General features: G+C 44.6%; 1 protein-coding gene across 16 annotated transcripts; it reads left to right on the top strand.

Moving 5' to 3' along the window:
- The first annotated feature begins 46,056 nt into the window (after nucleotides 1-46,056).
- TNC (tenascin C) lies at nucleotides 46,057-142,417 on the top strand. 16 transcript variants are annotated; one of them, XM_024107478.3, is made up of 30 exons: nucleotides 46,155-46,351; nucleotides 46,980-47,126; nucleotides 81,784-82,376; nucleotides 84,699-86,198; nucleotides 87,896-88,159; nucleotides 89,651-89,766; nucleotides 90,157-90,313; nucleotides 90,868-91,137; nucleotides 92,339-92,524; nucleotides 93,955-94,044; nucleotides 95,110-95,373; nucleotides 98,039-98,398; nucleotides 103,046-103,465; nucleotides 106,165-106,437; nucleotides 109,771-110,043; nucleotides 111,398-111,670; nucleotides 113,850-114,125; nucleotides 118,694-118,966; nucleotides 120,468-120,740; nucleotides 126,263-126,385; nucleotides 129,994-130,137; nucleotides 131,347-131,466; nucleotides 132,034-132,177; nucleotides 132,288-132,418; nucleotides 133,203-133,335; nucleotides 136,858-137,009; nucleotides 137,735-137,831; nucleotides 138,034-138,195; nucleotides 139,932-140,095; nucleotides 141,169-142,417. In XM_024107478.3, the coding sequence occupies exons 3-30, from the start codon at nucleotides 81,914-81,916 to the stop codon at nucleotides 141,277-141,279; spliced, it is 7,212 nt and encodes a 2,403-aa protein (XP_023963246.2). In that variant the 5' UTR covers nucleotides 46,155-46,351; nucleotides 46,980-47,126; nucleotides 81,784-81,913; the 3' UTR covers nucleotides 141,280-142,417. The 16 variants fall into 16 exon arrangements, with proteins under 16 accessions (XP_023963252.2, XP_023963246.2, XP_023963247.2 ...); XM_024107479.3 differs by lacking the exon at nucleotides 46,980-47,126 and having other exon boundaries at nucleotides 109,774-110,043; XM_024107477.3 differs by lacking the exon at nucleotides 46,980-47,126.
- Nucleotides 142,418-144,179: the final 1,762 nt, after the last annotated feature.

Genomic DNA, 144,179 nt, shown 5'->3' with positions numbered 1-144,179 from the left:
ACAAAGCTCCCATTGGCTTCAATAGGGCCGAGCTTTCACCCCTCTTTATTTTAGTTCTGGTTTATTGATCAGTGGCACCAGAAGGGGAACTATAGCCCCATAGTGGTGCATGTTGTTATTTAGCATTCTGGTAGCACCTGTAATGTGCTAGGTATTACCACCCCACACAAGAAGTTGCTGCCCCTCTCCTGACGAGCTTCCAGTTTAGAAAGTCAAGCCACATTCACAGGGCAGGAGGAGAGGGGTAAAATAAAGATACTTGCACATTTTATTATACATTGGCCCAGATCCTGGACCCCGGTGAAGCCACTTTGTGCCAGTCCATATACATAATGCAGCTGTAAACTCAGCTGATCCAGATAGTTGGAGGATTCTCCCACTGTGGGGAAATCCTTTGAGAGCATTGGTCTGCTGTGGCAGATGCTAGCCCAACCCCCTCCATCCCGCAGTGTAGGGATGTGGCCAGGGAAAGGAGGAGGTGGGCAGAATGTTACCAGATTCTGTGGCTCTTTCAATTCTAGACTTTGGGGCCATGGGTAGCATGATGAGGTCTACAGGGCCCACACTGAACCAGGGCTAGAGGGGACTGGAGCAATACTAAGCTAGGGAAGCCCCACCCCTCCACCATGTTCCCCATGGAGGAATGGTTTACAGGAAACCCAGGAGAGGGGGGAATCGGGAATGAGCTTTGTATGGCACCAGGAAACCAGGCTGATGCTGAGAGCAGGGCAGGGAGTGGCAAGAGCTTTGTGAAGGCTGCTCTAGCAACAGGGCCTTGGCTTCCCCCCCAAATCTTTGGGAGTTGAAAGCCCTCAGAGAGACTGACTGACTGAACAGGATGCTACAAGATTAAGGAGAGTCTGCTAGGCCAGTGACCGTGTCCCAAACTGAGGAGTTCCAGACTGGTAGGAAGTGACCCAGGGAGAAACATAATTTGGGGTAGCTCAGAAACTGGGATGAACACTTTGAAAGATCCCTAGCGCCCTGTGTCAGGACCTGGTAGAGTTGGTGGGCCTGAGTCCCCTTACCTTGCCCCCCTCCCCCACTGCTCCTTTGCATGTTGCTCTCTGGGGGAGCAATTGGAGAATGAGGGGGTGATTGAGGCTGCAGCTGGGCCCCCCTCTGGGATGACTGGACTAGCAGAAACCGGAAGGCCCTGAGCTGACCACTAGACCAGCTGGCCATCAGACCTTCCTGCTACAGGTAGCCAGGCAGCATTAAAGCAGCTCTGAGGATTCTTTCATTTACACTGAGGCGGACTGAACATTGCTACTCTATCCAGAACCAGGATCTTATCTAGCTAGTCGCTTGGCTGTGGCTTAAGTCACCTTTGTCCCTACCCTGCACGTCTTGAGCTCGTCTCAGCCAGACCAGAGAATTAGGCTGGTGATATAAATCTTTATATACATCCTTCTTAGATGCCATCCTCCCACAAAATGGACATGGTGGGTTTTCAGCAGTCCTGCAAGTGAAACACTATGGACCACAGGGCCAGTGAGACTTGGACTATGGATGTAGATGGGCATGGGTCTTGTACAGAAAAGCATGATTCTCAAGAGCTATTGTAGTAAATGCTAATGTACATTTTGGAAGAGATAATAAACATCATGCTTCAGAGTTTAAACCAACCTCTAGTAAAGGGGAATAGCAGCAAACCTACCATAGGGGGCAGATTATGCTACATCTGCCTAGTATGAGGTTTCTTGCACCTTCCTATGAAGCATCTGGTGCTGTCACTCTCAGAGAAGAGATAATGGACTAGATGGACCACCCCAACATTGCCTATGTCCACAGCCCTGGCACACTGATAGCGTATACAGACCCCACACTGACCAAGGAGGGGTTAATAAGGGCTTGCGGGTGCAACCCCACCCTGTTACCGCTGTGTGAGGTGTCAAGCCTGGAAGGAAGAGTTAAAAGAGGAAAAACCCAGCTCAGCAGTGGCTGCCCGTGAGAGGAGCTCTGAGCTAGCCCTGTAAAGGAACACCTAGTTGGGGCCAGAGTCTACTAAGTTTCAGAGCCTCCTTGGTACAGAACTGGCCTTGCGCCAGACATTTCTTTTGGGCGGGGGGTTGTTCCCCATAACTTGTTTGGTTTCCTTTTTTAGGGCTCTGCAGAAGAGTCAGCTTGGGAAGAGACTATGAGAAAGGTCTAGCCACGGGCCATGGTAGGAAGCAGCCCAGACGTACAGCAGATGGTCTGAACTGACCTTATCTACTTCATACAGAGCCCCTGGGCTGGAACCCAGAGTAAGGGAGCAGCGGCGGCTCCAGGCACCAGCGCTCCAAGCACATGCCCGGGGCGGCAAGCTGCAGGGGCGCCCTGCCGGTCCCTGCGAGGGCAGCAGTCAGGCTGCCTTCGGCGGCATGCCTGCGGGAGGTCCGCTGGTCCCGCGGATTCGGCGGCAATTTGGCAGCAGGTACGCCGAAGCCGCGGGACCGGGGACCTCCCACAGGCGCACCACCAAAGGCAACCTGCCTGCCGTGCTTGGGGCGGCAGAAAAGCTAGAGCCGCCCCTGAGAGGGAGAGCCTGGGTTCCCCCATAAAGTCTGAAATTGGGCCGAAGATCCGGTATGACGCTGCCAGACTATTGGTTGGTTGGGCGTGGTTTGCTCTGGAAGGGAAAAGAATGGAAGTGATCTTGTTGGACGGCTAAGTCACAGGAAGAGGTAGATCACCACAGATGTGGTTGGCAGGGTTGCCTACTATGGCAACTGACAGAGGTGTTTGGTCCCTGTCAGGGGCTATAATTTGTTCTCTGTCATATCAGTGTAACTCTAGAGCAGCCCCACCGGAGTGAATGTAAGAGAGCAAAACTTGGTCCTAGACCTTCTCTTAACTTGTTGCAGGGGCTCACTGTCCACCCACCCACCATGATAAATGCAAACTTCTCCATAAAAAGTCTTTTTAAAAAATGCACCTAAATGAAAGAAATCTCAAGCAAAAGTGGAAATACATTTAACCACTTTGCATCCTAGCTGACAAGAGTCCATTGGTAAAAACACTAACTGAGCCCCCAGATGCAATTAAGAATTTGCTGCTAGCAATAAAGACTCATCGGCAGACAAAAAGATGGAACAAGGAAGCAGGAGAAAAGAAATACGCCTTTGTCTTGTGCTTGGACTTGTTTCCCTTACTGGGACAAACAGTTCATCTGGGAGAGAAACCCACTGGCCAACTTGGCATCGTGCTGCTCCTGGCATGTGTTAAACAGGTCAGTTGGTGGTCTGCTTTCCCTGGCACAAACCTTGGTTGGATGTGTTTTCTCACAAGATTTCTTGCCTTACAAAAAATGTCCCATAGAGTTTAATAGCAAAATGGGATCCTTTTGATAGGTTTTAAAAATTATTTTATAGAATTTAACAGGCTAGAGATTTATATCCCTGTTATTGAATCCTGTAGGATGGTTTAATAAAAAACTTGAGAAAGGAGACAAATTCTGTAAGGCTATAGACTTGTTTCTGTAGTCCCTTATTTCATTTCCATAGAAGCCTATTGATTTCATCCCTATTAAATTCTATAGAACACCTTTTTAACACATCTGCAATAGCTCAAACAGATGTTATGGGCTTGATATGGAAATTATGGGGTGACATTTTCCTCTTCTTCAGAAGATCAGACTAGATGAGCATAATGGTTTCTGCTGACCTTAAAATCTATTAATCTATTTTCATAAGGGTTGGCTCTGCATGCTACACTCTCACATCTCAGTTGCTAGTGCCCGATCTGGTAGGGAGCTGATTATGCTCTGGCTTAGTGGTTTTACACTGGTGTAATTCCATAGACTTAACTCCCGATTTACACAAGCACTTTTAAAGACTTCCTGGGTATTGATAGGGAAAGTAGAAAGGACACCATGAGTTGACCTGACTCTCAGCCCATTTCTAAGAAAACCCTCCTTCTTCCTTGGTCATTATTACTTTACTTATGGACAGGGCCAGCTCCAGGGTTTTTGCCGCCCCAAGCGGCAAAAAAAAAAGCTGCGATCGGCGGCAGCTCCACCACGCCGCTTTCTTCTTCAGCAGCAATTCAGTGGCAGGTCCTTCCCTCGGAGAGGGACCGAGAGACCCACCGCCGAATTGCCGCCAAAGAGCCCGACGTGCCGTCCCTTCCCCTTGGCCGCCCCAAGCACCTGCTTGCTGGGCTGGTGCCTGGACCCGGCCCTGCTTCTGGACTCTCTTCACTTTCATTGTTATAAACCCTGAGTGGTACCAGAAGGGATTTTTAAATTTCTGTTTCTCTTTCACTGTGCTGGTGTTACTTTTCCCCACAAACACATGGAAACCCTCTGACCTTCTCTTTCCTCTAAAGAGGCAAAATGGTATACTGGTTAGGGTACTAGTTTGTGACTTATGAGCCCTGGGTGGTCAATTCCGTGCTCCATCAGACTTCCTGTATGACCTTAGGCAAATCACTTAGTCTTTCTGTGCCTCAGTGTTCCATCTGTAAAATGGGGATAATAGCACTTCCCTACCTCACAGAACTTTGTAGGGATAACTACAGTGATGACTGTAAGATAGATAATACAGTGATGGAGGCTACGACAGATCTGGATATTGCAGAAAATTGCCTGGGGTGATCTTATTGAATTAAGTTAAGTATCTTTTGGGTTCATTGTATGAAATGAATGGTTTATGTATTATTGTAGGCTGGGATTGTAGGTAAGGTCTCCAGGAGGAGATGTGACAGATGTGAGACCTGGGAGTTTGTTTTTCAATATAGTTATGCCAGACGACAATTGACTTTTAGAACAAAAAGTGTTATGTGGTTTTCCTGGAGAATATCGAGGGGGAGATGAATGAAAATTTCCCATCTCCGGTTATGAAGAAACCCAGCCTTTTGTCTACTGATCACTTCTTACCTCAGGCCAAGATCCAAGGCCCAGGCTGTATAAAGGAAAGACTGAGCCATTCATGGCTATTGTGGTTCTGAATCTCAGACAGTTATGAATTCGTAATCAAACCCAATTGTTGGTTTTGGTTAGGACTAACAGTCAGAGGGCTTTCCCTTCACCCCCTCCCCTGGCCACATCCATAGCTCTACATGCCAGCAGAGTCGGTTTCCAAGTGTTCCCCTTCCCAGCTCTGATGCTGCAGAGCCTAGCCTGTGTCCCCATTCCACTTTTCCCTGTTTCCCTATTCCCCATTCCCACCTCCTCCTTTTTAGCAGGCCCAAATATACCTGCAATGCACGCCCACAGGGAGCGCACCTTTGCACCCCATGGGAGGGGTAAGGAGTGAGGTTGTACTACGGTCAGGGACAGGCATTTCTTTGGTTTTTTAGCGTTTTATATTTCCCCCCCAACCCCTCCTTTGCCCCTCCCGACTGGTTGCTTGACCTTGCCTTGAGATAAGGGTTGACGCAATCTTAAAGTGTGCTCATATTAAAATCATATAATACATAGGTTGAGAAAAAAAAGTGTTTGTATGTCTGGATATAGTGTTTAGATTATCCACAAATACAAAGTTTGTTTTTAAAGTCATAAGATACATATAGTACATAATCAGCAATAACACAAATTTAGGTGAAAGAATTTAAGAATACAGTTTAGATATCTAGCATCCATGCATTTGGGTACATCACCCATGAAAAAAGTTATGCAGAGAGTTGGTGGCGGAAAGCAAAATATATCAATAAGTGAAGATTGTTCCTCAGTAATTGAGAATTTCGGATGGGTTGTCCATTTAGAGAAAAAAAACAGTCCATCAGGAAAGTATTTGAGTTACTTTCCCGACTGCACTTCTCATTGGCAATCCAGCACATCCCTCCTGGTATTGCCAATGTCCAGTGATGCGTTCTAGGTAGATGTCCCTCGACCACCTGATGGCATCCGACACCATGAGTTGCCGCATCATCCGAGCGTAGCGTTGACCGACTCCACAGTCTCTCAGCACTTGCTTGTTACCAGGGTCCCAAGTGCCCAGGGCTCTGACAATCAGCACGTGAGTTTGGACCTCGTAGCTCCTAGCTCTCAGGGTATTGGCAACATACTGTGCTGGTTTCTTACAACCATATCATACCTAAGGAGTTTGCAGCCACTTCCTGCCATCATTCTCTGCCCCCAGGAGAATTTTCTGTAGTCAGGGGCTTCTGCTAAAATCTACACTGGCCAAGGTTGCATTAGGACCTGTACTTTTGTAGCAAGACTAGTTTCCCTACAAGCTTCCTTAAATATCTGCTACTGGAAAATTTACCCCTCATTTCCAAAGGGATGTCAAGAGCCTCTAAGCCCTCTGGAAGATCACACAAAAGCAACTTAATCCTGCTCTGAATATTTAATGCTGCCTTGATCCCCTTTTACAGGAATTCGTTACGTTGTTCCTACATTTGCAACAACTGTGCCCTGTGTCATGGCGGCATGCCGCAGATCATGTGCGTGGAGCTGTCGGGAACAGCAGTAATGTCTAAAGGATTAAATGACTTATGGGTGAGACATGGTGCCATAATTCCAGATTGTTCGCCCGTCACCTCTCTTTGTGTTCTGCCGCTGCACTGCTAAAGACTTGAATTAGGTCACAGATCTGTGTGCGGGGGGTGGGGAGGGGGAAAGCGCTGCACAGAGCAAAAACCAAGAAAGTTGAACGTACTTAGGCCTGATTCTGTCCGACCTACAGCAAAGAGTCCTTCCCCAGGGGGGCACCTAGGCTTCAACCTTTCTATCTGCACTGAATGAGGGGCAGTCCGTAGCTGCACAGCCCAAAGCCAGACCACAGAGTGAACCGACTCGAGGTGTGCCTGGCCTGCAAACATAAGGTGGGATTGCAGCTTGTGCAGACGCCCCCAAGCTAGCTGTAGTCTAGCTCAGCGGTTCTCAAACTGTGGGTCGGGACCCCATTTTAATGGGGTCACCAGGGCAGCCGTTAGACTGGCTGGGCCCAGAGCCAAAGCCGAAGCCCGGGCCCCACCGCCTGGGGCCAAAGCCAAAGCCCAAGGGCTTCAGCCCGGGCAGCGAGGGTCAGGTTACAGGCCCTCCACTTGCGGCTGAAGCCCTTGGGCTTCGGCTTTGCCCCCCCCCAAAACGGGGCAGTGGGACTTTGACCCCTCCGCCTGTGGCGGTGGGGCTCGGGCAAGCTCAGGCTTCGATTCCTCCTCCCGGGGTCGTGTAGTGATTTTTGTTGTCAGAAGGGGGTCATGGTGCAATGAAGTTTGAGATCTGCTGGTCTTGCTAGTTTGGGTCCTGGTAGCTGGTGAGCCCTGGTAGCACAGGCTTCAGCATGCGTTAGCTGTCTGAATAATTGCCCAGGGTTCTTGGCGTGCTTGTCCGGCCCATGCTGCCATGGTTTCACTGCTGCTGGAACCCCAGCTGACAAGATCAAAGCCAGCTTGGGTGTGACTGCAGTGTAGACATCCCCTCAGAGTCACATTTCCTCCTGGTCCCCCCCTTTGCTCTGAGTAGGGGAATAACTTATGTCACAGTTTTTCATGGAGCAGCTCGCACCCCCATTGTGTTAGTGGGGCACCAGAACCACTGTCCCATTTGCTCACACTGGGCAGTGAGTAACCCCTGCTCTGCCACCTGTAGCTAGAGTCATAACCTGAGCAAGGATGAGCATGGGCCCTATACCTCGTTTACTCCTCTGTCTTGCCAAAGAGCTGTGGTGGTCTAGCCCTGGGTGAGTAACCCCCTTGCAGTCAATGGGACTATGGGAAGAATTAAGTACTACTTAGATGATTCGAGGTGGCAGGATCTTTCTCTTATTAATTTAGCCTTAGAGTTGAAGGCCAGGAGGGACCAACAGGTAATCTAGTCTGACCTCCTATATGTCACAAACCACCAACACCACACAGCACCCACACACTAAACCCAACAATGGAAATAAGACCAAAGTATCACAGTCCACAGGAGACTAGACTATTTTGTGCCACAGGCAGAGAACAGGAGGAACCGAGGTGCACCAGTACTCAAGGCCCCCACAGTGAAAGGGAAATGACCAAGTGAGATAGACCCAGATAATCCTGGCAAGTGATCCGCACCCCCACGCTGCAGAGGAAAGCAAGGAAAACCCCAATGTCACTGCCAATCTGGCCTAGGGGGAAATTCCTTTCTGCCCCCACGTATGGTGATCAATTATAGTGGTTCTGCCAATTAATTAGCTACTCCATCCGTGGCAGTTCCAAGGAGCTCTTTGTTCCTGTGAAAACACAAAAGCACTTTATTAGGGAAAGACTAGAAATGTGCATCCAGTTTGCATCTGAAACAGATCAGCGCCGCAGAAAATGAGCAAAGACAGAGCAGTCCAATCATTTGCTTTCAGATTTATTTATTGCGGTTTATTTTATTTTTGTAAACGATGCAACGGTGAATGATGTTTTTACCATTGGATTTGTAACACAGCATCTGGCAAAGACATACGTCCTGAGTCTCATTTACCCTAAAGTCCCTTTACACCATTCTGGCAGCATAAAGAAGCCTTGCAATGGACATCAATTACATTTACACTCATTTTCTAGCTGGAGGTATAAATTAGAATCAGACCCATAGTTTATAGTGATGATGGTTTATTCTCTCTGCTGCACAGGAGAGGGGATTTGTTGGTTGTAGAGCCATCTTAGTTCTCCCCACGTACTCTAAAATATAGCAGAATGACCTGAAAGTTCAGTTCTTTACTGTTAGGGAATTCACAGACTGACAGCAAGAGAGACACATACGCAGTCTGATATTAGAAGCCAGCTTCTATCTGTTGTACCCATTATAACAATTCTTAGCACTTCTATAGCACCTGTTGCCTAATAATCTCAAAGCGCTTTACAAACATACAATAACTATTCTTCACAATACCCCCGTGACTGTGTCAGACAGTGTTATATCCATCTTAGGCCCTGGTTCAGCAAAGCACTTAAGCATATTTTTAATTTTAAGCATGTTTTTTAACTCCCAGTGAGTTCAATGGGATTTAAGCATGCGCTTACACTGAATGGGGATGGATTTAAGCACATACCTAAAGTTAAGTGTGCGTTTGAGTGTTTTGCTGAATCAGGAAAACTGAAGTGCAGGGAAATAAAATGGTTTGTTCAAGCCCACAGAGTGAAGCGTTGGCAGTGGTGGGAATTAGAGCTGGGTGAAGAATGGATTTTTTTGGCTCATCGGCAATTTTTGAAAAATCAAAACAAAGCAAAAAAATCATTTCCAGTCAGAACAAAAATGAAAATGTTTGAACTCTTCTATGAACTGGAAAGTTAAAAAATAAATTAAAAAAAAAAGGTAAACAAAACTCCCCCCCCCCATTTTTGACCATTTTTACCCATTTTAAAATTTAATGGAAAATTAAATACATTGTAATGATTAAATACTTAAATTAAATAATTTGTTTTTTCAAGCCCCCCCCTCAAAAAACAAACAAAAACAAAAAACAAAAACCCACCACATTTCATTTAGAAAATGTTGAAACAGATATTTTTTGTGATTTAATTTTTTTTTTCTGAAATGAACAATTTGGTGAAACTGACACAAGTTTGCAGAACACTTCGATGTCGCCAAATTTGCATTTTTCATCCAAAAAAAAAAGTTTCAGATGAAAAATTATGCCCAGTTCTAGTGGGAATAGAACTAAGCTGTCTTGATTGTTAGTGCCCTGTTTCATTCCTAGGCCTTTATGTTTCATATTAATTAATTGTGTTCAGCATATTTTGTCTCAAATAGACTTTGCTATACAGTAATAAGCACCACCTCCTTGGTCTGTCATTTTCCCCAGTACTGGGTGCTGTCTCTCTCCTCAGTCACCATCCGCATGCCTCACTACGTAGCCTGAGCAGTGTTGGTTTGTCTTTTCAGTTAATGTGCACACACTTCCTGCAGCATTAAACCCTGACTGATACATTCTCTTAAGGCACTTACTACAGGCAAGTTTGCATCCTAGATCAATGTCCTCTCCTCCAAGGATTCCTTACAGAGGTTTGTTTCATTGTTTCCATGCATACATTATACAGGGGCATAACAAGTGTTTGCAATATTTATCTGCTATACAACATTTTCCCCCCACCTCTTTGATGTGAACAATACCTTTGAAGTTCCTACCCATTTCCACCCCATAAAATGTGGCTTTCCTTGTGGTTGCATTCAGAAATATATTTCCCTAGGGATTCAAGCCCACTGGAATTAATTTTCCAGACTGATTCCGATCCCGCCATCATTTCCAATGGGATGTGATTTTGCACAGTCAGGTGCTATTTTAACGATCACCCTCCTGAAGCTGGGAACTCGTTGTGTCATCACAGATGAGCTGCACAATGAGTCACTGTGCGGTGGGGAGAGGAGAATCGCCTTGAAGAGGTGGGTCAATTCATCAGCCTGTCGGAGGTCCAGTGCTTTCGTTTCCCTTTGCTGCTGAAGAGCCGAGGTCGAGGGGAGGGCGGGATGGAAAGAAAGATGATGAAGACCGGTGAGGTGACTATAAGGAATGTGTACAAGCCAAAACCAAATATCATGAGTTCCGTGCTATGAATGTGCTGGTGGTGACATCTAGGGATTTAGCCTTGAGAAAACACTTCCTGGGAAGATATGCTCTTGGCTCCTTTTGCCGGCTGCACTGATAAGCGCAATAGTCTTGGCGAAGGGTGGTGAAATGTGAGGCGTGGCAGATCTTCCCTGAAATCTACTGCATCTTTCTGTAGATATGGTCCCACCTACAGAGGGCTTGCTGAATATTTGTGGGTCTTGCTATGTCAAGAAAGGAGTAAGAGGATGTGGATCCCAGTTCTTTGCTGACAGTGACTGGGTGGAGCCAGTGGCAATGAGAAGACACACACTGGTGGAAACATAGCTTGTATGGGTTCTGTCAGTGGTCAGACCAGATTGTAGTGAACTAGCTCTGCTAAAGAGAACTCCAGCCAGGGGAAGGTGGATCTCGGGATTTCGACATGCAGGAAACTGTCTACATCATCAGTTACATAGTGTTGATTTTTCTGTCATTTTAAATTCTCCAATAAATGGTATGCGGAAGGAGTGAGAGAAGCCTTCACCCCCTCTTGCCCTGATGTGAGCATTTGTCACCACTGGAAGAGTAAGAACTAACGGCAATGCAGCTCAGTTTTATTGCTGGTGCTGGGATAAGGCAGGAACAGATCTGGCTTTTGTAACAATTCTGTTAAAGTTTCCAGGTGATAACTCTGTACATCACGTCCATGCAATACCTCTGGGATTTGCTTTGAAGCTGGACCAATGCAGAGAGTGTGGATTATTATAGGATTTCAGAGTCGTACAAGCCAGATGCAAAACCTGAAGGATTCACTGTGAGGGGAGTATACAGCTGGATGTCTAGAAAGGTATGAAGAGAATCTTTTCTGTTTGCCTTAGAAAACATCTAAACCAGGGATAGTTAATAGGCACACCGGGGGCCAAATCCAGACCACCAGATGCTTTTAACGGACCCCCAAATCTTTTTATTTACTTATTATCTAACCCAATAATCCAGCCATTAAGCAGTGTTTTAAACGAAAAGGACTCCCCACTTAGAGGGAGGATGTAGAGCAGTGGCTCGCTTGCGGCCCAATCAGCACACAGCTGTGGCCCATGTGACATCCACAGGGCCATGCAGGTAGTATATATATGTTGTGTGGATGAGGCCCACATAATACAGAGAGCTGCATATGCAGCCCATAATGGGAACTAGGTTGAGAACCGCTGATGTAGAGTCTAAATCAAAGATTTCCAGGGCTATAAAAACTATGTATTCCAATGACTGATCTTGTGATTGAACCATTGAGTTCTTCAAATGATCAGAAGAACAAGTCTGTCTGATACCCTGTTTTGGTCTCCTAGATCCTTCTTGAGGGCTTACAATTAAATAGACGTGAGTAAGATTATCCTGGTATCACAGGAAAGGAAGAGTTTTGAGATCATATTCGTTGTGCAGGGATGAAAACTTATCCATGAGAAAGGAAAGAATCTTGGGGAGGGATTTTCAGCAGCACACAGGGTTGGTTTAATGCTGCTCCCATTGAATTCACTGGGAGTTTTCACATTGAGTTCAGTGGCAGCAGAGTTAGGCCAATTCTGAGCATGTTAGACAATCCCACTCTAGGCCTCTAGGCAATGAAGTCTGGAGAGACCATCAAATACCTGTACTTTAGTGGCAAGCCGTGCAGTCAATACATTCAAGAATATATCATGACCCAGAAGCAATGTAGACTGAGAGATCCTGGCAACAAGTCAGTCTGTATCCTGTAGAAAACTCCACAGCAATTAATTAAGAGAGAGGGCCAGACTCTCAGCTGGTGCTAATCAGCACAACTCCACGGAAGTCACTAGAGATGCATCAGTTTATACCTCGCTGTGGATATGGCCCAGAACAGAAGTAGGTACCTCGTGTATTCGGATCACTTCGCAGCATTATGTAGTGTGCATGGGTGTGTGCATGTACACAAGCAGAAAGCCCAATGTTCAGCCCTCGCTTGTGCAAGTAGTGCTTGTTGATGTGAGCTGTCAATGGGATTACTCATGTGAGTAAGAGCGTTAGGACTTGGTCCATAATCAGGCAGCTTTCTGTATAATAATATTAATAAAAGCTAGTTCTGATATCGCGCTTTTTATCCATAGATCTCGAAGCACTTCACAGGGTCAAAAGGAGGTAACGCTTTGGAGGCTGAAATATTCCTGGCTCCAACATCAGCAGCTGTGAATATGCAGATACCCACCCAGTGGTGAAATGATTAACTATATCCCCTCGATTTACACAATTCTGAGTGCTGTGAATACAAGCCCGGGCCCACTGCATTAAAGAAATGAGCATATTTCCTCCAACACAAGCAGTAATTCAGAGTCTCTGGACTAGTAGCATCTGGCATGAAGCACGTATGTTGTTTCCAGAAAGCCAGGGCAGAAGGGCATTTTAAAGCAAACAAAAGGTTGAAATGCTCTCATTCCAGCCAGCACTTGGAAGAAGGATTTGGGTGCAGGCTGTGGAAATGCAGCCAGCACTTGTGCTAACCCCAGGCTGTGTGACGTATCACAGCAGCTATGTAAAACAAGGGCTCTTTTACACTTCAGCCCTCTCCCTCCAATGGGGTGTCGCGCCGAGCTGAGTGTTACCTGACTTTGATGTTCTCCATACAGATCCCGTATTTGTTCATGTTTATATGTTCTGACAGTGAAGGAATGGCTCTGCTTAACATCCCCTGGGTTTCCTTGCGCGCAGTTTTAAACATCACACAGCATGTCCAACAGCCAGTCGGACCCAGCCAGCCAGCACTTGTGTCTGACGGAGCAATGGATGAGATCACTGATTGCTTGCGTAGATTTCAGACCTACAGCCTCCGCTGTGTGAAGATATTTGGAAAGCTCCTATCCCATCCAAATAGGGATAGGAAAGTACTGAGGTGGATGTAAGAGGTCAGCAAACTAGAATTTTCCTCCTTAAAAAAAAAAAGAAAAAAACACCCAGCGTGTTTCAAATATATTTTTTTACAGTAGCTATTCTGAGGAGCTATTCAAGAATAAAAATCTCTGAGAAATTACACCGGCCATGCAAGTTTAGTGAGCCAGATCCTACCTCCTGATTACATTTATTCAATCTCAGTGAACCAGCTGCCCCTCATTGTCCATTCACATCAGCTGAAACTCCATTGACCTCGCTGGAATTCTTCCTGATGCACATCAGGGTGAGTCAGAACAGAATCAGGCACACTTTATGGAACATCCTCCGCCAAATTCTGCCCTTGTTTATGTTGGCATTATTTGTATTACTAGGGGCCCTGCCTGAAATCACTGTTAGATGCTTTGCATGCATATAGGAACAGTCCCTGCCACAACAGCTTAGAATTGAATAGAGAGGGGTTAAAGAAAGCATTAATATCCCTGTTTTACAGGTAAGGAACAAAGGCATAGAAAAATGAAGTGAGTTAGCTAAGGTACAAAAACTGTGCAGGAGGAATTGAAGCCAAAGGTCAGGAGGCACTCAAAGTCTAGTGCTTTAACTGCAGGACCACCTTTCTCTCCCCCTCCTGAGCCTTGTGTGTTTCCATATTTTCAGTTTTCATGACTTTTATTTCAGATGAACAGGCCAAAAAGCAACAACAAATGTAAAATCTTCAGAAGACAGAAGGCGGCGTGTGTGTCACTGAAGGATCTTTCACCTGGCTCCCAGCCGGCTGTGTTTATCTGTATAGGAAGCATTTCTGTATAAAAAGGACTGACCATGAAATCAACAGGATGATGATCTTCATGGCGACTTAAAGGGCTTGACACGGGAGAACTTTCAGAGGGGGAAACCACCAACTAACCATACAAAAAGAGAAGGAACGGAAGAAGAGGAGACTACACATATTTAAGAAAAGAACCTGAACTGTATGTCCCAAATTGTTCAAAAATTATCAACATTGGGTGAAATTCACCCCTGTGCAGAGGACCAGAACAAGGCCCATGTATCTCTTACGTCCCACTTAAACCCTCCCACTGGGATCTTTTTTTCAGAACTGAGCCCCCTTCCCCATTTCTCTCCTAATTTTTCTCTGCATGGACTGAAATAGAGAATTTAAAATAATGTCACATCCAAAAAGAGAGCCCAACCCGCTGGAACTGTATTTGTGTTCCGTGTCAATGGGGTTGAATGTAACAAGCCAAAATCTTCATTAAAAGGCAATTTAGCTCAAGTGTCCAGTAGGCTGAACTGCCAGGAAGTGACATCTAGGGATAATGAATTCACTACAGAGCTCTCTAAATGACATAAGTCCATTTATATCAAATATCTCCTCTATGAGAGACTATCCAACCTCTTCCAGTCATTAGAAACGCTGGACAAAGCCAAGAAGGGGACCCCACAGTGTTATTTCTAAACAAATGCAGTAAGAGGAGATGGGGAGCCAGGGAAATTCTGATCTACATGCGTGCTTCCCTCAAGCCGATTGTGCTCCTGATTGCAGGAGAAGATTATTCAGCTCTTGGCTATGAACAGAAGCTCTGCTGTGAAGATGAAACCAGAGTGGAATTAGCTGACCCCGAAGCCACCTTCACTTAGTAAACAAGAGGGAAAAAATGGGACCAAAACCAAAGCCAATGTTGGTGGGTTGTACAGTTGAAGTGTACACTGGGGTAAACATGACTCTATTCTGTTTGCTTCAGACAGCTCAGTCTTGCTACATCTCATTGGTAGCATGCACGACAGCCAAGAAAGGCAGCACCATTTCAAACAGAAGAGATCCATTCCACGGCATGTGACAGAGCAACCAATATCAGCCTTAACCTTTCACAAAGAATCGGGAGGCGGAAGCCACCTGGGAAGTGATTCGAAGTGGTGTAAAATTAAACGTCTTTTGATTCTTGTAGTTCAGAATGGGTTTTTTCCAACTCAGACAGGCAAGGACTGAGGGACGGCAGAAGCTGTGACAACCAGGGTGGAGGTATTAGGGTGATTCTCCATGTCACATCCGAATAACGCAGTGATGTATCAGGCCCTAGGAGGAAACAATAAATAGCACCAGATCGTCAGAGGATGTAAACTGGCCCAACTCCACTGAAGTCGATGGAGCTAGGGACCTCAGGAGGTCATCTAGTCCAACCCCTGGCTCAAAGCAGGACTAATCCCCAGCTAAATCAGTTGAGCATCTGGCTCATAACTGGCAATACATACAAAGAGTCAGTTTCACTGGTTTGCTTCTGCTGCTTTGTACCACTCTGATATAAACATTTTTAAACCTAGCTTAGGTGGCCATTAAAATAAGACATATGAGTACTTTGTATCACCACACCGTCCTCGTGAATCAGGAACACTAAGGCCTGGTCCCCACTAAGCCCCCACTTCGGACTAAGGTACGCAAATTCAGCCACGTTAATAACGTAGCTGAATTCGAAGTACCTTAGTCCGAACTTACCGCGGGTCCAGACGCGGCAGGCAGGCTCCCCTGTCGATGCCGCGTACTCCTCTCGCCGAGCTGGAGTACCGGCGTCGACGGCGAGCACTTCCGGGATCGATCCAGGATCGATTTATCGCGTCTTAACCAGACGCGATAAATCGATCCCAGAACATCGATTGCCTGCCGCTGGACCCTCCGGTAAGTGAAGACGTACCCTAATTTTAAAAAGAACAGGAGTACTTGTGGCTCCTTAGAGACAAACACATTTATTTGAGCGTAAGCTTTCATCCGAAGAAGTGGGCTGTAGCCCATGAAAGCTTATGCTCAAATAAATGTGTTCGTCTCTAAGGTGCCACAAGGACTCCTGTTCTTTTTGCGGATACAGACTAACACGGCTGCTACTCTGAAACCTATTTTTAAAAAGTGAATTGAGCACTCTAGCATCAAATAAGGTTGCCTGTGCAGCCTCAATGCAGCCTCTTTGTGCGTATAAATTACAATACTTTAATTATGTGATCACATCCAGTTGTTCTCCCCCACCACAAGACCCTGCCTCATTCAGGCATCTATTGAGTGTTTCTCTTCATCCCCATCAGTCAATATGCGGCCCCATGCATTTATTAATGCCCTGCATCTAAACCCTGGAACAGTTGAAAGAATGTTATTAGCACGTGCAAAACAGTGTTTGTTTGTTTTTCTCAGATCTCATTCCCAGAAACAGCTGAACTGTTTTAGTTCAGACTTTCCCCCAAAATTCCACCAGAGACAGACACCCGACATGGAAAATTTCAGCCCATACAGTTACAATTTGGCAAAGTTACATGCAACCGAAAATGGAGTCTTTTAATGGAAAGCACTGGGCAACCTTAACTGTAGGTTTTGCTATCTGCACTGTTTATACTTGTCTTCCAGATGGACCAAGGAAGGCCCCGTTTGCCAACTGGCCAGATTCCTGGTACCTTTGGCACATTTTTCACTCATTGTAAATATTTACGGAGATGGTTCTTCTTGGAATGACAACATCTTTTTCCAAAGAAATTAGTCCAGCATTAACGACAACAACAAAAAGAAGTGATAAATATATCTGAGACTCGAGAAGAGCCCGAACGCCACGGTTGCCTGATACTGTCTCTTTAGAATGAGTTGTGGGGGAGAGCGTGGGAGGGTTAGTTTAAAAAGCACCAGGGACACCAGACCAAGAGTCTGTCAGATCCATAATGTTTTATTCTTCCATGGCACTCAGATACCATGATGATGAATGTGGTAAACCAGATTACAAAGATTACAGAGGTACAGAGTCGTATTTTCAACCACAGGTTGTTGTCCCCTATGCAACAATTACTGGGTGAAACTCCATGGCCCGTGTTATGCAGGAGGTCAGACTTGATGATCATAATGGTCCCTTTGAAATCTATGAGCTCAATTCTCCCTTGTTTCTGAGCCCCCCTTGATTCATGTGGCACCAGGGGGCCAGTTGGATTTCCTGATGGAACTGCTCATATGCTTAAAGTTAACCTTTATCTGAGTGTTTGCAAGTTTGGGACCTAAACTTGATTGTTGGTCATTAGTAAGAATAATCTCTTGCATTAGAGCAGATTGGAAAATGGGAAGGGGGTGGAATCTACAAATATTTTTGTAATGAACTGTTTCTGTTTTTCAATGACAATTTTGTTTCGACAGAAATTTTCCTACCAGCAGCTCTACTTTGTGCTTAAACCAGCACATTTTAATCTAAGGATCTCAAGGCAAGGAAGGATGGTCTTGTAGCGGAGACACAACCTTGGGTGCTGATAGAACTCAATTCTATTCTTGGCTGTGAAGGGGCTTGTTCCTTCACCCCTTATGTAAGGAGTTACCGTGAAACAGTGACCCTTTAAAATCCCTTCTCCTCCCTTCTTTGTCAGGTAGAAGGGAAAGAAACCTCCCTTGTGCCATTACCCCTGTGGCGGGCCTCTGTGTCTGATCCTTAAGTGGCTGCTTGCCAGGCTAGTCTTGAGGAACCTCCTTAAGATAGTCCCTTGTGCCTCTCTGGCAGCCACCTCTGAGCTGCAGCCTTTTAGCCCAGCTGTTGCTAGTCAGCCACATGGTCACAGCTGGGGAAGTAAATATTCCGTCCATTAACCCTTCATGGCTGCTTTGGTGTGGGGTTTAGAAACCCAATCACCACGCTTTAGTCCCAGACTTCAAGTTTGACCTTGGGCAAGTCACTTAGCCTCTGTCTGCCTCAGTTTCCATTGGTAACATGGTGGTAATCGCATTCAGCGCTGTGAGAGCCTCAGGCCACAGATACTATTAAAGCACTTGTATTAAAGCACTTTCCACCTATTAATTCTCTCTTAGCAATTCAAATAGCTGGCCCCAACACATCCGTCCTCTTCCACGCCCCTCTGTCTCTTAGACCAGTTCTAACATTATCACTATTTTGCTTAGGGGTGTAAGGTTTTTTGTGTTTTTTTTTTTACTGACATTTATACTGGAAAAAGCCTTAGTGTGAGCACAGTTATACCAGTTAAAAAGTGCCTTATACCCCTATAATTATTCCCCTTCCGATGTGAGAATAGCTGTAGCAATATACCAATATTATTAATAGCATTACCATAGTGCTTAGGAGCTGCAGTCATGGAAAAGCACCCCACGGTGTTAGGTGCTGTACACAGACCAAAAGGACAATCCCTGTGCCAAAGAGCTTACAATCTAAATTGAACTGTGCCCATATTAGGGGATTGTGCCACTTTAACTATCCCACTATAGTTAACGTGGCACAACTTTGTAACATAGGCAAAGCCTAATATCTCTTCTCAAATAGATCCATCCTCTACCCACTAGGTTTTCCAGACCTCTTAGAGGATCAGTCTGGGGGATAGAATGCTGCTTCGAAGCTGCAGATCTGGCTGTCGGATCTTGCTAACACGTCCTTGCAGCCAGCTGTATTAAGCTCTTCAGCTGTCCTCTGGCCCTCCAGTCTGACCCCTGGAGTGATGCTCAAGAAGGAGTGAGTCCCTCTTCCGGCCCCCCAATATGTGCTGCCAGCATCTTCCTTAGCAACATGTGATTCCCGGAAGTTGTCAGTTATGCCTGAAGGGAGCTGAACTAATCCGGCCTGTGGAATTCAGGGGTAAACATTCTCAGAGATGACTTACTGTCTGTCACAACATTGTGAAAATCTATTTGTAACTGGGATTCTTGCAGGGTGAGATCAGTCCCCCCCACATGGCAGTTAGATCCAAGAGGAAGTGAGAGTGTGCATTGAGTTACATGATGATATCACCTTGCTCACTGCGGCCATATGCCTGCGGGTCTGTTCCCATCTGAGAACCTCTGGGAGATTTATGAGACTGATTCAGAAGGCTCAAAGGTCCCCCTTTCTCCCATCCCCAAGGAACCATGTTTAAAGATGATTCAGATGTGTCTGCAGCCCGCCATCCAGCACATGCTGTTCAGACTGTGTGGATGGGGGCCAAACCAATGATCATTAAATACAGTTGAGATTAGTGGGTTTGTGAGAGGCTCCTTAAATAGACAGCCTTGGCCGCTCCAGCATGATTGCAGTGTCCCTGTTATCTCTTGTTCTAAGTTTGAAGGACTAGTGCACTGAAAATAGCAGGGTAGCTTCGGCACCCTAGGGGGTGAGTTGGCCAAACCACCCCAAGTATAAGCCTGGCCAGCTCCACTGGGCACATATTCAGGTGCCTATCCCAAGCTGGGCCCATGCCGTCGCATCCACGCTGCTATTTTTAGCATGTCAAACAGAGCTAGTACGTGTCTATCTACCTGGCATAGGCACCGACTCTGGGGGTGCTCCGGGGCTGGAGCACCCAGGGTGGGAAATGGTGGGTGCTCTGCATCCACTAGCAGCCTTTTGGATCAGCTCCTCCCCCTCCCTCCCAGCGCCTCCTGCCCATCACGATTAGCTATTCAGCGGCATGCAGGAGGTGCTGGGGGAGAGGGGGAGGAGCCAGGGCAGGAAGAGGTGGGGGGATGGGGCAGAACGGGGTGGGGTTAGGGGGGAAGAGGCAGGGAGGGGCGGGAAGAGGCGGGGCAGGGGTGAGGGCTTGGGGCAAGAGGTGGAGGGGGGACATGGGGCATAGCAGGGCTCGAGCACCCCCCGGGAACTGGGGAAGTCGGTGCCTCTGCTCCCTGGGCTGGGAAACTTGTTCCTAGCTGCTGCGTAGCCATATGTCAAAGAACTTCATTAAGCTGGAGATAAGTTTGAAATGTATATCAGTGTCTGACGTGCCAGAGACCTTGAAAGAACTTTGTAGCTCTCCAAGCACACAATTCCCAAATTCCAACTCTATGGCAGCATGCAACAGAGCTGCACTGGGACTCTCCTCCTCGCCCACTTGCAAAGGACCAAGAACTGTACCCGTATACCCAGCTTTTAAAACATTGGCAGGCAGCCCCCCGATCCTTGCAATGCTCCTTTCCTTTGCTTTTGGAATGTACTTGAATGTACATTCAGCAGCTCAGGGGAAATCACTACAGCCAGTTAGGAATGATAACGTGGAACGGAAAAATCCCACTCTGCCCTATAGAAGCAACAGACAAGGCTGTGTAATCAGGGAAGTGCCGTGCTGTTCTGTATATGTAGGGAGAAATGCAACACTGTAATATCTGGCTCTGGTGCAGTCCAAAAACTCAGCAACCTGGGAAATCGCAGGTCAAAAGCCCCTCCATAAGACATTTTTTTAAAATTAGTTTCTGGTACTTTCCAATATTCTTTTCCTTTTGTTTTCTCTTTCCTGGGAAGGCTAGCTCTCCACTTTGAGAGAGCCTTCCTGGACATCCTGTCCAAGCAAATCTCAGCCACCCTACCCCAACCAACAGCTATGGAAAGCAACGAAATATTTTGTAAGCTCAATTTAGACTTTTTAGCAACTTTCAAAGTATTGTTTCCTGCCCACGCATCAGCATGATCATTGTTATCGAATATCCTGCTTTTTCATTTCATTACTCAAAACTTTTTTTTTTCAATTAATACAAAAATTTGCTCAGACGGTAGGAAGAAGAGCTTAGTAGCTATAGCAGTGGGACATTGGAGTTCAATTCCTGGATCAGCCCCTGCCTTCCTTTGTTCTGCTGACCGAGTTGTGGGTGTAGAGCCCTGAGCAGAGACAACATTTATATCCGCAGATATAAAGCAGATATTCGCGGAGTTGCAGGGCTCTACCAGGAACCACAGCGGCAAAATCAGCAGCATGTCGGCAGGGGCGGCTCTATGGTTTTTGCTGCCCCAAGCACGGCAGTGAGGCAGCCTTCGGCGGCATGCCTGCGGGAGGTCCGCTGGGAACGTGGATTCAGCGGCATGCCGGCGGGAGGTCTGCCAGTCCCATGCCTTCGGCGTACCCGCCGCCGAATTGCTGCCGTATCCGCATTACCAGCGGACCTCCTTCAGGCATGCCGCCGAAGGCAGCCTGACTGCCGCCCTCACGGCGTCCGGCAGGCCGCCCCCGGCACGTGCTTGCTGCGCTGGTGCCTGGAGCCGCCCCTGTACGTCGGGCCACTGCTCGCAGGAGCCAGCGTCCAGCCTAGGTAGCTCCTCCGGTGCGGCTGTACCGCCCTGAGCCCAGCCCCTGGGGGCAGGCACCGGGCTCAACAGCAGCTGTCCATGGTTGTGCTACAGTGTACAGCTCCCGGACAGGAGACGCAGACAGCTGTGTGGAAGGAACTCCCGTCCGGGAACACGCGAGCTGCTTGCACACACTAGCACAGGGGTCGGCAACCTTTCAGAAGTGGTTCATTTATTCACTCTAATTTAAGGTTTCGCGTGCCAGTCATACATTTTAACGTTTTTAGAAGGTCTCTTTCTATAGGTCTATAATATAGAACTAAACTATTGTCATATGTGAAGTAACTCAGGTTTTTAAAATGTTTAAGAAGCTTCCTTTAAAATTAAATGAAAATGCAGAGCCCCCCAGACCGGTGGCCAGGAGCCGGGCAGTGTGAGTACCACTGAACATTAGCATGCATGCCATAAGTTGCCTACCCCTGCACTGTCACGATCAATTAAAAGTGCCCTACAGTCCTTAAATTCCACGCAGAGCTGCCAGGACCTCATTTTTGAAAGTCTCAGCTGAAAAGCCAGAACAAACAGCAAACCACAGTTTCTCTCTCTCTTAAGGATGAAGGGTCACATCAGGTGAGATATTGCATGTTGTTTCAGAGGAGACAATCTGAAGTGGCTGCAGCTGGGTGCAGGAGTCAGCTGTGGTCAATGGATAGTTTATGGAGCAAGAGGAAGCCTGTTCTCAAGCTATGTTTCTGAGCCTTCAATCAGAGCTTGAATCCATTCTGAATGTGGGATAGCTGTCCATGCATGGGTGGAAGCCCAGAAGGTACAGGGAGCGTCTTTCCTGCCTTGCATGTCTGTGCAGAAGGCCACCATCACATGGGTATCTGCACTCCATGAGCATGAGGGTGGAAGGATGCTAGTGTTGCCAACAATACTTTGTGACCCAGATGTGTCTGGCAAGGATAGGACTTGGCCAGATTCTACTCCTCTGCAACTTTCCCATGCAATGGGCAGCATCTGTTGCCCAGATTGGGATGGGCGTGTGACTTGCAAAAGGGACTGTTGATGAATGCGCTCCCCCAGGACAAGTGGAAGCATCATTCCTCTTGGCCTCCAGAGGCATACTACCTTGCAATGTTGAGAGGTACCGGTGATTGCATCAATCAGAAACCTCTAAGATTGGGCGGGGAAGCATCCTTTAATTAACATAACTATCATGAGACGTTAATCAGAAGCCCCCCACCTAAGACTAAAGGGGATTGTGAAGCTGCCCAGAGGTTTGGACTGAGTGGGAGGAGGGCTTTTGCTAAATAGTGAGAGAGAGGGAGAGAGAAGTGGGGTGGGGTGAGGGGCAGAACACACAGAACAGAGGCAAAAAGCAAGAAACCGAAGCAGTAGCTGATGAACACAGTATAATCCTGGAAGAAGCTAGAGAGAGCATTTGGGTCGATTGGCTAAAGAGACGTGGGGCTGTAAGCTAGGAAACTTCTCCTTTTGTTCTTGGTTCCTGCTGCATTTGGAGAAGCAGGACTTTTTACTTTCTTTATAAATAAACAAAACTGCATCCGAGAAATATCTATCGCCACTTTCTTCTTCCAACTGGAACTTCCTAAGGGGCCCAGACTTTCGCTAGCCACTCAGGTCAAAAAGGGCAGCACCTCTTGACGCCCCCATTCGAGGGTGTGTGCCTCCACACCCAGCCTGGGCAGACTAGTGCAGATGTTTGTGATGGAGACGCAGCTTTGCCTCTCAAGTAAATGGCTTGTCATGGGCTGTGTTTATTTTTGACCTCCTCAAAGAGACCATCGATCATTTCAAGATATGGAAACTTGTGATTGGCCAGGACTTGAAACATGTGCTAAGCACCATATCTTTCTAATTGGATGGTGCATGAGGTAAAAAAGATCTCAGACTCATTATTCAGATGATACTATTGCATGGCCGCTGAGTCCTGTGTTTGAAGAACAGCATCCTGCCTGTATGACCCTGAGATCAGTGTGGCCATACCTGCGGGAATCTTAATTAGGCCCCTTTATCCGAGTATTTAATACGTTCTTGGTACAGGTTTTCAGTCGTCAACACTACTGTGCCTCTTGGATTTAGCCAGGAAAGGAAGCAACTCAAACTTGATGTAGGAAGCCCTGGAAAGCTCTGAGCAAGCCAGATCTCATGCAATTTTCAGCTTGATTTCCATGATGATGAGGACTGGGGTAAATTTAATAACACTTAGGAAAAGCACCCAGATTGTTCAGGTTTTCTCCTAGGAGACCTAGCCTCGTGCTGTCTTTTGCTCATTCGTAATTAGAGATACTCCCTAAACCCCGGCCTCCGAGCCAGTGTTTCAACGATCAGGTTATTTGTGGTCTTAAGGCAAAAATAATGTTCCATTGACGTGTTACGTCTCGCCTCATGTTTCCTGGTAATACGTCAGGAGACTGTACCTATACATTGCTGATGTCAAACTCAGGCACATGTAGAACCCCTCTTCCTCCAGGTGGAATATAGTCTGTTGACACAGTTGGCTTTAATCTTAACCACTTCCTTTCATAGGGTCTGGAATACCACCCTTTTGACCTGACAGCGGGCCAGGTCCTGATCTCATTTGCGGCAGTCTAAATCTGCATAACTCCATTGATGTCAATAAAACTGTTCTGGATTTGCATCGGCATAACCAAGATCAGACTCTGGCCCTCAATGTCCCTCTCAGCCCCTCCAAGTCTAAAAAATACCTCTGACCTTTTATGTAGACTTCCAGGTTCTGCATAAATCCACAGTCTGTACTATAGGTTAGAGGCTCCCATGACATTGTGGTCAATATACCGAATGAATCAGATTCCTCTTGAATGAGACAAGGGGTACAGCTGCAGGGTAGGGCATGAAAAGGTTAAAATAAAGAGACCCAGTATATTCCCCCACTGTGATAACTCCCACCCATATCAATAGGAAAATGCAAATTGCCAGACTGGATCAAACCAATGATCCATCTCATTCAATATCCTGTCTGTAAAAGTGTCTGGTATCAGCTGCTCCAGAGGCAGGTATAAAGAACACAAAAATGGTAATTATAGCCTAACGAACACACTGGGAAAGTTCCGGGTATAATGCCATCAGGGTAGTTTAGGTGCCAAGTTTATGTTTGACACGACGTAATGTTCATGGCGACATTGTTTGTATGAGTTTTGTTTAAACCTTATTTTCAATAAAGCCGTCTCTTGTTGGGACAGAAAATTTCCCCTGTACCAACTGCAACTCAGACAACCCAGCCTTGTGCTGGTGCTTTGTGCATGGGAAGCAGAAAGCGACTCGAAACGGACTATAAATAAAAAGGAAAGTGGAGTTTCTCTTTTCATCAAGCAACTTGGAAAAAATAAGCAGAGACAAAATATATGTCTGCGTGAGACAGGAAGGGCCCTATCCAGGACCCTGCATACAGCATAAGCCAATAAGCAATGCACAAGGGAGCTCTGCGGGGCTCTTTCAGGGAGAAGGCGATAGCATTCCTGCAGACTGTGAAATGGCATCACAGCCCTTCTGCGGCTGCTACTGCAACTTGCTGCATTGTCCCCATTGCTCCGTGGCAGGGGGATTGGTCAGTAGGTCCACACAGTCTGAAATCATCCCCAAGCCTGCCTGTGGCCAGGAGTGAGGGGGGCTGTGGCATGCAGAGTTTGTAAACCCTTTGCTTGGCTCCCTGAATCCTTCCCTCCACCCCAACATGATGGAACTCTTGCTGGTTCACAGGTAGTATATGTCCACAGTCAGGGCCTTTGTGAGCAACAATAACACAGGAAAGGAGGGTTTAATACACCGGGCTACATTCAGAAGTGGGTAAGTCTACACCTTCTGCTGCTGCTCTCAGCATGGATGTTATACCAGCTAGACTCCCTCTAGTCACTTTTAGACTCACACCTGCTTACCACTGTGTAACTTATCCCTTTGCCCTCTGGCTTACCTCTGAATTTGACCCACCAAGGGTCAGGGAGTCAATCCCAAACCACCTTACCCTACTCATTGCCCCATAGCTTTGTAACCTGACCCTGTCCCTTTAAACAAGCAATTCTGAACAGGAGAGACACCTTGCCTTAGTCCTCCTTGCTTCTTAGGTCAAGTGCCATCAGCCTTAACATGCTTCCCTAGTAGTCAGGAGCTTGTTACTCAGAAATCGACTTGCTGCTACAGGACTATGTCTCCCCTCTTCAGCAAGACAGGGGTTCATTTAAACCAGCTCCTACTCCCAGAAACGCCCATTGCGTCACATAAAAGCTAGTAGTGAAATGAATTGTGCTGCAATCACATGATCAGTATAAGCTCCTTGTCCCAATGAGAACACAAGGTCAATATGGTAAGGGTTAAAATCCATCCCACCGTACCCAGCCTGAGTAGCTGGGATCTGGGGGAATGTGGCGGGAGTTGGAGCAGAGAGGGAAGCCTGCTAGCTGAGGTGTAGTGCTGAATGAAACCCGTGTGTCCACATCATCTAACGGAACACCGGTCATTTTGTTTTTACAGGCACTCAATATCATTCAATGGAATTCACCCTGCAGGGCAGGAGGGGACCTATTGTTAGCCTCTCACACTGTAGGGGGAGTGTAGGCTGCACAGTTCCACTCACATAGAATTGGGGTCCCCCCACCCTTCGTCACTACCCCGTTTATGACTGAGAGGAGTCTCACTTCTCCAACTACTGAGCCGAGTCCTTTGAGCAAAGGAGGGATTATCTAGCAGAGCGTATCGCTGCTATCGCCAAACGCTTTCCCTCTGGGCTGCTAATTCCCAGCCCGGGCGGGGAATCACACACAGCTAATTAGAAACAGGTACCGTCTGCAGGTGACGTTGCCAGACAGAAGCCCATTCGCATCTGACACAATCTGCACAGTCTCCAGTGTCTGAACAAGCCCCCGGGGGAAGTGATGAATTTGTCACACCTGTTTCTCCAATTTTAATAATAATAAAATAATTCCATTCAAGCCCAGGGAAGGCGGCATTCCAGTAACATTTTGCTTTTACTGACTGAAATTTCCCGTAAGACGGGCCTCTGGCTATAGAGTGGAAAATCTGTCCTCACTCACTTCCCCCTGCAGCCCCGGAGCAGACGTACCGAGTCTGCCTGACTTTTTAGTCCTGCCAGGGCTGCAGCAGTAGCTGTGGAACGTGGTGTGCTTGCTGATCCCGGGTGTCAAGTCAGAGCCACGTCTAAGGAGGCGGAGGAGCTGGCAGCTGTGTTCCAGGGGCCGCTCCTAAGTCCCGGCTCACTTTGTTACGCAGCAAACTAGGAACAGACACTTGTAAAACAGGCCCTAAAAGGGGGGGGACGGTGACGTGATTTCAATGATAACATCAAAGGAATGTGTGTAAAGGCCATAAATGTCCCGTGCCATATGGACGATCACCAACGATTGCTTGACGCATTGGACCATATGTTTTCCCCTAAGCAGCGATTTCCATTGTACTTTAACGCTAGGACAATGAGAGGCGGAGCATTCCTGAGTGGTTATTGCTGCATGCAGGTGGTGTAATAATTGTGGCATGAGGCCAACAGCTGCATGCGTTCAACTCGCCAAGCAATACAATAGCTGTTCTCAAGGCAAAGCATGGGGTATCTTGAGGGCATTACAAAATGGGATTGCTGTAGACTTGATCAGTTATGGAGCATTGAGGATATACCTGTTACATCACTGAGAGCCAGTGAGAATGCTCCCAGGGCTAGACGCACAAGGGGGACTTGGGTGTTATAATACTTAGACGAGGAACACAGGAACATAAGAACGGTCATACTGGGTCATACCAAAGGTCCATCTAGCCCAGTATCCTGTCTTCCGACAGTGGCCAATACCAGGTGCCCCAAAGGGAAAGAACAGAGCAGGTAATCATCAAGTGATCCATCCCCTGTCGCCCATTCCCAGCTTCTGGCAAACAGAGGCTAGGGACACCATCCCTGCCCATCCTGGCTAATAGCCATTGATGGACCTATCCTCCATGAATTTACCTAGTTCTTTTTTTAATCCTGTTATAGTCTTGGTCTTCACAACATCCTCTGGCAAAGAGTTCCACAGGTTGACAGGGCCGGCTCTACCATTTTTGCCGCTCCAAGCAAAAAAAAAAAAAAGCCGCCTGAACTGCTGAAGCAAAAAAAAACAAAAAAAGAAAAAGCCGCTCAGATTGTGTCCGCCCCAAGACTGGACGGAATGCCACCCCTTAACATGTGTCGCCCCAGGCAGGTGCTTCCTCCGCTGATGCCTGGAGCCAGCCCTGCAGGTGGACTGTGCATTGTGTGAAGAAATATTTCCTTTTTGTTTGTTTTAAACCTGCTGCCTATTAATTTCATTTGGTGACCCCTAGTTCTTGTGAAAGAGGTAGTGACCCTCTCTCCTTTGTATCCAACAGCCCAGTAGTTAGGGAGCTCCTATACAATGTAGGAGACCCTTGTTCAAATCCCACCCTGCCTGATGGGGAGCAGGGATGTGAACTTGGATGTCCACTATCCTGTTATGGGACTACTCATGTGCTTTAAGTTAGGCCCCTGCTTAAGTATCTCGCAAAGCCTTAGATACGCCCATGCATGTCTCTCTTGAGACAATGAAATCCGACCAGGTGTAACCAAGAGTAGGAACTGGCCTTGGCATTGGTGGTAAGCCTACTCTAATGTATTCTATCCATTTTGGAGACGTTAACACTTGTATTTCATATTGATGCTGCAGGCCAAGGAAAACAGGCTCATTTCACTTACTATTGTTTGATATCAAGTGTTTTCCTGTGCAATGAAAGAGGTCCCCAGCTGAAGTTCTGTCAAGGAAGTTCGGGGCAAATGTTTGTACATAAATTGGGGGAGGAGGGATGATTTTATGTATAAAAAGTAGAAATAGGTGAGCGTGACTGATTTCCATTGTGCTATGATATACTTATTTTACCCTGACCCCATCCTCCATCACAACCTCATTTATGTGTCCGTTTCTTCTCCTAGTCTAGTTCTGTTGATAGCTTTTGTGGGCAGGGACTGTTTTTTAACAGTGCCCAGAATAATGGGGCCATGATCCCTGCATGGGGCCCTTCAGTGCTTCTGTAATGCAAATAGCATATACAATAGTAGCAATGCTTGTAGATTGATATCCGTGAAAGCATCTTGGCCTTTGTGGAGACCTCCCGTCTCGCCAGGACCAGGAATGTGCCTAGTAGAGCAGAAAGTTCTCCACACTATCCCATTTTATTAACCTGGTGTTAGTAAACCTAAATAAATAAATATTTAAAGGAGCCACCTTCTCCTGCACGAAAAGTGAGTTTCTATGTTCATTTGATGAGTGTCTGCTTCTGCAGTGGTGTCCCATTTGTTGACACGCCACCCCAGCCCACCCCACGGGCCTTCTTGCCTTTAGAGGACCACCATCCACTCAGCAATGGGGAAAACTCAGAGTCCATGTTCCCTGAAACCCAGGCTTCCCCTGCTCCACCACACAAACAGATGTCAAGCAACTTAACCTCAAGCTGGAGGGACACACGTTACCATGGCCTGGTCTACACCTAAAATTTAGGTCAACCTAGCTATGTGACTTAAAGGTTTGCATTCACACCCCTGAGCGATGTAGTAAAGCTGACCTAAGCCCTGGTATAGACACTGCTAGGCTGAAAGAAGAATCCTTTTGTCAACCTAGTCACCGCTTCTTGAAGGAGTGGATTACCTACAGTGATGGAAAAATCCCTTCTGCTGCTGTAGCAACTGTCTACACTATGGTGCTACTGCAGCACAGTTGCAGCACTGTAGTTCTGCCACTGTAGCATCTGTAGTGTAGACATAGCCCCTGGGGTAACAGGGATTCGATTCCCATCTGTAACAAGCTATCTGTGATTGCCATCCCTATTATTAGGTGGTGATCCTTCTGGGAAAGAGTTAAGAGGGTTATGCTGGACATAAGGGAGGTGAGAGTGGCTCTTGAGAGGGAGAAGATCTAGGATGTGGGCTGAGTAATCCTGAGGGAGGAACCATATGAGCAGATAAGACAAGGAAGAAGGCTTAAACTGAATATGTTCTATTGTTATTAATCTCTATGTTAACAGAACCAAAACTTAGTAAGGAGTGCAGTGGTGAGTTTGGAGTTTATATAACATGAGAAAGGCACCTGTTTGCACCATGTTTACTCAGTTCTGGGCTTCTGTACTCCTCTATCTACCTACCCACCTGCCTTGGTATTTATACCTGCTTTTTACTGTGCTTTATTATGGTCTCTAGTTTAAGCCTAGAGTGGGCCATACTTTTCTGAGCAAAATGGAGAGAAGAGGTAGGTGGGAGCTGGCGGTCAGGATTTAATTACAGGCTGTTGCATTACTATATATTGAATTTATGACTATGTTAGCCACTAGTGACAGATGCCAAACTCCTTCTCTCTGTGGTTTAAGATTATTGCTGATATTAGGTCTCTAAGAATACAAAGGCAGAACAAGAACAGAGCTAACCCATTCAAAGGAGTCTGGGATTACAGCTGTCTTTAATGAAATCCAAGTTAGCCACAGAGAACGTAAGTAAGTTAAATCTCATCTGCTTTGAGGTTTCCCTTTGGTCCCAGAAGAAGCCAAAGGCAGGATATGAGGAGAGGTGTATAGGCTTTTTCCGGAAACACTGAGAGAAAGGCAAGGAAAAATGCCTCCCCATGCTCCTTTTGTCTGCTTTTATGATGTGACCTCATCACTAACAACCTCATCTAGTGATGCAGGCCACAGTACAACACATTGCATAGCAAAGGAATGAACGAAGAGAGAGCAGAGTAGTGATTTCTCCACCCCCAGCAAATTGGATTAAAACTTCTGGAAAGAGCCAGACTGGAGAAAGGCAGCAGGAAGAGAATCCCCTCCCTCCACATCCCCACTTCCATCCTCCCCATAACCTTACTACACAGTCCATAGGCCTAGCAGGGAAAAACAGTGGGGCCGAGGAGCATGGGGTGGTGCCTTGGAAGAAGCACTGTACTCAACACATTCCCTCTGCTACGTGGCAGGATACAAATTGGGGATTAATTGGTCACAGCAATAAATATTCCCAATGGCTGTCACTAGAGCAGTCACACAGCACCAGGGGTTTCTTGCCAGCCCTCAGAAACATGATTGTACTGACATGGCTGGCAGGAGAGGCAGCTCTGAAAGGAGAGCGCCCATAAAGGACTTAGTGCTTCTGGCTGGAGATCCACACAGTTGGCGCCTGGGTGTCTGGTGGATTCTCCACCACAGCAACTTTTTCTTGACCCCGCTCCCTGTTTCATTAGCAATAAGTAATGCAGCCAAGAGGCAAGCAAGTGGAGCCATGAGAAACAGCGTTATCAATCATGCTGAGAGGCCAGGGTTACATGCTGAGGGTTTGTCTCCCTGTCCACAGGTTTACGTTTGTGAATTTCAGGTCCCTCACCTAACTAGATCCCTCTTTGAAAACGGAGACTTTTTCCCCCAGTTCTACTCAGACTACGCCACCAGTGTGCCCTGGAAGAGGCCAGAACAAGCCGCAATGGTCATGCAGGTGAGCCACTTCCGTTGCCCAACGTGTCTGTATGTTTATAGCGACAGTGTATATTTCACAGGTTGGGCTGATACGAGGAGGGAGAATTAGGAACTAAAATGATCTGTTCTCCATCCGCCAATAACGCTGCCCTTCAGTAATGGCCTTTCCTGCCACATATCCCCCAAAAACCCCACTCTGCAGAGTTGCTAAAAAATCTGCAGCTCAGTGATTTATGATTAAACTGTGATTTATGACCAAAGCATGGCAACAGCTTAACTTTCAAATGCAGCAGCCACATGGGTGTCACGAACCAGCTAAGGCAGTGAATTGTGTGTCCTGGCAGGACAGCAACAGGAAGCTCTGAACTAGAGAAGGCAAGATTCTGCCAAACAACGGAGGTCTTCACAGCCCTTCCATACCTGGGTCCCTTCCTAGAAGTCAGCCCAAACCAATATTTTGGAATAGTTTAAAATGCTCCATTGACTTTATTTTTCTCCTTATTTGTTCATTTTCATGTACTCTACTTTCTCCAGTACTCAGATGCTGATCACTGTGAGATAGATAGATAGATAGATAGATAGATAGATAGATAGATAGATAGATAGATAGATAGATAGATAGGACAGACTTGATTCTTCTCTGACCCCCAGGTAAATCAGGAATAGTTACATTCTGGTATACATCAGAATAACTCTATCAGCATCAAGGGAGTTACACCAGTTTATGCCAGCTGAAGATCTGGCCCCATACTCTCCTACTATACACAGCAGTATTCGCCCCAAACACCTCTGTTTTATTACTGTGAGCAATAGAGTTTTGAACTATTATTGCAAAACTTGTTTGAAAGGGAAAGTATTTATTCTCAGCTTCACCTGAGAGTGTGTGTCATTCCGTGGTTTGTGAAAGCAGAGGGTTATTTTAAAATGTGAGAGTCAAATGATCAGATGGTGCAAATCCATTCACTTTGCTGGAACTATACTACTTTATACCAGCTGGCTTTAAAAGTACATCAGAGATGTCAACAAACTTTGGTAAGGCCATAGCTCCTTACTGCGTCAATGGTTTGTTCTAGCCCCGTGTGCTACCCTTCTCATGGTAATATTAGTCCCCAGGTAATATTGCATCTCCAAGTAAGTAGCTGTCTGTGGCAAGTGTCTTAACTGCCACGAAGCCCTTCCATCTGCAACTTGTGAAGAGAGCTGACTTTTTTTTTAAGGTTTGCTTTGTGTTTCACTACTGGGCTTATGATGTCCCCTGCTAATGAATCCATGAATGAGATCACAGAATAAAATGGAAACCAAGAGCTTGTTAATTGTTAACAGAGGCACAAAGGGGACAGGTAGTCTGGTATGTGTCTGCTTCCTGTAGACATTTACATTTTAGTTACAGTTTATAGTTTCTTTTCCACTGAGGTACGTACAGAAGTCTGAGAGCTATAAGATCTAGGCAGTGAAATATTCCCATATTCCATAGGTATGAACCCAGGGAGATCCCAGGTCTTCTGAGCTCTCATAAACTCAGGAGTGAGACTTTCTCCTTCACTGCCTGAGATTTCTGACAGACATTGTCCTACCCCTTGAAAACCGTTCATGACTTTAAGGACACAACCTCTTGTTGGGGTGATTCCTATGAAGGGGAATGGCGTAGGGCCTGACTTTTCTCTCATACCAATGTAAATCAAGACTAACTCCACGCCAGTCAATGCAGTTACGCCAGTATGAGAGAAGAATCAAGACTATGGAGTGTAAGGGCTGGTCTACACTAGAAAGTTGGGTCAACTCAGCTACGTTGCTCAAAGGTGTGAAAAATTCACACTCCTGAGTGACCTAGTTAAGGAGACCTAAGTCCTTGTGTAGTCAGCTGTAGGTCAATGGAGGAATTCTTCTGTCGCTGTAGTAAATGCCTACACTGAAGCGCTACAGTGTTGCAGCTGTACTGCTGTAGCATTTCCAGTGTACACATAGCCTAAGTCAACAGCCTTCCACAAATGACTGCTGTGGTCTTTCCTGCATCCTGGGGCAAGATTCCCCTGATAGGAAGGATGCTCTTGGGGGTTAAGGTACTGGACTAGGATTCAGAAGATCTGCATTCAATACCCAGCCCCGCCACTGACTCTCTGTGTTGCCTTGGGGAAGTGACTTAATTGCTCAGTGCCTCAGTTTTCCCACCTGTAAAATGGAGATAAAAGCACTTCCTTTCTTGTAACCTTTGTCTGTCTTGTATATTTAGATTGTATGTTCTTTGGAGCAAAGACTGTGGTGTCTTCACATTGCCAAGCACAATCGGAGCTTGATCTGAGTCAGTGCATCTTGGAGCTACTGTAATACATATGATTAATAACCATATATTTAATAACCTCGGCACCTGGTCTCTTCCATCACAATGGATGCTACAAGATTCCCCTATCCCATTTCTCCTGTCCATTCTCCCCTTTGGCATTCGGACGGCCATCCTGACCATCCTTCCAGGTTGGATGTGGTTCTCTCTCCAGCCAGTCAATGTTGAGCCTTACATTAGCAAAAAGAAATTACTGGAGAGTAATGCTGTCCTATCCACTTCCCGCCACCCTAATTACCCACGGGGCCAGAATGCTCCCATACAACTGCTGTTTTATTTGAATCTTCCTATGCCTGTAGGGTTGGTGAATGCTACCTGTTAAACCAGCGACCTTTCTAACCAAGTCACTTGCAGCTTGAAGGTGAGTAGACACAGTTCCCTGGAGTACGAGTAATCCAACTGAGTTGTAATTTCTGCTCGTTAGGCTGGAATTCCACACTCACATTTTCTTCAGGAAGTAGCCTTGTGTGACACGGAGGCCCATTGGTGGTTCACTAGTCTGTGTCAGCAACTCCTATCAGGCCTGACAAACTCACTACGCCTAATACATTGCAATCATAGTATTGCTTTGTAAAGAATGTTGTGTAAGGTGTCAAATGAAATCTTATGTCATACTGATTATCATAAGCATTAGGAGACATATGTACAGGAGCTATTCAAGAAGTTGTCTGTATGTACTAAAAAGAAGTTTAAACCATGTAACCAGGGAGGGTTGATAAACAAATCTGTCCCAAACAAAGGCAGATTGATTTACCTGTTCACCTAGTCTCTGATGTGAAGGAAGCATTAAAAAAGCCAAAACACAATGGGACCTGCATTTGCTTGTAAGTCAATAGGAAATGCCAGTTTGATGAGAGGATGTCAGATCAGCCTAAGAAGACACTGGAGACTAAAACCACAGGGGAATTGTTTTGTCTCTGGGGTCAGAACAGTGAGTTTGGGGGAAATATAAGGCGAGGCAAAAAGACATATGGTGATCCATCGAGGGTGCAAAAAGGACAGCATTTTTTGTATCCATGAAAGCTGATGATGCTGAGTGGTTGCTTTAGGTGAGACGCTTACCTTTGACAATGATTGTAGCCTGCTGACGTGCTGGTGAGTCTCTTAGAAGCATTAATACTTTTCTTTTATTTGTAACCATATGTCTTCATTAAACTTTCTTTATATCACTTAAATCTCTGTGTTTGTTAATAACCTTCTCCTTGTTTGTCATAAGTACATCACAGTGCTGTAAAATTAAGCAAAGTGTGGATTCTTAACTGAATCAAACAAGCTGGGGTGAGCACTCTCTTTGGAGCTAGCAAACTTGGTAATTTCTGTAAGTATCCAGTGACAGGGGTGGATACTCCAGCAGAATACTCCTCCAGGGGGCTTGGGAAGTGAGGTTCCCAGTGTTACCTGCAAGGCAAAGTAAAGGCAGGCGGAGCTTTGGGGGAGATTGTTTGGGTGGATAACTATCAGGGACCCAGTAAGTCCCTCTTTTCCCTAAGGCAGAGGGGTAACAAGGTGATTCACAGTTCTGGGTGCCTAGAGAAAGTGTCACACTTTCACCTTAAATACGAGATGTGGCAGAGCCAGGAGGCTCAGTGCACAGTAGCTCAAGCAGGGTAGCTGGCAGGTGACAAATCCAGCAGGTAGACAGCTGCAGGACGAGAGAAGTAGGTCTAATTGATAGAGCAAAGTATCTGGGAGCCAGGACTGCTGGGTTCAATTTCTGGCTCACCGACTGGCTGTCTTTTTAACTTTGGGCAAGTCACCTCTGTGTGGCTCGGTTTCCCCCCCCCAGCAAAATGGGGATGATAATCCTTGGAAGGATATTTTGTTAATGATCATTTGCAAAGTGCTTTAAGAAGGTTGGGTAAAGGGTGCTGAATAAACACAGGATACCATGGTTTTGTGCTGTAAAAAAATGAAAGGTTTCCTCTTTGCTTTGCTTAACTGGGAAACCAATTTTTCTGTTCTCCTTTGATCAGAAAATAAGGTAGCTAACCCAAATAAGAAGCATTAGTAGGAATAATAGTAATAATAATAATCAATTGTAATACTTAGCTGTAAAGCTCAGAAGATTTCATTTTCCTCTGTCCTGGGAGATCAGTGTTTAGTGTCAGTAATGGCAAATGAGGTGGTAAGTCCATGGGCAATAGGTATTATGCCTTTGCAGACACATATTCTCAAACTGGCACTTCCTGGGAGGTCCATTTGTTGTAACCACTGGGCATCTTTCTTTATGAATGAATGTATTTCCTAAGTACAGCTTCTATTAGCTCAGCAAGTACTTACTTCAGGCATATTTTAACACACAGCCCTGCAGGGCTGTTGCTCATCCCAGGGTACCAGGAGAAGCTATGCAGTGTCTATGCCATTTTTATTTGGAAAAAAAGATGTAGAGGGCTAATCCTATGCTGAATGACTAGCCCTGAGACGGCCTAAAGCACTTCAGACATGCCTCATCAAACTCAGATCTAGGAGAAGAGGGTTTCCTAGCTAGCAAGCTGGACTAGGCGTGTAGAGTAAAAGTAGCACGTTTTCACCACGCTCCATGGAGAGTTACAGAGTAACTTGGGAGGAGGGATAGCTCAGTGGTTTGAGCATTGGACTGCTAAACCCAGGGTTGTGAGTTCAATCCTTGAGGGGGCCACTTAGGGATCTGGGGCAGAAATGAGTACTTGGTCCTGCTAGTGAAGGCAGGGGGCTGGACTTGATGTCCTTTCAAGGTCCTTTCCAGTTTTAGGAGATAGGATATCTCCATTTATTTATTTAGTAATCAGTAAAGCATGGAACTCTTCCCTTCCCATGTGGAAAGTGTATCCTTTCCTCAGTGCCATCGACTCCATTTTACATCTCCTCCTCTGCTAGATGGGATGCTGAGGATCAACAGTGCCAGCCACCTGTGGAACTTACATGACCTTCCTGGAATGGGTGACATATTGGATTGAAATGATGTCACATTCAGTTACAGAGGGCAAGTGTGTGTGTGTGTGCATGTGTGTGTGTGTACACAAAGCAATGCTCATCCTAAGTTATACAAGAGCTTATTAATAATAATTCATTAATGATTTTGGGGTTTTATACTAAGACCCATCCCCATAGTATCTGAGCGAACTTCCACATAAAATAGGTAGCAATGGTGAAGTCCCTAGCAGATATTAATTAATTAATTAATATTATGTTTTATTATTACTTTATTTTATTATGTATTTGTTATTAACATCCCAATTTAGGAAACTACACATCTTCAGCAAACATTGTAAGTACCTGGTTACAAGGCATAACTTTAACAGTACGGTCAATGGGACTGTGACAGGCTGGCTGGCCTTTTAAGACAAGCCTTGCCTATGACCTAGCAGCTAGCGCCCAGCTGACGATGGTGATATGGCAACTTAATGATACTTACTGACCCCAGCTGCAGGGAATCAGGAGGGACTACTTAAACAGATCTGGGCAGGTAGGTTAGTGGGAAAAGTTTCAGGAAAGAGCTGAGTTGGTGGGAAGAGTGTGGTAAAGGCAGGAATCTCTGGCAGGTAGGAGAACCCCTGGGGAGCAGGTTCAGGCTCCTGTGAGTAGGAATGTGCAGATAGGGCTTAAACAGGTAGGAGGACCCACAGGCAGCAGCTTGGCTTCCTGTGGGGGAAGCCCTGCTCTAGGGCTGACAAAAAAGCAGGGAGATCCCTTCAAGGAAGCTGCCAGAGTCCCTGGGGAAGGGAGGCAGTGAGGGGAAAACCTGCTATGAGAAGCAGCCGCAAAGGAAGAACTCTGCAGGAGCAGGTTAGGCTCTGTGTGGGATGTTCTGAAGTAGGGTCAGTAACCACACTCCAGTGGAGTGTCTGTGTAAAATGTATTAGTTCTGCAGAGAAGGGAGACGCCCTAGGCCGGAGAGCCCAAGGGAGGCTGTGTTAAGCCCAGGCTATAGGGAAGCAGCACAAGGGGGGAGAGAGGGTAGTATGGATGGGGAGTATGTTATGTTACAGGGACTTAAACCCATAGTTCAAGTTAAGCACTTGCTTATGTGCTTCCCTGAGTTTGGGCCATAGTGACTGCAAGGTGGTGGGGTGTGGTATAAAGGCATTGTTGGCATTCATTTGCCAAAAGCAATGCAATCATGCTGACCAAAGCTTTCTGCCACACCACATCACTATTTATACTCCCTCTCATGCAACCACTTGGGATATGCTCTGTCATCTCTCTAGCTAACTAGAGACCTCAAGCTGTATTTAGTCTCCTCAGCTTCCAGGGGAGCCTGCCACAAATATAAGAAATGATAAAAGTGGGTCTCAATCTTGTTCTTAACTCTGACACCATCACTGGGATGGAAGGAAGTTGATACATTTTAATTGTCACCAGTTCTTGACTGTCACATTCCTCCTTGCACCAGAGCATTGGTTCAATGTGGTGAACGTAAAGGGCGTTCTATGTTCTGTCCTTTATAAGAGTTTGCTATTACTGCCAATAGATCTCAAAGGACTCTACAAAGGTCACTATATGTATTCCTGTTTCTGAGATGGGGAGACTAAGGCACAGAGGTGCAGTGACTTGCCCAAGGCCACCTAGCAGGTCAGTGGCAGAGCCAGGGATAGAACCCATTTATCCTGCATCCTAGTCCACTGCTCTAGTCACTACCTTTCCTGATTTTTCTGATAAGGGGACTTGAAATTACTTTGATTAAAAACTGCAGCTTCCTCAATTATCTCCTCCTGCTTTTGGGTTGAAGTCTTCCCAAGTCAAGTGGAGGCTGTTCAGACAGCCTCAGCCTCCAAAGGAAGAGTTAAAGAAGGGGCTACGGGAAGACATCCTTGCAACCTGCTTCCTGTGCAGACATATTGCACAAGCTCAATGGTATTAATCTCAAACAGCTGCATCCTACTTCTTCTCGGGCATAAACACAACACTTGAGAAACATCCTGACAATAGACACATTCTAAACAAGGAGGGACTTTCTGTTCTCCTTGAGAAGCACTTCACAGAAAAAAGTGTGGGTAATTCAAGTGTATTTGTAGTGGAATTACTGGCTAATTATGTTTAATTAGAGATTATTGGGGTTCAGTTCTACTCCTTACGAGTGTGATCAATTCCTTTGAGATCCATGGGACTGCTCATATGAGCAGGGATTGCAGGATCAGGTCCTGCTCTCCTGGGTTGGGAGACTTGCTGCTGCGGGCTGTGTAGATACGCCATAAGCGTTATGTTTATAGCGCTCTGTCCTGAAGTCCTTGCTGACCTTGGACTCCCATTTATATTAAGAATGGGCCTTTCAGTTCTCTGGCCTCTGATTAATGGATCATAACAGCCCCTTTGTGCTGCTGTGAGGATGTAGCCAAATCTAACAGCAGGAACTTCATCAATAAGGTGGGAGCCAGAACACAACAGTTGCCATCCATAAAAGTTAAGAATCCTTTGGGAAAGTTACTCACAAATCCCTATTTGCACTCCATTAGCCACTAAAATAGGTATTGGTTCAAGCATTCATACAGGAACCATCCAGGCAGCCATCCTGAGGGCTCTTGATTGGTTTGGGAGTAATCAAAGCAGGGTGGAAAATTAACTGGTAAACAGGCTACAGGATCAGTAAGTTACAAATACCAAATACTCCAAGCAACGGAGCTAGGATACTTTATGGGTCACTGGTAAACTGTAAGTGGAACTATGTTCACATAAACCACTTGCTGGAGAACTTCAAATGAACAAATTCATAAAAATCAAGTCCCTGTCAATCATTTGCCAACAGAAGAAAATACTGAATGCATAGAACAAATGGCTTCTTGCAAAAAGTGGAACTTTCAATATTCTCATTTGATTTCTTACTCGAGAAAGAGAAGATGAGAGCGAGGTGACAAGAATAACACAGTCAGATTGAACATGAGCCAACTACAGGTTAGAGGCATGTAGAAGTCAAGACTTTCATGTTTTAGAAGCCCAATACTTTCAAGATATGGGGCGAGAGAAGACACAAAGGGCTAAACGCTAACCTGATGAAATCTTTTTATTCTGTTAAGCTTTTCTGAGCACTGGCTCAAAGATGAGACAATATAACAAAGGGGGATGAAATGGACTAGGATCACAAATGTCCCTGTGTGATTACTTGTCCTAAAATCATCAATGAGGAGACTGGGATCTGGCAGGGACCTTTCAGATCTAGTGTCAAGTAGAAAGAACCAACACTATTATATACTAATTTTTCCATCAACCTTTCATGAACACAAAGACCTATTCCCCTGATTGATCCACCTTTAAAAAGCTTTCTTCCACCAAGGTCCATTATTTGAATATTATTTTTAGCCCATTATTCCTTCTTCTACCCTTTGTGTCCAATGTGAATAGTTCATTTTCCTCTTTACTGCATCGCTTCTGTAAAATCTCAATCTTTCGTATGGATTCACATCAGAACATTACAGCTGAGATACATTTCTAATTTGTTTGGAGTTCTAAAAAAATATACTGTGCCTTCCATCTGAGAATTTCAAAGTAGTGTCATCCCTATTTTATGGGTGCGGAAAATGATTTGATGATACAGAAAGAAGGGCAGTCAAGATTCCTAATGTCCTGCTCTAACCAGTAGAAAACACTGTTACAGCCTGCCAAGCTGCCCTGCGGTGTCTCAAGGGCAGACTGTTTAAGAAGCAGGGCACAAATTGGTTCTGAGTTCTATACTTAGATGTCATCAACAAATTATCAAGTGTGAACTCCTCAAGCACTAAAACAGCCTAAACATGGAGTCACAGACAGTCCCCCTTGGGTACTTTCTATCTTGCCATCTAGGTAAGCTTATAGATAGATAATTCATTACGGCAAAAGTCAGTTTACTCCCAGTCCCAAAAGGCCAGTCACTTGCCTCAGGTCAGTTGCAACTTAGATCTCATACTAGACAACACTTGTAGCCAATCCTGTAATAAACTATCTAAAAATTTTATTAACTAGGAAAAAGGAATCAGAGTTATTTGCCAGGTTAAAGCAAGTAAACATATAAGCACAAATAAGTTCCAGCCTGTGACGTGCAGTCTATTTGGTTTTATAAAAATATAAGTGAATATAATGTAACTGGGATATGCTTCATGCAAAAGGTCTCTTGTAAGGTATCATTATAAAGCTCATAATCTACTGAGTGTGATCATCCTATTTGTAGAAATGTACCACTCTTGTATCTAAAACTAGAAATATAAAACATAACTCTGAGGGCCTATTGTAATTATGTAAAGTGTGGGCCATTAAGGATGGTTTGGAATCTTGATGACTCCCATTGTCTGCAGATGGCTGTATTTACCTGTGAGTCTTCCTGTATATGTGTGTGCTGGCAAGTGAGTAATGAAGTCTTGCAGTGACATGTGATCATGTCACCTGAACTGGAATCCATCTTTAACCTGGTGCTTTTCCAGTGAGGGGGGGTGGAAACCCAGAGGGTTCCCGCCTTATGCAAAAGATGTATAAAGGGGTGGAAGAGAACAAGGGGAGGGAGGAGCCATCATGAAGAATCCCCTAGCTATCACCTGAGCTGCAACAAGAGATGTACCAGGGGAAAGAATTGTGCCCAGGCCTGGAAGGTGTCCAGTCTGAGAAAAAACTTACCGAAGCATCTCTGAGGGTGAGATTATCTGTATTCAGTTTGATTAGGCATAGATTTGCACATTTTATTTTATTTTGCTTGGTGACTTACTTTGTTCTGTCTGTTACTACTTTGAACCACTTAAATCCTACTGTCTGTATTTAATAAAATCACTTTTTATTTAGTAATTTACTCAGAGTATGTATTAATACCCGAGGGAGCAAACAACTGTGCATATCTCTCTATTTGTATGAACAATTTATAAGTTTGCCCTGCATAAGCTTTATGCAGGGTAAAACGGATTTATCTGGGTTTAGACCCCATTGGGAGTTGGGCATCTGAGTGCTCAAGACAAGCACACTTCTGTGAGCTGTTTTCAGGTAAACTTGCAGCTTTGGGACAAGTGATTCAGACCCTGGGTCTGTGTCTGGCTCAGCAAGACAGGGTACTGGAGTCCTGAGCTGACAGGAAAAACAGAAGCAGGGGTAGTCTTTGCACATCGGGTGGCCGCTCCCAAGGGGGTTTCTGTGATCCAACCCGTCACAGTCTTAAGCTTAAGACAAATGATCCATCTAGCCCAGTATCCTGTCTTCCAATAGTGTCCAATGTCAGGTGCTTCAGAGAGAATGAACAGAACAGGGCAACTATCTAGTGATCCATCGTCCACTTTCAGCTTCTGGCAGTCAGAGCTAGCAGACACCCAGAGCAGAAGTTGCATCCCTGACCATAGCTGTTGATGGACCTATCTTCCATGAACTTATCTAATTCTTTTTTGAGCGCAGTTATAGTTTTGGCCTTCACAACATCCTTTGGCAATGAGTTCCACAGATCGACTGTGTGTTATGTGATGCTACCTTTTGTTTGTTTTAAACCACATGCCTATTAATTCCATTGGGTGACCCCAGGTTCTTGTGGTTATGTAAAAGAGTAAATAACACTTTTTTTTTCACTTTCTCCACACGGGTCATGAATTTATAAACCTCTATCATATCCCCCCTTAGTCATCTCTTTTCCAGACTGAAAACTCCCAGTCTTCTTAACCTCTTCTCATATGGAAGTTGTTCCATACCCCTAATCCATCTGTATATATGATCTTTATCTCTCTGTTTTTGTTTTACCTTCCAACTTTGAATTACTTGCAAATTTTATCACCGTCTCATTTGATCATTAGTCTCTAACTAGAAACACATCTCCTCCCAAATGCCTGTGCTTGAATATTTCCTGGAGCCTAAAACCATTCAATCCAGGTATCTATTCCACTGAATAAAAGCATGATCACCTGATCATTTATGTTTAATGAGGCAGATTCATTTGAGTTGCTGCTTTCCCATCTGTATGATGCTACCTGGGGTTGTGTACACTATTAGTGACACATCAGGGTCCACCAAGAACACATGACTCCTCAGTGCTACAGGTAAGCTGCATTCAAATCCTATTGTCAATATTGGTCTGTTCTAGGCTAAATTATTCTAGAATAGGATAGTGAAGTTTATGTCAGAAATCCTAACCACCACTGACTACCTAGGCTCCAGTAATCAATTTTCGCAGAATATGATGTGATTCAATGTACATCTGACCAGTGTTTTCCAGAATCCCAATCCCTGAACATGAGAAGCTTGAGCTGTGGTGTCCTGCCATTAGAATCCAGTCATCCCATGGCCCATCTATCCATTGTGTCCTTCTCTACATATGTCTTGATGTTCGATAAGTCTTATGAATGCTAAAAATCAGCCTTCTCTAGTCTAATGTTCTTTCACTTTCACGTAGGATGAAATTCCATCCCTCCCTCCTCTCTCTCAAACAAATCTTGCCATCAAAGTTTATTTCTCAAGAGAGGATGCTGCAGGCAGTGAGACCTGGGCTTCTATCCTGCTTGGTATGGACCAGTGCCTAAACGTGTATCTCTGATCCAGAATTCTTTAAAAGAGAATTCCCCCCCTCCCACCCCCATTGATTCAGTTTTTGTTTTGCTTCTGATTCAGGGAATCACTTCATACTGATACAGAAATTAAAACACCAGTATGTGATTAGGGAGGGGTGAGTAGATAGGATGAAACAAGAACAGGCCTGGGGTGAGCCAGAAAGGAAGAAACAAGAACAGGTCTGAACTTTTGCCTAAAACATGAATCTGATAGAGAGAAAACAAAGAGGAAAATTATGGTGAACAGGTTTTAACAAGTGAAGGCAAAAGGCTAGTGTTAATAGTTACTGAGACAAATACAGCAAAGGACTTTGAACAATCCAACATTTTTAGCTTTCTATGACAGTCTCATGGATTTGGACAATGAAACAAAATGTTTTCCAAGCATATGCTAGAGTTAGGGACTGGAAGGGATAACCCTGAATGCATTGTAAATATAAGAACCATAGGAACAGAGGATTTCTTCTGTCAGATCAGAGCATTGATACATCAAGTCCAGGATCATGCTTTTAGCAGTAGTCAATAGCTGAAATTTACCTGAGGAATGGGAGGCTCTGTTGCCTAGATTAGACAGGAGGTCAGACTAGATTATCATAATGGTCCCTTCTGGTCTTAATTTATGACCCCATGACACTGTGAATTTCCATAATACTCTTAGCCAACTGGGCAATGATTATATCTGGGGGGGGGGAGAAACCTTGCCTGAGCACCTATCACACTTAATTGCCAAATAGATCACATTGCACCCAGTATTCAACGTTTGCTTTTCACGATAGCCAGCAGTCGTGGGAGATCTGTAGTAGAGTAGCTGTGCTCAGAACAGTGGGGATGAGGTATTTTTAGAAGACAGTGGCCAAGCATTCATAGATTGCGAGGCCATAAGGGACCACTGTGATCATCTAGCCAGACCTCCTGTATCACACAGGTCCCAGAACTTCTCCAAAATCTTTTAGCTCATCCTAGCAGACCTTTTAGAAGAGCATCCAATCTTGATTTTAAAAACTGTCAATGATGGAAAATTCACAATGATCCTGGGAATTTTTTTCCCACTGGTTAATTACTCTGACTGTTAAAAATGTGTGTCTTATTTCCAGTCTGAATTTGTCTAGCTTCAACTGCCAGTAGGGGGGACACGACGTCTTGGAAACAGAACTGGCTGCAAATAATTGGAACATAGGATTTGTCACAAATTGCAATGGGGGGAGGGAGAGAGAAATCCTTCTCCTCCTCTTCTTGACAAGCTCTATAGCTAAATGAAAAACAGGACAAACTTTTTGTTCCCCCCCTTTCCTAAAAAAATTGTGAAAAAATTCATCCCGCGTTTTCACAGAAAATCAAAATTTGGATGCTTCACCAGATTTATTTAATGTGGCTGCTCGTCCTGAGTTGTCTGGGAAAAATAGATGTCTCTGCTAATGTAGGATTAGCAACACCACTGTAAAAAATTTGGGGGGATATTTGAAATGACCAGAATATAAAGAACAGATGAGAGATAACCCATAACATGGAGATTCTTAAAGAGCAGTGATAGGCCTGCATTCCGGAAACACGTTGTTGAAATATATCCTTATTCTGTGAAGCCTATAAATCATGTTTAACTTTAAGCCTGTGCATCAATGCTTCCTGAATAGGGATTCTTTCCTGAATTAGAGTATGCAGAGATGCAAACACTAGATCTGGTCAAAAAAATTCAAAATTTGAAATTGTGTTAATAATTTTGAAATCGGGTGGGAGGCTAATCGAGGAAAATTTTCAACAGTCTTGTGATTTCTTCCCATTTTTCTTTTTTTGGACTGGTTGTGGAGGTGGGTGGAATTATCGGAATTTTGATACTTTCATTTATTTTTAAAATGGGAGGAAGTATCCAATACAATATTAAATTTTCCATCTTTCTGACCAGCTCTTGAGTCAACCTCTCCAGTTTGTCCATGAGAGAGTCAAACAATAGAATGAAATATCTTTTTTTTTTAAAAGACTGGATAATCTTCTGACCATTTATAGCTGAAGTAATTATTATGAGAGTTGCAGGATTCTAGGTTTACAATGACTGCCCCAGGTCAGAAATTCTTTCCCTTCTCCATGTGCAGCAGAGCACAGTTGACCATATCTATTTTGTCAGCCTTGGATATGTAAGGGTGGGCAGGATATTCCCTGTAATGTAATTCCCTTAACACGGCAAGGATTGGTTGCTGCTGGAGGCAGCATACTGGATTTGATGGACAAGTGGTCTGATCCTGTGTGGCAAATCCTGAGTTCCTAGGAAAAGCCAGCTGACAGGAGATGCTGTCAGAGGGGTGAAGTAGCTGGAAGGAGCCAGTCAACCAATTTTAATTCCAACCAGGATCCAGGTGGTGCCCTTGGATTGTAGCTCAAAAGGATCCCACTGCTTTTTAGGAGCCTGATTCATCGCTTGTTCAAGCCAACCTGTGTGTTTGCACTGACTCCAGTGGGCTTTGGATCAGGCCAAAGGGAGTGCATCAGATGGCAGTGATTGCTTACTGGAAGAACATCTGAGATGTGTGTTCAGGACAGTAGCTAGGTGAAGGCAGAGCTGAAACTCTGAAGGTTTTTTAAAAGGTAAATAAGTGGGGTGGGCTGAATGGGCTAATTTATACTGCCCGGTAGGAAGAACATCCAGGTTACCCACCCACTGAAGCCGGGACACCTTTAACCCTCAGTCACAAACCTGAGGTTCCAGGGAAGAATTGAGATAACAAAAAGATGCCCTTGAAATATACTAAAGGGGGTGGTCTGTGAATTATTGATAGCATTGGGTGAGGAAAGGGGATGAGGGTGAGGGGGTTTTGTCCTCAGTTGGATGAAACACAAGCATCACAAAAGAGAACAGATTATCTCTCCAAACACACACGCACCCCAGACACATAATCCCCTTTTATCAGATCCCGAGAAGAAAGATGAGGGTTCTCTTTTCTCTCTCCTTTTCAAGGCGCCAGGATGGAGCTCAGCTCAGAGCTTGCTCCCCTTCTTTCCCCCCCTCCACACAGCTTTTGAGTTTGCAGCCGCTCAGAGACAGTCCTTAATGAGAATGCAAGGTTGCAATTACATGGGCCTCCACCTCACCGGGTGTAAACTGGCATGAACCAAGTGAAGTTTGGCTGATTTACACCAGCTGAGGGGGCTGCGATGTGTGAGAAGCATCTTTGGAACTGGAATCCTGCTTGCCACCCCCCTGTTCTTACTGGATTTTGTTCCACCGCATTAATAACAGGGGGAAAGACTAAAAACTCTGATGATATACTTTGCTGATGCTGTAAGGAAAATATTCTCCTCTGAGTCACTTGCCTTGAACTGACTTTTTTTTTTTCTCCCTCTTGGAGCAGGGGGTTTCCTTCTCCTTCTTTAGCCATAAACTGCATGCAAATACCTTTGTGTGTGTGTGTGTGTTTTTCAGTTTCACAAGCTACCCCACGCTCCAAAGGGACTCGGGAGGCTGTTCCTTTAATAAGCCAACTGGAAAAAAAAAAGAAGTGGAACGCTTGCCTTGAGGCATCCCATTACAGTGGAATGAGACAAGGATCAGGACTTCTAGCTCAGCTATAAAAACCAGGCAGGAGCTGGCTGCTCTGACCACAGTTTGCCTTACTGTCAAACATCTCTCTCTCTCCCTCTCTCTCCAACACACCCAGACTATAAGACAAGACAACTTCTTCTCAGTTTTGACAGGACAGCAACAAAGTGGAAAGGCGGTTGCTGACTTTAACATCCTATTTATTTCCTGGAGGCTGCTCGTGGTGGGATCTAATTCATATCAACGCTGGCAAGGTAAGTCTGGTTCATCGCAAATGGCTAAATCTAAAAAAAAACCCCAAAACAACAACAACAAACCCTCAGGAGCTTTTTTCTTTTTTTTTAAGCTTGCAATAATAGAATGTGCCCTAGTGAACTTTACAGTCGTTGCTTTTACTCAGTCTGAACTGCCAGAGGATCTCATCTGGGAACATGTGTTCGTGAAGTGTGCACGCGTTCAGGCTGTTTTTATTTTCTGATGTCTGATATAATCAGATGAGTGTCTCAGTGGCAGTGGCCTGAACAAATGAATGAACCAATGAATGAATGAAGGAGCGCTGGGATTGCTGAGCTCTAGATCTGGGGCAATGCAGACAAAATTTGGATGACAAGGTGGGTACAAAATGAATGTCGGGTTGGAGGGGAATTCTTGAGGTTCGCTTTGCTACTCAAGTAACTAAAGAAGGTGTCTCCACTGTCAGATCAAACTCACTTCTAATTCTTAGGCACTTCAAATAATTGTCGTCACTAGACTGTTAGGTATGAATTGAAAAGAGTTGGAAAGTTTTCATTTTTAATTGGCCACTTCCCTTGCGCTAAAGTTTTTTTTTTCCTCACCTTTCTCTCTCTCTCCCTCCCTCCCTCCCCCCCCATTGGGCTCCAGTTTCTTCCACAAGTACAGTGACATCTGACTCTGAGTTGGGGAACAAAAGACAAAGGCAGCCACAGCTGGTATTTTATTACTAAGTATTTAAAACGGGAGGACAAGGGGACTCCAGGGCAGAGGGTTGAAATTCTGCCATTATGACAGGTAAAAACGAGCCACTTTCTGTACGAACCAGAGCTACTTTCTCATGCTTAACCAGTTACTTCCCTGTGCATTACAATTTTTGGCATCACTAGTTATCCCGTTGGCTTAAATTGCTTCCGATGATAGAGAAGAGTGTAATCCTTGGCTTTGTTTAATGGTTAAGTCCTACTTCAGAACTTTCTGTAGTGACATCATTTTTAAGTGTTTGTTTTACAACTTAATATCTGGTTAATGGGAAGAACTGGGTTTTGGCTAGTATTTTCATTTTGACAAAACTTTCATTGCACTGGGCAGATAAAATGTTACGTTTATGCTGCCTGGCATAAATGGAAAACCATGACACGTCTCTAGTGTACAATAGACACACACATAGTCCAGAGGCACAAGAAAGGTATTCTTTACTAACTCTTCATTAATACAGAAACTAGAACAAAAACCAGTATACTGCAGTTATTCAGTGAATAGGGCAGAAAGTCTGATGTAGTATCTTTTTTTCCACCAGTTCATTTAGCAAATGTCTTCCTTTAGTGACATTTATTCCCCTCCTTATGATGGAATAAAGTAGCAGAGAGGAAAACTTATAACTACACACATTAAATTAGTTAAAAAAAACCATGCTCTATCTAACATGTATCAGAGTGCCTGTATGTGCCTTGAAATGATTTAAAACCAGAGCCTGCAAATGGTATGTACTGTTTGATGACTTAGCAAGTATTAACTCTTTTATAACAGAGAACTAAAAAGAGAGCCAGATATGGAATGAGAGTTTTCTCTTTTGTGTCTTTTCATTTCACATGTCTAAGCAATAAATCTTAAAAATCAGATTTTTTTTTAATCAAATTAACATGCTCAATTAAAATCAAGCTGAACCAGTAACCTCCCTGGGTGTTCACACCCGTTATCGGAGAGTTCACAGTCAGCCCCATGCTGCAGCTGGTCCCCCTCTCCAGTATCAGCCCAGCAAAGAGCTTGCATCTGAAATGAACATGGGGATTAGCAGCTGTAAAACAGCAGAGTAAAAAGGGACTAGTCAAAAGACTCCATCCTGCCCACACCCTCACTGGCCCCATTGCATTCATTGTCTGCAGCAAATTACTATTCATGTGCCAGATTTTCTCTTCATTAATGTCATCCCATGTCTCCTTTCATCCCAGAGAAGAGGCTTTTCTAGTTACTGTATTGATGCTATCCATGCCATTGGAAGAGCCCTGTGATCCACAGAAAAGTATGCATCTTGCAGATTAGAGCAAAGCTGGTGTCATATAGCAAGAGGTGTCAGACAGGACCTATTGCTGAACCCGCCCCAATAAACAGAGACCTAAAAAAACCTCCGCCCTTCCATTGAAGTGCTGCTGGGTGCCCCATAAAATTTGACTCAGAAGCACTTCCCAAAGTTACTGTAACTCTGGCCAGAGTGCATAACTTTTATAGGGAAATCCCTTCTTTTGCTAGCCCTATCACGCTCAGGATAGACTGTCTGCCCTCTCCCTCCCCCAAAATAATTGCAGTTATGCTTAACTATCCTGTTACCAACCTGGAATTTCAAAAGGTGTTTGACGTTAGATGGGGTGGCTTATTCATCCTAAACCTGTCATTTATAAAATCCCTATAATAAACTAAAGGGCTCTTTCATAGGTGCAGATGTTCTGGTGATGCTTTACCAAGGCTGTCAAAGCTCTCTTGAGTAAAGATATTCTGTCACTTAGGGATAAGCAAGACCAGATTAGATAGCTGCAGAGTCTATAGTTCTTGGGGTAGGTTCCGTACTCTCCTTCCTTCTCTGCTGTCAAAATACAGAACTGAAAATGGATTTGAATTGCAAGTCTAAAGCTTAGCATCTTCTTAACCTCAAGGGATGTCATCATGTGAAATAATGGCCACCCACTTACAGCTGTTTGCTACTCTTCTGATATTACACATCTCATCTAACGTTTGCCTAGGCTTGTATGACTTTGACATGTAAGGCATTTTGGATGCAAAGGCACAATGGAAAATGCTAAGTATTAATCATTTGGTATTTTGGATTGCATGAATTGACAATGGTGAATGTGAATTTATACCAGTCAGCTGGTGTACCTAACATTACATAACCTCACCCTTGCAGAGCTGCTAAGTTGATATAGTGAGTTAACTTGAATTAGAGTGTAATAAACCTCTTACTGCATAAGATCTGGGTTCAGATTTGAACTTGGACACAAGCAAAAAAGAGTTGGGTGGTCTCTGCATAGTTACCAACTAGCCATTTGTCTACCTTACAAGCTCAACACATAATTAAACATAAGAGACGCAGGGAGGTTGAACATTACTCCAGTCTGAAGTCTGGGACTTGATATATTCAGCCCTGGACACATGCCATAAAGGCACTGCTAAGTAAAGGGCCACTGACAGTTTTAAGGTCCAATATCTCATAAACCTCCAGGGTTAGAAATGCATGATTTATACTACTGGAAAGTTAGGAATGTCATCTTTCCAATGGCAGAAAGCATTTGTTTTGAACTCTGGCCGGCTGTAAGTTATTGGTTTGTAAAAATATGTTCTAATTTACCATCTTGTTTCTCCCCACCTACCTAACTTAAATTCTTATATGGCTTTTTTTTTTTCCCCCAAGCAGCACTGTCTCAGGAACTGAGACTTTCACAAAAAACAATAATTTATAAACTATATAAGCCTGAAAATATTGTAAAGTACTAATACCTAATCCTAGCAGTTTTCCACATAATAGCTGCAATATGATCACAGAAAGCATGTTACAACTGAAGGGGGGAAACTAACAAAGATGGGAATCAGAATGACATGATTTTATGGACCAGTCTCACATGACCTTCCAGGGTTAGAAATATTATGGCAGACAATACAAATCATTTTAGGACCAGTAAAGTTTGGTCCTAGATTTGTGCCTGAAAATACACTTGAGTCCCTGGGCCAAGGAATGGAAGAGCAAGGGACAGTTGCAGGTCAATATTGAGCTATGAGATTTACTCTGATTGGTGAAGTGCTTTGACATCTATGGATGGAAAGGACTTCCAAGGGCCTGATCCAAAGGCCATTGAAATCTACTATCATGACCAGTGATGCTTGAACAATTTTTATAATGGGGGCGCTGAAGGCAGAAACCATGTATTTGGGTTGTTATTACTACTTCAAGTCTGGGGGTGCAGCAGCACCCCTACTTCCAGCACCTATGACCATTGCCTTCAGTGGATTTTGGATCAGACCTCTTAACAAGCTGTTTTTGTTATGACTACATTAGTTTGGGGTCTCTTTGTGCTCAGTGTTGTATACACATGTAGAGACAGTCCCTGTCCCCAGAACCTTACAAATAGACAAGACCGAAACATCGTTACTGATGGCTTTAAAAGTTCTTTGTGGGATTCAAAGGAAAGAAGCGAAACGACCGTTCTTTGTGGAAGAAGAAAAATGTCAGAAGCAAAATGAACAATTCTCAGATACGTTGTCGAGCTCTTTCAGTTTCCACTGAGCTGTGGGGTGTGTACAACTTAACCATTCCTGTCGATGGCGCGCTCCCCACTCCAGCCAATCCAAGTTGGCGTTAAATGCCTTCTGCATGTGGGGAAAGTTAACAATTGGGCATTCTTCCAGTAAATAAAATCCCCCAAAGCGTGATGGAACTAAGCTGCACAAAATGGTTGGGATAGGAGAGTGGGAGGATTCTTTGGGACAAGGGGTATCTGTGGGCTTAGCAGGATGGTTGGATGCATAAGGAAGGAATATTAGGAAGTCCCTAGTGCTGTGCAGAAAAAAATCCTTTACCCATGGTCTTTTTCTAGCATTAGTAAATAGGAGAAAAGCTGTTACAACGTAAATGTGATTTGGATTATATATCTTTCATCATACTTGGATGAGAAAAAATATCTTCTTAGGATTTCTCTTTGTATCATTCACACAACCCAAATCCCATTGCTAATACACACAGCAATACAGGGCCATATCCTCGGCTGGTTTAAATCGATGTAGCTGCATTGACTTCAGAAGAACCAGGTGAACTTACACCAGCTGAGGACATAACTCACAAACTGTCCATAATAAAACACAAGTAAGATACTGCTCCTTGGGCTATGGAGTCAATGGAAATGAGGTCCCATCTATCTCCCTCCCCCATATATATAAAAGGGTTATTTGTAAGTTGGATTCAAAAGACAAATTCATTCCGAGTTGACTCAGACATTCGGAATATCCTCAAATTCACATCCTTAATGGTGTTGCCACTGTCATTTCAATTAAACTAATCTTGGCTGTTGCCAAGTTTTAAGAATTTCTAACCAGAAAATCCCTGTCTGCAAATAGCCTGTGGCATTTTGTATTCTTCAGAAAATGGAGGGTACCCTTGCCAAGTTTGCATTCAGTCATCCATCACGTATAAGCCATTCTTCTTCAGCAATAGGGGAGCTCTGATGCCTACTTATAAAGATTACTCACACAGAAAACGCTTTCCTTTTAACCAGAACTGCATGAGGAGCAGAAAGGAAGCTTTCTTCAATTCCTATAGCTGTTTGGTTTCCAAACCCTTAACAAAAATGATATTGTTTCATGGCTAGAAAACCTATTCTTTTTAGCAATTGACTAAGAAGAACATGGTGATGGAAAAGAATTAGTTTTAATACAGACACAAACAAAAAATCAAAATTTAGAAATGAAAAAGGTCTGTCAGGGTATCTCTTAGATATCTTGTCCACCCCCCTGCTGAGCTGTAGATCTTGCAAGAGATGAATTGGGTATAGTTTTAGACTGAGGTTTTCAAGATGGCCCACGGAGGGGTGCTGAACTCATTTATTTTCCTTTGAAAATCGCTGGTGTAATGGCCCTGATTCAGCAAAACGCCTGTTATAATCTGTCCTGATTGATCAGAACAATTGAAACACAGGCTGAAAGCGAAGCATGTAATTCAGATCCTTGCTGTACTGGGGAGTTAATCTTAAAGTTTAACTCTGTGGGCCTGCTTCTTATTTACCCTTATGCCTCTTGACACCACTGTGTAAAATAGTCTTAGAATGGGTGCAGTGTTTTTCACTTTGATGCTCAGGCCTCTCAATCCTTAGTCCTGTGGGGTTGCTTTTACACACACACACACACACACACACACGCGTATGTCATTATGGTTATTGGTATCTCTAAGGTGCCCCCAACACTGTGGTACTTAAGCATCACTACACCAGATTGCTTTCCACGAAAGTGATCAGATTTTCATTCCTCCATGGGCTCACAGTCTCAGTGACCCAATGATCACCCAATTACTGCACTGCCAAGTCTGATATAAAGAGTACAAGATCCAAAGAGTGTGACATGCCAAAATGGGATAGAAATAGATTTCCACTTGCCTGGTCTCTCTCAATCTGACTCTGATCTGGTCACACTTCTGAAGCTATTTCGCTGTTCTACTAGTCTTATTTTACTGATTATATCAGCTGTGATATGGTACTGCCATAGGCATTTTGGGAAAGTCAGTTTACATGTGTGATTTATTTGTTTGGGATCTCTTAAGAGCAAATTATGAACCCTTTACTCATATTGGTGATCACTTACACAAATACCCTCATTGGCACTACTCGGAGTAATGCTCATCATTGTGAATAAGTATCAGAGGGGTAGCCATGTTAGTCTGAATCTGTAAAAAGCAACAGAGGGTCCTGTGGCACCTTTAAGACTAACAGAAGTATTGGGAGCATAAGCTTTCGTGGGTAAGAACCTCACTTGCATCTGAAGAAGTGAGGTTCTTACCCACGAAAGCTTATGCTCCCAATAGTTCTGTTAGTCTTAAAGGTGCCACAGGACCCTCTGTTGCTTTTTATTGTGAGTAAGGGGTTTACAATCTGGCTCCAAATTAATAGTGTTGTTTTAAAGGGGCAGGGCCTGATTCTCAATGGATGGGTAAGGAATAGTGTCCCTAGCCTCTGTTTGTCAGAGGGTGGAGATGGATGGCAGGAGAGAGATCACTTCATCATTACCTGTTAGGTTCACTCCCTCTGGGGCACCTGGCATTGGCCACTGTCGGTAGACAGGATACTGGGTTGGATGGACCTTTGGTCTGACCCAGTAGGGCCGTTCTTATGTTCTTATGCCACCTTACACTACACTGAAAGTATGAAGGAGCCTCACATTGGGTGTAAATATAACTTTAAACTTTAACGTCCCTGTCCACTGCCAGATGGGTGCAAACGGCTTTGTGTAAATGAGAATCGGGCCTGAAGTGTCCAATTTATCTTCAGTTGCTTTATATATGGACTGAGCTTATCCGATTCACTGTTAGGCCTGGTCCACACTAACCCCCCACTTCGAACTAAGATACGCAACTTCAGCTACGTGAATAACGTAGCTGAAGTCGAAGTACCTGAGTTCGAACTTACCGCAGGTCCACACGCAGCAGGCAGGCTCCCCCGTGGACTCCGCATACTCCTCTCGCAGAGCAGGAGTACTGGCGTCGACGGCGAGCACTTCCGGGATCGATTTATCGCGTCTAGACAAGACGTGATAAATCGATCCCAGAAGATCGATTGCTTACCGCCGGACCCGGACTAGTTAGTATTGCACTCAGAGTTGGAAAGTTGAGTGGGACCTAATGCATAACGCCCTGAGCTAGTTGTATTGTAAAGAAACTTCAGCTTGCTCAGGATGCAGCTACATGTGTCGACCTGATTCTGATCTGACTTGCATCCATGTAAGTCAGGAGTAACCTCTTGTGGAATTACACCAATGTAAAACGGGTACGAGTGAGAGGAGAGCTGGGTCTGTCGAATGCTTTCCAGTGGATAGAACGTATTACACCTGTGCTTCACCAATGTCATTGTTTGAAATTCATTTCATTTCTGCATGCAATTAAAGGGATCGGTTTTCCTCTGTGCAATCAGATGAGCTTAGACACTGCAGGCCAAATTCTCTGTTGATGTAAGTGTGTTGACTTCAGTGGAGATCTGCTAGCATAAAATTGGGCCCTGCTCCTCAGGTTCCACAGCTCAAGTTGCAGTCAGACATGGCTCTGGTGTGGATAGATCCCAAGTGAATATGCTCGAGAGAATGGGTCAGGATATTCTTGGAGGATTCTCAAATCTCCCTTCAGCTCAGCAGAGCCTCAGTTTGTTACATTCCAAACAACGTACAAGGTGTCTCTATGCAGACTTCTTGCACGAGTGCAGTCATTGATTCAATGCACCACTTGCTCAGAGCTGCCAGTGTGTCTAGATTTTCTGTTCCCCTCCATGATAAAAGCTTATGCTTTACATCAAAGTACCAAGGAGCATTTCAGGCTGAGTTAAGGAGGAAAGATCCACTGCTTGTTTCAAGTGCTCTGCACCCATTTCCCTCGTGGCTTGTGGATTTGATCTGTTGCACTCTCTGGAGTTGACTCCATCCCATCTCTGCCTGTCAACAATATTTTTTGTTCATAAAATAGAGGGTTTAAGGAAGGATCTACTACTCCACTGCTGGTTTCCGAAGAAGCAAGTTCTTGATCCATTGTCTCTGACAGATTTAGGCCAAGCAGCTATCTAGCCTTGGGGGAGACGGTCTTCTAGGAATTATTTCTGTGGTCTCATGTGTTGGTAAAATGTGCATATTCCTGCAAATTTAAAATGTTAGTACCAAGGACAGAGGAGTTCTCAGCTGGGATGGAATGCAGGCCAAGTAAACCATTAATTCTTTAAAAAATGAGGGGTTGGCTCAAAGGAAGGTTGCCGGCTCACTCCCTCGGCACCTATTAAGAGGAAGTCATAAGCCCCCAGGGAATTGGAAGGGAAGCAGTGATATTTCACATAGCTGAGAGCAGTGTATGTTTATGGTGAGGTCTGAGGAAAGCATCATCCCAATGTGTAATCTGCAGAGCTGGAATAATTATGTGGTTAAAGCAAAGCAAAATTACAAACTGCAGTGCAAATAACCACAATCGTCGCTTAAAATATCCTCCTGCCTTCCAACCGATTGCCATCTTAGCCATTCATAGCTTTTAAACGCTTTGTCTTTTTCCACTCCAATGCACAAGTGTGCCAATTGTGTTCTCTAGTTACAGCTAAGTCATAAAGAAAGAAGAATACCACTCCGTTTGCCTCTATATACAAGGATCCCTCTACAAAGTTAACTTAAAAGAAGGGGCAATGGAATGTTTGGCTTATGGAATGGGACACTGGATAATTGCATGCTGGCTTTGTGACCCCACTATAAATCCTTTCACTTGATAACATGGTGCTTTATTTTCTTAAGAGCCCACGTTCTACGAAATAGACCAAATTACAAGACGAATCCTTTGATTGGGTAACTCCATGGAGGGATGAACTTGAACTTGGCTTGTTATATCTATAGGCTGTGCGTGAGCATAACCTCACCTTTGTGCAAAATGAACGTTCATTTAAATAGGAATGAATATTATGTGTTGATCACATCAGTGCTTTAGTCCCTAACTGCAAGCTTTAGCATAATTGCAAAACTATTTTTAAAAACATAACTGTTAAGTGTTTACTGTGATAAAAAGCAAAATCAAAAGTGAAGAGATGCTATTAGTCAAATTATGCTCTCCTTTCCACCATTGTAATTCTAGTGTATTGCATTTGGCTAGCGTGGAGTCACTCTGGATTTAAACCAGTGTCTCTGAGGAAAAAGGTGCAATGAAAATCTTAGAATATAGAAAAAGGAATCAGACGCCCAAAGTATGCATAAGGGATTCGTTGTGTGAAATGTGTTCATGGTTATTGATCAGATCTTGAAAGCTCCATTTTGTTTTTACACATCCTCATCAGTATTGTTGACCCCGAGCGTTCAAAAATCATGAACCTGGCCTGAAAATTATGACATTGGGGGGGGGAAGAGGAGGCTCATTTTATTTCTCTTACGGTTTCTAAGCCTTTAGGTCTCACTGTCTTACTGCTTTTAAGCTTTTTCCTGCAACTAGAAGGCTAGAAATGTACTTAAAACAAAGGAAACCTGTGGGTGTTTTGGTTTTTTTTTTTTGATAATATGATTCCAGGAGCTGGGTTTTGAAGAGAAATACCAAATATCACAAGACTCATAATATCATGAGAGCTGGCAACAGTGAACTACTCTTAGTTGCCCCTCTACTTTGTTGATATTAGTTGGCAAATTTATTGTAGGTGTCTCAATGGTGGATTTGAGGAGAGATTTGGATGCAGTAAGGGTGGTGGTCTTGTAGACAGCTCTGAAAGGTCTTCTCATGCATAGAGAGTAGAATGGAAGAAACTGCAAAGATTTTTTTGAAAGAAGCAGACAAACAGGCCATCTAGGGAAGCATCCTCTTCAGAGGGAGGTGGTGATGGGAAGCGGGGCCAAGCGCTGAGTCTGAAGGCCTTCCCGTGAGTACTGCTGCTCTGTGTTTCTAGGTGCAGTGGTTAGGCTGAGAAAACACATGTTTAGATGTTCGGTTACAGTCATTCTCGCTCACATTCATGGGATAAATTAATCATCAAAATTGGGTGGAGAAGAAATCCAACCCCACAGCACATTGCTGGAGGTTTTATTACTTTCCTTTGGAGCAATGATAGTCAATATGTTCTTTATTGTGGACTACTTACAACAGATCAAGGAGACTCTCCTCCCAATCACACACGTTCTCTGTGGCCACTATAGTGCAAGGGAACATGGAAAAGCAATATTATGGCAGAACTGGAGACACGAGGAAAATCAAATCACTTTAATACAATGAGTTTACGTCCCTTATTCTGTAGCTGTACTTCTTTCCTTCTCTCTGTGTTGTCCACCATCTTTTCTAATCTGCAGCCCCCACTGTCACCCTCTTTGCCAGTTAGTTCTGTCGGCTAACTCTCTCAAGCTGCGTTATTCATCTGCAAGTTTGACCATAATTGAATTTACACCAAAGAAACACCTGTTAAGGAGACTTAATTGCTGTCCTTGATGTCTGCCTCGCAACCCCAAGCAGGTATATAAGGGGGACGCTGCTTCAGAATTGATTCACATGATGTTCAAATGATGGTTGCATTTTGTGACCAATGCATCTCTATGGACTATTTGGAAGTAAGCTACTCAGATTCCATGAACCTGTTGAACGATGTCTGGTCAGCATTACTAAAGGAGAAACTTTCTTTGCATTGAGTGAACACCATACTGTGATTAGAGGAGTGTGAGTGGGCACTGATGGACTTTCACCCTTCTTGACTTCATTTATGTGTATTTTGGTTTTGGCTTAGTAATAACATACTGTATTGCACCTTCATCCAATGACCTCAAAGTGTGGCAGAAATGTGAGTTTTGAGACACCCCTATGAGGCATTATGTGCATTTTACAGACGGCACAGCTGAGGCAGAGTCCAGTGGCTAAACTGAGAGTAGATCTGTAAGGCGGTGCATGTTAAAGAAAACTGTCTCAGAAATACTTTATTCCACTTGCCAGCGTGTAAATCTGAATGAAAAGAAGTCTAAATTTGTCACTTATGCTTTTTTCCAACCCTTTAATTTACAGCTTCTTAAATATCAGAATAAAGCACAGGGCATTTTAACTTACAGACTCCTGTTAGTTGCATTTCTTGCCACACTTTCATATTCTGGCCCAACTCTATGTGAGTTACACCAATCTAGAGGAGAACTGATTCTTAGGAACGTGTAAGTTACATGTTAATAGAAGAGAGCCTCATTCATGTCTAAGTAAGTCAGTCACTGTAAGCTGGTGTAAATTACATATTGGCAGGTGTGGGGTCAGAAGAACGGCCACTTAGACTCCTTCTACATGGAATTAGTGGGCCAAATACTGCTCTCATGTACCTCAGTATAAATTCAGAGTAACTCCATCGATGTGTAAATGAGAACAAAAATGTGCAGTTAGTCTTAACTTCTCTGGGCCTAATTCAGAATTGATGCTAAGTGCCTTTTCCAGCATCAGGCAGCATGTCGGCAAAAGAACCAAGGAACAAAACCTAGAAGTTCTAGCTCCCAGCTTCCGACCGTTGTGACCTGATGGAAACTAACCCTTCTGGGCTATGTGAAATGGACTGCCGAAAGTCTATGGATGGTTGCTGAAGAAACAGTGGCGGTTCTGGAAATGAAACAGAGCTTTGTATTTGAAATTAACATAAGTTGCTATGATTAATACAGAGAAGAATACAAACTTCAGAATTTGAAACTGTGTCTGTGAAGGACTCGGCATAATTCAAAGTGAAGTCACTGATGTCTACCCAAAAAATGAGCTCCGGGGAAAGTGTAACTTGGCAAAGAAACTTTCCAAAGACAAGTTTAGAAATCTGTAGATCTTTTCCAGCCCTGAGTACATCTTTGCTAAAGGCAGGAAGAGCAAGAGTAAGCAAATACTTTTACTATTAGGAACAGTTTTATTAAAAGGTACAGATTGTAGGATTGATTTTGCTGCATGATTAAGCACAAATGTTGCTTTGGCTGTGGAAGGCTTTTTACTGGAAAAGGCACTAATCTGGTTTTTAGCTTCCTTGAGTGCTGCTTATGGACCTGTTTCCATATTTAAGAGTCCAGCAGCCGCATATGGGTCTGCACAAACTAATGGGTAAGACTGATTTCTGTGCTGAAAATGCAGGGCGGGGGCGGGGGGGGGGGAGGGCAGGGGAGTTTATAACAGGACACAAAACAAAAGGAAAGTGCAAACCCAGACCCGTTTCCATGGAGTCATTTTGAGAAGGCATATTTCTATAGTTCCGCTTCCGTTTTTAGAACAGAGCTCTCTTTTTCCCCCTGATTTCATCCCCTTGTTGCCGTTCACATTGCTGATGTATACTGCTGTTTCTAATCTATATTCTTTGTCTGTGTTGTATCTGCCAGAGGCGTTTTTAATTCCAGCCCTGGAAACTACAGTAAGAATGGAGATTGCTTTGCAGTTTCGGGAGGGGCGTGTGGGGAGGTGGTAGTTAGCAGATGCATAGACCCCTCTTTTTATTTTATTTCTCTCAAGTTTGTAGCAAATTGCTCTACTTGGCTGAGTGCTTTGCACCCCGCCGGGATTCTGAATGTAGCTCAAAAGGCCCCCACTGACCTGCTTGTTTTGTTTCTCTTTTGCGAATTCCTGTTTCCGGAAAATTATGCTCAAATAACCAAGCTCTCTGCAAAAACCAGCTTCGTGCACGGACTGGATTTCCTGCTAGCCTGTGCCTCTTTTGAGGCAGTGAGAATTGGGTTGCAAGAGAAAGATGGGGTTAGCTTCCCCATTGCTTTCTCCCAATTTTCCATCTATCGGTAATATTACTCGCTCTGATCCTATTCTGTCCCCTAAAACATCCAGATTGTCTGTCATGGCTCGGATGAAAATCCCTCTGCAGTTTCAACTGAATGTTCTGTTCTTCACTTCTGTCCTAAAGCATGAAATATGTCAGCTGTTTAACAGTGTATGACATCACTACACAACAGTAATGCTGTTAAACAGTTGATGTGTTTCACCAGTGAGGGTGCATTTTGCGTGTGTGTGTGTGCACATGCATATGAAGCTATTCTTATGTTCAGCTCGTAAAGACTTGGGGATTCTTTGAGATCAAAGGCACTGGGTAAATATAAAATATTAGCTCCAAATACAAAGTTTGGATTTTATTCCAGCTACAAATTGTCCCCAAAGGCTGTAGGGTTTTGTTAGCATTATCGCTTATTTCCATACGTTCATCTTGTTTTGCTAGTCTGCTGACCACATGTTGGCTCCAAACGAAGCCTTCAATCTAGTATTGTTCCACCAGAAATTCTAAATCCAGGCAACTTCATGGTGCTCCGCCCATTCATTTTCTCATGAGGACTTCTTCCCTGATGCAAAAGATAACCCAGACTATAGCTAGCACAGGGCAATAAAAGAAGTTTCCCTATCAGCAAAATCAGGCTCCAATTATTCTAATGTGTTTGTTTACTGGCATGGCTGTGGCGCTCCTGAATATTGTATCTAACTGTGAGCTTGGGGATTCTTCAGTGCCTTTCATCTGAGGTTGTCAGTGCACTTTAAAAACATTCATTCATTAAGCCACGTTTCCCCTTTGAGAATTTATAAATGCGCAAACTGAGGCACAGTGCTATGAGAGACAATAGTATAGAAGCCAGGAATCCTGAATCCCAATCCCCTGTTCTAACCACTAGATCATGCTGCTACTAAACCAGGGCTTATAAATGTTTCCTGCAGACCCTGCTGATATTAAATGGTTGTCTGGGGATTCCAGCCATCCAGCATATTAAGCCAGCTTTATTTCTCTGGTTACGGTTGAGCAGGCCTCTAGTTGGGAACAGGGCTGCCTGGGGGGGGGCAAGTGGGGGGGCAATTTGTCCCAGGCCCCCACGAGAATATAGTATTCTATAGTATTGCAACTTTTTTTTATGGAAGGGGCCCCCCAAATTGCTTTGCCCCAGGCCCCCTGAATCCTCTGGGCAGCCCTGGTTGGGAAGCTCTCATCTAGACTATTGACCAGGGGGAGCTTGTCTGAAACTGGAGAACTCAATCCACCTGTGAGTTCAGTTCATGTTTTAGCTTTACAATGCCATAAGGGGTCTCTACATCACCCCGCAACCTAACCCTAACTCTAGCCTTACCGTTTTGCTTCAGCTGCACTACTTCTCAGTTCAACTCCAATTTCCCTTGCATTTTACTGTTCTAAACCGTTTGCAACAGATTGCCTAGCCTGATGAGTTGAAGTGTTTCATCCTCTAACCTTGGAAGAGGAGCTGGGAGAAAGAACTGTTTCTAGTGCATTGCAAAGCCCTAAATCCACTGTAGAGCAGAAGAGAGCCGAATCTCTCTCCCTGCCCTGCACTCTAGTCCATGTGTCACAGTAGATATATGGACACCATATGGTCAAGTGTGGAGGATATTTTCTCCCCTACACACGTAGCCTGTTTAACAGAACACAAACCACTCTGGAATATGGGCTGATGTTGTAAATTCCATGTAAGATATTAGAAAAAAACAAAACACTCCAAAACACATTCATTCTTAATGCTCCACTCAGAGTTCAAACAAAGATCCACGGCTCTGTGTTGTCAGTTTGGACGTAATCCCTGATTTGCAAAATTTCTATTTTTTATTGCCGCTGCATTTTAATGTCCTGGTTTATAAAACTTAAGCCGGCAAGGAGCAGCAAGCCGTTTAAACCATCGGGGCCATCCCTTCATTGGGAATAAATCAGCATCGTCCCACTGACTTCAGCGGAGCTAAGCCCATTTACACCAGTTGAGGATCTAGTCCATATTTTGCCTCCTATAGGAATCGGGGGGAGGTTTTGTGGGGGCGGGCGGCGGTTGTTAAAAAAGGGACGGATTCTCAGCTAGGGTAAGTCGCTGGCGCTCAGCTGAAATCAGCGGGACTGTGCTGATTTTCACCAGCTGGCCCAAAGCATTTGGTAAGAAAAGAGAGTGACATTTTTAACACTCCAAAACAATGCAATGAAATTAGAATCTAGACATCTTGGTACACGGGACCCCTCCTTCAAGCATTTCACACTGCTTGCTTCAGATCTAGTACCAAAAACACTTCCCGCCAAACACACACACGCACAGTTTATTTACCAGTCATCATGATGGTTTTTTGCCAAATGGGCAAACTTGCCTTGGTACCATAGGGACTGGTGCTCCAAAGAGTGATGAGAATCAGAATTGGGACTAGACAATGAGCCAACTAGAGAGCGAGAGAGCGAGAAAGAACGCTCTTCAGATCTAGGGCCAGATTCTTAAAGGTCTTTAGGCACCTAGAGATGCAGATAGTTGCCTAGTGGAATTTTCTGAAGCCTCTAAATATAGATGTTAGTTTCCCTGCACTTTTGAAAAGCCTACTAAGCACCTATCTGCATCTCTTGGTGCCTAAATACCTTTGAAAATCTGGCTGTAGGTTGCTTTTGAAAATGACCTTAGGCTCTTAAATCACTGAAGCACTTGAACGTTACCCTCTGCACTGCTCAAAGTGCATTAAACAGCACAAGTAATGTATCAAATGTGGTTAATCTCTCTTCTCCTTTCCCCTTGGGGAAAATTCTGTGCAATGCAGTGTTGTGTTTTGGAAGGGGTGTATGTGTGTTAAATGTCTACACTGCTCCGTATTTGTCAGAAAACACAGGTTGAAGAAGTGTACCTTGCATTTGGAGAGGAAGGTGGTGAGGTTTGTGATGGCACTTCCTGGGCGAGTTCGTTCCATAGTCTTGAACCAGCCACCAGGAAAGCTCAGTCTCCTGCAGAGATGAACATAAGACCAGCCATACTTAGTCAGACCAATGGTCTGTCTAACCCAGTCTTCTGCCTTCTGCCGGTGGCTGGTGTCAGAGGCTTCTGAGGGAATGAACAGAACAGGGCAATATCGAGTGATCCATCCCCTGTTGTCCAGCCCCAGCTTCTGGCAGTTGGAGGTTTAGGGACACCCAGAATATGGGGTTGCATCCCTGACCACCTTGGCTAATAGCTATTGACAGACCTATCCTCCATGAATGTATCTAATTCTTTTTTGAACCCATCTATAATTTTGGCCTTCACAACATCCCCTGGCAATAAATTCCACAGGTTGACTGTCTTGTGTGAAGAAGTACTTCCTTATGTTTATTTTAAACATGTTGCCTATTAATTTTGGGAGGGTGATCCCTGGTTCTTGTGTTATGTGAAGGAGTAAATCATTATTCCCTCTTCTCTTTCTCCACACCATGAGCTTTACCCGTATAGCAGAGAGTTCCACTGTACCAGAGGAGCAGAGCTGTCCACCCTGGTCTTTATCTTGGCGCATTAGATATGCTGGACTCTGGCTATTGAGCATCTTGAAGATAAGGACTGATACCTTGAACTTCTCTGTGGTGGATGGGCCATCTCCTACCTAGGAACTCTTGGTGATTCCTTCATCCTCTCCCCTTACTGGATTACATCTTCTGAACCGATTTCAGTACTGTCAAACCCCTAGCATTCAAAAATCGCAAGTTGTCTCTCCCTCCTTTCCCTGGCCCCTCCAGTCCCCCAATCGTGAGATTGGCTTAAATCAGGAGAATTTTTTTTTAAGTAGTTTTTTTGTCTTCTGGCTTTTGAGCCACTGGTATTCATGTTTTTAAGCTTTTCTTCTATAGCCATGAGGGTTGGAACTTACTTTTCTGTTTAAATGAAAGCTGAGATGTCCACATAACCACATGGCTCCAGGAGCTGGGGCTCTGAGAAAACTCCGGATGTTATGAGAGACACAATAAAATTGTGGATTGACAACACTGTTTTGAATCTGTCAGTGCTCCGTTATGATTGAGCTGGGCCTTTCCCTCAAATAAGACAAGTGGTAATGGCAAAGTACAGTAGCACAGTGTGGTGACAGCAAAGTGACACGGAGAGATCATGTGGTGTCTATAACTCTGTAGTAGATTGATCACCGCCAGGCACTAGTTTTACATGGAGCTCCTGGTAAGCTACTCACTTCCTAATGAGGTGCTCTGATACCACAGTGATGAGGACAGGAAAAACCCATAAATTAATACAGCAGCTAGGCAAGTGAACTCTGTTTTTCCAATAAAGACCAAGACTAACAGCAAATTACTGATGGGAAGTGGTACAATTCTACTAGGCACAGCTGTTTAACAGCAGGTGTTTTACAACTTCCCTGCGTCTTTGTCCTGAATCCTTTTAAGAAAAATATAGTAAAACAACTACTTTCTGCACTGCTTGGGACTCTGATGCTGTTAGACCTCATTAGCTAAGCACGGCTGGACCTGAGTAAAGACTTAGACATTACTCCTTGGAGGAAAAGCTAGATGTTGGAGGAAGTGCTGATAGCAATTCAGTATGGTTCTCTCTTCCCTCTTAATGAGCCACGTTCCCAGCCTGGTGTGAAAGTGCTGCTGAAAAAGCCATCTGAGATGGATGTCACAGTGTTTCAATTACAGCAGGGTACAGATTTTCGTGTGAAAAAATTTGGGGGGGGGGATTCAGATTTGGCAACACCAAAACATTTTTCAAATTTGTGCTGCTTTTGCCAAATTGCTTAGGGAAAACCAAACAGTGCTGAAAATTTCAAAACATTCCGATGTTTTTGGTTTTAAAAATGACTTTTTATTTCAAAAGTTCCTTTGATTGTTGTTTTAAAAATTCCAAAAATATTTTAAATGCTTGGAATTGAATATTTCATTTGAGCCAAACCTTTTTTATTTTTTTTCCAATTTGCTGAAGTGTTTGGAAATATTCATTTTCAAAAACAATATTTTTTGACTTCAGAACTGAAAAATCCTTTATTCACCCAGTTCTCGCTCCAATCCGAGAGGAGAGGCGTTAACCTTAGTGTGCAGGTCAAAGTACAAATTGGGCAAATTGCAGTTGATCTACCCAGGAGCGCCGCCAGCTTTTTTGCCGCCCTAGGCTGCGGAAGGTCCTGCCCCTGAAATGCCACCCTCGACAGAGGCGGTGGAAGGTCCCGCCCCCGAAATGCCGCCCCCGACAGAGGCGGCGGAAGGTCCTGCCCCTGAAATGACGACGACGACCAGAGTGGCCAAAGATCTGGCCGCCGTGGTCGCCGCCCCCCAAATGTTAGCGCCCTAGGTCACCTAATGGGTTGCGCCAGCCCTAGATCTACCTCAAAAAACCCCCAAATCCTTAGTTTGAATTCGGATTCCACGAGTGCAGACGGAATGCTGTGTCCAACCCCGAGGTGACCTCATTTCAGTGGTGGTGTGGAATGACTCCTGTAAAGTATATACAATTCGGAAAGGGCAGATCTTCAGGCTGGAATGTGCTCTATAAATGTGTATCATGATCTGCTGCAGTGATGGGCACTATAGAAACCCCTAAAATAGATTAGGATTTTGAGCATTGCTGATCGTCTGTGAACAATGCAACCCTTTCTTGTGTCCCCTTCCCCGGCTGATTGCTCTTTGCCTACGTTGAATAAAATAACGCCAAAGAAAAGCCAATGTATTTATTCGCTTCTTCCTGAGACTTTTTAAAAAGACCCTGCTTTTGTGAGTGGAATCAAATGCTTGATAACAGACAAAGCGTTGCTAACTAGCGCGGAGGCACAAAGAAGCCCCTTCAGAGGAGCACATGACCTCATCGACAGGATTACTTGATTACATGAACTCAGACTTGGTTGCTCACCTAAAATTAATGGTAGGCTTGCTTTGCAAGGAAACTCATTCATCCCCTCTCTCCCCAATCCTCCCCAGCAGGGAAAAGGCTTTACCAATGTCTTCCCAGCGTGCTGAGATTAAACATGTATGGAAATGCAAAACACAAGGCAGATCTCCCTAGTTAGATTCCCTGCCACGCATTCACAGGCTTCTTGATGGACCTTCGCTTACAGCCACTGCCCTCGCTGGAGGGACTGAGGACCAGCGGCAGTTCCTAGAGCACGTTAGGCCTTGACTTTGTTGGTTGTCGCGGGTGCTTGGATATTGAAACCTCAGGCTCAGTGCCTCTGTGGATTCTTGGGGGAGTGCACACAGCAGCAGCAGCTATCCTTTTACCAGGGTGCAGCATGTGCTCCTCCCACACGCACAGGGAGAGAAGAGAAGCCAGGGTCCCGCCTGACTGCCTACATGGGCTGCTGTCAGCACTAGTGTCCCCTGGCTCTTGTACAATGTGGCTGAGATTTTTTGGAAGGCGCAGCCTAGGGGATTTGGATGCTAACAGAGTATTTGAATGGCCCAGGGGCTTTGCAAATCCCAGCCGCTGGGTATGAGGATCCAGATTTTGCTTGAGACTTGGGCAGGAGTGAGAGAGGTATGGAGCACCGAGCTGCTAGGCTAGAACCTTGACTGTACAAGGCTAGAAAATCCATAGAACCTTGACTGTACAAGTGTGTCATTAAGAATAGGGACAAAGGGCTTTTACAGTAATTGAACATACCTCAGTGCTTAGACAGAAACTGCACAATGAAGTGGCGTGGCAACAGCCCCACCGTGTTGCGAGCTGGAGGCATATTTGGGGTAAGCCGGTCTCTACACTGGAAAGCAATGGATCTGCCATCTTCTGTTAATGAAGTAACACAGACTGAGACACATCATTTATTTCGCTCTAATTATACACCATTAACAATGCATTACATGAGAGATCAAACACAAAGTCATGAGCTAATTCTGAATTATGGAGGCACGTCCGTTAAGGATTATCTCTATTTATCCAGAGCTTAATTAATTGTCTATAATTCCAGTGGCATCAGAGAGAAGTTATTAGAAGCTTGCTCATTTCTGTGTTTAGCCATCCGCATTGTGCCCCATTACTAAACATAACTGTTACATAATGCCAGGTCAGATGCTTCTTCACATAAACATTAGATGCAAAACAATCTTATGGGTCTGATGCAAGCCAAGAGCAGGCTGGAGAGTCAAGGATACATCTAAAGCTCTTCTCCTGGGCCTGATCAACTCAATGGAAGTCTTTGATGGATGTTGCCTTGGGCAGCTAATGCACGTTGTTGCGATAAAGGACTCTGCAGGTCCCTGCTCTGTCAACTTTCCTATTGGTTTCAGTGATCGTGTGAGTTGATAAGTTACAACAAATCAAGACATGCCTGTGAATTTCTTTTAGGGGGAAGGTGAGTTCCAAAAACCTTAGGGGCTAAAGTGTAGCTTTAAACAACAGTCCTCCATAGGGGGCACTGCAGAGTCACACAAGCCAGCTGCCACTCCAAGAGGCTATGTCTGATGGACTCCAGCTGGGCAGTAGGTGTACATCCTTTGGAAGAGTGCGACATCCATTCCACTGCATCTGCTGGCTGGTGCAAATTGGGGCTGGGGGCCACAGTTTCCACCCTCTCTCTCCTCTCCCCAGCTCTGAGGAAACTAGGGCTGCTATAGGCACGAGACAAGAATGTTCCTTGTGCTCCCTGATCACAAGGATTGGGAGTGTGCCCAGCAAGTGTCTCCTTGCATGTATCCTCTCTACTCTGTGCTCACCTGGGCAAGAGCGGGCAAGAAAGACCTGAGATTTAATTAGGAAACTTAGCTCCCCAAATTCGGTCCTCTCAGGATCAGAGACAGTTCCTGATGGATGAGTCCAGACGGGCCAGAATTCTACAGTCCGTGTCAAAGAGCAAAGGCCGTGATAGTTCAGATGATTTGAACTATGAAGGGGAGACAGTGCTGCTGCTCTTGGGGTTTTCATATATAAGCACGTTCACAGACCATGGATTATCACCCATACGGAGTCTGGATTCCCTCATGCTCTGGACGCCACATGACAGCTGCTATCCTTAAGGCTGCAAAGGACAGGCAAGGATTAATATCCGGCAAACTACAGACTCCGTATGGGCTCTTTCTGGTGTTCATGCTGGCAGAATGCTACTCCTCGATCAGCCAGAGCTGTTGGAAAGGGGAAGGAAACCCCTCTCAGCATCCCCCACTCTTTGTGGAGTAGATCTGTGTCCCTCCAATATTCTGGCACTGGGGGCATTGTGGTGGATGCAGAATAGTATTCAAACCAAGATCTCCCACATGGCAGCATGAAGCCCTACCGCTACGCTAATCTCAATTTAATAATGTTAAACACAGATCTGTTGTTTAATTTCCTCCAAGAGCGTCCAGATTCTGGAATGGCTCCAAAGGAAGCATTCCAGCCTATTCTATAAATAATTACGCAGGCAAGGCTTTAACAAGAGTATCTTATACCCAGCAATCCTAACCATTGTGGTAGTCAATTTCAGTGTTGAAAGAACTATCAGAGTCTATATTTTCCAAAGACATCTCATCTGCCCTCTGCACCACTGTTCTTGTCTTCTGTATTAGCTACCTATTTAGATGGCGTATCCTAAATATGAACAACCCTTTTGTCACTACCCGTAGTAACTCCAAGGCACATTGTTAGTTTACTTTGTATTACAGTAGCACCTAGTGGCCAGGGTCGGCTCCAGGCACCAGCCGACCAAGCACGTGCTTGGGGCGGCACCTTGTAAGGGGTGGCCAATCTTGCGGTGGCGGGTGGCACTCAGGGTTTGTTTGTTGTTTTTGTTTTTGGTTCGGTGGAGCGGTGCTCGAGGTTTTTTACTGTTGTTTTTGTTTCGGCGGTGCTCGGGGGGGGGTGTTTCGGCAGCGTGGCTCTGGGGGGATGTTTCAGTGGCACGGCGCTCTGGGGGGGTGTTTCAGCGGCGTGGTGCTCGGGGGGGGTGTTTCGGCGGGGCAGCACGGCGCTCGGGGGGGTGTTTCAGCAGCGCGGCGCTCAGGGGGGTGTTTCGGCGTGGCGTGGCGCTCAGATGGGGGGGGTGTTACGGCGGGACGGCGCTCTTTTTTTTTTTTTTTTTTTTGCTTGGGGCGGCAAAAAAGTTAGAGCCGGCCCTGCTAGTGGCTTCTCAATTAAGATCAAGGTCCAATTGTGCTAGGGGCTGTACATACGTACAGTAAGAGACAGTCCCTGACCCAAACAGCTTCATTCGTATTGTGCAGACCGGGAACTGGGCCATGGAGATTGAACATTTCAGAGGGTGCTAGGAAGTTTGGCAACCGACTCTACTTCATTTTCAATGGGATTTGGGTGCCTAACTCCTGTAAGCTCCTTTGAAAATCCCAGCCTAACTGACTTGCCCAAGGATATGCCAGAAATCGGGAAGTAATCCACATTTCCTGAGTCCCAGTTTAGTGCCTTATCCCCAAAACCCAACCTTCCTCTGAATTCATTGAAATTGATGGACTGCTAAGATGTCAGACTGAATTTACTTGGGATGCCCATCAGCAGTCATGGAGTCCCAAAGAAGCATGCACTAAAAGCCTTTATGAAATCTATTTATTGCACATTTTCTGCCGTCATTTTTTCCCAACTGTATCTTGGCCAGTTAGCTTTATTTTCTATTTAAGTTGCAAGCAATTGCTCATCAAATCTAATATTTTATAGATTTGAATATGATTTCTGTGCTGTTGATGTTGGAAAAAAACCCATGTCTAATCCGCAAACTGCCTCTATTGAAAAAATTCCAAACCGAATGTTTAATTTGGAAACATATGTTCTCTGTCTGGGATCTTGAATGACAAGGGTAAGCCTAGGATGCGTTTCTATAGTTGAGAGTACAAACCTCCTGAAAACAGTGGCTTAGAATGCAATAATAGATTCTAGTTTTAGAAATGGCTGTTGTACTACAGTAGATTTGGTCTCCCGGGGGGGATCCGGGTGTGCTTTATCACTCAGAATTTACTACAGTTTCTTTCACATTGTTTACGGATGCTGGCTTTAGTTTTTTCTTTCCCTTCATGGTAATGTCATGCTGATGCCTTTGTAACACAAGACTCTTCTAAATTCAAAATTGTACACAAAGCAATTAATTTAAACTCCTTCCAAAACACCCTTGGCAAAATTTTCTCCGCATGCTGCTTTTCATCCAAGATGGGAGGGCTGGAGGCGAATATTGATCTTAATGGTTTAATTCCAGGATGATACACAGTAGGAGCTGTAAAGCAGAAACCGTACAGCTATTCCCTTGTTGAAATCGCAAGAAATTGCTCAAGGGAAAAGAAAAGGGCCGAGACCTATATGAAAAAAAAGTGATCGGTAGAACAAGAACAAACATAAGTGAGAGGAATGATTTTTCCAAAGCCAGTGGCTACCAAATGAGATAAAGTGTAAAAACCCAAGCTGATAAATAGGGGGGAGATTTTTAGCTGCAGAAAGAGCAGCTAACTGCTCAACTCCCATAGGAAACCGGTGCTGTGTGCTTAAAGCCTTCTGTGCCTTTTGCGTTAGTAGAGGTAGATGAATAGAATCCAGTGGTGGAGGGCTGGGAGAATAAATACAGCCCAGTGCGAGGAAGGACAAATATTATCCAGTGCTTGGAGTTTAGGAGCTTAATCCCCAGGTCCAGCTGAGCTGCGCTTAGAACAAGACCCCAGGCAGTTGATGGGTCAAAAAAGAGTTTGTTTGCTACTATTATATTGCTACTCTCTGACCTGCAGGCTGTGTTTGGACCCTGGGAGCAATAAACATAAACACCAGGGCCTATTTATAGACCCCTTTCCCCCCCCCCCAGCTTCCTTTGTTTATCTTAAGTGCACTAGCACAGTGTTTCTCAACATTTTTGATACTGGGGCAGGGTTGCTGCCTTCCTAAACTGTGTCAGGGAGATCTCTGGGACCAGTGCCGGCCCCGGGACTGGTGGTTGAGAAACTCTGCCAACGTAGGAGGTCCTCGAAGTCATTTTGGAAGGAATGGGGATTCCATAATTTCACCACCACCGTTCATGGTGCATGCATTTTTGCACATAAAACCCCTTCCTTTGCTGCACAAAAATTAATCCCAACGTGAGGGTGCAAATCATTTTCCATTCTGTCCATGGAAAACGGACAAGATCTGGGAGTTGTTAAGGAGGACCTTGGTAAACGTGACCATGTGGGTCAGTAACAGCTGTGCCAAAGCGAGATGAAACACAGATGACTGCAGGATATAGCCAAAGCCCTTCATTGTAGACATTTATCCACATCAAACAAAAGCCTCAATTTGTCCTTCAAATAAGAGCTATTTAAGCTGTAAAGGCAGGAACATGAAAATGAGGGTATAGAACTTTGGCTTGCTACTAAGAGGTTCTGAGTGCCACTGGTAGGAGGCTGAGACCTCAGATGCAAGACAGAAAGGGTGAGCTTGTGTTTTAATGTACTGGAGTAAGACTGAAGACACCTGGGTCTATTTCCAGCTTTGTCAGAGACTTATATTGCCCTGGGTAATTCACTTAGGGCATTTCTACACTGCCCCGCAGTTTGGAGTTACTACCGGGATGTGAACTGCAGCGTGCATCGAAGTGCTGCGCTCTAACTCCTCCATGTGGATGCTGTGGGCAAAAACTTAAATGTCCCGAGTTCACACTAATAGTCCTGTTTGTAGAGGACTATATCGGTGCGAACTCAGGACCTTTAAGTTTTTATACCTGCAGTATCCACACTGGGGAGATACAGCACAGCTCTTTGGTGCATGCTGTAGTTCACACCCCCAGAGTCCAAACTGCAGGGCAGTGTAGACTTGCCCTAGGCCTCTGTGTGCCTCAGTTTTCCATCTTTCAAATGGGAGTAATACTACTTTCCTTGTCCATTGTGACGGCAAGCTCTTTGGAACAGGGAAGTGTCTCTCCCATGGGGTCTCTGGGCATCATTGAAATATTCTAGTAATAATAACAGGAATTAAGGGCCCACATACCCTTGCAGTTTCAGCCCTCCATCCCTTTAGTTAAATGAATGAATTTTTCATCCATTCTTATTTTTTTCCCAACTGCTTTCTTCATGTTCCTGTGTCTTTGTCCCATGTTAGTGCCTGGGGCAAGCTGAGAGCTATGTTTCTTGGACTTAGCACCTCATACTTGCTTGTGTAACCAGGAAGATGCAAGGCCAAGCTTTTCTTGCATCCTGTCTGATGCAGCTGGATCCCTTGTGTGCCACTTCATGAAAATCACCTCCTACGGCAATGCTTTTTGACTCCTTACCCCACAAATGGGTCACCACATCTGAGAGAGTGTTGGCTGATTTGGGGCTTAATCCAAGATGACACTTGATAACATAATGGTACATGACGTGACTTGCCTAAACTGGGAAAATGTAATATCCTCCCAACTGACTGCTGCCTGCATTTCAATGTGACAGTGCCTGATGTGGTGTTCTGATAAGCAGAAAACTGGAGGGTGTTCTCGCCCTCTTTTTCATTCCGTATGGATTTCTCTTCAAAGTAAGAACCGTTCAGCAAATGTATTTCTTACACTGAATTTCTAGAGATGGATTCAACCTATACATTTGGAGCTGAGTTTTGAGAGCTTCAGATCTGGCCTTTCGCTTCCTGTCCATTAGAAGGAAGGGGGCTATTGAATCTGGATCCGTAATCTTGGATTCTTTGGATCTGGGATTTCCATTCAGGTTTCTCTCTCTTTTATTTGCAAATAGTGGACCAAATACTTCTCTAGAGAAGAACTCAAACTATCTAGATCCAAAGCATGAGTCTATTGCTTGATCTAAAGAACTAGGCCCATCAGGTTGTAGGCAGTGGAAAACCAAAGCTTTTTGTGTGGTCCAGTTGCTGTACAGAGAACAAAGAACTACCCTGGGTTAAATATAGGTTAAGAACATAAGAACGGCCATACTGGGTCAGACCAAAGGTCCATCTAGCCCAGTATCCTGTCTTCCAACAGTGACCAATGTCAGGTGCTTCAGAGGGAATAAACAGAACAGATAATCCTCAAGTGATCCATTCCCTGTTGCACGTTCCCAGCTTCTGGCAAACAGAGACTACGGCCACCATCCCTGCTCATCCTGGCTAATAGCCATTGATAGACCTTGTGATGGGTTGTCCCCCTTTAAAGTGCTACCTGATGTCCTGGGGTTTCACAGAGCCCCTTCTGCTCCACCACCCTGGATTCCCTCTCCCGCTTTTGCTGAATTAGGCTCTCTGGCCTCTTGCAGCACACACACACACAGATAGGGCCACACCCAACAGCAGACACAGACTGAAGTCAGCTCTGTGTGAGAGGATTCACCCAGCACTCACAGTCTCACCCCTTTTGGGGGATAAACCCTAAATAATACTGTCTTGTGCTGTATACAAAGATCTGCACAGCACAAGCTCATAAAAATTTGCCCTCTCCTTCAATGTGAAGAGAGATATGCACAACTTCTCCCCCCTATTAGAAATTGCACAAACTGAGTTTGATAATAAACAAAACAAATTTATTTAATGATAAAAGGCAGATTTTAAGGGACAGCAAACAGAACAAAGCAGATTACTGAATAAATACAACAAAACACACATACTAAGCTTAAGATCTTAAAGAGAGTGGTTTCAAGAAGTAATTTCTTACCCTAAATGTTATTTTAGGTAAGTTGCAGAGTTTCAGTAGCTTAGAGTTCCAGTTATTTTTTCTTACAGACTGGACCCCTGTCTCAGTCTGGACTCACCCTTGCCTTTCCCTTCAGGTTTGTTTCTTTGTCCCTTCAGGTACTTTCAGCAGTCCTTCTTCTTGGGTAGGCAATGGAGGAGAGTCCAGATCAACTCCCTCCCCAGCCCTTAAAAGGATTTACCTAAGGCGGGAATCCTTTGTTTGATCCCCATCCCCCTACAGAGGAAAAGTACCAGCAGTGTCCAAGATGGTATTTTGTATCAGGTGACAGGACCGCCTGACCTGGTAGTGTCAAAGCTATGTCCCAGGATGCCTTTGATGAAGGAGAGAGATTAGTATCTTCACAGTTTTATTGTTCCCTCCTAGTGGCTCATCAAGGCTGTAATGGCCCGTTGTCTGGTGTGTCTCCTGCAAATACACACGCAGTTGTAAAATATATCTTAGGCCATATTCATATCATAACCATATTTCTATGAAGAATATGAGGTGTAACATCACAGACCGATCTCTCACACTGTTGCTTTCCCTTTTTCCTCTCTGGATTCTGGAAATTCAACCCAGTGTAAGAGTTTTCCATAGGGTAGAAGGACTAATTACTGAATATTCTAAATAGCTCAGCAGGCAGACCCAGCGCGCCGGGGACCGCTACCAGCCTCACACTGTCCACGGGCTGTACCTCTTAACGGTTTCACGCCCTCTTGAGTTCAAGAAGGCGTGAAACCATTAAAAGGTACAGCCCATGGACGGTGTGAGGCTGGTAGCGGCCCCCGGCGTGCCGGGCCTGGGTGGTCTTGGAGTCGGGTTGCTTGGGAATGCAGCCCAAAGCTGGTGGTAAACTCCATCTAAGGCTAAATACTGGCACAAGACCGATAGTCAACAAGTACCGTAAGGGAAAGTTGAAAAGAACTTTGAAGTGAGAGTTCAAGAGGGCATGAAACCGTTAAGAGGTACAGCCTGTGGACGGTGTGAGGACGGTAGCGGCCCCTGGCGCACTGAGATTGGGTGGTCTTGGAGTCAGGTTGCTTGGGAATGCAGCCCAAAGCTGGTGGTAAACTCCATCTAAGGCTAAATACTGGCACGAGACCGATAGTCAACAAGTATCGTAAGGGAAAGTTGAAAAGAACTCAGCAGCCAGAGATTCCCAGTGAGAACGTTGGGAGCTGCTGGGGGCTGAGCTATGTGGAAAACATGACTGCACACAGTTTCACTACATCCTTATGGTCCATAACTCACGAAGGCCTGGTCTACACTGGGGGGATCTATCTAAGTTACGCAACTTCAGCTACGTGAATAACGTAGCTGAAGTTGACATACTTAGATCGACTTACCGTGGTGTCTTCACTATGGTGAGTCGACTCTGCCTGTGCCTCTCGCCGAGCTGGAGTACAGGAGTCGACAGGAGAGCGCTCGGGGATCTATTTATCGCATCTAGACTAGACACGATAAATCGATCCCCGCTGGATCGATCACTGCCCGCCTATCCGGCCAGTAGTGAAGACATATACCCTAAGACTTTCTGAAGTGGCTTGAGTCATCCTTCTTAAAACCCTTCCCCTTCAGAACAAGTCAGATGTCAGCCAAAGGAAAAGATGCAATGATTTTGCATTGATGGTCCCCTCGTACTCTTGGGAGGCAGCAGCATAGAGACAGTCAAGGGCTGTTGTTACAAATGGTCATTTAAGCTCCCTGGAGTGATTTCATTTAGTCTGTTTTGCACGGAGAGTTTCCCACTGAGTGCTTTGCCCGTTTGGCATCTCAGATGGAAAGAGACAGCATTTTTCTAGGCTCGAATGTACAGCAGCAGCGAGGAGATATGATTAGCTCAGAACTGTTCACTTGTTGCCCGGCTGCTTCAAAAGCCTCAATCCCCACAGCATCTTACTTTCTTTAAAATGTTTCAAAATCCTCTACTCCCTGGCCTAGCTGTGCTTGAGAAGATGATGCAAGTTCAAGGGCCCTGGCACAGCGGAGGCATTAGCAGATTTCCTTTAGATGGATTGATGCTTTTGAAGCTCTTCCTTCTGAAAATCCACCCTGGCAGCCGCTTGTCAGTTGCTAATCCTTGGGAATGAGGTCACTCGCACTGCATTAGAAAGTGCCCGAGCTTTACCATTTCCTCAAGTCCCCAAAGGGAAAATATCCCAGCGCAAGGCAATTCCTAGTATGAGTCTTCTGTGCCTGTTTGGTGGAAAGAGACAGAGAGACAAGGACGCCACAAAACAGGGGCAGCTGGCCATTTCTGTGCACCCCAATCCTTGGGGTAACTGGGGGCCAAATTAGCCCCTGGTGCAAGTTTGAGAAGCCCTGAGTCCTGATAACCCTCACAGGGCTGCTATGGAGTCAGTGGTTAGCCGAGTACAAAGTGCACCATTTTATGCTTCCTAGGCCAGTGGGTGCCACAGAATATGTGTAACCAGCTGTAGGCCATCTGAGGATCTAGCCCAATATTTTCACTCTAGATTTTAACAAAACGTGCAAAATATAAAATACGTTGACACTATTTGTTCCCATCCTCTCAGGATGGTGAAAGTGTCTGCACGGATCTAAATGTGCGTGTGCACATCTGTGAATTTAATTTCCATATTGTGACATACGGCAGGTGTCTGAAGAAATCGTCTCAGGTTTTGCCTTCTTCAGTACAGGCGCCGCAGAGAGATTTGCCTCACCACTGCTATCTGCCTTGATTAAAACCACACAATGTTGTTGTTTGCCTATTTATATCGCCATGTGTCCAGACATCATCTGATGGTCCTGCTGCTCCTTCTGAATTTACAAAATGAACTGAAAGATACGCTAGAATTACGAGCTATGAGACCATACATTTCTCTTCACACCTGGTAGTTTCCAACAAATTTATTTTTTGGAAAATATTAATAGATTGCGTTTCCTTAGCAGCCACTGGGAGTCAGGACTCCTGGGTTCTGCAATCACTGTAAATATGGTTTTCCATTTTCTCTTTAAAAAAGTAGGTTTTATATGTTAAAGTGAAAAAAAATCAGTTTTCAACAACCAAAAAATACGATGTTTTGAGATCCTCAGAGGTAAGGTGCTGCTATGTAAAAGAAAAGTGCAATTTTTCTTGGTATTATGGAGAGTCCATCTCCCTTCCATCATATTATTATTATTATTTATTATTCATTGATGGCGATCAATATTTTATGGAGTGTTTCTTTAGAAATTTCCCCCATTTCTTTTCTCATAATCATCAAATGTCAACAAGCTATTCTTTCATGAGAAGTACACTTATTTCCTTCTGAACCCTATCAATAGTAATTCTGAGTCAGCCAGAAGAGTTAGTTTGAAACTGATGCAGGCTTCTTCATCCTCCACCAGAGGCTAACTCTTCTGCCTCTACAGTGCTTCATTGCCTCAGCTGGTCCAGTAGCACGTTAATAGTTGCTTTAGTGTTCCCTCTGCCTAAGTTAAAAACGAGGACTCTGGTCATGGCCTCTGCTCTGTATTCTGAATGCCTGGCTGCAATTCACTTAATTCCTTAAGCATATGTCCAAGGCTCTAACAGTGTGATGTTGAGACTATAGCTTAGCTGTTGTAACTTCTGGGTCCGGTTACTGTCGCACTTAATCTTAGGGCTTCCTTGAAAAACAAAACGGTCTGCAGTGACTCTCTACCATCTTCTGTACAATGCTACTGCCACGGCAACTCTATTGTTAAATCTTTATGCAATATCTTCAGCCTACCAGTAGAGAGCGTCTGAAATAGAGGATTGTGTTTTAACTCCTCCCGCATCCTCAATCCTGGTGGCTTAGTTGTCAGTCATGGACATTAGGAGTAACATTTTCCAAAGCTCCTTCGGTTTAGGAATTTAAGTCAATGAGAATTAGTCTCTAAGTCACTTAGGTGGTTTTGGAAATTTGACCCCAGGCCAGGAAAATCTGACTCAGTATGAAGTAAAGAGAATGGCTTTGATCAGTTAAGCAGTGTTGTCAGCTTTGCGAGCAATGGGCTGGATTGAGCACTGAAGTCAGTAGAGTAACATAGTGTCAGAGGAGAATCAGTCCCACTGTGTGTTTATCTGACATTAGTCTTTGACTTAGGCTGGGTGCTATAAGCCAATGCCTGTTTGTCAAGCTATTCCAAGATCTCTAAACAGGCATATCCATCCTAACCAGAGGCTGAATTACTGGTTCAGGTTTATTCATACCTAACCCTAAAGAGCACGTCTCTAAGAAGATGGTCTGGTTAGATAATATTCTGCCTTGTATTTCCTATGCCATATATTTTTCTTCCCTTTCCCTCTCCCCAAGCAATTGTTTTAGGCTCAAATCCTGGTCCTTACACGTCACATTTGTTCCCTGAAGAAATCCTCAGTTACATCAATGGGATTTCTGTATGCAGAACAACTGTAGACATTAGAGGCCATTAGTCTAGCCCACAGTGTAGACCACAAAAGAGAATTATGCCTAGAATGCATTTTGTATTGTGGTGGCTATTTTTCATGATTATACTATATGTTAGCTGAATGAAGTCTGCAGCAAAGTACACAGACTAGTGAAGAATGGAAAGAAAGGGAAAAGAAAAATAACCCTGCAATCCAGATGGGATTATTTTCCCAATCAGAAACAAAATGTTTGTCGTATTTCATTACATTTTAGCTAAGAAGCCTAAATATTATCTTTAATAAAAACATGTAAAAATGCAAACTGCATTCCTGGTGGTTGTTGGGTTTTTCTCCCCCCCCCAGATGTACTGTGTCTATAGCTAAACTAACGAGTGACAAAAATAATACACTTAGAATATTTCTAACAGTTGGTTCTGCTAGATCAAGGGCTTGATTGCCAACCTGTACTCATAAGATTCAGGGTACGGCTACACTGCAGTCACCAGGTGTAACTGCAACTCGAGTAGACCTACTCAAGCGGAGACAGCAAGTGGAGACAGAAAGACAGATGAGGGAGCATAAAGAAACAATGGGGTCAACCCACCAGCTACCTAATCATTGTCAAGTATCAGAGGGGTAGCCGTGTTAGTCTGGATCTGTAAAAAGCAACAAAGAGTCCTGTGGCACCTTATAGACTAACAGACACATTGGAGCACAAGTTTTCGTGGGTGAATACGTCTGACGAAGTGGGTATTCACCCATGAAAGCTTATGCTCCAATACGTCTGTTAGTCTATAAGGTGCCACAGGCCTCTTTGTCCCTAATCATTGTCGAGTTTTTTTTGTCGGCATTAGGGCAGGATTGAGCACTTGATGAATAAGGGCTGTTGCATCTGGACCCTCTTTTGCAAACTCTTGCAAGCTTTATAACCTGCCGTACATTAAAACATCTCAACCCTTGAGGTCTATAGAGAGAATATTTAGGAGATATCTACATTGGATTACATGTCTGTAACTTTTGGATGCTGACTTGCATAGCAACAAGAAATATCATAGAAGGGATTGAGGGGGGCAAACAAAGACCAAATGATGCAGATTGCCATGCCTTACATCTTTCCCTTTTTAAATGTCTGCTCGTGGGTGGTCACTAATGGCTAGAACTGTTGGGTAAACATGCTTGAAGGGTGGGAGTTGCAGGGAGGAGTCTTGCCTTTGTTGTTCCAGCCAAAAAATAGATAATTGATGAAGTAGTGTATGGAAGTTGCCTGGTAGATTAGGAAAGATCTCAGATCCAAGTGGGGAACTGGGCTCCCCAAGCCAGATCCTTGTCAGATCAGACAAGAAACACCTGATCTGAATCAGCCAAGATACACTGGAATCCTGCACTCTGCTTCAAAGCACAACCACTATGACTCAGGCAGAGTGGAGTGTTTCTTCCAGACCACCCCCGAAGAATGTCAAAAAGATGTCAGTAGGGATGACGTCTTCCAGTGTCATCCCCTAGCTGAGAGGCTTAACTGATTGGGTCTGACACACCTCCAATAAATCTACATATGATCTTGCAACTCTTCAGTGGTGGAGTGACAGTGGCCCACTAAGGAAATAGGTTTTACAGTTTTCAGCCACATTCCAAAGACACAATTAATACTGTCACAGAGCCATATTCAACTCCCATTGAGGTCAATGGGCGTTGGACTGAATCCATATTCCTTTAGGCTGGGATTTTGCAAGAGGCCTAAGGGAGTTAGGTGCTCAAACCTTTTGAAATCTGTTAGGAGCTGTATGCCTAACTTTTCAGATGTCTTCTGACTAACCTTAAACTCACTAGAATTAGGATGACATTATAGGGGTATAATATTGCCCGGTGAGTATTGTTTACTATTTTGGAACATGCATGGGAGCAAGTAGAGGAACATAAGGAACTGGGTTATTTGCTGTGATTAGGGGCCTGTTATATTAGTTTGAGGCCTTGTGGGAGTAATTTTACTAAAGGCTCGATTTCAGCTCTACTCACAGCAAGCTTAATAACCCAGTTACTTATGTCCATCTACTTGCCCCCATGCGTGTTCTAAACTAATGAGTAATGCACACAGGTCAATATTATATCCCTATAATGTCATCTTCATTCTAGTGAGCTGAAGGTTAGTCAGAAGGCATCAGGAAAGGTTGTAGCTCAACATGCCTAAGACCCCTTTCTATATCCCAGCCTTCACTCTGTTGTTGATCCTTTCACCAGCCAGTTCCTAAATGTAGCTAGGTTTTTGTCCATCAGTAGCTTGTTGTCAATTTGGACAATAATTTTGCTTATACACTGGGTAAGGCATGGCTAATGTCTGACATTGACATCTCCCAAGAAACTCCAAACACCTACCGGTAACTTGTGAGACAATCAAGGTCTCGAGGTAAAATACATAGCGTGCCTGGGAACTCAGCTTCATCATTTGTAAGACACTTTGAGATCCTCAAGTGGGAACTGCCGTGTAAGTCAGGAAAGGACTTAAGCACCTACTTCAATCCTGACTTCACTGGAATTCAAGCACAGGTATGAAGTAAGCCTGTTTCTAAGTACTATCCTGAGTAGGGATACTTCCATGACTCAGAGCCCCATTTACGGATGGGCTTAGGTCACAAATTGAGATGCAGATTTGGATCTGAACTTCACCAACCATTGGGAGCGTCTGGCTCAGGACTACCTCTATTATTATTAACCTGGTGACTTTTTCCGGCACAGAACTGGGTTTAAACACTTTTGAACAAACAGGGAAAGTGCTGGAGATGATTCAAAGCTGAATGGTTTACTAGACAGAGAGCAAGATGCGGTTGCACCTTGTCTGGTTCTGATTTATTTCCTAATAAAAAAGATATAACGCTCACTCTGTGGGAGCTCTGCTTTCTCTATGCAGAAAATGGGCCTGGATAAAGGAGGCTGGGGTATTCTTGTCCTCCTGTTATAAAAGCGGGTGGAATTGCATGGGGAAACAAAATTGATCTATACACTATGGGAGGCGAAGGGCCATGAAAGCTGGTTACCCAGCTGATACCTATTGCCATCAGAACCTTGGGTATCAGAGTCTTTATTGATGTTTGAGCAATTACCAACACAAAGAAAGAGAGGCCACATCCAGTCAGAAGCCAACAACTGATCTATCCATTTAACAAGACTTTTTCTGGGAGTAGAAAGCAACACAAAAATTAAGGTATTTATTAGGGAGTGATTGCATAGCCTGCCTACAAGCCTACTTGAGTATGTTGGCCTGAGGGAAGAAGGGCTAATTCTGAATGGAAGAAGATTGGGGGGGAAGGGGGCAGGTTTTTTTTTTTTTTTTATCTGCTCTCCAGTTCAGCCCACTTGAAATTCACATCAACATTTTTTTTCCCAATTAAAAAAAAAATGACATGCAAGAAGGGCTGTTCTGGCCCAGCCAGGTGGCTGTGGCTAAAAGTAGGTACTTTATGGATAGCTGATGAAAGATCAGACATTGGAAAATGGTGCCTGGTGAAAGGAGTCACCTGTTGCTGAAAAGACCTGTTCACACCTGTGTCAATGTGAAGCTTTGTCTTGCTCTTGAAGGGCTCAGGTGTATCAAAGGGGTTTTGTTTTTTTTCTTTCTCCCTGTTACCATCCTTATTCCCCAGCACACCTGTCTGGTGTCCTACCCTTCAGAAAGATTGATGTAGCTCAACACAGTGCAATATACCTGCTACACTTGAACTAATATCTATTTCTCCCGGTCGATACGATGGGCTGGATCCTTAGCAGATGTAAATCAGTGTGGCTGTGAAGAAGAGATCAAAGTCCATACGCTTGACTCTTCTTCTGAGTACACATTTACTTCACTGCCGTAAGCAAATTCCTTTGGTGGGGGAGGGGGGTTTCTATATAAGAAACACAATAAGTCTTGACATTGATCCCCTTTCCACCCCCCAAGTCAGTTGTAAATAAAGGGAAACTGTTGAAATTGGCTTAGTGGTTGTGACATGCTGGATGACACGCGCTTTAGGTCCCAAGTGGCCTGATGCTTGTTAGGCTTGGACCACTTGGTTGCTGGGTGAGAGGAGGGAGGGAAGGTTAGTTTCTGACTAGAATGACATCAAAATGTAGCCTTTCCGTTTGTTTTTAAAGGAAATCATCTTGATTTTTGTGTTTTGACTAGTTCTGCTTCTTACCCTTATAAAAACCAAGTATCCTTCAGTAATAGCCCCCAAACTTACTCCTCACAATACTCCTTTCAGGGGGGCAGATTCTCTTACCTCAGGTGCACATGCACAGCGCCCATTGTCAGCAATGGGATTTACACGTGTGCACTGGCGGGTAGTATTTTTGTCCAATATGGGACTCAGCAGTTTTGGGTTCCATTCTTGGCCCTGTGAATCACTTCAACTCTCTGTGTCTCAGCATGTTCACTTGGAAAACGGGGACTCATTTGCAAAGGCACCGGGGCCTTGGATGGGAGGGGATGGATTGGGTTGTTGTTTAAATGCAAGCTCCGTGATTTGAAGCTGACTGGGTCTTGATGTCAGCAGTGGTGTTCCTGAACTCTTTGAGGCCACTGTGCTTTCAGTATTGTGGAGCTTTAATCGGGAGGTACGGTGGTAACTCATTCTATGCAACTTTCATTGTTGTTATAGGGGGAAAGTACATCCGGAAGGGAAGAGAAATCCAATTTCGTTTGAGCTGGCTCTCCAAATTCTTCTCCGGACTGTGAAAGCAAACCGGCATTGAGGAACCAACAGTGTCCCAAAGGAGCTGAATATCACCATGGGGCTTCCCATGCAGGTTTTGACCTGCGCCATCATAGCTTTGCTACACCACCATGTCAACGGTGGGCTCATCAAGAGAATTATCCGGCAGAAGCGGGAGACCGGGTTAAACGTGACCTTGCCAGAGGATAACCAGTCTGTGGTCTTTAACCACGTCTACAATATTAACGTACCCATGGGCTCCCTCTGCTCGGTGGACTTGGACTCAGATAATGAGGACAAGGACCTGAAGTCCCAGGTTGAGCCGAGCAAGACCTACCAGGAGCACACGGTGAATGAGGGGAACCAGATTGTCTTCACACATCGCATCAACATCCCCCGCCGGGCTTGTGGCTGTGCGGCTGCTCCTGACATCAAGGATCTGCTGAGCAGACTGGAGGAGCTGGAGGGGCTGGTATCCTCTCTACGAGAGCAGTGCTCCAGCAGCGCTGGCTGCTGCCCCAGCGGCCTAACAGCAGAAGGTAAGATGGACGGGCGAAGCGGCTGCATAGCAGAGTCTGGGTCCTGGCTGCAAATACATATTAGAGCTTGTTGAGAAACAGGGGGAAATGAATCCCAAATTGGGAATATTTTTGACCAGCTTGTGAAATGTTAAGATACATTTGCAAGAGTTGGATTATCCACAGGCCATAGCCAGACAACTGTTGTTATGAATCCCTTTGGGGCTTAGACTGCAGATCGGCAGCCACGTGCCTAGAGGGAGGAGGCAGCATGTGAGGCCAGAGGCTGAAACATGGGCACCTTGGGACCTCTTCTCCTGAAAACGTAGGTGTCTGGATTAAGGTTCGGTGGGAGTTTTGTGGATCACAGCACAGCCAAAACTGGGGCTTAGGTGCCCAAGTACCTTTGTGATCTGGGCTTTCAACACAGCTATGCTTTATTACAGCAGCTGAGAATCAGGCCCTATATTATTATGATTATCATTTTGCAATGACGGAAAGTATTATCCACTGGCTTGGCTGGAAATCCATCAACGGGTCATGCCTTGCAACTTCAAAGTGCTGCCCAGACTCAAATTCCTCTTCCCTGCCTCTCCACTCCACCTTATCCCCATGTTACACATGGGGTAAATGAGGCACCAAGACTATATATTCACAAGGCAGCATAGCCAGTGTGTTTGTACAGCACCTAGCACAATGGGTCCCCATTCTTGGCTGGCCATTAGGTATGACTGTAATAAACATGACTAATAATAAATAATACATTGCCGGAGCCGAGATTGAAACTCAGGAATTCCTGGCTCCTAGTCCCAGTACAGGCTGTCGATGTAGCAATGAAAATGGAAGCTCTCTTCATTCTTGCTTCCAACTGTTCTCTAGTAAAGGCCAATGAAAATACAGCTCACAATAGACTACAGGCCAGGGTCAAGGGGAACAAATGGATGCAAGAAAGTTTTTATTTTATTGATGTTGAGAGGATGGGTCACACAGAAGAGCAAAGACAGAACGTTAAAGTAGAACCTTGACCTACAGCCCATCTAAAGATTTTTATTTATACACAGGTTTCAGAGTAGCAGCCGTGTTAGTCTGTATCCGCAAAAAGAAGAACAGGAGTACTTGTGGCACCTTAGAGACTAACACATTTATTAGAGCATAAGCTTTCGTGGACTACAGCCCATTTCTTCGGATGCATATAGAATGGAACATATATTGAGGAGATATATATATACACATACAGAGAGCATAAACAGGTGGAAGTTGTCTTACCAACTGGCCTCTCAGAGTTGTATATTCCATTCTATATGCATCTAGTTATATGTTCCATTCTATATGCATCCGAAGAAGTGGGCTGTAGTCCACGAAAGCTTATGCTCTAATAAATTTGTTAGTCTCTAAGGTGCCACAAGTACTCCTGTTCTTCTTTTATTTATACACACTACAGCATCTTATACGGTGTCCTACTTTGGGGTCAGCGTATGGTATATAATGATAAGATCTCTAATGGGACTGTCAGGAAAATTCCATCAGACATTGTGTCAGGGTCTTCGGGAAGGGCAGATAAAACCAATGAAAGGGACGTACCTGCTAATCTACAAAATGCGGTAATTGACAGCAGCTCTTCCCTGTTGTTAGTGTGAATTAAAGAGTTGTCAATGAAGTCAAATTTACAAGGGAAATGGGGATGTATTTTGGCTCTTTAAGATGCCTCGAAGAGACCTGATCTTCAGAAAATACTGAGCAGCCACACTGAAAATCAAGCCCCATTCCGGTGTCTTCAGTTGGGGGCCCAAAACTGAAGCTCCTGTAATCACTGGTTATTATAGAAAGTTTAGTCTTTTTGAAAAATGTCTTACCATTATCTCTTTTTTAAAATTTAAACATACTTCTGCTCTTCTTGGGTTTGGTCGGGGCTGTCAGAGCAGCGGAATGAAGTGTGAGAAGCCATTTTCAGAGTATACGTGGCACAACCCAAACCTGAAGTGTGTAATCTTACATAAAACTTTTGGATATGTATCCAAGCCAAATGTTTTGAGATTCACCCAACTCTTAATCACTATATGATATTTGTGTGAGCAGGCCACAAATCCAAGCTCACTATCCACATTGGCACCATCCCACTTCTGCCACCATTAACATTTTTTTAAAAGAAGTGGTAACAGTTGTCCCTGGGTTCAGTGGATGATGACCCCTGCCATTTTATACAAGATTATAACATTTTGTAGCCGTGACCCGTCCCATATAAGTGGTACCAGAGTGCTCTTAATAGCAATCTTGTGTGTCTAACTTCTGTGACACACACCACAACTCATTAGGTATAATGAGTTTTCTGATTCATTGATACAGGTCAAGTGGACACCACACCATATTGCAACGGACGAGGGAACTACAGCAGTGAGCACTGTGGTTGCATTTGTGAACCTGGCTGGAAAGGACCCAACTGCTCAGAACCAGAATGCCTGAACAATTGCAACAACAAAGGCCGCTGTGTCAATGGCAAATGTATCTGTGATGAGGGCTTCACTGGGGAGGACTGCAGCCAGCTCACCTGCCCCAATGACTGCAGTGACCAAGGCAAATGCATCAATGGTGTTTGTTTGTGCTTTGAGGAGTACACCGGTGAGGACTGCAGTGAAGAGCTTTGCCCGGTGGCATGCAGTGAGCATGGAAAGTGTGTGAACGGGCGGTGTGTGTGCGACGAAGGCTTCACTGGCGAGGACTGCAGTGAGCCGCTCTGCCTGAACAACTGCAATAACCGTGGGCGCTGCGTGGAGAAAGAGTGTGTGTGCGACGAAGGCTACACGGGTGAAGACTGTAGCGAGCTTATCTGCCCCAATGACTGCTACGACCGTGGCCGTTGTGTCAACGGGACCTGCTACTGTGACGAGGGCTTCACCGGGGAGGACTGCGGGGAGCTGACCTGCCCCAACAACTGCAACAACAACGGCCGCTGCAATAATGGGCTGTGCATCTGTAATGAGGGCTTTGTGGGCGACGACTGTAGTGAGCGGCGGTGCCCCAAGGACTGCAACAAGCGGGGGCGCTGCGTCAACGGGAAGTGCGTGTGCAACGAGGGCTTTGCTGGTGCCGCCTGTGGCCAAGTGAAGTGCCCCAAAGATTGTAACAAGCGGGGCCGCTGCGTCAACGGGCAGTGTGTGTGCCAGGAGGGCTTCATGGGCGAAGACTGCAGTGAGTTGCGGTGTCCCGGCGACTGTAGCAACCGGGGCCGCTGCGTCAACGGGCGGTGCGAGTGTGACGAGGGCTTCACAGGCGAGGATTGCAGCCAGCTGAAGTGCCCCAATGACTGTCACAACCGCGGGCGTTGCGTCAACAGGCAGTGCGTGTGCAACGAAGGCTTCATCGGCGAGGACTGCGGGGAGCTGAGGTGCCTCAATGACTGTAACAACCGGGGGCACTGCGTCAACGGGCAGTGTGTGTGTGAAGAGGGCTTCGTGGGCGAGGACTGCGGAGAGCTGAGGTGTCCCAACAACTGTAATGAGCGCGGGCGCTGCATCAATGGGCAGTGCGTGTGCGACGAGGGGTACACGGGGGAGGACTGTGCTGAGCTGAGGTGCCCCAATGACTGCAACAACCGGGGGCGCTGCGTCAACGGGCTGTGCGAGTGTGACAATGGGTTCACAGAGATGGACTGTAGCCAACAGCGGTGCCCCAGTGACTGCAACAACCGGGGTCGCTGCATCAACGGACAGTGCCTGTGCGAAGAGGGCTTTGGAGGAGTGGACTGCAGTAAGCGATCCTGCCCCAACAACTGCAATGACATGGGCCGTTGCGTTGATGGGCGATGCATTTGTGATGATGGATACGAAGGGGATGACTGCTCCAATGGTAGGTTTTAGTGTCGGTCTCAGCCAGCCAACCACCCTTAAATTACCCTCTGTTTATCCATCAGCGAATGGAGATGTTAAGGGTTTTTCTTATAAAGCCGGGGTCTGATTTGGATCTCGTTTACGATGGTGTAAACCAGGAATGACCCCAGTGAAGTCAGTGGGGTTAAGGCAGCGTTTGGCCAAGGTGAGTGAGACCAGAATTCTTGTCATCGCTACTGTTCTTGGGTCTAATAGTTACCACTCGATGGCCAAGAGGCTGGTGAGGCTAACACTATAGCTATGTTTCTCACCTCGTATAAATCTGTACAATCCCCATGGACTTCAGGGGATATGCAAAAAGAACAGGAGTCCTTGTGGCACCTTAGAGACTAACAAATTTATTTGAGCATAAGCTTTCGTGGGCTACAGCCCACTTCATCGGGTGCATAGAATGGAACATATAGTAAGAAATATACATACATACAGAGAACATGAAAAGGTGGAAGGAGCCCTACCAATTGTAAGAGGCTAATTAATTAAGATGAGGTATTATCAGCAGGAGAAAAAAAAAACTTTTGTCGTGATAATCAAGATGGCCCATTTTAGACAGTTGACAAGAAGGTGTGAGGATACTTAACATGGGGAAATAGATTCAATATGTGTAATGACCCAGCTGCTCCCTGTCTCTCTTCATTTCCCCATGCCTCCTGCACTTGTACTTTCCCATGACACTTCTTCTGTTGTATTCTTCTGTACTGATTGTATCTAAAATACACCTGCTCAGCCATGGGGAAGCTAAAGAGTCCTAGAACTAGGGGGTCAGCTGGATTTGCCAAGGGAAGTAGATTTTTGAAGTGTAGAGTGAGCTTTGACTTGAAAATAAGACTTACGGCCCTCCAGGAATACCGGAGTGTAGGCTAAAGACTTCACAGGTTGACAGCCTGAGTTCTGTATATTTCTGATGGCCAGGTTGCAGATTAAAGATTCATTTTCTATGTATGACGCCTCTTGTTCATGCTGAACTGGGAAAGTGGGGGGTTGCATCTGCAGCATAGCAACTGTTTCAGGTGTACGGAACAGAGTGCATGCCACGCTGTGGCACCATGCAACGAGAGACCAAGGAGCTTAGCTGGTTGACTGCTCCTTGGGAGTAAATCAACTGTGGAAGGGGCAGTCTTGGCTCCCATCCCCTCTTGACTTGCTGGTCAGCAAAGCTGAGTCAGTTTTGTCATTTGCTGTTAGCACAAGCCATGGCCCTTAAGACAACATGCAGTCACTCCTATGGGAGTTGTAATTCTTGGGCTACGAAACCCTGCTGTGTTTCTTTTGTTGTCCCTATGGTGACATTTCCAATTCTTTATCTTCTCCAGCTTCCTCCCAGCAGAAGAATCCTGAGTCACATTTTGATCTCCCACCCATGAAAATCTGGAATAATTCCACTGAAATTGTTGGAGTAATTCCAGATAGCTGGCCTCTCCCAAGCTGACAGTAGGATTTGAACTCAGAATCTTCAGCAGTAAACTCATGGGCCATTAGCACTTGAGATAAATCACTAAGTCCCCTAACAGGCAGCTCTGGTGGCCTTATAAACCTCTGTGCATCAGCCATTAGAGGAGGGCGTGTAGTACTATGAAGAGTGGTTGCATAGAGGTGTAAGAGCAGAAATTGGCCCACTGTTTTAACGTCTCCATTGATTTTTTTTTTCCCCCCTGGCAGTGTCCCCTCCAAGCGACTTGACAGTGACAGACGTGACAGATAAGACTGTCAATCTGGAATGGAAGAATGAGAATCTAGTCAATGAGTATTTCATCACCTATGTTCCTACCAGTGTTGGTGGCCTAGAACTGCAGTTCAGGGTGCCTGGAAACGAGACATCTGCTACCATCCGTGAACTGGAGCCTGGCGTGGAATACTTTATCCGTGTGTTTGCCATCCTAAAGAACAAGAAGAGTATTCCAATCAGTGCCAGGGTGGCAACCTGTGAGTTTAAAATAAACACAAATCTCTATATTTGACCATCTCTCTTCACCCTAATATACATTTACGTGTCTCTTTTCTTTTGGGGGGACTTTACTTTTTGATTATTATTCTTTTTCTGTTGTATTCCTCTTAAAGTCTGGACCAAGCCAGAGTCTCCTCAGTTTTCTTTTCCAATCTCTTCTTGCAATGGTATGCCTTCAAAACGATAGAATTACAGTACTGGAGCTTTCCTGCTCTGCACGAGGCCTTCCATTGAATATCATTGGGTTCCTGTAAACCAAAACTCTTTCTTCTGTCGTGACAGGCTACTGTTTAAGGCTTTGGGACTCTGCCTGTTAAATTGTTTTCATGCATCCAAGTAAAAGTATTTGGCTCAATACTGTTGTAATTGGATTTTCAATGCTTCCCAGTACAAAAATCACTTTCATTGCACATCTATCTCACCTTTCTTTATGATATCTCAATGCTTTTCACTACTGCAAGGTTCAGCCTTTTGAAAGGCATGCCATACCGTACTATTCTACACCAATGGCCCTCTAGCCCTATAATAACACTATTATAAGCTGTTGCTGTAGAATATTATTCTTTATTTTTAAGGGTAATGTGCACCATCAAAGCCAGATTAAATAAGTGCATTCACTCTTCCTTATCCTCGTGCTTCAATCTTGCCACCGAAATATGCTCATATATTTCCAGTTGGCCCACTTGAGAAAGCAGAAGCATTGTGGATATATATAATATATTTGATGATTTACTGCATGAATGTGCTAATTACTGTGCTTGGAAAGGTTCTAAGGAAGGGAACTACCACCTGTAAGTAGAAGGGACTAAAGTCTAATCCTCTGCTTTAACATATATTGCTGCAGTGTACCACAGAACTGCTAAATTGGCAAGTACATAGCTACGCATGTCTCTTAAAAGGCATCAACATATGTGTGGGTGTGGCAGATTTTTTGGCAGGGGAGGGGGGTCTGGAAATCAAAGATGATTTAAAAAGTCCTAAAAAAGAAAAAATGTAGGGAAGTTGGACTATGAATCCCCCTTCTTTGCAAAAGGAAAGGAAGATTCTTGACGGCATTTTTAGTCTTGCTAAAGCTTTATATGCAGTGGCTGGAGAGGTGGGAGGGAGGAGTCAGGATGGTGGATAGATTTTCCTATAGTTTGGTGGGTCCCAAATTAACTCTGGCATCTTTGGAGACAGAAAAAAAAGTCATCCATCCATCTACAGAACCCACCTTTGATATCTGTCCACCATGTGTTTGCTCATTGTACTAATTGCCTATCTAATCTATCTATCTATCTATCTATCTATCTATCTATCTTATCCAGTTTTTTCTATAGCACCCATCACTGTACTATGTAAGCATTTTGTAGTATCTCAAAACATCCCTAGTGATTTTCACCACGATACTTGTTTGTGAATACCTAGTTCTCTGATCTGTGGGGACACTATGACCCGTGCAGCTACCCTCTTGCTGTTTCTCCTCATAGATCTACCTGCTCCTGAAGGCCTGAAATTCAAATCCATCAGGGAGACATCTGTGCAGGTGGAGTGGGAGCCTCTGAACATTTCATTTGATGGCTGGGAGCTCGTCTTCCGAAATATGGTAAGGAAAAAGCTCATCCCGTGACGCCTCCGTGTACAAATGCAGAGTGTTGGGCTTTTTTTATGCTGCATTCGAACTAGAGCTGGCCAGAGAATGCCCATTTTATTTCACAATCACTTTTGAGGGTTTTAATATTTGTTTTTGTTCCTCATTGGAATGAAAACCAAACTTTTCCAATGTTTTCACAAAATGGAATTGTTCCAAAAGGTTTGTTTTGGATTCGGTGCTGTCTCTCTGGAAATCACCAGAGAGCCCCGTCATGGACCTCAGAAACCTTCCCATCAAAAACTTCATTAAAATCAATTTGTCTTCAGGAAATGTTAGCGTTTGGACGAATAAAAAAGCAGTTAGTCCAACTTCAATTTTAACCAAGTGCCTTTTGCGTTACAGAAAGAGGAAGATAATGGGGACATAACCAACAGTTTGACGAGACCAGAGACATCGTATATGCAGCCAGGTTTGGCACCAGGACAACAGTATAACGTATCCCTGCATGTAGTGAAAAACAAAACCAGAGGACCTGGGTTGTCTAGAGTGTTTACCACAAGTAAGTACTATTCTGTTATTTGGTGTATTCTGTGGAGATGCAGGAGGCAAACCAAGCCACACTTTCAAAAGTTTCCCCTTTTGAAAACACATAGCCGGGAAGAGCTGAAGTAGCTGACACAAGGAATCCCTGGGTTACCTGTCTGGGGAGGAAAGGACACCGTGGGCCAGCATACACTTTATTCCTGTTCAGAGAGTGCAACAAAGTGAAACAGGCTCCGCATCCTTAACCCACCACATGGAAACTACTTGGCACCATCAGGATTCCTGGTGCAGCTGGAGAACCTGCTTGAACTTCTGCTTATACTTGCTGTGCCAGTGCAGGACTGGCTCCGTATACGTCCCTTTTCCTTCCTGCGTAACACAGCACTTTCCATCTGCATCGGTAGAATGTTATGGGCCATAAGTAAGTCGACATGAAGCTGAGTTTCAGCTAATAGGAGCCACTCATTTTAACTTTGCTTTGATTCAACGAATAAGGGTCAATGTCGAGACTGTGTTTGATCTCTCTATGACGGGATCAGAAAGTTCATGTTTTCCCTCTTTCCTTAACAGAGCTTGATGGCCCAAGCCAGATTGAGGCAAGAGATGTGACAGACACCACAGCTTTAATCACATGGTTAAAACCTTTGGCTGAAATCGATGACATAGAGCTCACCTACGGACCCAAGGATGTTCCAGGGGACAGGACGACCATTGACCTCTCTGAGGATGAAAGCCAGTATTCCGTTGGGAATCTGAAGCCACACACAGAGTATGAGGTGACGCTGATCTCTCGGCGCAGGGACATGGCTAGCGACCCTGTGAAGGAAACCTTTGTCACAGGTAAAGAGTTTGTTCGGAGATGGTCATAGCTTCTTGTCTTCTGCTCTACTCCAATCACCATCAACACATCCATGCTAATTAGCTGTAGCATGTTGTTTCACTTCAGTTATTATGCCATCACAGCACTGTACCAGTCACAGAGGTTTATGGAAGTCGAGTAAAATTTTCAAAAATGACTTAGGAACCTAGATCCCATTACTTTTCCAAGAGACTTAGGCTCCTAAGTGCCTGCATCTCTTTTGAAAAATGAAATTAGGTTCCCAGATCATATAGGATCTTTTGATACTTTTATCCTGCATCTCCCATTTTTTCCCCCACCAACAAACAGTGTTCCTCCTACCTTATCTGCCTGCCTGTCTGTTTATTGATCTAAAGTTTTCCTATAACTGGCATCACCACAGTGTCTAGTTCTGAACAGATGTATTATTCTGCCTACATCTATTGTGGATTAGAAGAGAACTCTCTTTTTTTTCCCTTCCTTGGTCCTGGGAATCCACCGCCTGCTTTTTGTTTTTAATTCAGTTTCATCTTTGGTTATGCGGGGAATGTTTTGGTAAAAGGTTTCAGAGGGGTAGCCATGTTAGTCTGTATCAGCAAAAACAACGAGGAGTCCTTGTGACACCTTAGAGACTAACAAATTTATTTATGTATTTATGCCCAAATAAATGTGTTACTCTCTAAGGTGCCATAAGGACTCCTCGTTGTTGTTGTTGTTTTTGTAAAAGGTGTGCAATTTAGCATGCAATCATGGTTTGGATCTGTTAATGGAGCCATATGACAATGCTGGGGAATAAATGGAACAGGGAGAATGAAATCCTCTCTTGCCCCAGGATGGAGTTGTTTCACCAAAGCAGGACTTAAGTCCATTATGGGAATGAATGATGCTAGCTCATGGAATTTTTAGATAAAATTCCTATTTCACTCCAAGATATGAGACTGCTTTAGGCCAGGGTTGGAGTGTATCTTCTGAATAGTGAATTCCAGGGCTGGTCAACAATTTTCCGTCACAACTTTTATGGGATGGAAAATTGGGTTTTCGATGAAACAAAATGCAAAATTTTCACAGGAGGTGTCTGCTTTCCTTGAAGTGGTAACTTCTGTGGGAAAATTGATCTCATCTTATAGATGGTACCATATGCCAGGTGTATGAATCATTCTTTCCTTCTGTCCTGAGAGAGAAAACCCTTTTTCCTCTCTTCAGGCTTGGATGCACCAAAGAACCTGAAGCGACTGTCTCAGACAGACAACAGTATCACCTTGGAGTGGAAGAACAGCCAAGCCAGCATTGATAACTACAGAATCAAGTTCGCTCCCATCTCAGGTGGAGACCATGCTGAGATAACTGTGCCAAGGAGTAACCAGGCCACAACCAAGACAACGCTCACAGGTAGGATCAAAGTGAGATTGCTGTTAATGTAACTGGCACCAGTAACCATCCGGAGATCTGACCTCCTATCACCATGATGCCCTGTGGCAAGGTGTAAAGGTATGTAAGGGGTTACAAATAGAACCCAGGTACCCTGCCTGTCACATGGTTGATCTGGGGCAGGGCTCTAAAAACAAAGAGGAAGCTTCTGCAAGGAGAAGGCCTTGTCCTCTCCCCTCCCAGCTGTTGGCTGTTTTGAAATCTTAGATTAATAAAACTATCCATGAGTAAAGGGCTTTTGAATTGAACCAGAGTTTGGGCTTTAAGTCCCCAGCTGGTGCCTCAGCCCACCATAATATTTATATAATCACAACCTAATTGCATCAATATTCAATAACAGCATTGTTTTCATTAGGGTCCCATAAGCTATCTAGAGAGATCTGCTCTTCCTTTGCTATGAACAGAACTTTCCCCGACACTAAGAATTATATATGCACAACAGAGGAACAGGAGACCCACTTAGTGCAAATTACTGTATCTTCTGAATGGATTACAAAGAATTTACAAAAATGTAGAGCTATAAAGAGTCACATTGGAGAGATGTAAAGAGAAATGTGAATATATGAAAGAGACTTTAAAGACACACCCAAATCCATGCAGATTGGGATAATAAGTGTATTTGAATTTTTAAGGTAGAGAAAATATTCAGGATGTAAAAGACTTTGAAGATGATTTAGACACCAGGAATCTCATTTTTTACTAACTTGGGTACACAGTAGCTTTGTTCCTGTCAAGAGCCACATTTTCAGCCTGATGGCCAGATTTTTAAAGGTATTTAAAGATGCAGATAGGTGCCTAGTGGAATTTTCAAATCCATTTTGAAATCAATGGCAGTTGATTTTAGGTAACTTTGAGATCTCTCTAGGTGCCTCTCTGAATCTCCAGGCACCTAAATACCTTTAAAAATCTCACACCAAGTCTCTGGTTCTCCATGCCACTTTTGCATGTGCTTGCAAAAGTAAGCATGCACCTTTTTATGCTTGCAAGTTGACCTCTTGCCTGCAAGTTAGTCAGTTGGGATTTTCACATTCAACATGGATGTCTGCACACTCGTGCAAGTCCAATTTATTTAAATCATCATCTCTTTGAGGCAGGAACTGTCACTTTTTATGATGTTTGTACAGTGCCTAGCACACAGGGATCTTGGTTGGAGTCTCTAGGTAATGCAATAATAATAATAAATAATCAAGTTGACTGTGCATGCGAAAGTTTTTTTCCTCCACATTGGAGGCCACCTAGAGACTGCCTGAAAATTTGGCTCTTAATGTTCATAGAATAAGAAAGATCCCATGCCACCACACACTACAGCTTTCTTATGAAAAACAAAACCAAGAAACATTTTATCTAGCACCATCCCTAAACAGTGACACATCTCTACACATTCATCATAGGTCTGAGGCCTGGAACTGAATATGGCATTGGAGTGACAGCAGTGAAGCAGGACAAAGAAAGTACTCCCGCTACAATCAATGCTGCAACCGGTGAGATGATCCTTTCTCTTGGCCACACGGGGGGAAAGGGCAAAGAAAGCCAGAGCCATTCAAGAGCCCCAGTTAGGGACCAAGTGTAGATATATAAAATTATAAATTAATGGAGATATCCTATCTTGTAGAACTGGAAGGGACCTTGAAAGGTCATCAAGTCCAGCCCCCTACCTTCACTAGCAGGACCAAGTACTGATTTTGCCCCAGATCCCTAAGTGGCCCCCTCAAGGATTGAACTCACAACCCTGGCCAATGCTCAAACCACTGAGCTATCCCTCCCCCTAAATTGTAAATTGTCTCGTAAATTGTGCAGTCCTCATGGTCTCTTCCACTAAAAGTGAATGTTGCTGGGGCAAAGAGAAAATCCCACAAAATTTGGTATAGTCCAGTTCCAAATATATAAAATGTTAATAATGGGTACAATTAACCCTTGGGATAGCTTAGTGAGGGACGTGGCAAATTCTCCATCTCTGGGAGTCTTTTGAACCAGGATTGGATGTCATCCTAAAAACTTGCTCTAGTTCAATGGATCTCAACCTTTTTTGTATCCAGACCTCTGTTTCCATACTGGTATCCCCCTTTCCGTTAACACTGTGGGAAGGGCAGTGTGATTGCAACCCCCTGATACCTGTCTGTGGCACCCACTCTCCCCATGACTGCCAGGCTGAGAACCTGTGCTCTAGATTCAAAACACAGTTCAATGAGGGAATTACCAGCTGAAACTGAATGTTGTTAAAAAATGAATAAACCCGCGGGTCAGATTCTGCCTCTCTTCCATGTAGCCCTGTTGAAAAGAATGTTTGTGAGGGAGATCTGGATTCAGTTTGGTTTGCATATAAACGGAACGTCACCTGCTACTACTTAGACCAAGGAATAGGGTCTGAAAGGCATAGAAAGGGAAATCAGGCTAGTGTTATACAGTGACTCTATTAAGGCAGCAGGTATAATTATGGCTCTTTCTCCAGTTAGCTGACAGAATACCCACATGGCAGTCCACAGCTCCTGCATCGAGGAACATAAAAAATTCTGACGTATAAATAACCTCTGTGGTTTAACGTGCAGATCTGGATAATCCCAAGGACTTGGTGGTCGGTGATAAAACTGAAATGACACTCTCCCTCCGCTGGAGAAGACCACTGGCCAAGTTTGACCGCTACCGCCTCACTTCCACGAACCCCTCTGGGAGGAAGAATGAAATTGAGATACCAGCAGATAGCACCTCTTACATCTTGCGAGGGCTGGAGCCTGGTACAGAATATACCATCACCCTAGTGGCAGAGAAAGGCAGGCACAAGAGCAAACCCACAATGGTGAAGGAGTCTACTGGTAAGTAACAGGGTCTGAATGGGTGCACTGTGCCAGATCCTCTTAACGAGCGGGTGAGATGGTCCAAGCAGAATGTCACCGGCTTTGAACACGTCAGCTGGCTGCAGAAACCTGGTTACTCTCTGTGAAAGCCAACTGAGGTGTAGCCCTGCTTTTTCCTTATCCCTTTGTTTCTCTCCATCTCCTCTGTTGTGTGCTTGCTTATCCCTTAAGGAGACCCACACAATACACTTATTCTCCAGCAGGGGATGTACAACCTCATTCTTTGCTTTAAATCGGACGATGTTGTGTGTGTCTGTCTAATGGTTTATTTTGTTTCCCTACACTCTAGCAATCAAAGAAGAAGGGGGACTACGATGTTAACAACACACCCCTTTAACGTTCCCCTACACACACCTTAATGAATTTTCATTGCAGCCTTTCTTGACACTGAAAGCATCAGAACATTGTTGGAGCCCTCACAATTCCGCTTTTGCCTGTCACCATTTTTCTCTTTCAATAGCATAGGAAAGCTGATGTCATAATGCTAGTCTCAGTCCCTTGAGTCCATTGGATAGCGTGACTGCTACACTTCTATAAAAAAGAGCCATTCTTCCACCAGTATTCACCTTGAGCAGTACCCTATTCCTCAAGGAGTTTCTACTGAAGACAGTGGGGTTTCTTGTTGAGTTCAGTGTGTAAATGGGCTATATCAGGCTACGGCATTGGGGTAAAAGATAATCAGCTCCTACATGTTTTCAGAGTGTTCTATGTTTAAATATTGTGGACTAGCACTCACCTGGTGTAAATCAGCAAAGCTGCACTGAAAACAGTGAGGTTACATCAGTTGGCACCAGCTGAAGATCTGGGCCTGAGAGTTTCATCTTCTTTCCCTCAATTCCATCTAGAGTACAAACCCATGCAAGAAATCCCAGAGCTTACAAATTAGCAGTTGTAGACAAGAGAACATTGCCTGGTATTGTGACGTCTGAAAATTAAAGTAGGCACCTTATTTTGCTGCCACACGGTCAATCCAATCCAACCCAACCTTATTTTCCATTTTAATTTTCATGCCAACTGTACCTATAAATGGTTTACAGAGTTGGATAATTCAAGACAGCTGAGAGTTCATATGCTGTAAACATCCACATTAAGTAAATTGTATGATGAATAAATAAGGCCAGTAGCCAAGTGGGAGAAAACATAGGAGGCACTGACACACAGAACAAAGCGGAAGGTCTACACTGCAGGGATGAAGAAAGCTTTGATCTTTCCAGGGTTGTTTCTCCCCCTTCTCTTTGAAGAATCTTCAGACCCTCACAGGAAATACACATAGAGGGTGAAAAGGTTTAAACAACATACATCAAAAGGACCTTGCTGTGGAGTTTCACAAGCTAGTCATTTCCAGCATCAGAATCAAAGCCCCCAAGCCTTATTCTTTATCTTCTTGGGATACTTAAAAAAAGAAAATGCATGAAACCAGTGTAATGTTCTAAGTGTTTGCTCTGGCCCATGAATAAACCGAGAATCTCCTGAAGCAACACCTGAGAGGCAGCAGCATTAGTGGATGTAACGTTTCTCTGGGATCTGTCCCTTGATTGGGGACGGATGCATCCCAAATGCATAAGAATCAGGAGCTGTAAAATAAGATCTTGTGGGTGTGTGAACTGGGGGCTTGCTTCTTTCATTATTCTGTCCATGTCCCAGCATGTGTGAGATCCTCCAGTCCTCAGGCCAAGCAAAACAAATCTTGTTAGCTCACACACTCTGCCCACAGCTATAGATGGCTTTCAAGCCGTTTCACCATGGGGCGGCAGGGGAGTGCTTGCTCTGGGCAGCAGGGAGCAGAGAGTAACTGATTCAAGTGGAAGGCACCAGGAGCATGGCTAGGACCGAACTAGCTCTTTGTATCCTAGGAAGGATGAAGTGGAGGAACCCAGGGGCGCAGCTTGGAAACACTTGTTCATTAAAAGAGAGATCTGTCCTCCTCACGGGGGAAAAAAAAAAAGGAAACTGATTCATATGCAGCTTATAGAATGCAATCTGCTTTAGGGCAGGGAGTATTTGCTTCCAAAGTTCCCTTCCTTTTCCCATGTTGTGTATTTTAGTCTTTCTCCTTAATCCTTCCTGACTTGTTCAGTCAGGCCTGCAGAGGTCAGGGAGCCTTTGGTTTTGTTTTGCAGGGTTTTTTTTTGTTTGCATCAGTCAATTATCTCCTACTGAAATCTTGTAAGATAGGCGTTGCTCCGGCCCTTGAGCTGAAGACATTATTTTCTTATGCATTGTATGTTTGGCTGGTTCTCCCCCATACTTTCTTCAATCTCCCTCTGAGAATATAAACAACACCCACCCCCTTTGCGTGCGCACATACACACACACAAATTAAGAATCTTTGTGAATTGTGTAGCACACTGGCAAAGGGTGTGTCACAATCTCCTTCAGTGACCGGCCCATTAGTGGATAACAGTCATCTACTGCTACCAAATAACTGAATGGATCCTTTAGCTCATGTGGTAGAGGTTTGTGCTTTGGTGCTGAAGGTCCTGGTTTCAAAATCTGCTTAGATGGTTCTACTCACGGCCAGGTGATCAGTGTGAAATGCACAGTTCATTGACTTTGGTTCTTTGAAAAAAGGAAGGAATTAAGTATTTCATATTCTACCCTTTGCTTGTTTGTTTCTTTATAGCCACACGTAGTCTAGAGCTAAAGCGGGAGCCGACTCCTGGCCCAGATGAGTATTCTGGATCTTGGAGCACAGAGGCTTCTGGGATGGGGGAGGATACGCTGAGGGATGTTGTGGTCTCCAATGTGACAGCGCATGGCTTTAGTCTCTCGTGGAAGGCGGACTCAGGAGCCTACACTAGTTTTGTTGTGGAGTACAAGGAGGTGGCGTGGGCAGCTGGGCCCCTTGCAGAAGTCTTCATGCCCGGAGACTCCTTAGGCACTGTGATTGATGGCCTCCAGGCTAACACATCTTACAAAATCAAGGTGTACGGAATGATTGGAGGACAGCGCTCCCATCCTCTTGAAGCTGTGGCTACAACAGGTACATCCTTTCAGTTATTAACTAAGGGGTCCCTAATCATGGTCCACTTTGTTAGTTGTTCCACCCATGAGCGTGGTATATTTGCAGTTTAGAATGATATGATAAGCAAAGGGGAATAAGCCAAGTATTAGCTGGAAAGACCATTTCTCCAGCATATCTTTCCAAATACATTTATCGAGGCATAGCCCACATAGCCCAGCTTTGAGGAAACTGAGCAGTCAGATTTCTCCCTGCTCCAGTTCTGGAGCAATGCCTGAGTAGCATAATGTGGATGCTGGAGAAGGAGGGACAGTAATACGTTATGCATGAGTGGCATGTGGAAATAAATGAATGGACTTCATAATAGCTGGGAGCCCTCTTAACATTCCTCTGCAACGGTGCACAGATTGTTCAGTGACTACTGGCATGTCTTGGATGAGATGCTCTCTTGTCTCTGGAAGTGAGTTACAGGTCAAGAGCTGAATGGGAGCATGGCTTGGAGAAGGTAGCTTCCTACTCTGTTGAATGACTAAAGAAGATTCAGTCTATCTGCTGAGGACCCTTGACAATATTCTGTCAGTCCTTCTTTCTCTTATGGCTTCTGCTTGTCTGAAGTTGTGTCCCCGTTTTCCCACGTTCAAAGTAACATTATCAACAATGAATAGGTGAGTCAGCCTGACAGGAACCTACAGTGATTACCACTGAAAAGTAATTTGCCAACAGATGCTACACAGTTACCACATCTGATTCCTGTTTGAAGCAAAGGCATAAATGGGTATTGCAGATATCAGTATGCAGCGAATACTGGCAATATAAAATTTTTAATGGTAGTCATTGTGGTTTGTTAATCCATCACAAGCAAGACCTTAAATCAGATCCTGGCCACCAATTACTTCCTTTGTTGTTCTCCAGTGGTACGAAGGTAGCTTAACCATCTAGCTGAGACAGAAGAGAGGGATATTTAAATGGGGGTCCCAAAATAGGATGGAGGTTTCATGGTTGACCCTGATGCTGAAATCCTATCTTGGGAGGGTGAGAGCCCTGAGGCATAATCATAGACTATCAGGGTTGGAAGGGACCTCAGGAGGTCATCCAATCCAATGCCCTGCTCAAAGCAGCACCAATCCCCAGACAGATTTTTGCCTCAGATCCCTAAATGGCTCCCTCAAGGATTGAACTCACAACCCTGGGTTTAGTAGGCCAATGCTCAAACCACTGAGCTATCCCTCCCCCCCTAGCAACTTGGGTCGATGGGAGATCTGGCACTGAATTGATTGTGGCCCCCTCTTTCCAATAAATAAAGCAAAAGACAAAAGACAGAAACAAGAAATAGTAGAAAGGAACACTCCCAGCTCCGTCCCAAGCACCCAGAGAAATCTGACATCCAGGCAGGGCATTAACATTCTTCATAGTGAAAGTACCAGTGAGAAATTAAAATGGAATTCCCCTAGAAGACCCAAGAACATCCATATAGGAAAGGATAAGCTATATGTATAAAAGGGACAGCTCAGTTTGAAAGTTTTACCCTCAGGATAATAAATATAGATACAGTATTTCACTTTGACAAGGAATTCTCATAGCAATTTATCTGTTGTCCATCCAAATGTCCTTCCGTGTGTTGAATTCCTCTGCATCTGCTATTCATTCATCGTTCTGCTAGGTGACATTCTGTCTGGCTCTCACCCATCCATCCAGGGCTTCTAGTTTGTTTCTCTTTTGTCCATTTATCTAAATGTTGTTACCTTCACTTGTCTCTGCCACCTATCCACTTCGTTATTCAACGATCAAACTGTTACTTACATTTTCTGTTGTCCATTCCTCTAGTTGTTAACAATCTCTTATGCATTGATAGCTATCACTAGCTACATTACCTGGATGTTTTCCACGTATCCAGCTATTTTGCATTTCTGTCTCAGTTCTATGTCTGTACACTAAGCCATACATTTTTCTATTATGGGTTAGTTTGGAGCTAATTAGGTTTTCTCCCTACTTATCCATTCATTTCCCCTTTGTGGGTTTTGATGTTAAACCCCCAAACAGTATCCATAGCTAGTTTTGCAATAAAATGATTCTAAATAATATGACAGTGTAGTTTTACCTGCATGCCATGGGCCAATTTATGCCCTGCAACTCCAACTGAAGTCAGTGGTGTCCCATGGGCAAAACTAAGAGCAGCATTTGACCCAGTATGTTTAACCTATTGGTAACAGTAAGATCCAGAATTCAATACTAGTTGCAAGGGTGTCCCCTTCGTGTGAGTTACTCGCTGGAGTTCTCACATATTCCACCATCCTTCTTTCTATTAGTAACAGACTGCATGAAAAATTAAGTCCTTGCCTATAAATAATTAAAATGGAGTCATTTTCGTTAGGGCTGGTCAGAAAAAAAGGAAGAAAATTGTGACTTTTTTTCAAAAATTCCCCTTTTTATTTTGGAATTTCAAAATTTGATATTTTGGCAATTGAAAACCTTCGGTCAACTTTGAATCTGCTCAAACCAATAGGGGGAGGGCTAGAATTTTGTGACAATATCACTGAAACCTTTTCCCTTTTTTTTCTGAATTATGAAATTTTTGTCAAATTTCTGAAATTCAGAAATTGTCAACTAGCTCTAATTGTCACCTTTCCCCCTCAGTTATGTGTTTAGCTCTGCAGCAAGTGCAAAGGGGATATATAAAATCAGTCTGCCTTTTCCGCTCACATCTTTCCATGCTGTGCATTCTTTTCTGCATGTTTCCACGATCTCCATTTCAATTTGCATAATGGATCCTGTATCTATGTGATAATTTTGCTCTTCTCCTAATTCTGCTGTTCTGTGTATGTATGCAATGCATGTCTATATACACCTCTACCCCAATATAACGCGACCCGATATAACACAAATTCGGATATAACGCGGTAAAGCAGCGCTCTGGGGGGGCAGGGCTGCGTGCTCCGGTGGGTCAAAGCAAGTTCGATATAATGTGGTTTCACCTATAACGCGGTAAGATTTTTTGGCTCCTGAGGACAGCGTTATATCGGGGTAGAGGTGTAGTTGGATGTACTCTACAATATATGTTAGCTAGCAGCACGCATGTAGAGTGGTCAACGTTTAGGCAGCATTTGCCTTCAATTAACACACTGCTCAGATTCTGTTGTTGCCACATATACTTAGAAAAGAATGGGTGGCATCTCTTGGCAAAATGCAGACTGTGTAATGCAGTTCACAGACTCGTAGTATGTTAATATTTAGATGTTGCATGCTTTCCTCAAGCCCCACCCCCGGGGTGTCACATTAACATAATGACTCTGAAAAAGCCAGTTAATAACTATAGACTAACTCAGTATCCTCACTGGCAAAATGGGAATTAGTGTAGTAGTGGTCATTGTAGGTAATGTACTATCATGATAATAAAGCTACTGCCTTTCAGTTATACAGTATATAGGGCCTGGTTCTGGTCTCACACTGGAGTGGAACTCTATCTAAGTCAATAATAGAGTTACACTGATCCGTGACCAGTATAAGTGAATTGTTCCCATAGGCTTTCAGATTTCTTGAAGGTCAGCAGAAAAGTACTTTACATGAGTATTTGTGCTGGAAATGTATTTTCTAGATATCCCCTTTTTTTATTTGCTTTTGTTTCAAGATGTTTAAATTGTTCTTTCTCTTCTGCAAACATTTTTGTGCTACGCTAGTATCTTGTCAGTTTGGAGACAGCTATTGAATCGAGGGTACGTACCCATGCTGATCTGCCTGATGGTGGAAGGCTGCTCGCTGTCTTTTAAATGAATGCCATTGAGACAAGAAAGCAGGGCAGCTGGTTCAGTGGGGAATGATGTGGCTAGTCCACTAAGGAAGAGATAATGCTGCATGGCTAATTGAAGACTCAGAAAAGTTATCTGCCTGTTGCTCTCCAATTGAGATGGGCATTCTCTCTTCTCTGTGTAACCCTCAAAACCCCAAAGGCTGATTGTGGTCTAAGGCATGTTAATTTCTTGGGTAGCATGGACACCCCGCGCACAGAGCACGTGCTGGCTCATCTCTTTGTCTCGTGAACTCTTTAAAGGAAGAAGGCTCACATTCTCTCTCTTTTTTCTTTTTTTTAAGAATGCGGCATGTGTACAGACAGACAACAGCTCCAAGTTTGTTTTTCTTAGGGCAGGAAGACATTTTGCAATGCTACTGCTAGACCTGAATTCTCAGTCTGTATTCGATATGTTTGCAGCCCTAGCATGCGTTCCATTTCTGATTTCCATCAGCAGCGTTAACTGCCCTATTGTGTGGATCGAAGGCATGTTTAAGAGATCGAGGGACAAATTCTTAGCCAGCGTAAATCAGCATTGTTCCATGGGAGTCAATGAAGCTACGTTGATTTACTCTAGTTGAGGATCTGGCCCAGTATCTCTACTGAAAACGAGTGTCCTTAAATTGCTAGCTATCGTGATTGATGCTTTAGAGCTACCATTGAGTGTGGCAGGTATGAGACTGACATTATGCTTTGTAATATCTCCTTTGCTTATGACCTGGATTCAGTCTCCAAACAATCAGTTATCCCATCTGCTTTCTCTGTTTTAGAGATTTTTAATGCAAACTGCAGAAACTAACCTCTCTCAGATGTTAGGCGTCATTTGGTTTCTTTGCCTTTTTTTTAAATAAGGAAAACTTAACTTGTGATTTACCTCTGTTTAGCACATCTAGTCACAGCATCTGGAGAATCAGACAATGAAACAACACTTAATCCTACCAGCCCAGCACCTACTGAGCTAAGTTACTTAACAAACCCAAGCACTGATTCTCACGCTCTGCTTTCAGTGCCCACTGAGTTTTCCATCCTGGAAACCACTGCCCAACTTCATGATCTTAAAATAACAGGCAGGACTTTCAATAGTTTCACAGTGTCCTGGGCAGCACAAGATGCATTATTTGATCAGTTCTTTATCACTCTGAAAAGCCTGCCCAGTTTAAAAAGGACCCAGGAAATCTTTGTGCCGGGAAACCTACGAGAAACAGAATTTACCAATCTCACAGCTGGCACACAATATCTGATTAATCTCCATGGAAGCTCTCAAGGTCAGCTCTCTCAGTCACTGGATGTTCTAGCTGCCACAGGTATTTTCTATGGATTTTGTTATCCATATGTTCTCATTTCTGCTTTGACATTCTGGGTTTCATCTCGCACTGCGCTGCCATTGCAGAAATGCCAGGCTTTGTGAAATTATTTTCTGCATGGGACAAAACCCGTCTTGCTTTGGAATGAGGGCATTGAGTTATGTGGCATGGACAGTTCCCCATCCAGCTTTTGAAGGGACATAGCATTGATTCTCCCTTTACAAATTGCATGCAAAGAGGGGATTTGATGCATCAGCTATTTACAAGACACATGGAAATAGCAGGATATGTGACTGGGTTTTGTTTGGATTTTGATCCAAACAAAAGGAAGATTGCAAGGAGGTAGTATCTGGCAGTGTTTCCATGGAAGTGATGATGTCTGAAGGGGAAAAAAAGATTGTAACACATTGTGAGTGGGTTTTCAAAGTTTTTAAACAGCCTCTTATTTTCCTTTAGTACATTCATTTCTCCCTGAACAATACAACAGTAAAAGGAAACAATCGTCTAAACTGAGTGCAATTCACTAATGATCAAGTACCAAGATACAAATGTACAGTTGGAGAAATAGACAATAGACTAGCGATACTCCCAGTCCACATACCAGTACCAAAATCACTGTCTGTGTGAGACAAAGGATTTACCCAAGCCATGGCTACCCCAGGAATGGTTAGAACAGTCTCATCTTTTTCTATGATGTGTTACATCTTTTTTTTTTTAACCTAAGTAACATCATCTCTTCCTTTCACTCCCCGTGTCATGGTCATCTCCGTTGTCATGTATAGTCCAGGCTTTATGGGTGAGGCTGGCTGAGCGCCCCAGCAATCAGAATTGGTGCGTTGCATGATTTGTGTTTGAGAACAGGAGAGCATGATGGGAGCTGGATGCATTTCCAGATCAGACATGCATGTCCCTGAACAGGAAACGGAAAGGAAAAGTGTTTTTGTGAGCCTGCGTCTTGGAAGAGAATGGAAATTGAACGTTATGTTCAGGGAAATCTGAATGGCTTTTAAGTTGTTATGGCATTTGCAAAATAGATAATGTTTTTCCTTGAAAGACTTTGCTGTGACTTGATTTCTTTTTTGGGGGGGAGGGGGTGTATTTTGATTTTAAAGGAATGTCTTATTTAACTCTACTGCCATCAAATGATCACTGATTTCTTTTCCAGCCTGCATTCTCCCTTTCCAGCTGAACAGTGCTACCTAGCCAGGATTTGCATTATATCATAATGCGTGTCTGATCCCTATTTTCATTCAAACAGCTCATGCAAAGTTCTTGAGCAGCATTGATGTGAAAAGTGACTCTACATTGTCATCTCTCCAGGGTCACAGGGGGATGGGAGGCAGCTGGTTGGTGCTTCAGTGGACCTGAGTGATACCACTTTCCTATACAGAGATATAGGGCCTGAGTATTCATAAATCCGGTTAAGTCAATGGGTGCTCCTAATGGCTAGGCATTTCTGAAAATTGAGCCCATGGTGTATCCATTAGGGCATGCAATACACGCAAGCACACACACACTATGTGCAACCCTTACTTTACATGATGAGCAACTACACAAGTAATCTCATTGGGCCTGCTTCTCATTTAGACTAACGTCCCTTTACACCACCCTGCCTTAAAATGGGTGCACGCCTTTAAAGCACCTTCCACCAATGTGGCTTAAAGGAACCTTGAGTATAACTGAAAACCAGGTCCTGGTGGAACATCTCTCACGAGTAAGTGCTCAGTAACGTGTGTAAAGGGGTGCACAATCAGGCCCTGTCATCATTATTACGGCTGTCTTACCTTGATTTCAGCCATGCAAAGAAGAGAGAAAAGAGCTATGGAAAGGGCCCAGTCCGAAAGTTAGCCACAGATTAAAAGAGGAGATTCCCCATGCATAACCAACAGATAAGAAGATGCTATTTTCCAGCGTGACTTTGAAAAGCTTAATGTCTGTCAGTTGTCTTCCCTCACCACAGGAAGGCTTTCTATAGCATGTCCCTGAGATTCTTATTTTGAAGTAATAAGCTTGTAGTTTTAAAGAAGTTATTGTTATCTGCCCTCATTAAACTTGTGTTAACCACAATTAGGCCCACAATTAGGGCAAATCTCTAAAGATGGGCAGGTACAGGCGGAGAAACCACTATTCATGCTTTGTCATTTTGAATTAGGAATTGATTTTTTTTAAAACACAAACAAACAAACAAAACCAACCTTTCTTCAAGTGGACACCATTAAAAACATAAAATTCACAGCCCTCGGTACTTACATGAACTTCTGTATCTGTCTAACCTTGGAACGGGAAATACTGCGGGATCACAATCACGTTAGAGTGGCGAGCATTGAATTATTAATGGCAGCTGTAAAATGGTTATAGAAATACTGACTTGCCTTATAAGGAGCCTTAATTAATGTTTGTAAAATGCTCTAAGCGCCAAAGCTGCCTCCTACATGAAATATTATAGTATTAAAATGATGATTATTTATTATTGTTGCTCTCGCCTTGTTGTACGGCTCTGCATTGCCAAGTCTCTGAAGGAAACTTTCCACTGAGTTACCAAGGACAGACATAAATCTATAAGTGTGTGTTATAGTGCATATAGGTACACTAATTATAACTGAAATTCATTAGCATGGAAAGTCATCAGGTAGCACCCCAATTATTGGTTACTTTAATCTGTAATTTGAGTAACTAATTGACTCTCTGTCCTTATTCAGAGGAGGAACCTGAGCTCGGAAAGTTAACAGTATCGAAGGTTAGATGGGATGGTTTCCAACTCAACTGGACAGCAGCAGAAGGGGCCTATGAGACTTTTGTCATCCAGGTGCAGGATCCAAACAATCCAGAAGAAACTTGGAATCTCACAGTCACAGGCAGCCTGCGCTTTGTGACTGTTACTGGCCTCAAGGCTAACATGCCCTACACTGTCACCCTTTATGGTGTGATTCAGGGCTACAGGACCAAACCCCTTTCTGTTAACACCACAACAGGTACCCTTTCTAATTCATTCATCACTTTCCATGCTCCTTCCTTCTTTGCAGAGAGGCATATAGGCCAGAGCTATTACAGAGTCCAGTGAGAGCTTGAATGTCTGCATTCTTTTGCATGAGCACCCTTAATCCTAGAGGCTTATCAAAGCTTGGCTGAACATATCATGCTTGGAAATGTCTCATGATGATCAGATTTTCTAGTGAGAGTCTCAGGGCCACTATGCTGTCATTTGCTTTCAGGAGCTCCCATGTGTCCTTTTGTTTGCTTATTTTACTCACTTCTCTGGTTGCAAGACCCAAATGTCCATTGCACATGATCAGAAAGAGCAGACATTGCCTTGTGAAAGCTGTGAAAACTTGACTTTATAGCCCAGATACTCAAGGCATTAAGCACTTGTGTTTTTTTGGATTCCAAAAGTTATTTCCTAAACAATGCACAAAAAACAATATGGAATTACTGCTATGGGGTGATCTCATGTATTGGGCTGTTAACCAGTATGACTCTGTTACTGCTCTCCCAATGTGTAAATCAGGAGTAACTTCACTAAAGTCAACAGAATTACACCGGTGTAAAGCTGGTGTAGGTGAGAGGAGACTCAGGCTTTAAACCACCAAAAATTGCCTAAAATTATCAATAATAATGAAAGTAATTTTTATGACTCATCTGTGCACCTTTCACGGATCTGCATTCACCTTTCAGTGATGTAAATATGATATCTGGGTTGGTGAAAAGCAGAGATGGGCACTAGTCCCCACATTCCTCTCCAGATCTTGCATCCCTCAAAGCTCAAAGATGTTCCATGGTTTGGGTTGAGGCCTATCGCTCATAAATAAAAAATAACATTGTTTTAATGATCTACAAAACTCTAAATCAGGGGTAAGCAACCTATGGCACATGTGCCGAAGGCAGCATGCGAGCTGATTTTCAGTGGCGCTCACACTGCCCGGGTCCTGGCCACTGGTCCGGGGGGCTCTGCATTTTAATTTAATTTTAAATGAAGCTTCTTAAACATTTTAAAAACCTTATTTACTTTACATACAAAATAGTTTCATTCTATATTATAGACTTATAGAAAGAGACCGTCTAAAAAGTTAAAATGTATGACTGGCACGCGAAACCTTAAATTAGACTGAATAAATGAAGACTTGGCACATCACTTCTGAAAGGTTGCCGACCCCCTAGACCACATGTTCCACCTGCCCGGTCAGCTATTTGATTTTTTTTCCCTTCCAATTTGGATTTTGTCCCTCATCTTCACCTTGCAGGGTTTTTTTATTTGCTCTACCTGCTCTGTACTTGCAATGGATTGCAACCACTCTCGTTTAGCTATGCCTTGGGAATATTTCTCCTAGAATACAGTGCACTTCTATCGTAACAAGTCAAACATACCCTTCCTTGGATTGTTCCATGCCACTGCCGCTTCTAGATACTTAGGCTATAAATAATGGGACTTTCTATATCTCATTTACTCAGTGACAATGGCTGAGACGCAGTGGCTCTTCCATCAGATGCAGAAATGATCTGTTTCAGAACCCATCCTTAAAGCCCTTTGTAACCTGCTGCCACTTCTCTCTAGCTTGGAGGATGGCTCAGACTTACTCGTTTGCTCTCTCTGGGCACATTTTATCCAGCAGCTAGAAGGAACTAGGAAAATGTATAACTGAATTACCAAAATGAGGATGCACTGTTTGCTTGTTGCGGTGGTGCGTTACATGACTTGGCTTGGCTAGAGTGGTTTTTATGACATGAATTGCTTGCTTTGCGCTGTATACTGCCATTGACTTTTCACTAAAAGCTTCCATCAAGAGTTCTGAGTATGGGTTGATATCAGATTATAGTCTAGGCACAATGGCGATAAATCTCCTTTAGGTGGAGAAAGTAAACTTTAGGGGGCTAAAAAGAAAACAGACCCCAGCTCAAGCCTGGACATCTGCTATTTTTAGCCCTGTAGAGCAAATCCAAATCTGTAGACTTAGGCTCTGAGACTCGCTGCCACGGGTTTGTGCTTACCATGTAGACCAGAGGTAGGCAACACGCAAGCTGATTTTCAGTGGCACTCACACTGCCCGGGTCCTGGCCACCGGTCTGGGGGACTCTGCATTTTAATTTACTTTTAAATGAAGCTTCTTAAACATTTTAAAAACCTTATTTACTTTACATACAACAATAGTTTAGTTCTATATTATAGACTTATAGAAAGAAACCTTCTAAAACCGTTAAAATGTATGACTGGCACGCGAAACCTTAAATTAGAGTGAATAAATGAAGACTCGGCACACCACTTTTGAAAGGTTGCCGACCTCTGATGTAGACATATCCACAGCGTCCTGCCGAAGTATGGCTTATGCATTGCTCTGTCTCTCTTAGTTTAATGGAAACAGCAGAGGACACCTTACTTGGGTTTTCCCTTCTATTCCAGTCACACTCACCACCTGGCTTTTCAAGACTTCTTTCCGGGGGATTTTCCATTGTCAGAATGTTCTGCGCCTTTTGGGGGCCTGTCAGGGATGTCTGCAGAAGGGAAGGAAGCCCCAGGGAGCTACCACAGCTTTGTACTTTGGCTCAAGCTCCAGGACTAGATGCCAACTTTCGTGTGTTTTAAACAGGAAGGGAGAGAGGAAAAGCTCAAATGAAACTCGACCCTTTCTCCTTGACCAAGCCATGGATCTAGTTTCAGCTTCTCTTAAAACAGTGACGTGTATTCTCCAAGTCTTTAAGGCCCTCAGTGTGTTCTTACGCATCTGCTTTCATGCTCAGACCTCGAAGGGTACATCTACACTGCAGTTGGGAATGTGTTTCCCAGTCTTAGTAAACAGACATGCCTTAGCTCGGCGTGAGCTAGCACACTAAAAATGGCAGAGTAGCAGCGGGGAGCATAGGGGGAGGCTTGGGCTAGCCATCCAAGTAGGTACCCCGAGGGGCCATGTGGGTTGGTATTCAGGTGACTCGCCTGAGCAGCTGCCGATGCTACCCCAGCTACACTGCTATTTTTAGCAGATTAGCTTGAGTACAGCTAGTGTGGGTCTGTCTACCTGCACTGAGGAGCAGGTCCCAGCTGCAGTGAAGACCTACTGAAAGATGCTTGGCTGCGCTCAGAAGCATGGACGACCACTGCAGTCTTACAGCTTCCATCTATGCGGCATTGTTAGACGCTTTCTCTTTTTGACTTTCTTCCCCTTCGCTCATGTCCGCTTGCAGCAACCTGTTATTCCAACCCTCCATTCCCCTTTTCAACGTAGAACTCTGGCAGCTGTAGATGCAAGCACAGCATTGCTGAACATAAGGCTTTAGAGGGGGCATCTAATTCTCACTCATTTTGTTTTCCTCTTTAGCAGCAGAACCCGAAGTTGGTGAACTAATGGTTTCCAGCATTACCCCCGAAAGCTTCCACCTTTCCTGGACAGCCCCGGATGAGGCCTTCAAGACCTTTACCATTGAAATTATTGATTCTAGCAGGTTACTGGAGCCCATGGAGTACAACATTTCAGGCAACTTAAGGACTGCTCATATCTCAGGGCTTTCCCCCAAAACTGATTTTATTGTCTACCTCTCTGGGAGCACGGGTGATTTCCGCACAAAGACAATAAGTGCTGCAGCTACTACAGGTATATAAACCTACCTCACATACTAACTCGGCTTTCTCCTAACTCTTCTTTACAGGACCTGACCTTTCCCACACCCTTACCTTCCCCAGCCATCCACCCGGCACCAAATCCTCTACCTCACCCTACAACGCCTTCTGATGAAGAGCTGCAGGCATTATTTTAACCTGTAAAATTATGTTTAACCCGCCCGTCCAGTGCAGGGAAAGGTAACCACGGCGACGAGCGGTGTTCTTATTCACAACAGAAAAAAATCAGCTTTCTTTCCTCTCGGCTTCATCTGAGCAGGGGCCACTTCTGGTACAGAGGAGAACCTCCACAAGTTTGCTCAGGGGCTGAGCGTGGAGCCAATACTTCTCTAGGCACACCTCAGCATTGCAACATGTGTTCGTATCTGTTAGGTTGCATTTAGGGGGGTTATTTCTCTTGAATAGGCAGATGTGTAGGCAAAGGTTTTTTTACTTTTTGAATGGGATTTGGGTGAAATTGACTCCATGGCAGAGGAATTATATAAGGCCTATGCACGACTGTAATCCCATTTAAAACCTCAGATTAGGTTTTACATGGGACTGAAGTGGTTCACGGCCCTGGGCTGGCTGGCTGCACAGGTATGGATTTTGCTCTTAGCCTGAAGTTTCACATCTGGATCTCTCTGTAGCACAGTCGTTCAAAGGAAAGAAGGAATCCTATCGTTGTACAAAAGTAGATGAATTACTCAAGGGGAGGGGGGGGTACTGTATCACAGGCAGCGATCGTTTATTACCCATGTTGACTCCATTCATATGACCTCTGCAAATGGTTCCCTGCACAAAGTTATCTCAAAACAAGGTGCCTGCATTAACCTTGTGACCAATTATACAAGTAATGCAGGTTATATCTCCTCACAGATTGCCAGGAATAGACCTTGCTTTATCTTAAAATCTGTATACGTTGGAGGAATTGTAACAATGTGATGCTGCTGCTGACGTGGTTGACAGACAGTTCTATGGAACTTTAGGATGCCAGTCGCAGTTCAACATAATATGAAGAATCTGTGATCAAGTCAATAGCAGATACATTTGTAAGCGGGGAGTGGGATCCCGGCAGAGGGATGAATTAGGGTTTCTCAGCCTGGGGATCATGACCCCCAGGAGGATTACAAACAGGTGTCAGTGGGTCAAAATCATGCTGCCCATGCTGCTCATACTACTAAATGGGAGGGGGATCCTGGTGAGATTTTGGCTAAGATGATAGGGGTCCTGGTGCAGAAAATGTGATTAAATCGGTCTTTTCCATCTCTGACTCCTCTGACATTGATTTGATTTGATTTTTGGTTCTAATAATTCCAACACATTTCCATTTGTTTTTCTTCCTCTAGTAGACGAACCTCTCCTTAGCAAACTCACTGTCTCAAACGCTACCTCAGACCGTGTGTCCCTCACATGGGAAGCTCAGGATGCCGCCTTTGATCGCTTTGTTTTAGAAGTTATAAACTCTGACTTGCCTTTGGATTCTCTGGTGCACACGGTGCCAGGGGCTTCACGGAGTTTTGTAATCACCAACCTAAGAGCCGCCACTAATTACACTGTCCAACTGCATGGTCTAGTTGATGACCAAGGTGCTCAGACTTTGACAGCACTGGTTACCACAGGTATTTCACCTTCCAGATTTACTTTTTCTATTCTTTCTTTTCCTGTCCACCAAACTGCTCTAGAACGTGGCTCCAAAGTGACATCACTTTTCCTCATCTAGATGGCCCTCGTTAGTAAATTAAAGAAAGGGTCACTAGGGGGACAGGTTGGAATAAGCTGAATCCAAGACTGCTTTGAAAGTAGCGGATCTGGGACCTTGGAAATGGCTGAAAAGTGTCCCCAGAATTAAGGAAGCACAATGGTAAACCTTTGATTGGTTTATTTATATATACACTTATCTGCAAGCTCTCTGTATATATAACTGAATTGCTCCAGATGATTCTCTCTGGAACATCCTTGCATTTGACTTGGAATACTCTTTGTGTTCATTCCACACCCTCTCTCCTCATTTGCCTGTGATCTTTCTTATCACGGGAATGGGCGCTATGTCCTTGTCATACCAGAAAGGCAACTGCATGCCATTTTGGTTCTTTGTTTGTAAAGGTCAAATGTCTCTCATGGCATTTGTATCTTTTACTGGTGCTTTGGGTAGCATGTTAAATGACCAACAGGAACTGCATGGAGTGGTCCAGTTATTTAGTGCTGGTACCAAGAGTTTTTTTCTGCCTGGCATCTTTCCCCATCCCCCCAGCAGTGAGCTGGGATTGAAAAGGAAGTCCATCCCTTCTTGATGTTCGGCCCTGTACACTATCACTTGCACGGGTGCCAGTGAGTCTTGTAGGGGAATGGGCACCACAGTGCCTTCCAGGGGATGCCAGAGCCTTTCCAACGCTGATGGTGACTACCGGATGTTGGGAGCTCACTAAGCCTTGCCTGGAGGGATTTTCAACTTGTGCTGCATGTAGTAACCTTTGAAATCGGGATGCCATGACACGGGCCTGCCTGAGCTGGGTGCGAATGGCATGTGAAGGAATGTGCCCGTTTCGGGTTCGGTGTGGAAAAGATTGTTCTCTTCAACCTGCATGCAGGACTGAGTGCCCCATGCCTGGTTTCACCACATTCTCCCTTACGTATGTTTGCATCTTGAATACTTTCTGATCTCCCCAGGCACCGAGCTCTCGCCATGACAACTTCATTACCAACCATGCTGGCTCTGCATGATGACAGTCCCAGCATGCATCCTTAATTGGGGTCACTGAGCTGTCCCTGCTCCTGGACTAGACCAAGGCAGCAGAGAGGATGGGGAACAAACTCTCCTGGCCCATTTAACCTAAGTCTTGGGTGGGTAAATTGCGGTAACTTACATCAGTTCATATGTCAATTAATTATAGGTCGCTCTCTGTTCTTTAATCGTTCTGTTGTTGTCATGATTACGTCCCCCAGGGTGAGTCACTTACCCAATAACCCCCCCTGAATATCACTGACTCCATTTAACCAACACTTTCATGTCCCCAAAACATTTTAACAAATGGGGTTTCAATAGATTCCTCATTGTTGAATTATGTGAAAGCTGGATGGATTTGACTCCAATTTCCCAAGTTATTCCTTTGAGGATGAGAATGAAATTTATGCCAAAAGGGAATATTTTTCCCTAAGAAGAATTATAAAGGCCTGAAAAAGGGGGTTGCAGTGATCTTGTGTCCTCCATTCAGTGGTCCACAGTGGGACCTGGTGAATGGGGTGCTGCCACTGGCCTGCTGTATGAGCTTGGACAAATCTCTTAATTCACTTGTGCCTCAGTTTCCCCATCTGGACAGTGGGGATAATGATCCTGACCTGCTTGGTAAAGCACTTTAACATGAAGTGTCCCATAATTTAGAGAGTTGGCCTTCTGCAAAAGTAATCACGCTTCAGATTTGTGCAGTCATCGAGCGCCTAATTTTCAGAGGTTCTAAGCCTCTGCAGTTCCCTTGGATTTCACGGGGAGTTGTGTGCGCTTAGCACTTCCGCAAATCAGGCCCAAGTTTAGACCAGACCACTGAATATATTTAACAGTAAACAAAAAAGAGCAAGAAAAAAAATTAAAACTAATAAACACCTGCAAGAGGTTAAATTAAAAGCCCTTTTCAATGGCTATTTGTAATGCCCAGCTCCTTGTTTCTTCACCCATTGCTCAGCAGATGGTAAAGGCCGGCTGTGTTTCTCTACACCCTTCAATAGCCATAACTCTCTTCTGCTACTAAGCACCGCCCTGCTCTAAGTAATGCTTTCTCTTCCCCTGTGTTCCTTTTCCTTCAGAGGCCAAGCCACAGCTGGGCACGCTCACACTCACAAACGTTACCCCCGACAGCTTCAACCTCTCATGGACCGCGAGAGATGGGCCTTTTGCAAAGTTTGTTATAAATGTTAGAGATTCCTATGCAACCCACGCGCCGCAGGAGCTTACGGTGTCAGGAAGGGCCCGCAGCGCTCGCATCTCAGGCCTGGCAGATTGCACTGGCTATGATATTAACATTCAGGGCACCACCAATGCAGGGGTCCACACAGAGCCCCTCACTGCTTTTGTCGTGACAGGTACCCGTTTAAAGGCTGCTGCTTTGTGTGTGTGTGTTTTTTGTGTAAAAAAAGAACAACCACCACCAAACATTGATTAATGTGGAGGAAAGGAGAGAACTGTGTTGGCTGTTTCCCTGTGAAACTGAGTAATGTTGACACTTAAAGAGATCGTCCAGTTTTAGGGCGAGGGAGGGGAGAACAGGTTCAGGTGAATTAAGAACCCATCCAAATCTTTATTCCTAACTTCAGCTGCAATTAACCTTCCTCTCTGAGCTTTCAAAAAATAAGGTTAACTTCACAGGCCCATTTATCTAACCTGAATGCCTTCTAGGCCTCTTTTCAACTACTGGATATTTAGAGCAGTCCAGGCCTTTAAAATTCTGCCTGTCCTCCATGGTCAGTTCCACTGAATAACACTAATCATCTGTGAGATGGGCATCTCCTTTCTGCATGACACAGGGCGATTGAAAGGGCCAGGACTTCAGGCACCCTCATGCCTATTTAAGAATCAGAGAATATCAGGGTTGGAAGGGACCTCGGGAGATCATCTAGTCCAGCCCCCTGCTCAAAGCAGGACCAATCCCCAGACAGTTTTTTTTTTTTACACCCCAGTTTCCTAAATGGCCCCCTCAAGGACTGAACTCACAACCCTGGGTTTAGCAGGCCAATGCTCTGAGCTATCTGAACCTCTACATGTGGCAGTAAGAGAGGATGTCAAGATTCAGCCCAATTCTTGTTGCTATTTCACTCTTTACCGAGATCAGATCTAATATAATAACCCAGCAGCCATGCATGTATTATAGTGCTGCCTCCAGTCCATTTATACTCCTTGGAGACTAAGCATTCCTTGCACATCATATCACAATAACAGAGGCTGTCACTACAGCTTCTCTCCATTCTTTGTATACTTTGCCTCGACCAAACAGCCATCCTGCATGTGCATGCATCCAGAAGCTCATGTCTCATTATCTGTCCTATTCCTCCTCACTCCAGTAATACATAGAGGTAACACCCTCAGCAGAGGCATTATGCTCAGTTAGTTTCCCTTACATAAGGCAGTCTGCACAAGCACTTCACTGAAGCCCCAAGGATGCAGTTTGCACTGACTGATGGTAGAGTCTTACAAATGAACCAGTGTTTGCCTTCTCCAGTCCTGTTCTTTGCTGCTCCAAAGTACAGATGCTTCCCTATAGCAAATGTGGCATTGCTACATTTGAAGGCAACTTTCCCTGATCTAGGTAAGCATGCTATGCTCCCTGGAAACCAATGAATCCTTGTCTGCTTGTAGTGCATGTAAACCTGTTTCGAGAAATAATTTCAATGTTTCAGATCCTTTATTTATTTATCAAGGCTCCAGCAAACCAAACCCACGAGGAGTTGAATCCAGTATTTCTTGGGGATGCTCAGTAGGCGATGAGTGTAAATCCCTTAAACCACTCTGTCACAGGGCCGCCCAGAGGATTCAGGGGCCCTGGGGCAAAGCAGGGGAGCTGCGGCGCTTGTACTCACCTGGCGGCGGTCCGCGTCTTCGGCGGCATTTTGGCGGCGGGGGCCCTTTCGTTGCTCCACGTCTTCGGCAGCACTGAAGGACCCGCCACTGAAATGCCGCCGAAGACGCGGAGCAACTGAAGGGCCCCACGCCGCCAAAATGCCGCCGAAGACCCGGACCGCCGCCGGGCCAGGGCTTGCGGGGCCCCTGTGGGGCCTGGGGCAAATTGCCCCAATTGCCCCCCCCTCCGCCCTCTGGGCAGCCCTGCTCTGTCATGCTGTCTGGATCATGACCATAAGCGCCAGAGTGTCAAGAAGCAGGGCAGAGACCCCGAACTGCTTGTATGTTCTAAGCTTAGATTTCACCGACCCAGTAAAAGTATGAATTCCTAAAGGACTATAACAGTCCTACCCTGGAGTCACACACAGTCCCCTTGGTCATTCCAGTCTATTTTGCCACCCAGGCAAGCTGGACTTAGTGATAGTTGGTTGCTATACTCTTAGATCACAAAATATTCAGGTTACTCCCATTCCCAAAGGACCAGTCACTTATCCTAGGTCAATTTGTACCTTAGATCTGACACCAAAGACAACGCTTGTAGCCAATCCAATAGTAAACTATCTAAGGATTTATTAACTAAGAAAAGAAATGAAAAAGTTATTGCAAGGTTAAAGCAGGCAAACATATGCACGCAAACCAGTCTATGGTTTCAGAAGGTGACACAGTTGTAGTAGTCTGTCAGCTCTGAATGTCTTTAGGACTAACCCAGTTTGACCCTGGGGATCTCGGCTTCTCTTTTCTGTCCTGTGAGAGTCCAAACAGCAAAAGAGATGAAAATTTTTCTTGTCAGCTGTTTTTAGTTCCTTCTTCCAGAATGGAACTAGCCCTTTTGCAGGTAGCCTCTTCATGGGTGTCGGGGAGCAATTAGCAAAGTCTTTGTATTGTGATGTTCTACAATGGCCCATTTAGTTTTGATAGGCCTTCTTGATGGACAGGAAACGAACCCTCCTGGCTGGGTTCACAGTTTCAGAGCAAACATTTTTACAGTTACACAGCAAAAACTTAAATATTAACTTATAGCATGTGATAAAGAAATTGTAAGTGAGATTAGTGCAGGCAGCAACTTACAAGCATTTCACAAAGTCTAAACACTAAACACATTGTTATAATTCCAATCCCCATCTAAACCATACTAATGCACAGGTAAAACAGTCTGGTTTCCAGCATTGAATTTGTCAGTGTTCGGCTGAGGCCTAAAGCCTTGCCAAGAGCTGGCACCTGGTCTGCCCGCGTCATGCCCTCCACATGCATCAAATTCTAACAAAGCCATTGGCACATCACAATGCAGCCATCAAAGCTCGAGGATTTATAGATTATTAAGTGGCTTAATACTGTGGATGGGAGAACCTATCTGGTCTGGTACTCTGGTCCTTCCCTTGATAATAGTAAGAAATACTTCACTGTTCATGCCTAGTTTTCGAAGAGCCATGTGGCTTTTTAGTAGGGATGGGTTCAAGCCTAGAAGTTCCGATTCTGATCAAAACCCAAACTTTCCCAAAGTTTGGAAGTTGGAGGTCCGTATCCGAGCTCCTGGATCAGACTAAGGCTATGTCTACAGTTGGAGCAAGGGATGTGGTTCCCACTTAACATAGAAGTACTTGCTCTCGCTCTCCTTGAATCAGCACTCTAGAAATACTAGTGTAGCCATGAGAGCCTGGGGAGCGGCCAGCCGCAGTATGGGCTAGCCACCTCTAGTTCTTAGCTGTGGGCTACAGGTATGTTTGTACTCGGAGCAAAGCCTGTGCTGCCCCTTGCTGCTGTTTAGTGTGCTTGCTCGATGCGAAATCGCACCCGTATGTCTGTGCGAGCTGAAAGTCACACTCCGACCTCCAAGCGTAGACATGGCCTACGCTGTAGAATTCAGCTCAGAAACTTTCTCAGGTGCCTGAGCTGCGTGTTTCAGATCCACGCTTCTGGTTTGGGCCCATCTCTACTGTTCAGTGCTCTTTCTGTAGTCACACATACTGAAATGCAGGCAGGGTTATTTTGGGGTGGGTGGGTGGGAAGTCAAGGACCAAATCCACTCAACTCTTACTAGGGATAAACTTCCACGATAGCAAGTGATCATGTTGAGGAAGGATTGCAAGATTCCATGAGTGGGCCATATGAGACAGCAAAGCCAGATTTTTAAAAAAGTTTAGGGTCAAATTGCCGAGGGCTGAGCACCACCATCAGGGCTAGATCCTCAAAAATGCTCAGGACCCAGTAACTCCCACTGTGACTCCTAGGACCAGATATTCAGATGAGCTCACCAGGCTGGGCTCTTTTGAAAGCCTGACCACTTATTTTAGTGCCTCTTTTGAACCAATGGCCCTATGCCTCTGAACTTTAACTAGTGCCATTTTGGTCTGAAAACTACCAGAATAAGCATTGGAATCTCTTTAAGTTGTCAACATATCAGTTAAAGGGGAGAGAGGGGAGGAATGGTTGGCTATTAAGATTTTTAGCCAGTCTGTTCTTCAGCCATTACCTGCTGTCATTAGCTCTTGCTAGCACAATCTCTCAAAGAAACAATCCTTCAGTTGTTTAGATCTTACGCTTGCAGCGACCCATGTTGGCTTAAGCCTTGGTTCCGCTGGGTCAACCATTGGAAAGAAAAGTAGGCGATACTGGGGTGAAGTTGCGAGATATGTCAAAATTGAGGCTTGTCCCTAAAGCAATGGTGATGGAGAGGGGAGGATGGAAATAGATGTGTTATTCAAATCATTGTAAACCTCTATTATTCACAACTGATTCTGTGTGCATGTGAAATTGAAGAAATTTGTTTAAGTATCCGGGTTGGGGATTTTCAAAGGGACCTACAGGAAGTAGGCACCCAAATCCCATCGGCATGCAGTGGGAATTGAACACCTAATTTCTTTAGGCTCCTTTGAATATCCCAGCCTTGTTGTAGTGGCCATGCATTTCCATTAAATCTTGTGTTTTTCGGGGGAAACTTGTGATTGATGTTTGCTGGAAGCTGTGACATTGTCTAACTCGCAATGTTTTTGTTTTGCTTCTTTTCTTTTTTGTTTTTTTGCACCTTCCCTTCTTTTAGAGTCCATGCCCCCACTGGAAAACCTAACTGTCTCTGATATTAATCCTTATGGGTTCACGGTGTCCTGGATGGCATCGGAGAATGCCTTTGACAACTTTCTAGTAATCGTGGTGGATTCTGGCAAGCTGCTGGACCCACAGGAGTTCCTCCTTACAGGAGCCCAGCGGCAACTGGAGCTTAAAGGCCTTATTACTGGCATTGGCTATGAGGTTATGCTTTATGGTTTTGCCAAGGGGCACCAAACAAAGCCCCTAAGCACTGTGGCTGTTACAGGTATATTATCGTGGGCAAATTGTTCTTTTCCATCCTCTTTTTCATGCTTCTCTTCTCACCTGGAAGATGTTGTGTGCAATCCATTTGCAAAACAAACCATGGCTTTGCATATACTTTTTCATCATGGCTACGCATACCTCATCATGATTGAGAGGTTCACTAATGTGATCCCATTTCTACGTTTCTTGGTATTCTCTTTATGTTCTGTCTCTGTGGGGTCGAGTGGAGAAGAGTGGAACAGGGTGGAGGGGTAAATTGCTCCATGCAAGAACCTTTAGCTGGAGAAAGGAGACCAGATGCAGGAGTTCACCATGTTATAAGCCATCAGGTACCTCGGTATTCTTCAATTGTCTATCCGTCAGGACCATTCAGGAGAGTCATACTGGGCTTCCTGCCCATGGACTCCTCCCCTTCATTCTCCATGCCAATCTCACACAGAAAATAAACAAGAGGATCATTACAACCAATAGCGTTGGGCATCTCTTAACAAAGCATTGCCCGTGTTCTCATTCTCATCGTAGCTGAGTTTTTCCAGCTGCCTTTTGGCCTTATTGAACAGTTATTGTTAGCTGACTGGTTCTTTTCACCAAGTCTCAGCAACAGAATTTGCTCATTCCATGCACCAGCACAGCCCGAGTTATATGGCTGAACGTTGGTGAGAAAATAAATATGGACCTTTTATTGTGACAACTACAACCGCATTGGAGATACTGTTACACAGTTACTATTCTGGTAGCATTGCTACAGCTAATGATGTCTAGAGTACCCTGTGGGGCAGATAACCACAATAATAGTGAGAAACCATCTTAGTTAGCTGCTGGAATCCTCTTAGGTGGATTCCTCCACTAGATATTTTAGATAAACCTCTTTGGACTTAAGTGTGCAGCATTGCGGATATAAATGTTCTTGATTTCCCATTGCTGCTTCAGCATTGATTCCAAAGGAAAAGTGGGCACTGTAGTCTAGATCAGAAGTATCAAGAAGTCCAGAACCACATGCAATAATTGTTAGGAATGAAGGAACTTTTTAGTGGCTCCTCTACAGTGCTCCTATCAAAGGGGGAGAAGCAAGCAACGGTCTAGGCACAGCTGCAGATTATTAACAATGCCTTGTTTTTATTTGTCATAAAGGTCTCACAAAGGATGGGTAACTCTAGTGGAAGCCAGAGAACAAATAAACATCACTTTTACTATTATTATCTTTAATATTGTATGACAGGGGCAAATGGTGTGTATCCAGATATTTGTTCTGCTTTGGGGTATTGTAAAAGTTGGGCACTTCTACACTCACACTCAAATATATCTTGTACAGTACTTGTATAACTCCTGAATATCCAAAGTTTTTTTTTCTTTTTTTATAGCTATCAGATTATTCCAGTTTCTTTGAACTGTGGCTGGATATTTGCAGCGTGCTCTGATCTGACCTAGAGCAGGTCATATGAACTGGTAGGGGAGGGGAAATCTAATTTCATCTTCCTACTGCTATCTTCTCCTTTTTTTAGAAGCAGAACCCGAGGTTGACAACCTTCTGGTTTCAGATGCTACTCCAGGTGGCTTCCGTCTGTCCTGGACTGCAGATGATGGGGTCTTCGACAGCTTTGTTCTTAAAATCAGGGATACCGACAGGCAGTCTGACCCACGGGAACTAATTGTTCCAGGCCATGAACGCACCCAAGATATAACAGGGCTGAAGGAGGGTACTAAGTATGACATTGAACTCTATGGACTTATCAGTGGACGACGTTCCCAGCCCATAAATGCAGTAGCTACCACAGGTATTGTCTCTACAATGGAGGGAGAAAAGCATGATATGTATGTCTGTCTCTTTAATTTCTGTCCCTCTCACATCCAGTTTGACTTCTCACAAAGTTTTTAAAAGTCCTTTGCCCCCACAACTCTCACCAAGATTTCCATCTGATGGAGCATGCTCTTCTGCTTGGTCTTGTTCGCCATATTTAATACAACACAAGGAGGACTATTTCATACTTATCTGAAGACAAGCAGCATAGTCTAGTGGTTAGAGCACAGGGCTTGGGAGACAGGAGATTTGCCTTTATTGCAGGCACTGTCCATGACTTGCTATGTAACTTTGGACAGTCAGTTGTCTTCACTCTCCCGCAGTTTCCCACCTGTGAAAGATGGATGATAAAACTTACCTAACTCACAGGGCAATTGAGAGGCTACTCAATTAGGGCTTGATTTGCAAGGTTGCCAGGGGCTAAGCACCCTCAACTCACCCCGATTTTAATGGGCGATGATAATGCTCAGCAGTTCACAAGAGTCTTCAGCATTTTGCAGGATCAAGCCCTTAGTGTCTGGGAAGTGCTTTGAAGTCCTCAAATAGAGGACACTATAGATTACCTTGACTGGGAGTACAGTACCCTGGTGTCAGTGCTTACTTAACTGAGTCTTACAGTTAATGGGATCCCTAAGGAAAGAGGCAGACACAAGAGTTTATTAGTGCCATTTTGCTTTAAAAAAAAAACCAGGGCTGGATTCTACACTGTATCGTGCCACCTTTACACAGGCAGAATTCCATTGACTTTGATGGAACTAAGCTGGCACAGAAATGGAATAATGCCAGGGGCGGCTCTAGGCACCAGCGCACCAAGCATGTGCCTGGGGCAGCAAGCCGCAGTGGGCGGCCTGTCTGTCACCGTGAGGGCGGCAGTCAGGCAGCCTTCGGCGGCTTGCCTGCAGGAGGTCCGCCGGTCCCGCGGCTTCGGCGGCAATTTGGCGGCGGGTACATCGAAGGTGTGGGACCGGTGGACCTCCCACAGGCATGCCGCCAAATCCGCGTGAGCAGCGGACCACCTGCAGGCACGCCGCCAAAGGCTGCCTCACTGCCGTGCTTGGGGCGGCAAAATACATAGAGCCGCCCCTGAGTAATGCCAATGCCATGGTCCTGAAACCTGATTCCTGGGTGCCTAACTCCCGTGTGTGCCTTTCAAATCTCCCCTGGAATCCACTCTCACATCCAGGCCATTTTAAACTGCCAGAGTGGTATAAAGGGGTCTTGGTGAAAATGCGAATCAGGCCCTAAATCTGGCTTGATAACCTTTAGCCGGTGTTTGGAGAAGAAAAGAGCCAATGGTAGATCAGTGTTGGAAAGCATCCACTGAGACTGCCTGGCACCATGATTCATCTAACTGGTCCCCCATGGTCGAGGGGGAATGCACACTTGTGACCAGCTTCCAACTGATCACAACCATGTTCCTTAAGCAAACATCAAGCAAACGTACTTACGGTCTGAGGCATTTGCAATAAGCAGAACACCAATCCATCACAGACAGCCTTTTGTCAAACCACAGGTTTGACTCTCAAGAGAGGGTGATGTTTAAAGTCAGCTATACTTTTTAGCAGCATGTCCCCATTTTCACTGACTCACGGACTGTTTATGGTAAACCACCGGCAGTTATACATTTCCTCATGCCTACATTCTGATTTGGCCCTGGGAGAAAGATTTAGGAGCATGTCAGCTATTGAAGCTAATAGTCCAGAAGACAGACACCCATAAATAGCCCATGGATAATTGATAATAGAGCCGGGCCCATAAAATCCCAGTTAAATGGTTTAGGTTAACGGTTATGTCACTCCCAGCAACAGTAGCCAATGCCACCAAGAAATCTAATTAGCTTCTGTCTGTTAGACTTTCATAGCATTTCTGCGATGATGGTAAAGAAATATTTGGAGGAATTTTGACATTTCACCATTATTTTCCCTTCCAAATAGGAAGCAAAAGACAAAATAGCAACAAATGTCATGAAATGAAAACTATCAAAAAGATTTAATGGAAAATGTAGCCATTTTTGATCGAAAAGAAATAATTTGATGTGCCAAAAAGATCTTTACATTTTGTTTGGGAAAAAAAAAACAGCTGGAAACAAAAATGTCATTTTGGTTTTGAAATATTCATTCAAAATTATTTTGATTCCCCTGATTGGAAAATAGAAACATGTAGCCAAACTCAACAATTTCCTGCAGAGCATTTCCGTTTTATTGAAACTGCATTTTTGTGCAGGAAAATATTCATACAAAACTTGTTTAACCAGTTTTATGGACAGTCATTGTCGGACGAACTAGCTGACTCAGGGGACAGGGCCATAGAGCCTTTCTTGTATACCCATCAGAAAGACCAAAGATAAAGTGTCCATTTGGAAACAGAACTTCTTCTTCACACCAAGTTGTGGCCCCTCTAGCACGGCAGAGTCACACTGGCAGTGGAAGTGAACCTAAAATGCTTTGCACTGTCACTGCCCATGCTGCACCTGTGTTGTGGTTCAAGGATCTAGTCCAGTATTGACATCAACGGGACTATTCAAACAGGGAGCAATTCGCCCCGTGCAGAGAGGCACCGTACAGGTCATACATCACATAAATGCTGAGAATAGGGCACAGGTGGGGCTGAAGTGGTACTCAGGGGCGCTCCGTGCAGAGATGAATTTCACCCATGCATAAGGAAGTCAGGATCTGGTCCCACCAGAGGCTTTCAGTCCCCAGGGCTATCAATCCATCAGCTTTCAGCAGCTACTAAATTCACTTGAATTGCAAAACTAAATCAATATTATTTCCAGCTCTCTCTCATCTATGTTTTTTTCTTCTTCATTGTTTCCCCCAGATCGTGGATTTATGGCTAAATCGGCAGCAGATTTTGGTGCAGTGCACTTTTACCAAACCCAATTTGCTTTGTCTTTAAGCCCTGCCCCCACTCCCCCCTGCTCTTGTTTTTGAACAAACCCAGCAGGCCCAAGGTGGACAGCTGAGCTGTGGAGATAATTTACAGTTCTCAGGGGAGCACACATTGTTTTCTTTTCCTTTCCCTTCTACTGATTTAGTGCCCTGCTGCTGGAGCTCCCAGGAGCACCTGGAAGTCACAATCCTCTATGACTCTTTTTCCTGCAAACTCTTTCTTTGCAAGCCATTTCACCCACAGGCCTTTCTTTTTTCCTTTCACCCTACACCCTGGCTTGTCTCCACTCATCCTCTTACTATAGCTTGTGTTTGGTATTTCTCACTCTTCTGCTAATGGACTTCTCTTGTGTGGGCTATTTATTTTTGTTAACCATTATCAGGATTGTTTTTGTTACAGTCAAAAGGGCAGATTAGGACTGAAATGCTGAAAGTGAACTTTCAAGCACCAGGTGTTGTCACCCCACAGTGCTGGGAGGCCCTCATCATGCCTAAGGCCTAGTCTTCACTTACCGGCTGGTCCGGCGGCACGCCATCGATGTTCTGGGATCGATTTATCGCGTCTGGTTAAGACGCGATAAATCGATCCCGGATCGATCCCGGAAGTGCTCAGAGTCGGCGCCGGTACTCCAGCTCGCCGAGAGGAGTACGCGGCGTCGACGGGGGGAGACTTCCGGCCGCGTCTGGACCGCGGTAAGTTCGGACTAAGGTACTTCGAATTCAGCTACGTTATTAACGTAGCTGAATTTGCGTACCTTAGTCCGAAGTCCGGACTAAGTGGGGACCAGGCCTTAGATCTAATTGGTTAAAATACTGCTCAGATGTGGCAAAAATTTCGAACACGTCTTCAGACTGAATCTCTTTGACACATGTTTTTCTACTTATCTAAGTGGTGCATGCAGTCTGATTTACATGTCTGATTCCAGCCAATGTGTACACAAACTTATTAGGAGCCAGGGTTGGAAGGGCAACAGGTTTTTAACAAAAGGGCACGTGCGTGTGTGTGTGTGTGAGAGAGAGAGAGAGAGAGAGAGAGAGACTGAAACCAAAGCCTCAAAAGGTTCACAGTTCCCCCATCCCTCATAAGACCTATCTACCTCCAGTAGTTCCACCTATGCAAAAATATATATGGGGCCATATTCACTGTTATGCACTGGCTACTTTGTGTTGCTCTGGCAATGCAAATCAGCCATAAACACAGCTTAATGGCTGTGTACACACCAACCTTATTCTTACTGATTGTGAAGTGCCAACAATGCATTCAGCGCCGTACAGAACAAGACAGCGTCCAACCCAAATGAGTTTGCAGCCGAAACATCAGCTGCATTGCTCTCAATATGTACATACCTTGCCTAGGCCCCTTTAAATTCTGCTTAGCGATGCCCCCTGCTTTGGAAAGAGAGAGAGAGAGAGATGAAACAGTGGTTTTATCCATAGGAATGAAAGCCAAAAGAATTCCTTCCCTGTCCTCCTCCCTCTAAACGATTTGTTCTCTGGCTCTAAATATTCGGTCACTTCCCAGCCAGGGAATGTGGGTAAAATGCTGCTTTCATATGCAAAGCTCAAGTTCAAGCGGCTTTCAGCCGGGGGCTGTACTCTGGGGTTGAGGGGATGGAATCCTCCCCATTTTCATAAGCAGGGTGCAGGGGAGCTGCACAGCCAGACCCCAGGTGATATTGCAGCCTGTCCTAGTGGATCTATGTAATTGTGGTCCCACTGGCTGCCCCTGATCCCCTTCTGCATGCCATTACACAGAGAGAAATATAGTCCAGAATAGTGCTCCACCACGGGGAGTGAATGGTTTCTTCTACACACTGCACAGCCGGGAGGCCCTCTGGTGCCATTGGGCTACTATGTTCTCTCTGCATTCTGAACCTTCAATGATTTTGACTTGGGCTAGGAGTTACTTGGAGTTTGTGATCTTATCTGGGGCTTGATCCTGCAAGTTTCTGAGCGTCCTCCACCCCCTTTGGTATCAGCGGGAGTTGAGGGCACTCAGCCTCTCACGGGATGGAGCCCTTGATGCACCAAGACCGCAGATTCGAGACCTTTTGTGGGCTGCCTGCCTGCCTGGGACTTGGCACCAGAGCTCAGCCTCTCTCCATTTTTGAAGACTGCTGTGCCCAAATGCTTTTCAGAGTGTAAGGATGGGCTGCCTCTGATGTTCAATGTAAAACTAAAAATAGACCAAGCGAAATTGGATACAGAAAATAATGGCTAGAACAAATTCTATCCACTATAAAGTGCAAACCAAAAGATGGATCTGTTCCATAGCCCTTGCAATTATCATTATTCCCTGCTATATACTACTAATAAAGTAATATATAATAATAATACATTTAATAGCTTTTTTATGAGGCTGGACATGGCTGTAACTTTATTGGAAAACAAAATCAGAACCGATTGTTCTGAGCAGGTCATAAAATCCTTAGTTGTGTGGAAGTTTCTCTAGCGTGATGTTGAACTCGATATTTATAGCTTCAGCTCCTGGGACAGAAGGCTGAGGTCAATTGTTATTCCAGCAAAAAATGATTGATAAGCACATGCTTTAACTCTTTCTCTGTGTCTGTGTGGTGTGTTTTTCTTCTCCCTCTGACTCCACCGGCAGCTGTGGGATCGCCCAAGGCAATCAGTTTCTCTGACATTACTGAAAACTCGGCCACGGTCAGCTGGTCGCCTCCAAGGACCCGAGTGGAGAGCTTCCGGATTTCATATGTCCCCATAACAGGAGGTGAGGAAGCGGTGGGGTAGTGAAAGGAATAAGGGTGCACTGGTTAAAGAGAGTAGAGAGCAAAGGGAAGAGACTAGGGTTACGCTGGTGTCAGTCACTTGGTACACAGCAGTCTAGCCTCCATATCAGAAGGACACAGAGGTTCAATTCTCTTGCTAGCCAGCAGCTGGCAGGCACAATTAGTGTGCACTTAACCAGTTCCAGTGGGTGGACTTAGGCTTGGTCTACACTGGGAGGGGGAGGGGGAAATCGATCTAAGATACACAACTTCAACTACGAGAATAGCGTATCTTAGATCAACTTAGATTAACATACTTCGCGTCCTCGCGGCGCAGGATCGCTGGCCACCGCTCCCCCGTCGACTCCACTTCCGCCTCTTGCAGCGGTGGAGTTCTGGAGTCGACGGGGAGCGCGTTCGGGGATCGATTTATCATGGCTAAACGAGACGTGATAAATCGATCCCCGATAGATCGATCACCACCCGCCGATCCGGCGGGTAGCGTCGACGTACCCTTACTGTATGGCTGGCATATCTAGTATGCCATGGAGCAGATTTGCAAAAAAGCCAGATTTCCAAGTGCTCAGCAGCACCCATAATTGGAGCCAGATTTTCCAAAGAGTTCAGCTCCCATTTCCTAAGCACTTCAGCGTGCATGCATCATGCTGAAAAGTTGGTTCTTGAAGATCAAAAATAGTTTGTTTTTTAAAATTTCATCTGTGGCTTTAACTGTGTTTTCTAAGTCAACGCTTTCTTGAACATCCCTCAAGGATGTTTCATTCCATCCACCATGACCTCTCTCTGTTTTAGTGCTTCACTGACAAATGGGAAACTTGTCTTTTTCATGAGACTTCCTTGATGAGCAGCAGAATTAGCACAACTTATGGGACCTCTGGGTGGAAAGATCAGCTAACAGCATGTGAAGAGCATGCTAGGGCCAGGGACTAAAAGAAATACACTGGAAGTGCCACAGAACAGAACAGGAAGGAGATAGGGATGAAACTACAAAATGGGAAACCACCAACATCAGATAACTGGGGTTGGTTTTTCAACTAAGATTTAGGCCTTGATCCAGCAAAGCACATGTGTAACTTTTAAGCAAAAGAGTAGTCGCATTGAAATCATTGGGATTTCTCAAAAGCATAAAGTTATGCATGTGTTTAAATGCTTTGTTGGAGTAGGACCAGAATTTGGAATAAATAAATATCCCGAGTCCCTGTATATGCAGGTAGAACCTCTCAGGCTAATATGCACTGTGTCTTGGTCTGAGATTAAGTGGGCCAAGGAGAGAGACTGAATAGATATCTGGCCTTTCTTCTCCTCCCACCAGAAACAAAACCAAAGAGGTCCAAATATACAAGAATCTTTGATTTCTTTGTATTTAATTGCATGTGCAAATACCTATATTTGAACATGACAGTTACCTATTTTGCACATGAAAATGGGGCAGTGCATGTGCACGAGATTATAGTTTTTTCTTACACGTATTCAAATGTTGGCACTTGGACCACTAGGGGAAAAAAACATGAATAAACCTGCCCCTTTGATTTTATGTTTCAAGGAGACCATTTTTACTGATCCTCAACTGTCAAAATTTCCCCTTGTTTTCACCCATTCAGTCTTATTGACGTCAGTGGGTTTACCCAAGGGGGACATTTGGCCCTGTGTGTACATAGCACGAGCATGGAGGGACAAACTCAGAAGGGTAGGGCACAGAATGAATTACACCTAGCAAGGGATATTGAAGGTAATAAAACAAGGTTATTTAAATACAGTGGAGCAAGAGAAAGCTGAAGGAAAGTGTAGGTCCTTTACTTAGTGGGGAAGGAGAGCTAATAATTTATGACATCAAGTAGGTTGAAGTGGTTAATTCCTATTTTCCTGCAGTCTTCACTAAAAAGATTAGTGGTGACTAGATACTCTACGCAATTAATATTAACAGCAAAGGGGAAGAAACACAAGTCAATATATAGGGGGAAAAAGAGGTTAAAGAATATATAGCTTAGTTAGATGTCTTCAAGTCAGCAGGGCCTAACAAAATTTGTCCTAGGTTACTCAAAGAACTAGCTGAAGCAATCTCGCAACCATTAGTAATTATCTTTGAGAACTCATGGAGGATGGCAGAGTTCCAGAAGGGGGAACATAGTACCTATCCTTAAAAAGGAACAAAGATGACCTGGGGAATTATAGGTCAGCCTAACTTCAATACCTGGGAAGACGCTGGAACAAATTATTAACCAATCAATTTGTAAGCACCTAGAGGATTATAGGGTGATAAGGAACAACCCACATAGATTTGTCAAGAATGCAAAACCAACCTACTTTCCTTTTTTGACAGGGTTACCAGCCTAGTGGATGGGGGGAAGCGGTAGACGTGATATATCTTTATTTTAGTAAGGCTTTTGACACAGTTTCACATGACATTCGCATAAGCAAACTAAGGAAATATGACCTAGATTAAATTATTATAAAATGAGCACAAAACTGGTTGAAAGACAGTACTCAAAGAATAGTTATCATCAATTCAGTGGAGTCCCACAGGGATGGGTCCTGGGGCCAGTACTAGTCAATACTTTTCATTAATGACTTGGAAAATGGAGAATATGCTTATACAACTTGCTGATGACACCATGCTGGGCGGGGTTGCAAGCACTTTGAAGGACAGCATTAGAATTCAAAACGTCCTTGACAAATTGGAGAATTGGTCTGAAATCAACAGGATGAAATTCAATAAAGACAAGTGCAAAGTATTTCATTTAGGAAGGAAAAAAAATCAAATGCACAACTACAAAATGGGGAATAACTGGCTAGGGAGCAGGACTGCCGAAAAGGAATTGTGGATTATAGTGGATCACAAATTGAATATAGGTCAACAACATGATGCAGTTGTAAAAAAGGGCTAATATCATTGTGGGGCATATTAACAAGGAGTGTTGTACGCAAGACAGGAGAGGTTACTATTGTGTTCTCACCACTGGTGAGCCCTCAGCTGGAGTACTGTGTCTAGTTCTGGGCACCACACTTTAAGAAAGCTCTGGACAAATTGGAGAGAGTGTAGGGGAGAGCAACAAAAATGACAAAAGGTTTAGAAAACCTGACCTGTGTGGAAAGAGTAATAAAAAACCTGGGCATGTTTAGTCATAAAAAAAGAAGACTGAGGGGGCACCTGATAATAGTCTTCAGTTATGTTAAGGGCTGTTATAAAGAGAATGGGGATCAATTGTTCTCTGTACCACAGAAGGTAGGACAAGAAATGAGGGACTTACTCTGCAGCAAAGGAGATTTTGGTTAGTTATTAGAAAAATCTTTCTAATTATCTGGATAGTTAGGCCCTGTAACAGGCTTCCTAGTGAGGTTGTGGAATCCTCTTTTCTAGAGGTCTTTAAGAACAGGTTGGACAAACACCTGTCAGGGATGGTCTAGGTTTACTCAGTCCTGCCTCAGTGCAGGGTGCTGGATTTGAGATCCCTTCCAGCCCTACATTTCTATGATTCCATGAAACGTATTTCTGTACTGGAAATGAAGTCCTTTGTTTGGAGCACAGCACCACAGCCTAAACACTAGCTGGAACATCATATCATCATTGCCTTGACATTTGGTTTGCACCTAGGTACTCCCAATGTTGTGACGGTGGATGGAACCAATACTAGGACCAAGCTGGTGAAACTGATCCCAGGTGTAGACTACACTGTCAGTATAATATCCATCAAAGGGTTTGAAGAAAGCGAGCCGATCTCTGGAATTCTGACTACAGGTAATGCCCCAAAGAAATAAGGGCCTAGTAAGTTTGTTCAAGTTCATGTATCATACAGAAGACTCATAAAAATCAGAGATGAAAAAGACCAACCAAGTCACATTTTAGCTATCCCCTGATACTGACTAGAGGATTTATTTTGTTTGTATTTTGCCTAGTGGTTTATTATTCTTTGTATTGCAGATGAGTCTAGAGGCTTTAACTGCTCCATTCTGCTAAGCACGTCCCAACTTGTAGTGAGAGACAGACCCTGCCTCAGATATCTTATAGTCCAAACAGACAAAACAGAAAGAAAGCATTATTAGCCCAATTTTACAGATGGGGAACTGAAGCACAGATTGATTAAGTGACTTGGCCCGAACCAGACGGGGAGTTTGGAGGCACAAGGAATTGCACCCAGATCTCCTGAGTCCCAGCCCAGTCCCAGCAAACCATCCTCTCTCTCATCTCTCTTTTGTCTAGCATAGTTTTACATAAATCAGGGATAGGGTTTCCCCCAGGTCCCTTTGGAAACCAGCTGCAGTTTAATTGATTCATCATTCTGCTGGGCTCATAGGGGTACACAGCACTGGGAGGAAAGGGCAATGCACTCAGCACTGGAGGCCAGGTCATACTTCGCCTCCTTCACCCTTGGGAGCAGCTAATGGTCCCAGTGCAAGGTCTCTGATGGGAGGCATGAAAAGGAGGGAAGATGCAATCCCCACAAGAATAATGTAGAAAGGCAGATTATGTGATTCAAAACAATTGTGGTTAGAAGTCTGTAGATGGTTGTAATGGCCATGAGTTGCCATCAGTTCAGTCCTTTCCCCAGCCTCGGTAGTCAGAGTTTTCCCCAAGAACCTGTCTGGGACTGAGAGCACTGGGGAGAGAAATGTATCAGGTCTGAAAGAGGCCCCAAGACGGATGATGACAAGAGTATTATCTGAGAGCCTGTGGAACTGAGACTTTGAATATAATTTCTCGCTGCCAGCCTCTTGGTATGAGTTTAATCCTCTCCCATGATGACCTCACTCTGCAGCAGTGCTGTTTTGTGAAGCATGACACCTTTCCAGTAAACACCCCCCCCCCCCCGTCCCTCCCAAAGAGGACCATGCAAAGGCAGCAGTGTGTGCACAGTTTGCACTATGTGCCTGGTACAGCATATTAGAGGCAGCAGGGAAGCCCTTAATACATATAATTCCCTCATTATGGTATTATCTGTCCCTTCAGCTCTGGACAGCCCATCAGGACTGGTAGCGGTGAATATCACAGACTCTGAGGCCTTGGCAATCTGGCAGCCAGCGATTGCCACAGTGGACAATTACATCATCTCCTACATTGCTGAGGATGGTAAGAAGGGTCAGTGGGGGCATCTTTGAGCTTGACCACAGGGCAGTCAGTGAGAATGGTGCTCAGGACTGGATTCAGCAACTGGGAGGGAGGAGAGGAAGGTTGAATTTGAGGGGTGAAGGCTGGTTAGGAGCATGTTACAGCATCCTCATTTAAGTAAGTTGTCCATCCCTAATCCAGGCGGTGAGCAGCAGCAGAGCTGTGTCTGTGTTATCCTTGAGGCGAAGAGAAAACACAGTTATTTTCAACGCATACAGCAGGGGGCGCTGGTACTTTTGTATGGAATTGACTGTAGTGTTAACAGTTTAATTCAGCTTTAGTGTGGGTTGTGGCAGTGACTCCACCGAGCCACTGCCTCTGCTTATTTCATCCTCGCCCTGAAACACCTCAGGAAAATGGCTTTCCGTCCAATGAATGATCAGCCCTTAGCTCAGGATGTGGTCATTCAGAGCGCTGGTGTGAAGCCTCCCTCTGAGGAGTGCTTGCCATTTACAACCGACGCCATGACTTCTAGCGGCTCGTAATCTAAAGTTCTCTGTTCCCATCTTTTGTGTGTTTGCTGTGTAGAGCCAGAAGTTACTCAGACGGTGTCTGGGAACACTGTGGAATATGACCTCAATGGCCTTCGTCCTGCAACCGAATATGTGCTGAGGATCTATGCAGTAAAGGGACCACAGAAGAGTGAGACAGTCTTCACCAAATTCACTACAGGTGCAGTGTCAAGCCTTCCCCCGGCACTGCAGCCCCGAGCAGTGCGACAAGGTTCCATTGTCTGCTGCCATCAAGCCAGCCCTGCACTCACTGTATCTTGTCTCCTCTAGGCATGGATGCGCCAAGAGATTTGAGTGCCATTGAGGTTCAGTCAGAAACAGCAGTGCTGTCGTGGAGGCCTCCACGGGCTTCTGTCACCGGCTATCTCCTTATCTACGAGTCTATCGATGGCAAAGTCAAGGTACCGCACTTGGAGCTAACTCACAAATTCTGAGTTGGGAGACATGCTGGTAGAGTTGCTCAGAAAATGCCAGCCAATGGGACGGAAGCACACGTCTAACATTAAGCACATGTCTCAGTGCTTTCCTGTAATGAAAACTTAGCTACAGCCTGGATGACATATAGACTATCTTCCCTCCCTTTGCAAAAGGGAGAAAAATCAGACAGCAAGCAGCTGCCTTCTCCCATCCAAAGTCTATGGAATAAAGGCAATGGGCATATGTGTCTAAAAGTGGCTAGTGATTTTGGGTGCTCAACTTGAGCTACTTTTAAAGACCTGATTTTCAGAGGGCGGGTGTTCAGCACTTTCTGAAAGTCAGGCCTCTTCTAGGTATTCCAAGATGGTTGTCCAAAATCAACATGTTTGGAAATTCAGTTCAGTGGCATCTACAGACATACCACAAAGGACAATCCAGCTTAATTTTTGATGAATTTCGCCCCTCTGGCAGTATATAATGTGTGTATATATAAGCCATGTTAACTTCTACCGTGCTTGCTTTTAAGCTACACTCCTTAAACATTATAATATTAAACATTAATTTCCAGGCAACCTTTCTCATGCTACTAATGAACATTAGCCTGGTAAAAATCTCGTAGGAATAAAGTTTCATCATAAATCATTGAAATGGTTAAAAATACCATCAATAATTTATATAAAAAGGCATCTGAAAATCTAAAATATGTAACCGTTCCAGTCCGTGGGTTTGTTCATTTCAGAGTTTCTCTAGGATTTATTCTCCCAACAGGAAGTCATCTTGGGACCTGAGGCAACTTCCTACAGCCTGTCTGAGCTAAACCCGTCCACCCAGTACACAGTGAAACTGCAGGCACTGAACAGAGCCCTGAAGAGCAAGAGAATCCAGACTATCTTCACCACAAGTAAGGCCTTTGCTTTGTATGAGGGGTTGGAATTATCTACACGTTTCCATTCTTAGGACCAAGTTGAGCTCTGGAATAGGCAGATGCAGCTCCCATTGAAGTCAAAGGGCAGTGGATACTTGCAGTATGCTTAGGGCAGTGAGTATGGTCTACACTGCAGTCAGAGGTGTGACTATAGTTCATGTAGCTTGAGCTAGCTTTGGTCTAGCTAGCTTGAAAAACACTAACAGTGAAGCCCCAGCAGCATGGACCGTACAAACCCACCCGGGATCCTAAGAATCTACACGAGCGGCTAGCCTCTCTGTAGAAGGCCAGCGCAAGGCTCCCTGCAAGACTTAAACTCTGTACAAGGCAGCAGCCCCATTCACTGCTCTCATACTGGAAGGATGGAATTCAGCTAGTCAACCCCTCCACACTCCACCCACCCACAGCCTGATTGGGTGGAGTGGCTTGCACTCAGGTAGAATTTGGCCCTCAGAGATTTAACCCCTGGATAGCTTCTCCTCTCCCTTCTCTCTTTCCCACTGAGTTCACTCAGTTTTCATCCTGCTACCCTAGAGTGTTCATTCTGATACTACCTGGGAAGGCTTTCCACTGAGCTGAATGCAATAATAATGCAATAAAGGATGCAATGAATGCAATTCTGAAAGCTTCATCAAGCTGACAGTCAAGCAGACACATTTTTGATGGCAGGGAAAATACAATGACGTTTTTAAGGATTAAATGGCTACAAAATTCCACCTGCCCTTCTCCTCACTTCTCAACCTTCCAAACTCAACATCGTCTTCAAATGTTTGCCTCTGACTCCTGCCATCTATGTTGACATCAGGTCAAGTGCTTATAAAATGCTAGGTAAAGTCACAGGGCCCTGAACCTGCTTGCAGTCAACTCTGGTGTCAATCAGGAGTAACCTCATTGAAGTTAATGGAGCTACACCAGCAAGTGGGAGCAGAATCAGATCTTGAGGTGTTTAAGTGACATCTGCCTTCTTGGTCACGACCAGTAACTGGAGATCTCTACAGCGCCAGCTAAAGAGGTAGTACCTTATTCAGGCAAACAATTAAGTCCGTGCTTATTTTTAAGTACATGCTTGAGTCCTGTTGACCTCAGTGGGGAGGCAAGCACATGAGTAAGTGTGTTTACCCTCCCCTCTGAGTAATTGTCCTCAGGAGGGATGTTTTCCTGAATTGGAGGCCTGTAGTAGGGAGCTGTAACGGACTCAAACCCTCTGGCGCAGAGGGTGTCACATAATACACAATGGATCTTGAGTTACATTTACACAGCTGGCTTTGAGACTATAAAAGTGTTAATAATAGAAATACACCTAATATACCTTTTCAGAACATCCCTTAATTACACCTGTTGCAGTTATTTCCACCGAATACGCTAAAATCAATAGTTTTTTTCAGTCATTTCAAAGATGTCAAGAAAATGCCCACAACATTCACATTTTAATAGTTTGGGGGGATTTTTTTGTGTTTGAAATTGTATTGCCTCTATTAAGTTGTAGTCAGAAAAAAAAATGCACCATTGTTGTTGGTTTTTTTTCACATGCCTTGTTTTATAACATACTTTGCATTACACTTGTTATTGAAGAAGTCCTGATTTTCATCTTGGCTTTAGCCATGCTTCCACTGTTATACTCTCACGTGTCATACGTGCAAATCATTAAAGGTGCAGTTTTGTCCTGCAGGTAGTTGCAGACACAAGTGATGTCACTTAAACATTTAACTACATGATTGTGCCCACATTGCAGGTAGGTAGGCATATAAATGCAGTTAATTGTGCCTTCAAAATTACAGGCATACACAGGAGGCCTAGTTTTAGAAACCTGTCCCTAAATATGTCTTTATGGCATGTATTATCTGATTTTTTTTATATATAGTGAAGTTCTGGGTTGCGATCCAGACTAGGGGTTGTGTCACCACCTGGTCCGCAACCTTGGGTGCTTCACAATGCTTTGCTGTTGTAGCTCCCAATCTGGGACACTCGCAAACAGCTTTCCAGCATGCAAATCACACCCTCAGTGTCTGTGTATAGCTCCAGCTCTGGTCCAGCAGCTCTGACCCCAGCAACCTGTCAGCAAAGCTCCAGTCACGCTCTGGCTTCCAGCTGCCTTGGTGACTCCTTGCAGAATGACCCCAACAAATTCCCAGGAATGTGTGTTCCCAGGAATGTGTGTTCTGCACTGTCCAGCCCTGTCCTGGGCTGTTCAGATATTACAAGTCCATTGCCTCTATAAAGGGTCAATATTCAACAGTTTGCTACTTTAACTGGAGTTGCCAAACCGTTCTGTTTAAACTCAACACTGGATTGGTTTAGCTTAAAAAACAAAGCAAGTGCATCAACAAAAGAAAATATGATTTTAAGTGAATTCAAGTATCAGGTCTGAAAGTCAGAAATGATTACAAGAGACAGAAAGATGAACACACTTTCTAGTAGCTAAAACTTAACAAGCTAGCCTTGGTTCAAGGTAAAATCCTTACCATATTTCCAGCAACATGGCTGACCAAATTCTCAGGTCAGGATCTCCCCTCAGAGTCAAAAGGTTGGTACCTTTGTCTTCTTAGGTGAAAGATAGATGAATTGGGGTGTTTTGCCCCTCACTTTTATAGTCCAGTCACCCTTTGAAATGCATTTTCTTGAGAGTTACCCCTAGATAAAGTTTATTCCAGTTGTGAGGAAGGAGACATGGAGGTTTGGGGGGAAAAGGTTCCATGCTGTTGTTTGCTAAAATGCAGATTGATCTGTTCCTGCCCCACCCCCCTTGATTGGCGACTTGACAGGTGGCTACCAATCAACTTTGATGACAGCTGGCTAGAAGTATCAATTTGTCCTTTGTCTTTGAGAAACCAGTTTACCTACTCCCCAAACTTGTCTAGTAAACAAATGGCAGTCATAATCTCAGCTTGTGTTCATAACACTTAATAGGCATTATGTACACATGTTCCATAAGATTATTAATGATCAGTGTGGCGTTAGTTTTTAAACGACTCCTCACAAGGCATATTTTGCACAAAGATTGTTACAATATTGTCTAGAGTGTGAATACAGGGTCAAGGATTTTTTCTAGAATTTAGAGTCAGGTCTCCTGGACTCTATTCCTGGCTGGGCTATTGACCAGCTGAGAAACCTTCTTGGCCATGTCACCTAAGTGTTCTGATTTAATTTCTACAACTGTATACTAAGGACACTAATGTTTAATGCATCCATTGTGCTGTAAGGATTCATTAGTCTATGAGCAAGTTGAAGAAGGAATGTGCTATATAACTGCAAAATATCAGTATTTTTTCATCCAGATTTGTGGACAGTCAAGTTGATTTTTCCATTGCACATTTTCAGGTTTGTGCACCACTAGTGTATTACTCCATTCTTAGCAGTATCTCTTCTAAATGAAATAGATTTATTTGCCTTGTCACCAGAAAGAGCTCACAAATTAATTACCTAAATGACAGGAAGATGCATCCCTTTTCATAAATGATTTCTCAAGCGCTGTTCTCTGCTTTTCTCTTTTGTGTGCAGTTGGACTTCTCTATCCTTACCCTAGAGACTGCTCCCAAGCTCTGTTGAATGGAGAAAGTGCCTCTGGACTTTACACCATTTATACGAATGGAAACAAGTCACAGCCTATGGAGGTGTATTGTGACATGATCTCTGATGGAGGTGGATGGATTGTGAGTATACTGCGGGAAGGGATCCAAAACCTCTGTCACTATTGCCTTGTGCCTGGGTCAAGAACATGAGACAGGGCCCAGCCTCAGTCAATTACTGCATTATTAATGATGTTGCATTAACGTGCCAAAACACTTGGGAAATTTTACTTTTAGTTCTAAATCCGACTGCAGTCAGGGTGGGAGACTGAAGCAGAGGTGCAGCCACTTCCAAAACTTTGCAGGAGAAACGAGGACTGAGAAGAATGCATTAGTTCTACAGTCCCACTGACGGGTGGGTAAGCAGGGCAGTAAAAACAGAGGCAAGAAGAACAGCAAAGTACGGTGCTGAGAATCTGTGGAATTCAAAGAAGCCAGGTGGGCCTGAGAGTCTGAGAAGTGTCAAAGAGTGAAGGAACGGCGCTTGAGAAATACTGAGGCTTCATGGACAACAGGTTGAAGGATACAGAAGGACCCGGCTGAGTGATATGGAGCTTTGAGGGAGTGCTAAGAAAGCCGAGGGCAGGGACTGACCACAAGGCTGCAAAATACAGAGGTGGCTTGGAGCCCAAGCAGAAACATGGGCCTTGTTTAAAAATAACGTTCAGTGGGCCTGCTAAAATCGTACTAGTTGGGCTGAAATATGTCAGTGCCCATGTTGCTTTGGGATGGTTGGTGTAGGGAAGCCCTTAGTGTGTAAAAGTCACAACTGTTGTAAATATAACGCTACTGGCATGTTGGGGTTTTAGGTGTTTCTGAGGCGCCACAATGGAAATGAGGATTTCTACAGGAACTGGAGGACTTACGCTGCTGGGTTTGGGGATCCCAGGGATGAATTCTGGATAGGTAAGCGATTGCCAAGAACTTTCTGAGACAAAAGAGAATGAGTCACTTGTAGGCATGACAGCCATGTCGCTGACCACAATATTGGCTTCTCTAAAGAGGCTCATGGCAGGAAGATGTAATATGTGGTGATAAGATGTTAGGACAGAAGATCGAGAGAGACAACACAGTGGTTCTTTACTCATTTATCCATTCATTACTACAGGTCTGGAGAACCTCCACAAAATCACTTCCCAGGGCCAGTATGAGCTGCGTGTGGATCTGCGAGACAAAGGCGAGACAGCTTACGCTCTCTATGACAGGTTTAGCGTGGGAGACTCCAAGACCCGTTATCGGCTAAAAGTGGATGGGTACAGTGGAACGGCAGGTGGGTTAAAACTGATATTTTTTCAGACTCGAAATAGGCCAGGAAAGGACGTAGGGGGAGGGTTAGGCATTTCTCCATATCTGGCTGGAGCTACAATTTCCTTCCACTTGGTTCAGAGCAACAACGGGGATTGTTGTCACAGCAGGTAAGTCTTTTTGGGGGGAGATCGGAAAATGCGAAAGGATCGCTTTCCTCTCTGATTCCATTCTAAATGCTCTGCTCCTTCAGATGCCACGTTTTATAACATGCTTATGACAGAATGTAAACAAACATCTAAAACAGACATATGTCTCATTTTAGCAATACCTACCTGTCATTAATAGGGCTTGTAATAGCTTGCTGCAGCGCCATTTGTTAAGAATGTGTGGCTGATGCCTGTTATAACATGCTTGATAATGTTACTGAAGAATTCCTCTGCCTCCTTCAATCCCATTAAGCACAGGCCTGCAGACCATGTCCAGCCCCGTCTTTGGCTTCAGTGTTGACAGAGTAAGGACCAAGGGCTAAATCCTGTGCCATAGGAGCATAACGGCTTAAACAAAAGAGAAATACTGTGATTCTGCTGGGCATGGCCACAGAAAGAACTCTCTGGGGACTATGCACCTTGCAGCTGTCCATGGTGGCTCTCTGAAGAGCTGAGTAGCAGGGACAGGAGTGTAGCCAATGGCTTAGCAATTATACAGCTCCATTAGTCAAACTCCCCCATTCTAGGGCAAACACACTGAGGTAGAGTCTGCTGTTTCAGCTCATGGGTTACAGTAGCAGCATCACTGCTGTGCCACCTGCTGAAGGGGAGATTCCGTTCCATTAGTGACCTACATGAAGATCCCCCTGCACTGTCTGTTCACTCTGGCTTTGGACAGAGGACCAGGATTGAGTCCCGAGTGCATGAACTGCAGAAATTGGCCCCAAAGCAATTTTACACAGAGCCGTAGAAGTGACCGTGGAGATCAAATTCACTTCAGACAATTGTTGCGTTGCCAGATCCAAGGACACATTGCATAGAATTAAATTTGGTGAGTGCATTTTTGAGAGGTAAATGGAAAGGCAATTGAGCATCTATCAAGGCTGAAGATAAAGGTCTTAGGGGTTCTTCGTGTCTCCTGATAACATTATTGACACCTAAAGTAGCGTAAGAAATGTAGTTCCCTGCTCTGCTGCAGTTGTTAAACAATATAACATTGATTTGAACAAGAGAAACGCTGCACCTTGAGGGCTTGAATCCTGGATTCAGCAAGTGCAGTGAGTGAACGGGGAATCCATTTAAACTACTTAGTTTTAAAATGTGTATATTTGTCATTTTTTGAAGTCTATACACCGATGATGTTTAGGTCAGATGTTCAGCTGATGTAGATCAGCAGAGCTCCGTGGACTGGCCTTCGTTTACTTTTGGTATTCATTTTTAGCCGAGATGGGCCTGAACCAAAACTTCAGATCTGAAGCCCAAGAAGCTTGTGGTGGGTTCAGAATCTGGATACAGAGGCAAAATTCACAGTGTGGGCGCATCTCTCCTTTATTTTTTGGCAACTAGCATTTCAAGTGAAATTCAGGACCACGGTTTCAAAGTGGTCTCTGCAAAACTTGTGATATGCACCGCCAGGTTTTTTAGCAGGAGCAACCAAGGTATTTTATGCCCAAAAAACTCAAAGTTGCCCCTAACCATTGAATCATTTGCACATGCAGAATAGAAGCCAGGTGAAAACTCTGACACCATTCTCATTGTTTCTCCTACATAGGTGACTCCATGACCTATCACAATGGACGGTCCTTCTCCACCTTTGATAAGGACAATGACGCTGCCATCACAAACTGTGCTTTGTCCTACAAAGGTGCTTTCTGGTACAAGAATTGTCACCGAGTCAATCTGATGGGCAGATACGGTGACAACAGCCACAGTCAGGTGAGTTTGCCATGTTACGTAACGATCCACCAGGCATGGGAATGTAGGAGTGGCCATACCAAATCAAGCCACTGGTTCATTCATTCTGTTAGTCAGTCTCTTGCTGTGGCCAATATATAGTGCTTAAGAGAGACAGGAGAAACCCCATCATTAAAACTGAATAAATCATGGGGTGCGGGGTATATTAAATCATGTTCACCAAACGAGAATCACGGTTCAATCCAAACATGTTCTCAACCTTATTTATTCATTCTCGCATGAGAGTTCATGGGAATGTTTGGGGCTGGAGCTTTTATCACTTCAAATACATGTTTTAAAAAAGAGCATTCTGTTGGAAATGAAGTAAACATAGGAGAGAACGGTGGAGGAGTGACACTGTTACTCTAGCCCAAGCCCCTGCCTCCTCCAGCAGGAGTCAGTAAAAGGAATGGCATAGGAATACTGGCTTTGATGGATCTCAAAGCTACTACAGCTGCATTAATCTCACACCAGGAGTTGCTCTCGGGGACAAAAGTTGTGGGGAACCCACTGCTGTTCTAGTCACAGGTTGTGCAGTTGGAGTTGGAACAGGGGACGTGGTAAATTCTTCACCAGCCTTTAAATTGAGGTTGGAGATCTCTTTTTAAGAAAAATGCCCTAATTCAACCACAACTTATTGGGATTGATGCAAGAATCACTGTGTGAAATTCTATAGTCTGGGTTGCATAGGTCAGATGAGATGATCATAATGGTCCTTTCCAGCTTTACAATCTATGAGTTTATAATGCAGAAATACAGGAGCATAATAAATATTGCAACTTCTCTGTTATGAGGTTAAATAATAGAATAACACATGTACCGGCAGCATTGCCTAGTTGATAGAGATCTGGACTGGCAGTCAGGAGAGCTAGCTTCTGTTCTTGGCTCTGTTGCTAGCCTACTGAGGTGACCTTGAACAAGTCACTTCACCGCTCCTGTGCTTCTGTTTCCCCAGCTATAGAGTACTTTGAGATCTATGGCTGAAAAGCACTATATAAGAGCAAGGGATGCAGATTGTACTAATATGGGGTCATGTTGCCTGTGTGTTTTTGCAGGGCATTAACTGGTTCCACTGGAAGGGCCATGAATACTCCATCCAGTTTGCAGAAATGAAGTTGAGACCCATCAGCTTCCGGAATCTAGAAGGCAGACGAAAGAGAGCATAAAACCCAGAGATGGAGGAAAGTTTGGGACGCCGGGTGGGGGTAGTGGGAGGGTTTTCTGGAATAACACGGGGGAGGGGGATAAGGCAGCTGGTAATCTTACCAAAGCATCAATGACGCTTGGCCTAACTGGGGCTCCTTCTACAGTCTGAGTGACCAGCCTTATGCAACCACAGCATCTTCTGCAGACCAGCTTTTGCTGCCCATGGTTAATGCCCTTCACACCAAAGACAACAATCTCAAGGGTTCTGTATTGATTTTAGATTTTGGGAGGGTTTTTTTCTCAGAAGGTCCGTGACAAGATTCTTCCATGGTCTCGTGGGCAGCGCAAGGGAGGGGCGGGGGGAAAGGTTGTACATTGGTAGTTTGAGAACCAGCCATATTTTACACACACACATTTGTATGATTATCATTATTATTATTATTATTAGTTGAACTTCTGTTGGTCATTGGAAAGCTTTTTTAAAATATATATAGAGATATATCATGTATCGCAGAGAAAGATGGGGGAAGGGAAACAGTACAATTTAAACCATAAGCAAAATCTTAATTTTATATTAATATAACGACAAAATAATAATAATAATAATGATAATAAGCAACATTTTTTGTCATGCTTTCTGAAACACAGCAGGACAGTGTCTGATTGTATTTTTTTTTAAATAAAGCACAATTACTTTTAAAAAAAAACCTCTACATTTTCTTCATGCATCGACTTTGTGCACGTCCAGGGTATATTTCCTTAAGTAAAGAAGGCTGAGAATGATCAGGATGCTAAATTTATTCAGAAAGCATGCTCCCTTTTGTCAGTGTTTGGGTGTAAGTATTCTGGTGGACTCATTGCAATGGAATGCTCGTGAAGGTTTTTAGAGGGTGTTCCTTTTTTCCTAGCCAGAAGCACATTGGCTGTACCATTTAACTGACTGACTCTTGCTTTCAACTAGGTGGGAATCACTAACAAAACAAGCAAAATGCAAAGGTGGGATTAGCTACAAAATGGTGATGTGGAACACCTGTGTAAATAAAGGGCTCCTTTTAAAAAAATTAAAAAAAAAAAGAAAAAAGAAATGAATGAAGCCTCTGTGTAGTTCCTCTGTACCATACTCTTTGATTAAAGACAATAAAAGACCTTTTGTTTTAAGCCCTGGTCTCTCTTCCTTGCCTTGCCCTCACCATGCTCCTCAGTTGTGGGCTTCTGACTCTTCCTCCGCCATCTCTGGATTGTGGCTTGGAAAGAAAATGCTCGCTCTGTGAGCGCAGACATGAGCAGATCTGTTCTAACAAAGACCTCACGCTGCTGGCCAAGGTGGTTGTGCCTTGTTGCAACAACTTCCTGCAAAACTCTGTCCAAGAGGGGCTTTTTTTTCTCCTCAAATACCTGAACTTTCTATATCACACAGGCAGGGCCGGCTCTAGGATTTTTGCTGCCCCAAGCAGAAAAAATTTTGGCCGCCCCCCCGCCCCCTGTTTTTTTCTTACCCCACCCCCGGCCCCGCCTCAGCTCCACTCCTTCCCCAAATCCCCAGCCCTGCCTCCTCCCCCCAGGCTCTCAGGCCTAGGAGGGAGGGGGAGAAGCGGCGCGCACGCCACGGCCACTAAGAGTCTCCCCCTCCCTCCCAGGCTCTCAAACCTCCCAGGTTTGAGAGCCTGGGAGAGTGGGGGAGCAGCGGCGCGCGAATCAGCTGTTTCGCACGCCGCGGCTGCTCGGGATCTCCCCCTCCCTCCCAGGTTTGAGAGCCTGGGAGGGAGGGGGAGCAGCTGTTTCGCGTGCCACGGCCACTCAGGATCTCCCCCTCCCTCCCAGGTTTGAGAGCCTGGAGGGAGGGCGAGCAGCGGCACGCGAGCGGCAGCAGCGGAGGTGAGCCAGGGCGGCCGGGGCACATTTTTAGGGGCGGCATTCTGGCGCCGGCCATGCCCCCCCTAAAAATGTGCCGCCCCAAGCACCAGCTTGTTTTGCTGGTGCCTAGAGCCGGCCCCGCACACAGGAGCCTAAAATATGGTTAGGTTAAAAATACACATGTGATTAGCTAATGACATAAAATATATCTGTCTCCCACCACATTTCTTCCCAAGGGCCTCAACTATGCCACAACACCTCTTGCAAACATTTTTACCAGACCCTGTTCTTTTCAAGGCTGCCTTTAAAGCTCTGTTTACAAGATTCTCCCCTCTCCCAGCCCCCAAGAGTGTTGCCATAGTGTAATCCTTTGAAACTGATCAAATCCTGTTTCCATGACAAAGTCCCCCTAATGTTATTGATCCTTCTCTGGCCCAGAGCCTGTGGCTGAGGGTATGAGCACAGATGTGTAAAGCAACATCCAGTTGCGGAGCTGCGTGTTCAGCCGATGTGGAGATTCTGCAATACCAGTGGCGAGGTATGGCAGACTCCTTGCTAGCAAGCTGTGTCTGCTCACAGCAGTGCTGGCATTGAAGGCACTTTCCCCTGCCTCTCAGTCCTAATCTTTTACAGGAGAGACTAGAGATTGACAAGGAACAGGAGAGTCCCCTGTTCAACAGAAAACTTCTCCTGAGATAACTCATCATGTCTACGAAACAATCACTTCTGTGGGTGTGATTCAAAGCCCATGTGTTCTGGACTGAGATTTTGGAAGAATCAAGGTAGAGAGAGCCCACTGAAGAAAGCATCCCAGACCTTATACATGCCGCCATGCGTGGTTGGACAGCTCACTTTCAGGGAGAATTTCAAAAGCACCTAAAGGATTGGCTTTTGATGAGACTTATACTCCTAAATTCCCTGGACAATTTTGAAAATATCCCACTTTGGCAGAGCTGTGCTGACATCCATCCAACAGCTGGATGCATTCACTAAAGCTGAAGTGGAAAGATAGCCTAGTGGTTATGGTGCTAGCATGTAACCAGGACACCTGGGCTCAATTCCTGCT

This window comes from Chrysemys picta, chromosome 18 (genome assembly GCF_011386835.1).
Source record: "Chrysemys picta bellii isolate R12L10 chromosome 18, ASM1138683v2, whole genome shotgun sequence".
Classification (NCBI taxonomy): Eukaryota; Metazoa; Chordata; order Testudines; family Emydidae; genus Chrysemys; species Chrysemys picta.
This window is presented reverse-complemented; position numbering and strand designations above follow the sequence as displayed.

Coding starts and splice junctions, on each gene's coding strand:
- TNC (XM_024107477.3), top strand. CDS start 81,914: ATGGGGCTTCCCATGCAGGTTTTGACCTGCGCCATCATAGCTTTGCTA. Junction 106,438..109,770: donor TTCTGTTAACACCACAACAG/GTACCCTTTCTA, acceptor TTTCCTCTTTAG/CAGCAGAACCCGAAGTTGGT. Junction 131,467..132,033: donor CTCCTACATTGCTGAGGATG/GTAAGAAGGGTC, acceptor TTTGCTGTGTAG/AGCCAGAAGTTACTCAGACG.